Source organism: Eleutherodactylus coqui, chromosome 2, assembly GCF_035609145.1.
Source record: "Eleutherodactylus coqui strain aEleCoq1 chromosome 2, aEleCoq1.hap1, whole genome shotgun sequence".
NCBI classification, from domain to species: domain Eukaryota; kingdom Metazoa; phylum Chordata; class Amphibia; order Anura; family Eleutherodactylidae; genus Eleutherodactylus; species Eleutherodactylus coqui.
The window spans coordinates 28,574,357-28,718,535 of NC_089838.1; the positions used below are offsets into that span (position 1 = coordinate 28,574,357).

At 44.1% G+C, this 144,179-nt stretch overlaps 1 protein-coding gene and 1 long non-coding RNA gene across 3 annotated transcripts; both read right to left on the reverse strand.

The window, feature by feature from the left end:
* Positions 1-328: 328 nt before the first annotated feature.
* LOC136611205 (uncharacterized) lies at positions 329-100,004 on the reverse strand. Its single transcript, XR_010790234.1, has 3 exons — positions 99,187-100,004; positions 5,997-6,060; positions 329-612 (listed from the first exon to the last, which is right to left on the reverse strand). It is a non-coding gene; the product is annotated as an uncharacterized lncRNA (long non-coding RNA).
* Positions 100,005-100,055: 51 nt separating this feature from the next.
* On the reverse strand, positions 100,056-102,599 carry LOC136611204 (potassium voltage-gated channel subfamily A member 2-like). 2 transcript variants are annotated; one of them, XM_066590534.1, is made up of 2 exons: positions 102,081-102,599; positions 100,056-101,822 (listed from the first exon to the last, which is right to left on the reverse strand). In XM_066590534.1, the coding sequence occupies exons 1-2, from the start codon at positions 102,568-102,570 to the stop codon at positions 100,660-100,662; spliced, it is 1,653 nt and encodes a 550-aa protein (XP_066446631.1). In that variant the 5' UTR covers positions 102,571-102,599; the 3' UTR covers positions 100,056-100,659. The 2 variants fall into 2 exon arrangements, with proteins under 2 accessions (XP_066446631.1, XP_066446630.1); XM_066590533.1 differs by having other exon boundaries at positions 100,056-102,599.
* Positions 102,600-144,179: the final 41,580 nt, after the last annotated feature.

Sequence of the window (144,179 nt, forward strand, 5' to 3'; positions counted from 1 at the left end):
CATCACCCATGATCACTGGATTGTACTGTAATCCCTTATATGGTCTGCAGAGCACCTATGTAGAACTGGTATCTACCACTATAGGGTCACTGTATGAGGGTCATATTGGTCTTTGTATAACCATTATGATGCACTTCTGCAGTTATAAACATGCATTGCCTGCATTGGGTGGACACTCCAGGTGCCCCCCGTTCCCTTTCCCCCTATGTTGAAAACTAGTCTGCACAAAATAGTGGTCAGATTTTTGTGTTACTTGCAAAAAATAAACTCTAAAAGCACTGCACATTTTCTATATTTAGTTTTAATCAGACATAACGGTGATCATATGTGAAAATAAACTCAACTGTGAAAAACTGATGTGAAGAGAAATGGCACCTAAAAAGATTTAATAAATTACAAGTTCAATAAATTAATATACGAGGTCCGTCTGATATTTAAATAATTGAAAAAGAATTCACCGTCGTGGCATATTCCAATAAATTAAACATAAATTATGTAGTCCATGAGAAACAAACAAAGCCGATGTCACAGACGCCGTCCTCGTCTCAGGTGTCCCTGGGCACTGTGAAGAATTTTTGATCTGGTGACTCAGTGAAGACCGGATTACTTGTCCTGAAAAGTGAAAAAAGGTAAAATAAAATTAACATTATATTACAGACTTACACGTTTAGACACTTTCGGCCAGCAGAGGGCGATGTGTTAACATAAAACTGCAAGTAAAGCTGGATATGCACTAGGGTTGCCAACCTGATTTTTTTTTTCTTTTTTTCTGGACAACTTATCCAAAATTCACCAACAGCAAGCATTTTTCATGGACACATTGGAAAACCATAACAAATGATATAGATTAATAAATGAGACATGTCTATAGCTCAAATACTGATATGAACTCACTATCGGCATTCACTGTAAGCTGTAAAATTATGCTAATTACGGTCATTCTAACCTGATCAAATACTAATAGTCTCCAAAAAAAAAAATCACAGACGCATCTATTTTGTGCACATGGGGAAAAAAATGTCTAACTTTCCAAAATCAAGTAAAGAATCTGCCCTGGGTGATGCTGGGAGAAGCAGGCTTGGGCATGCTGGATTTAAACATGGCCAATCTTTTCTGCCCAGAGTAGATAAACCGCTGCTAAATGGGGTCTTATGTATGGCCAGCTTATGTACTGGGAGCGTAGGGCATTAACAAATAACTAAAGTACTATACTATCTGTTCTTTCTTATAAGGCTGTTAGGGTACCCAATACACAATGAAACAAGTCGATTTTAAAATGTAGATTTTTTAAATCTATCTACCCATGTACTTCATATCTATCTATCTATCTATCTATCTATCTATCTATCTATCTATCTATCTATCTATCTATCTATCTATCTATCTATCTGTTGTAGTGGCCCAGTACAGGCTTTCCTGGCCCCCTCCATAATGTCACACATGTATGTCTTATGTTGATGCTCTGTGCAAAACTGTCTTGTCACTCTGTTAGGTATATTGCACAGCTGCAGCAACTGAGAGGTTAATGTCTGCAAAGTGGGAGCTGACTGTCTGCAAATGTATCAATTTATGTCCTGTCACGTGGTATGAGAGAGGGTATAAATGTGAGTGCTTGAGAGTGGGAAAAGGGCTTCCATCTAGAGCTCCATTTTTAGTACCACCAAAGAGAAAGCACAGAGACACGAGGGCACCTTTAGCCTTTATGTGTTGAAGATGGAAGAGGAGGAGAGATTCCACGAAGTGTGTGTTCCCGGAATGGAGAGAGAGTGAGCCCCCAAAAGAGAGAGAGAGAGAGAGAGTGAGCAGCAAGTGAGTGCATCATCCCAAGGCCTAGTGCAGAGGTACTCATAACTGTTTTCACACCCGAGCGTCCTGAAGTCTGGGACTGCTGGGTAGAGGTACTCTACTTTCATTATTCACACTCCAGCATCCTGAAGCTTGGGTCCTGCTGAGTGGAGGTACGCTTTTTTATTTAGTCACACACAGGCGTCCTGAAGTCTGGGTCTGCCGTGTGGAGGTACTCTAGTTTATCTAATTCCTGCACTTCTGAAATCTGTGCCTTGTGTACTGCTGAAGTTATGTTAAGTAAAGTTGTTACAAGCCCTGACCGTTTACAGGGACCTGAGGTACTATGTCACTGTCTTTGGCTCATTTATTTCCCCACTGATGTTTATGCCGGTGGGTGCCGGAACAGTGGCGTCACCCGTGACAACCTCAGCACCTGTTTTCCATTTATTGGGCATCTCCATGCTGGGGGAGTCCGGAAGAGAGCGTGGTAAGTGCCGCCGTGACAAGTCAGCATCTTGCCCTCCCAGCTCCTCAGCGTATGCCATGTGTCTGGGGTCAGATCTATCCCTGGCTCATATCTATCTATCTATCTATCTATCTTACATCTTATATCTATCTATCTTATATCTATCTATCCATCCATCCATCTTATATCTATCTATCCATCTACATCATATCTATCTCAGATTTACCAATCTAATAGATCATCTAGAACGTCTATCACTGTCACATTGAATGTTTTTACTCAGGAGAAAATGTGTAAACTGATTTGTGTTACATGTTTTTATTATAAGTAGAGATGAGCGAGCACGCTCGGTTAAGGCAGTTACTCGAGCGAGCATGGCTCTTCTCGAGTAGCTGCTTACTGGTCCGAGCAGATTCGGGGGGGCGGTGGGGGAAAGCAAGGGGTAGCGGGGGAGAGAGTGAGAGAGATCTCTCTCTCTCCCCTGCTCACCCCTGCCGCCCCCCGAATCTGCTTGGACCAGTAAGCAGCTACTCGAGAAGAGCGATGCTCGCTCAAGTAACTGCCTTAACCGAGCGTGCTCGCTCATCTCTAATTATAAGCCAACAAGAATACTTGGTTTATTAAGGATTCATTTTTAATGTTTTATATGCTAACTCTGCATGATTCATCAGAATGTCAACTAACCCCCTTTCACTTCTGTCTATCATCCTTAGGTAGTTTGGGGATTGGTTAGTTAGGAAGGACCTAGCTCAGAACTGGTAGCCGTAGTGAGTATAAAAAGTAGTGAGTGGGTGGGGTTAAAGTCTGGCTAGTCTGGTCCATGGGAGCCTGTGATAGGGACCGGGAAGGAATCAAGAGAAGATCTCATCACTTATCAGAACGAGTCCAGTCCAGAGGAACCTGAGATAGAGACCAGGAAGCAGTTCTATCTAGACTAGCTAGCTCCATAGAGACTGAAGGAGACCGAGGAGAAGAAGGAGATCATCTATTCTAAATCTGTGGTGGGAAGAAGAATGCAAAGTGTAAGTACAATCCCAAAGGAATTATGGAAAGAGAGAGAGAGAGAGAGAGATCAGAAACTAAGAGAATAGAAGTTGGGTTTTACTAAAGAGAGAATAGAGGAAAGAGATGAGAGAAGAGCGAAGCAGACAACAGAAGGGAAAAGAATTGAGTCAGTGATGTGTCTGTCAGGTCCGGCGGCTCTGGGAGATTCCATGCCAGCACTACTGGTCCTCTTACCCGGACAGTGAGGTTGCGGCGCAGAGGAGCCCCGGTCTTGGTGACCTTCCCTGGCTGCTGTGATCCGGTACGCAGGCTCTGGGCGCGTGCTCCTGTGTGCTCCGGGTTGCTGGGGCCCCTTCCTGTTGCCATGACACAGGTTCGCATTCCTTCTGCTACTGCCTGTCTTTAGCAAGCGCCGGGAGCTGTTCACTCCCGGCGTCCTGTGATTTGGTCCTGCTGCTGTCAGGCTTCCCTGTCCAATCAGCTGCTAGGGCGGGAGTTCTGATAACATTTAAACTGCTCGGTTTTCCCCAGACCTTGCCAGTGTAAGTTTGGTCTCCAGCTACACCCGTGTTACCTTGTATTGATGCCCTGTTTTGACTCGCTTGTTTTGGACCTGACTTCAACTTCGCCTGACCCCTTGTACCGCGTTCTCTCCTGTTGCCCACCCGGATTTCCTGGCCTGCTTTTCTGTTTGTTTGTTTTCCTATGTTTGTTTGAGAGTCTGACTCCTGCCCCACATCCCTAGTGAGGCTAGGGACTGTCGCCCTAGGGCCTAGCCTAGGGGGGCAAATAGGTAGGGACAGGGGTTGCAGGTAGGACTAGGGACTTCCACCTGCCCGGACTCCAGTCTTGACAGTGTCTATTCCTCATTGCAGTAAAACACTTCCAGCTTTCATCCCTGGCTTTAACCAATGTGTTGCCACAGCCTCTCTGAGAAAGTGTTTCAATGCCATGTCTGCAAATGTGATTTTAAGTTCTACATCGCCACAAATCAATGTGATGCAACCGTTACTGCCAGTGAATCTGAACTGTGGCTGTCTGCTGGAAATTCTCTCTCTCCCCTGCAATAAAGAGTTGAAAATTGATTTTATCTAAAGACTGTCTGCTGGATTACTTCCCACCATCTACAACAACTACACTGAGGTACCACACAGCTTGGCAGTAATGAAAGGAATACTACCCCTATTTTTCTGTGTTTTCAGGCTATCCCCGCTTTTTTCTTTTTATTTATTTTTGTCCGTAATGGGTCCCTGCCCTTAAACAGACTGGCATCACAATATATTAACCTTTTTTTTTTCTTTTCTTCCTATTTTTATTTTGAACACTTTTTGCATGTGACACACCGACCGTGACCGTTCTTTCCCAAGTTGGAGGGAAGCAGTAGAGCCACCGTGACTACTCTTTTATTGTTCCCCGCTGCTTACCCATGTCGCTGGTCTGCCGCTCGGTCGTGCTCACTGCATATATATGTATATATATATATATATATATATATATATATATATATATATATATATATATATATATATATATATGTCTATTCATTTACTTCATATCTATCTCTCACAGCTCTCTAGAATATATATCTACTTTTGAAGATTAGTGCTCTGATGGATAAGCCTCCTATTAAGAGTCATAAGCTTAATTCTAGGTCATTTAAGTCGTCTCATTTTTATCTTTCATCGTCTACGTATAATCTTATCACTTTCAAAGATGTGACCTTCTATCTATAGTGACTGTAGATATTAGTGGCTGTGGTCACATATCATGGTGCCATCATGGATGAGACATCACAGCATCACCTTTAAAACATCGATTGATGGGGTTCCATAGAGAATGGCAAAGAAATGTAGGCTAATTATACAGAATTGCATATGGAGAAACGTTTCGAGCCCATTTTGCGAGCACTCCTGGTAAACATGGTAGGACATAAAATAGCCTGTTAACTTATATTAATATTTTTGGAGGTATGTATGTACAACAGGTGGATAGACTAAGGCATACTACCATGTTTCCACGAAAATAAAACCTACCCGGGGCAGGAGGGAGGGGAGAAGCTTGAAATATAAGCCCTCCCACAAAAATAAGCACTAACTGCACTACATTAAAAACAAAAAACAATGCTCACCTAGCAGGTTCCCTTCAGCTCCCTCTCGCTGGTCTCCAGCAGTCTTCCATGTAGTCCTCAGCGCTGAGAGAGCATTTTCTTCCTGGCAACTGGGCTTGAATACCCCGCCTCCAGCAAGAGATTGCTATGATTGGCTCAGGAATGCCGCCTCAGCTAATCAATGCTGGCGCTCGATGAACCAATCACAGTGATTCATTGAATAACAGCATTGAATGGCTGGGATTTATTTATCGAGCGACGGCTATTATTGGCTAAGGCAGCATTCCTGAACCAATCACAGCAATCTCTTGCTGGAGGCAGGGTATTCAAGCCCCGTTACCCAGAAGAGAATGTTCTCTCAGCACCGAGGACTGGACGGAAGACTGGTGGAGACCAGCCAGAGGGACCCGGATGGCACCTGCTAGGTGAGTATGTGCCTCTTTTGGGGAAAAAATTATTATAAGACAGAGTCTTATTTTCAGGGAAACACCGTATTTACCTATAGCATCCGGCAAAGGTTGATTTGTGGAAAATAAAGACCTAAAAGTCATAACTGCATTTTAAGCAACTTTATCCGAGCTGATACCCTGTCCACATGGGGGCGCTGTTGCAAAGGCATTGTACACTTACCCTGCTTCTTTCCACCACATACTGGCATCCAGGTTTTGAAGCTGAATATCCACATATCAATCACCTGAAAAAACAGTAACACAAAAAAATCATGAATCCTTTAAAAAAAGAAGGGTTTTAAAAGTAGACATCATTAGATTTAAATTATTAGCAAGAAGCAAATGGAAGAGAGTAAGACATGACTGCAGGAGCAGACTACACATAGGTCTACAAAGGAGCTGTGTACAGAGAACGGTAGAAGATTCACAAGCTGCGTTAAACAGCAAGATGGTTGCAAAACTGGACATATCCTTTTACTTAAAAAGCATCTTTATCATACAGTATTAACCCTTTCCAATCCACTGTCTGACGTCTAAAGACATTATGATTTAAGGCTGTACAGCTCCGACATGGGAAGACGTCCGTCGGGGTTCTCTTACTGTATATTCCCAGCCCCTCTGCTGCCGGAGCCTATCCAATGTGACACCTCATGCAGTATTAGCTTTAGCCAGCAGATAGCGCTGTTGTATAACAGCAGAAATAGAGTAAGCCCCCTAGGAAAACCAGGATACAAATTGGATTGGAAAGGGTTAAAAAGCAAAATGTATTCATTCAGTATATTGTATCCAATGGGACAGTCTCAGATTTCAGGCACTGTCCTGTTGTCCTGGGCAGACTGCTGAATGTCCCATAAACATCGCACACCCAACATCCCTCTCTGGTCTCTACACCAGCAGCCTTGGCACTTATTCCGGACATCAGTGACCAGAAGGGGAGGGTCGGATTTGAGATGACAATGGTACATGCGCCCGCCTTCTGGCTTTATGAGCACTTTTGACCCTCTTCCTGATGTTCTTCACCAACATTATCATGATCCTAGAAAGCAAGATCTAGGGGTCAGCATGGAGGTTCTTATAGTATGTAGGGGCACATTTTTTATTTGTGGAGGCACTAAGGGGGAATAGTTACTGGGGGCACTAAGGGGCCATCTTTACTTTGTGGGGAGCATTACAAGGGCTTTCCAGGGAGAATACTAGTGATAACCTGTGCCCAGGAGAGGTCATCAATATATGATCGGCTCTGTACTCTGGCCAATCAGCTGATCGGAAGCCCGGGGTCAATGTTGCTACACACTGTGGTACAGAGCAGAAACTGCTGCTCTGAACGCTGCGTAGTGGTCGGCACTTGTAATTGCAGGCACAGCTCTCATTAAAATCAATTACAGTTACAAACGCTGACCCATTACACAGGGGTTGGAGCAGCAGCTTCAACTCCATACCTCAGTGGGCAGCGGCAATGACAGCAGGCACCTGATCAGATCATCAGCCTGGGTCCTGAGCAGCAGACCTCAGCTGATCAACTATTGATGGCCTATCCTGACGATAGGTCATCAATAGTATTTCCCTGGAGAACCCCTTTAAGGGAGCATCATACTGTGATGGGTGCACTATTGTGGTCCTAGGTGAGCGGAGCACCTACTGTGTGGGGGAATTAGAGGCCATTATTACTGTGTAACACTATGACACAGTCTGTAGGGGGGAGGGAGGGAAGGGGACAATATATCTCTCTTGTCTATACTCATCCCCTTCCTCCAGAAAGGGTCCTCTTAGGTTCGGATATAGGTGCTGAGAATGTGTCAAGTGGTCGGTTACACTGGCAATCAAGTGTAATGTAACCCATACTTTCTATCTTTCAAACAGTGAAGAGAGGGGCTCTTTCCATAACTCCAGAGACACTTTAGCCAAGAGCAGAAGTTGGGGAAGGAGTCAGGTTATACTGTGTGCAGAGTGCTTTGTGAGTGAGGATGATGATTACTGTTGCTGCTGAACAGAGACAGGATTAGGAGAGGCGGGGCATTTTGGGTGCCGCCTGAGATGGCGGGACAGACCGCAAAATCCTGGACTATCCCATTGAATGCGGGATGGTTTGGAGGGATGAGTCCCCTATTGCAGTAAGTGGTGGGGTCCAACCACTTAATACATTCACAGAACCAGAACCTAAGAGTCCGTGTGCTGGTCCTACTGACATGACAGGTCCTCTTTAACACAAACCTGCGACTATGGAGCAGGTTTGAACTTACTTTTGATTTTTCCAACCACGGAAGTTTGTTCCAACCATCTACTGTTCTTTTGGCTTCTGATCTTCTCCCCAACTACTCTCAGATTGTGCCCCCTCTTTCTAGTATTTAGCTTCTTCCCTCCTGAACCTTATTTAAACCCTTTTCCTTATTAATCAAGTCGCTGCTATTCCTTCGCTTTTCCCAAGGCTATACATGCAGTAGATAAAAGAATGTTCTGTGTAATGAAAGACTGCACACTTGCACCCACGTGCGACTTTGTTTTTTTCTGACAATTACAGAGGAATGAAGAAGGAGTTTGGTGTGTTTTAGTTCATTTTAAGTCCGTCGTGTTAAATACATTTCTGCAGCTGCTCATCTGGTACAATGTACACTACAGTATACAGGCTGAAATCTCATCGTGGCATATGGTTTATATCCAAACAGTTCACAGAAGTCTCTTCAGGCATTGTTGAGATATAATGACCCCGGTGGTGCCATTTCTGTGACATATTACTCCTGTGTATTCCTTTCCTTAAATAGACAGCGGGGAAGCCCTCTGACTAACATGCTTATATAAAGCAGAGCTGGTAGATGTCCTGAAGGTCATCCCAGCTACTAATGCACCGAGGAAAATAGCCAAAATGTCAAAGAACATGTGTTTCTCTGTTCTAGGTATATATATGTATCCAGCCACTCAGACAAATATAATATATTACACAGATCTATCAGAGCTGAGTTTGCCATATGCTACCATTCATTGTGTAGTTGCTGTAATCAATGTGTTACATGGGGTTCACATAAGACTCTATTTAAAGAACGTGAATCTGTATTCTTAGACTCCATTGCTTTCTCTGATTACAGAACTCTATGAATAGTCTAAAAACAGATCTCTAATTCCATCTCTGTTGACTTTTATAGGGAAAACTAGTACCAGTGTTTTTAGTAGCGCAATGCCCCCCTTTCTAAGCAAAATACTAACGACTATCTGTCTGTGAGTGACTGAGTGAGTTACATGTGATGATGTCACCGTCATGCGATCAATCACCAAGGCTCTGAGCTTCGCCCCTGATCACATGATGGTGACGTCATCACAGGAACTAAAACATGCAGAGCTTGTAAGTACATGGCTGCTGTCTGGCTCTGCTGGTTTAGGACCTGTGACCAACTTCAATCCCTTTCACTATAATATAGAGCCCCACCCCTGATCACCTAAGAGTGACATCATCAGAGGTCCTGTAAGCACATGGCTGTTGTCCAGCTCTGCTGGTTTAGGACCCGTGACCAACTCCAATCCCTTTCACTATATTATAAAGCTCCACCCCTGATCACATGATGGTGACATCATCACAGGTCCTGTAAGCATACGACTGATGTCTGGCTCTGCTGGTTTAGGACCTGTGACCAACTCCAATCCCTTTCACTATATTATAGAGCTCCACCCCTGATCACATGATGGTGACATCATCACAGGTCCTGTAAGCACACAGTTGGGGTCAGGCTCTGCATGTTTTAGTTCCTGTGATGACAACACCGTCATGTGATCAGAGCCGTAGCTCAGAGGTCTGATGACTGATCACATAATGGTGACATCATCACATGCAATTCACACAGTCACTCACAGACAGGAGGCTGCTAGTGTTTTGATTAGTAGGACACTAAGTTTTCAAACATGATAGCCAGTATGATAACAAGCAAAATTGCTATTTACTTTTCTTTACCTAAAATGGTTTTCTGCTGAAAAAGCACTCCAAAGTGCCGGTCATAGGGGGTCTCCCTTCCTCCTAGTTTGCTGACAACTGTCAAGTGTATGATAGGAGAGAGGCTAAGGGCAGAGCAAAGGTCAAAAACTACCTGCAGCCAATCTAATTGACTTTACTGAGTTTTAGCTATTAAAATCACATATCCACTGCACAGTCTTGCTGTACACTGTCATCCATGCTGATTTTAGTCTGTGTGTTACAGAGACTTCAATCTGCAGTACTCTGCATAGTCTGTAGAGCACAGCTACCAGGCTCCTCCCACCAGTCCTAAGAGGACTTATCAGATTAACATTCTGCAGAGAAAAAAATGAAGAGAAATACAGGATACAAGTCATATAATGGCCCGAAATAGTGTTATTCTCATGTACACACGGCAGCTTATTCTGAAGTCATATGAAAACTTAGGAATGCTTTAATATGTTAATGTATCAATGATTTGCCGAGGATTTTAGCACAGCTTCTGTACCCAAATTTAATGTTGCTTGTCATGATTGGCCGGGCGATAAAATCGCGCCCAAAATTTGCTAAATCGGATTATCTCAATCCGATTTTTTGTAAAAATCGCCAAAATATTGGCTATCTGCTTTGAACAGAAATGACAGGTGCGTCGGTTTAGCACTGCTAGGTTTGAATCCAACCTTAACCCTTTCCAATCCAATTTATATCCTGGTTTTCCTAGGGAGCTTACTCTTTTTCTGCTCTTATACAACGGCGCTATTTGCTGGCTAAAGCCAGTACTGCATGAGATGACACGTTGGATAGGCTCCGACAGCAGGGAGGCTGGCAATATACAGTAAGAGAACACCGACGGACGTCTTCCAACATCGGAGCTGTACAGCCTTAAATCATAATGTCTTCAGAGGTCAGACAGTGGATTGGAAACGGTTAATGGGGATTTGAGCCTAAGAAATGGCAGGGCGGCAGGGCAGCAGCGCTAGCCACTTGGCGGCTGCCATCACCACCCCATTGAACTTCAAAGAGGCTAAATTAGGGAACCCAATTTTTATTCCTATTAAAGTTAACAGAAGTCGGATACAAGATTCAGAATTTACAATTATTTTTTAAACCCAGTTGCTCACCCAATTATTTCAAAAATCGCTCAAAACTACCGAAATCCTCATTGGGTCCGCTAACATTCCACATCCAAATAATAGGAATTTAAATCCTGGCGATGTGTGTCCTGCGCCCTTGTGAACTGGCCCGGCGAGCGCAAAAAGTACAGTAATAGGCGTCAAAACGTGTACAAAAATATATTGTTAATGGTGCAAATGTGTTACATTTAGGCAAGCACTTTTTTCACGCATATGCTTATGAAAAAGTCAGATAAGTATGCTATATATGAAATGTGCATATGGCCATGCGAACGAGCCCTAAGTCATGGAAAAAAAGAACCGCGACAAAAATGAACACAATCAGACATTCGCCCCTTTCAATGGGACAATCCTCATGGAGATCTACTAGCATATCTGTACCAGCCTTGAATCTCTCCTGCAGATGCTGTAGTAGACACATGTTGGCAAACCTGACAGCTGTGACCAAGGCCGTAACTGTAGAGGATGCAGGGGATGTGGTTGCATCCGGGCCCAGGAGCCTTAGGGGGCCCATAACGCCTCTCTTCTCCATATAGGGAGCCCAGTACTATGAATAAAGCATTAGAGTTGGGGGCCCTGTTACAGATTTTGCATGGGGCCCAGAAGCTTAAAGTTACGCCTCTGGCTGTGACCGTACTCGAATGATCTATGGTCACTTTAAATATTTGACTTGTGACCTGTACCCATATTTTAAATCCCCCTCCCTGTATACAGATACACGGTGCGGTAATCCCCCTCCGTGGATCATGCATCTCATATTGTGTTACTAATTAAGACGTCATTTCAATTTAAAAGGAATCTTTAATATGAGGAGAAGGATCAGAAATGCAAAACTTAGATTTTCTATGGGAATTTAACCTCATGTATATTTCATATCCGATCCCAGAGGGAGGAGATTATGGGAATGTTAGGCCTCTGTGTGCTTTAGTAATATCCTCCTGGTGATTTCAAGCAGGTTTTTTTTTAACTTTACTTTTATTTTACTAGTATTTTTTGCCCCAAATTTGTGCCTAATAATTTCTTAATATACAATTACAGATAATATCTTATTATTTAATTCAAAGTATTACATTCCACAGATAGCGCCCCCATTGGTGGGTGCAATAAATCAGAATTGTATTGTTTAATAGTAGGTATATACAGAGGATTTGTAGTTCTCTACAGTGATGTGCCATTAATGGTGGCAGATTAAGCAGCTGTTATGGGGCTCCCAGGTTGGGAGGGTCCAAAGCTGAACACACCCGACTCCCCCCCTTCCTGATGAACAGACCAACTCACCAACTTTCCCCTTCAGTCTTGATAGCTCACACTACTACCAGCAGGGGCATAGCTAAAGGCTCATGGGCCTGTGTGCAAAAGTTTATCTTAGGGCCCCCCAACTTCTTTTAACTCCTTAATAGGGATGAGCGAGTATACTCGCTAAGGCACTACTCGCTCGAGTAATGTGCCTTAGCCGAGTATCTCCCCGCTCGTCCATAAAGATTCGGGTGCCGCCACGGGGCGGGGAGCTGCGAGGGAGAGCAGGGAGGAACGGAGGGGAGATCTCTCTCTCCCTCTCTCCCGCCCGCTCTGCCCCGCTCCCCGCTGCAACTCACCTGTCAGCTACGGCGGCCCCCGAATCTTTCGGGACGAGCAGGGAGATACTCGGCTAAGGCACATTACTCGAGCGAGTAGTGCCTTAGCGAGTATACTCGCTCATACCTACTCCTTAACATAGAGGTGAAACTTAAAGCTTCTGGGCCCCAATGCAAAACTTGTAACAGGGCCCCCAACCAGAGAAATAGAAAAAATATAGTAAGACATACTTCAACACAGAATTGTGGACCTGAAAATAACACAGTGTTAAAAGGGGCCGTTAACTTAAAGCCAAGTGACCTTCTCAGGATTTATGGAAGTCAAGTTTTACAGGGAGGCTACTTATTGAGCCACAAGTACCATCAAATAAAGTTCCCTCAGTCTGACGCCTAATGGTCTAGAAATCTTGTTTTTCCGACATGCTGCAAAAGTAATCCCAAGCCTAATTAGTAGACATTTAGTAGACTTCATTAGCTCCATAGTCAGGCACTAAGTCCGTGCCCTCAGGATTGGGGGCTAACGTTGAGGACATGCTCAGTGGTGTATCTACATCAACTATGAAGCTGCTGGGAAGCCATGAGATCGTGTTAACCCATCACTCACCACCAAACATCTGAACAGTATCTTATTAACCCTGTTAACTGCTAGGCATTTTTCAGATTTTTGTTTTTTCATCCTTGTCTTTCAAAAGCTGTAACCTTTTATTTTCCCAATGACAGCAGTATGAGGGCTCGTGCGTTTTTTTTCTGGGACATTTGATTGCCTCCACGATATACTGCAATATTTTAGTATTGCAGTATATTGTATTTTATTGCTTCCTTATTAAGCCCTAAATGTGGCTGGGCTTAACAGAGTTAAATACATGGCAGCCCTGAGAGCCTTCACTAGGCCCAGGGCTACTATGGCAACCATCTGCACCCGATGATCGCACTACAGGGGATGATAGTAAGTCAGAGAGGGGACTCCTCAGCTCCAGCTGGTGGATTGCATGCTTTGGTCAGGACTAGAGATGAGCGAGTATACTCGCTAAGGCACATTACTCGAGCGAGTAGTGCCTTAGCCGAGTATCTCCCCGCTCGTCTCTAAAGATTCGGGGGCCAGCGGGGGGCGGGGAGCGGCGAGGAAGAGCGTGGAGGAATGGAAGGGAGATCTCTCTCTCCCCCCGCTCCCCGCCGCAACTCACCTGTCACCCGCCCGGCCCCCGAATCTTTAGAGACGAGCGGGGAGATACTCGGCTAAGGCACTACTCGCTCGAGTAATGTGCCTTAGCGAGTATACTCGCTCATCTCTAGTCAGGACTGATGGCACATGAAAGCTGTCAAATAGCCGTGATTAGAGCTATCTCTGACCTCAGCTGTTTGCGGCACGTGTCAGCTATGTATGGCAAACAGCTGGCACCTGTCAGCACTGCAGTGGGTTTCGACAGACAAGCCCACTTCCAACCCAACCCGCATCCATGTTACATAAATGTATTGGGCAAACAGGTTAATATATACAAGTTACATTTTTTGAATTTGGCATCAGTAGGACCAAATGATCAAATATTCTGCATTATCAAATGGTTAAAAAAATGATATAAAACTTACTTGTAAAGGTAGAAAAAACTTTTAAATGCTGGCGTATATTTACTTACACCGCTGTTTTAGAAGCTGATCCATGTAAAGGTGGCGATGCAGTGATGTTTGTCAAATGTATTAAGAGGCACAAGCTTCTTCGTACATTTGGTGCATCTTTCGGTCCATCTGTGTGCCAAAGCTGAAATCTAGAGGCTATTGGAGGTTTTCACTAGTATTTTCACCAGTTTCAGACAAAAATTAGAAACCCTGAGTGGCCACGCCACCTTTTAGCCCTGCTCACTTTTAAAAAAGTGATGAAGACAGGCATAAAAAAGCAATCTGACACAAGTTATACCCAAAATCTAGCATACAACACATAATAAATATGCCCCGTAGTCCTTATTGTTCGGTCTTCTGCTCCCAGTCTTAAATTAAGCGCCGGATTATCAGGCTTTCTAGATCATGGAATGCCTGTATGAAGGAATTTCAATTTGTGTTTTGTACTTTTGGTCTATGTTCTATGTATTGATTTTTCTTTAGTCATAATTATGAACCTTCGCAGAACTTATGTGTTGCCGCATAGAAAGCGATGCATCCACATATTTGCTTACAGCATATGCAGCACACACGAGCCGTGACAACATGGACCACAATAAAGACATAAATCCCAGACACAGCTCTCCTTACAAGCTGCTGGAACAGATACTGCTTTGTACACAATTTAGCACTACCAAGCCAGATTTCTTCCTCCTAGATGAAAGCTAATTTGTATACCCCTTTTTCCCAGGAAGCTTTGCAGGGCCTATAAGGCTCCTTAAGTCAACTGGCACTCTCCATAAGGAGAAGCAGTACTCCCTTAAACAAATTCCATCCAAACAGTAGCTCTACCTCCTGTAAAGACGTCTTAATGTTTAAGCACCTGAGTCCTTGAAGTGCAAACAGTATATACAATAAATAAAAGTGCGGCTCGAGTGATTCTTCAGGAAAAGCTAAAGGATACATGAATGTCCATAGTGAGAGACAGTAATAGAGTAGTAATCTGGTCAAAGTAGATGTCTGGAGGAAAACCATTATGCCATTCAGACTGGTTGGATCTTTAGCGATCGGTAATTTGTAAGTTGTGAAGCAACCGTATTGACTTTTATTGAACTAGATTGACACGATGTTCGCTACGTGCACATAACATGTTTGGGGAAATGGTCGTAAATGTTTTAGGAGCGGATTTTAATTGGCAAGGACTCCAGGATGAACTACATTTTCAGTGTACCAACTTCCATCTGAGCGTACCCCTTAAAATGAATCGGGGCAGGGGCATAACTATAGAGGATGCAGGGGATGCGGTTGCACCCGTGCCCAGGAGCCTTAGGGGGCCCATAAGGCTCCTCTTCTCCATATACGGAGCCCAGTACTATGAATAAAGCATTATAGTTGGGGGCCCCATTACAGGTTTTGCATTGGGGCCCAGGAACTTCAAGTTACGCCTCTGAATCAGGGTATAGTTTGACTTTTAAGTTCTGTTTCTTGGTGACTCTTGAAAATACTATAAAGAATAGCGCTGACCAGTTTGACTGTTCGCCGTCCACGGCTTGGCCTTCCACGTTTTGGGGGCATGGCAACAGTCAAACTGGTAAGCACTATTCTTTATATCAACTTATAGTAAAAGATAGAAAGAATTGGTCAGATGATCACAGACTAGTACTGTAAACGTATAGGATGACACTTACTATTACGGGAGGTCTCTCTCCTGGAGACCTCCCAAGACGACTTCAGGCCAAAAGGAACCTAGTCCAAAGAGCTTCAGTTTAAGTTTAATTCTTCCAATGTTAGATAGGAGTAAAAATAATTATCAACAGAATACTGTTTGCATTGTGTTTCGAGGCTACTCAGGGCTCCTTTATCAAGCATACATATAGGCATAAAAGAGGTTACCTCTGCTGGTGTGATGGTCTGGGGGGCCATCACATACAACAGTCAGTCACCCCGAGTAGAGGTACGAGGGACAATGACAGCTCAGCGATATGTTCAGGGCATCCTGCAGCCACATGTGTTGTGTCTCATGGCGGCTTCCAAAAGGTATTTTCCGCGCACACAAGGGGGTCACAGGAATGTCCCCACAACACTGTCACACGTCCATGGCCGCCCGGTCACCAGATTTATCACCAATAGAACATATATGGGACTATTTAGGACGCCAACATCGACAGCCTGCAAGTTTACATGATCTAGAGGCTCAGTTTAAGCAAATTATACCATATGGAACCTGTAGGCCTCCTTGCTGTTACGTCTGCGGTGTGCTCCAGCACCATGCCTCCGCACGGACGCAGGGAGGTGTCCTAACAAAACCGCAACAACACTCACAGTATATGCTAGGACAGATTCCACTACTCCAGGCAAAGAAAGAAGGAGAAACATTTCCCTTACTAATATAAGGGAAGTGGAGAACCCCTGCCTAAAAGCAGGGTAGGTGTCCTAATAAGGACGGCCGCACGGTCTTCTCCTCGGACCTGACGCTCCCTGATTAGGTACCTGGAGAGATGCACAAATCACAAGACACGTCACTGTTCACACCTACACACAGAACAGGAACACCACTTAGAACTCTTATGTATATTAAACAATAGCTAGTGAAAGTGTCCTCACACCAAGGGGAAAGAGTCAGACATCGAGCTAACAAAGGGAAAAAAGTAGTGTCGCGAGAGGAATACAGTTCTCGTGCAACTGCAGTAGTGTGATCATGACGCTGATGAATAGTTTAGCCTCATGGAGTCAGATGCTAGTGAAGGCTGCTGGAATTTGGATATTATCTATGTATGTAAGTCAGGTATATTTAGTGTTAACAAGATAGAAATTACTTGATGATTAATTACACTTTTAGCATTGTGATTGTTGGTGGGATTGTCTCCTGTTCATGTATATTATTGTCATGTTAGTTGTATATATTAAGCTTCACAAAGACCTATATAGGTCGAAACGTCGTGCTCAAGGAGGAATAAATAAGGGAAATATTTTCCACCTTGTATGCTGTCACTTTCCTTATCTTATTGCTGGTTATGTGATGGAGTCACAGCTCTGACTCCCAAGGGGCATGTCATATAGACTTCCGATAACCTCAAAGGTTGAAACCTTTTATAATAATTGAGTGCTGCTGACAATAATCTATTAAAGGGAACCATATCAGGCATCACTCACCTGACAACACACAAGACATCAGATGTATGGAGGCCACACCTGTCAAAGGGAGAGGGGGTCTGCATAAGATGCAAACGGGGAGTACAGGTGTCCTGACCGTCCTCAGGGAAGGTGGGAGAAACACTACAGACCAAAGATGCATAATACTGAGTTCTAAGTGAGAATAAGACAGACTAAATAAAATGACCATCATCCTCTAGCCAGAGGAGATGGTATGTATATGCAGCAGATCAGGGGGATTGGCTGGCTGGAGGAACTCCACACCTAGCCAGTTCAATTATCCCACACTTGTGCAGCTGTGCTTCTGGAAACCATATAGAAGAACAGATCCCAGCAGCACAACCTGACACATGCCTTCATGTATCACACCTTGTATCCAAGCTAGAGGCTGCCCAACAGGGTACTAGAGCCTCTATGCCCGCCTGTATCACAGCTTGTTTCCAAACTAAAGGCGGCCCAACAGAGTACTAGAGCTTCCATGCCCACTCATATCACATCTTGTTTCCAATCTAGATAAGGCCCAATAGGGTACTAGAGCATCCATGCCCACCCAAATTACTTCTTGTATCCAAGCTAGAGGTGGAACAACAGGGTACTAGAGCCTCCATGCCTGCACATATCACATCTTGCATCCAAGCCAAAGGCGGTACAACAGGGAAATAGAGCCACTATGCCCGCTCATATCACATCTTGTATCAAAGCTAGAGACGCTAAAACAGGGTGCTAGAGACAGTACAACAGGATACTAGAGCCTCCATGCCTGCCTATAGCACATCTTACATCCAAGCTAGAGACTGTACAACAGGGTACTAGAGCCTCCATGCCCACCCAAATTACATCTTGTATCCAAGCTAGAGGAGGTACAACGGGGAACTAGAGCTTCCATGCCTGCCCTTATCACATCTTGTATCCAAGCTAGAGGTGGCCCAACAGGGTACTAGAGCCTCCATGCCTCCCCGTATCACATCTTGTATCCAAGCTAGAGGCGGTACAACAGGGAAATAGAGCCACCATGCCCGCTCGTATCACATCTTGTATCAAAGCTAGAGACGCTACAACAGGATACTAGAGCCTCCATGCCTGTCTATAGCACATCTTGTATCCAAGCTAGAGGTGGCCCAACAGGGTACTAGAGCCTCCATGCCTCCCCGTATCACATCTTGTATCCAAGCTAGAGGCGGTACAACAGGGAAATAGAGCCACCATGCCCGCTCGTATCACATCTTGTATCAAAGCTAGAGACGCTACAACAGGATACTAGAGCCTCCATGCCTGTCTATAGCACATCTTGTATCCAAGCAAGAGGAGGTACAACACAATACTAGAGCCTCCATTCCTGCCTGTATCACATTTTGTATCCAAGCTAGAGGCGGTACAGCAGGGTACTAGAGCCTCCATGCCCGCCCGTATCACATCTTGTATCCAAGCTAGAGGCGGTACAACAGGGTACTAGAGCCTCCCTTCAGGGGGTCAGTTTTTTGCAATAAATGATCCTTTTGTTCTGATACTGTAATCCCTTATTTATATCAACGTTACAATCACACAGAGGAAGCTTTATTTGATTCTGACAACTTCTTCTAGGGGAGGGATTTTATTTAACGTGTGTACTATTTGATGACCTACAAAGTCATAGTTGATTGGCTGGGGTCCACCACTAAGGACCATGGCTGATCAGCTGATTAGATGCCTACTGACAGTACTACAAATACACAGGAGTTAGGGCGGGTCCTGAGGATAGGTCATCAATAGTATTTTCCCTGGAAAACCCCCTTAGGGTCCGTTCACACTAAGCGGAATTGGTGCGGATTTTCCACAATGGAAAAATCACACCAAAATCTGCATTAATTTCCACACCATAACCACATCAATATCCGCACCATTGGTATGGATCTGTAGCAGAAATCACCCCTTCAATTGAACGGATGAAATCTGCTGCGAACCCACATCAAACAGTGTCAACATCTGCATCAAATGGATAGATTTTGGTACAGGTCTGCACCAAAATACGCAGCACAAAATCTGCTGGGAATTTTGGTGCAGATCCGCATCATATCTTCAACGTGTGAACGTACCCTTGAGGCTCTATGTATTCAGAGAGCTATATGAGAGTTGCGACTGATGGGGAGTTTGTGTGCAGAGATGAGTCGTGGCTGAAAGAAGTTGTCATGATGGACATTGCAGCGATTAGTGAAAGAACCCCTGACTGTTGGGCCATGCAGTTCTCCCTCCATTCACTGGTATTTGGCAGTCCCATCTGTTTGTATGTTGCTCCTATGTCCCCCTACCCCCTTGTTTATGTGAAAGGGACACTTTAGTTCATTCCCTTTCCCCCAACATGCTACACAACACGTATGTGATCGCCTCTCCGCTCAGTCTCCTCAATACAAAAGGTGCAGTAAGCCCACAGTGAGGGAGGAGAAGGGGAGAAGGGAAAGCAGGACCACCACCCCCCTCCTGCCGCCTCGCTCTTCAGGTCAGTAGGGTCTTAGTGGTGAGACTTCTACCAGACTTTTATTACCTAACCTATGAAGAGGTGATAAAAGTCAATTTTTGTAATACGTCTTCATGACCATGTATTCCATCCAGAAGTAAGCTCTAAGCTCAATGCATTTCAAGGTAGTTTTCAGGTCAGCCAAGGAAAATTAGAGGTTAGCAAATTGAAGTGTTTTTGCCTGGTGGGAATAATTTCTAAACAGTTTTTGTGTTTTTTTAATTCTATCATTGAAATATCAAAGTTCAAGTTTTTAAAGACATCCAGTAATAGCATATGACCAGCTAGGAAGCTACAGGGTCCTAAAGGAAGCAACTAGAGACTTTTGGGGTTGAGTTAAAAATCAATACTGTTACTGATCCTCAACAACAACAAAATGCTAATTTTTCAGGAGTCGTTTTCCTTATCTTTGTTGATAAACAGCAGAAATCTTATGAGATGATGAACTGAAGACCAACCCCCTTGGGGAGCTGAATCTCCACCCATAATTTACAACCCTACATAGCCGTACATTGAGTCACAATCCTATATGGACTGAAAACATAAGAGTTCATGGAGTATAGCACTACTGCCATATGCAAGAAATAATGAAGCAACAAGGAGTTATTGGAGGGGAGGTGTGTTAGCCAAAAAATATCTGGGCATATGGTGTGACCGTTTGGGATTTCATAATCCCATACAGTAAATGTCAGCATAAGAAGTGGCAGCTTTATAATGGTACTCAAATGTAAATCCTTTCACACAGGGTCTCTATGGTGGTATCATGTGGCCTCTGTATAGTGGAATTGAGTGGGTCTGTAGGACAGCATTAGGTTTTCTGTGTGGTAGCTTTATGTGAGCCCTGTATGGCAGTGTTAGGTATTCATTGTATGGCGTATTATGTGGTCTCTTTATGATGGTTTTATAATGGGCTCCATGTGAATAGTGGTATTACTACTATTTATGCAATTAAAAAAGAATGGGAACTTGGCCTGCAATACCAAGCCTCGCCACTGCAGAAAGAATGGAGCTGTCTACTTCCTGCAGAAATTGGCTCAGTGCATGAATGCACTGGCTCAGCAAACAACTGATCGTGGGGATCCAGAACAGCAGACCCCTGATGATTATTACTATTGTCCTGAGAATAGGCCATAGGCCATCAATAGTTAGCAACCGGACAACTCCTTTAAACAAACGCAACCCCTTAAAGGTAGGCCATTAGATGGACAAAATTAACTTTTTTTTTTTCTTAAAGTAAGCTAATTATTCATGGTTAAATTTTAATCACATAGTACATGTACTGTATAACCCTAAAATTCAGCCTGATTCTCATTATTTGACTTGCAGTCTGACAAGCTAAGGCCAACAGTCTCTCGAGAAATTACTGCTTAGAGTCCATAACATTCCAGAGGAATCTACTTATCTATTTTTTTATTGGCACCAGCTTAGTTGGGTCAACCAAATATGGAGCGCCCACCCTAGGTGAGTGAAGGTATGGGCATGCTAGTCCATAGTCCCCTTTGAGTTACAACGTTTTCGTGTTATCTTTGTGTAATAGGTGAAATCAACCTGCTCTGTCATGCAAGAGTAGGGGCATTTGGTAAGTATAAAATGCTGGGGTCCCACAATAGAGGGTGGGTATGATGTGGCTGAAGGCGTATGTGCAGTTCAACCATGAAAAGTGTGTGCAGGAAGTCTTGTGAGTAGTCAGGCAAGGGTGGTCTTGAGTAAGATGATCAGATTTTCCCAGGTTCTAAGCGGGACATAGGGGTGTGGTCAGCGGCGGGGCTTATCATGACGTATGATTTTACCTTCGTCGTTATAAAAAGTACAGGGCCGTTTCAGGGAGCAAATTCCACAGCATTTCTGCACCCAAAAAACTGTCAAAATCTGTACCATTGCTGCGGATTTTGACTGGAAATCAGCTGCATATCTGCAGCTGATGTCATACTTTGCGGCGCTCCCCCTCACCTCCTCCAAAGGTTTTGCTGCTGTCAGCGCTCCCTGACTTCTGGTTCCCAGCAGCCTGTAGTGGCCACACCTGAACAGCGGCGCCACATCTGACCAGGCTGCTGGGAACCAGAAGCTGGGGAACAGTGACTGCGGGAAGCCCTTGGAGAAGGTGAGGAGGAGCGCCGCTGTGTATCTGCAGCTAATTGCTAGTTAAAATCTGCACCAGTGGTACAGATATTGAGTGGTTCTTTTAATGGTGAATTTTCTGTGGAAATGTACATTGTGCAAATTCCGCAGCATTTCCGCCACGTGTAAACATACCCTAAGTCAGCTTGAGGTATGCTACCACATGCAGAGTGGCCTCACTAGTATTAGTGTCCCCTATACCAGCCCCAGCAATAATAGTGACCCCCACAGTAGCCCCAGTAGAATTAGTGCTCCCCCATACCAGCCCCAGCAATAATAGTGACCCCCACAGTACCCCAGTAGTATTAGCGCTCCCCTATACCAGCCTCAGCAGTAACAGTGACCCCCCACAGCATAGGTGTAACTTAAAGCTCCTGGGCCCCAATGCAAAATCGGCAACAGGGCCCCCAACTATAATGCTTTATTCAAAGTACTGGGCTTCCTATATGGAGAAGAGAAGCCTTATGGGCCTCCTGAAGCTCCTGGGCCCGGATGCAACAGCATCCTCTGCATCCCCTATAGTTATGCCCCAGCCCATCAGTAGCCTATGCAGTAATAGTGACACCCCACAGAAGCCCCTAGCAATAATAGTGACACCCCACAGTAGCCCCAGCAATAATAGTGACACCCCACAGAAGCATCAGCAATAATAGTGACACCCCACAGTAGTCCCAGCAATAATAGTGACACCCCACAGTAGTCCCAGCAATAATAGTGACACCCCACAGTAGTCCCAGCAATAGTAGTGACACCCCACAGTAGCTCCAGCAATAGTAGTGACACCCCACAGTAGCTCCAGCAATAGTAGTAACACCCCACAGTAGCTCCAGCAATAGTAGTGACACCCCACAGTAGCTCCAGCAATAGTAGTAACACCCCACAGTAGCTCCAGCAATAGTAGTGATACCCCACAGTAGTCCCAGCAATAATAGTGACACCCCACAGTAGCCCTAGCAATAGTCGTGACACCCCACAGTAGCTCCAGCAATAGTAGTAACACCCCACAATAGCTCCAGCAATAGTAGTGACACCCCACAGTAGCCCCACCAATTGTAATGACACCACACAGTAGCCCCAGAAATAGTAGTGACACGCCCACTGTAGCCCCAGCAATAGTAATGATCCTCGACAGAAGCCCCAGCAACAGTAGTGACCCCCACAAAAGCCCTATAGTATTAGCACTCCCCCTAAGACCCATATACTTACCTCTTCCTGGTCTTCACAGCGCTGCTGCCAATGTGTGCATCCAGCCGCGGTGCTGCAGAGTGATTACCAGACAGGAAACTGTAGCATCCAAGCTGGTAATCACTATAATGGTGACCCAACGTCAAATGGCTTTCCCGCTGGGTCCCATAGAAAGTTGGATACGGTCCTTTATCGTGACTGTCCCGCCTAAATCATGACATCTGGTCACCTTAGTCCTGAGTCACATACCAGGGTACTGTTCCTCGTAAATGCCCACAATGGCCTGTGTGCCACCTTTATTCTGTCAAAGTTGTGTAGATGCCTAGATAGTTCTGAATAGAGTATTGTGGAGGCAACCGAGCGGCCAGGAAAGGCAGTGATAGAGAAAGATGCTTAGTGGGTGTGTTGCATCGGCTTACTGTTGGCATACTTGTGTGCCACGACCCAACTGCTACACTTGGTTAGTAAGGGACTGTTTTGTTATTACGCACCAACGTGGCATTGTCTTCTTGGTAGCAAACCACCGCATCTAATCCCATGAGACACTCAATATGACATGTTTTGTGAAGTTTGCCAAGTTTGCATCCCCCTTGTCAAGTCCAGATTTTTCAAGATCTGGGTGAATGTGTCAATCAAGGCCCGACTCATCCCATGAACCGTACTCTACCCTATTTGTCTATCTCTCTGCCTGTTCCGACCTGCTCATACACAGATGTGTCCAACTCTAACTTAGCTTGAATTTACACAACTTGTCATGATACCAATTCAATACAATCTCATTTCTTGATAAATATGTATCAGAGCCTTATGGGTGACAGATGGCTGACGGAAGTGTACTTTTTCTTGTTATGTTTGTTTAGCATCTCGGGTTTTCCAGTACATCTCGGCATGTGTTGGGTTGAGAAGAGTTAAGGAAAGGACACATCTGTATAAGTACAGTCACAGACCTGTGTCTTGTATCACACCGATGATTATGTACAGGACTGTAAACAAGTGGATCCAGCTCGGCTCATCCCTCTTGACAGCCGTATCGGTGATTAGACTGCTCTCGCTGCTTTTAATGAGGTTTGGTAATTAGCGAGAATATATTGAACCACATAATCAGATGCTCCGAAAATAAACTTGCTTAACTTGATTTAATTACAAATTCTGTTTAATTAATGAGTCTGTTTCTGCACTTGCCAGGTAAAGATGTAGTTAGAGAGGCAATGATGGTGGAGAGTGCCCCCCCTATCTAGAATTTAGGATAAAGCTCTACTGCTGGCAGATGTATGAAGCCCCAACCTCCTCCCCATCAGGTGACAAGGAAGGTTCATTTACGCATGCAGATAGACTTGTAAAAACGATTGCTGATCAATACTATAGTGAATCTTTACATCCCCTGTGCAGCATCTGAGGAGTGTGCCCACAGTCCAGGAGATAGCGGGGTAGATTAAGGCCTTGTCAAGGGGCTCTACCATCTCCTGCCCTGGGGGTAGTATGGGACCTATCCAAGTTACTTCTGGGGGAATTTCACAGGGTAACCCAAGTAGCAGTTTAAAGGTCTTTTTGTCACTCGTGACGCCACAGTTCCATCCTCCTTGATGAATTCAGATGTTGTCAATAAAGAGTCCACACACAGGGATAACATTTCAGAGCAGAACCAGGAAGGGTTGGTTAAGCTTGTTAACTTGTACCAACGGTTAATAGTCCAAACAATTTATGCAAGCCATCAGAACACTGGTGCAGACAAGGGAGGAATCACAGGATGACAGACGAGTCCACAGTCCAAGTTATCTGTGGGGTTCTCTTCCCGGCCACTCTCCTTCTCTCTCTCTCCAACTCTCTACTGGTCAACACTTACATTTAGGGAAGGGCACTCAGCACTGCATGGTGGCCCCTCTCACTCTCTCAGTCCTCCATGTCTATAGCAGGAAGGCCTGGGTGAATTGGGCCTAGGGAACACACAAGACAATCGCTCAGCCTCTTCCATCCTGGGGTCCCTTGTAAGACAAGGCACAATTTCTCCTAATCTCTAAAAGTCTCCACTCTCTCCAGCTTCTGCAAGAAGACTCACTTAGACTCCCTAACTCCAACTAACTTGCAATCACCTTGCAAACACATGATACACAACAAGATACATTTTTCAGACATAACCCAGACGTTATCCCATTCGGTGCTGCAGAGGTACAATACACATCAAATTCATGCAACATAGAAGTCACTGACAACACACAGGCACAAGACAAATGCATTCATACTTATGGAGGGGCCCTGTTAACTGTGGGCCACTACACATGGATATGCATTTATAGGTAACAAAAATCTGATTACGGGCAAACAACCCCAAAACAGCTGTCTGTGTATGGTTTTCTTGCTTTTGGTCAAATCTTAATCATTGTTATAAGGACTTGTTTAAACGGTCTGACATTGATTTGCAGGAATACTGCCATCCAGTCGGTGGCATTGCAGAGGTATTGTTCCATCTTTCTTATTTGCATTTATTTCCCAGAGAAGCGTGCATGGCCTTATAAGCCTCATCACACACCTTCTAGGTGCCTCCTCACACACCTTCTAGGTGCTCTCCTTAAGGAGATGATACCCATCTCGACCTACAGTAAAACATGACATGGGCCAAATGAGCATATCTGTCCTGGATTCATGCAGCCCATGGTTCTGATGGCATGATGCTAGGGACAGGTTCACAGATCAGTTGGGGTCCGACATCTGGCACCCCTGCTGATCAGGTAACTAGTACTGCTGGTCTTTTCCATTGAAGTGGAAGGGATCGAGCTGCAGTACCACTCTAGGCTACTACAAACAGACAGAGTTGTAAGTCTTCTGGTGCTGTGGCTCCTTCTCACCAGGTGATATTGATGACCTATCCTAAGCAAGGATCATCAGTATTGTACTACTTTTAATACTCATGATAGATAGATAGATAGATAGATAGATATGAGATAGATAGATATGAGATAGATAGATAGATAGATAGATATGAGATAGATAGATATATAGATATGAGATAGATAGATAGATAGATATGAGATAGATAGATAGATATGAGATAGATAGATAGATATATTTACTTAGACTAGTGTTTCATACACCCCTCTACATAAAGTTTGCACTGGCGTAAATTATAGTAAATCTAATGGGCATACTCAAGATCAGTGAAGACCAAGTAACGTATGTACACAGTGATTCCACCAGCAGAATAGTGAGTACAACTCTGTAATATAATACAGACTGTAATTCAGGACCACCTGCTGTTCCTATTTAAGAGCCTTTCTGTGTCGGGTCGACTTCACTAACTGTTCCAAGGTGGCCACTCCTCCTTAGTCTTGCTTCTCTGCTATAACGCTGTCTCGATCTCTTATGACTCACTTAGCATCTCTACTGACATCTCTCCTTTCTAAGCTCCCCCTGGTGGTGGCGGCAGGTAGTCAGAATGTTATCATTTATTTCTACATCTATACAGGATACCCTTCTGTTACTTCCTGGATAGGCTATCAATGCCTTCTGGTACCACCAGCGCTTTTGCGTTTATCCTCCAGCCCCAAGAGTGATGTCTCACCCAGCCTTACTGATGAAGGGGCCTAGCCCAAAAAGTGTATCTACTGGTTTTAATTGATTTAATAAAAAGAGAAGTTGGATAATTTTATCCCACTGTCTGTCGTAGTTTATTGGAGAGCAGTGCCTGAATACCAGTATTGTATCTCCAATCAACAGCAGATTGGCGGGGATTTGCCAGTGGAATGCCCACTGATCAGTTGTCCACCCGCCTGCCATGCTTGTGCATTTAGCTGATTTCTGCAGAAAGCAGACCGCTTCTGTTCCCACTGCAGTGGCCAGGCTTCGTATCATAAGCAAAGTTCCCATTCACTTCAATGCTTGCAATTCCAAACCTGACCACTACAATGGGAACGGAGCTATGTGCTTTTTGCAGACATCAGCTCAATGCATGAGCACACTGGCCCAGATAACTGCTGTTTGGTAGGGATCCTAGCAAAGGACCCCTGCTGATCTACTGCTGATAGACAGGCCATCAATAGTTTACAACTTGACAACCCCTTTAAGGTTCTCTGTTCCAGTGAACAGCAATCTATATATGAATTATAAGCACTAGCCATAGTCTGTGGTAAGTAAGGCGCTGATGCAATAATGTCAGGATTGGAAGCAATCTATATCCTAAGGAGTATTACTAAATCTTGTGATTTGGGCTACAACACACACAGTAAATCCGGGATTTGCATAATAGCGCTGTGCGTTCCATATAAAGGAGATGGTGCTCTTTTTTAACACAGGCAGATAACAATGGATGTGTTAGAGCAATGCGATTCTGCAAATCCCAGATCCACACAGAGAAGGGAAGCAAAATAAATTAGCTTGGTGTTCATGTTACAGCACAGTAAATTAAGATGGGGATTTCTCTATGGTATAAATCATTGTGCTGTTCTGCAAATCTCACGGGAAATGCCCAAGTCTGAGCAGAGAACTGATTTTTTTCCCCTACATGAATCTACATTTTTCCAGAATTAGCGCTACTCTTCTCTATTGGCTATTTATGGTACTGCAACTCCTATCCTTTCACGTGAATGAGACTAAGCTGCAATACCAGACATAACCTATAGACAACAGTGGTGCTATGTTGTGTCTATGCCTGCCAGAACTTTAAGCCAGCTTCTGTGAGCTCTACATTTCCACTGTATCTGGCATCTGGAGAGGCACACAATGTAATGAGAGCACTTGAAAAAATAAATTGTATATACGTACCTTAGCATGGTGTGGTTTTTTATCAAAATGACTGTGCCCTCATGTGTATGCATTATGTAACTACACCCTATATCTCACACTCACTCATCATCACCATAGCATCTACAGGGCGCGTCACGGAAAATTAGTCCAGTGCCACACTCTAATGAAGGCTGTCTAAAAGAACATCTGCAACCAATCACAGCTATTCGAAATAGCTGACGCATTTGTATTATAAGTATTATTCCTAATTCCACTGATTATCCTGAGCATGGAAAATTAAAAATTGCAGTCGCCCTCCTGGGATGGATTGTTAACTTCCTAATGTAATATTTAAATACATGTCCACATCTGATACCCTGTTTCCCTGAAAATAAGACATACCCTGAAAATAAGACATAGCATGATTTTACAGAATTTTTGAGGGTGCAAAATGATTTTTCAGGCTTTTTGAGGATGCTTGAAATATAAGCCCTACTCCAAAATTAAGCCCTGCTAACAGTTAATTAAAAAAGTCAAGTTAAATAGTGTCCAGGCAGCTATACATGTAAAAAAGTTAAACCTTTTTGAACAAAAATTAATATAAGACACTGTCTAATTTTCGGGGAAACACGGTAATAACGCATCCACATATTTATGCATATTTATTGTCTTTGTTTTACAGTATTTCACTTATTAAAGATACGAGTCTTCTGGTAAGCTTCTTTATTTATTTTTTCTGATGACGCTCACCGTGCGGGGTAAATAATGTGTTATTTTGATAGATCAGACTTTTACTAATGCAGCGATACCAAATATGTATTTTTGTTTTAGAATTTAGATTCTTTTATTACAAAAATGGCAAAAGTTTTTTTTTTTAACTATTATTACTTTGTTTTTTAATAATTAGTAAAACGTTTATTGATCTTATTTTAACTTTTTTTTAGTCCCCAGAGGGGTCAACAACTAGCGATGCTTTGATCGCTCCTGCAGTACGATGTAATGCCATAGCATTACATCATACTGCGATCGGGCAAGTAATCTACTAAACCCCCCCCACCGGCATGGCTTGATAGGTATTCTGCCAAGACAGCCCTGAGGCCTTTCAGAATGGACAGCGACATTTAAAGGGATAACAGCTCTGATGAGCCGTGCGGCTTATCGGAGCTGTTGCCGTCGGGTGTCGGCTGTAAGAAACAGCTGGCGCCCAGGTTGTATGAAGAGATATCACCCAACGATCTCCCTTCATACATACCCCGATGCTGCAGGACGTTCCTGAACATCCTATAGCAGGAAGGGGTTAAGGTGTTGGTTTAACAGCGACCCACCCCAATTACAACTCAGTCATCTACCCATATACAAATATGCAGAGAAATGTGTCTGCTCTCTCCTCCTCTGGTACCTGGAGGCACAGATCAATAAGAAACTGAGCAAAAAAAACATGTAAATACAATTTCTAATCTAATATAGACAGGAGCTACAAGTTAAGTCCGGCCCCACCACTTGTACCTTCAGCCCACATATTTATACCATATAGTAGCAATATAATAATTTCATATCCAATGCCACCATATAACGCCCAACTAATCTTCAGTATCCAAATTATTCAACAATAAAGAACTAAATGATCTCACAAATACTATAGCCATATACTACCGTGTTTCCCCGAAAATAAGACAGTGTCTTATATTAATTTTTGTTCAAAAAGGTTTAACTTTTTTACATGTATAGCTGCCTGCACACTATTTAAATTGACTTTTTTAATTAACTGTTATCAGGGCTTAATTTTGGAGTAGGGCTTATATTTCAAGCATCCTCAAAAAGCCTGAAAAATCATTTTGCATCCTCAAAAATTCTGGAAAATCATGCTATGTCTTATTCTCAGGGAAACGGGGTACTAAATAGCCCTGGATGGTTTTAATTGGCTTCTGGGGTTCCCACCATCCAGATTCCCTTAGCAAAAGTGCACCAGTTTGTTAACCCTCAAAAACATTAAAGGGGTATTCACATCTCAGACTTTTATGGTAAACCCACAAGATATGCCATAAAAGTGTGATAGGCGCAGGTCTGAACTCTGCGGCCAACCTGAACGCAGCGCCTGGGAGTTGTTGGGAGGACCGGAATAGCTGAGCATCCTGTGCTACACTGTTTCCATAACACTATAGAATCCAATGGGAGTTATGTAAACATCATAACACATTAGCTACATTGTTTCCATACCTCAGCAGCTGCAGACACAGCGTAGCTCCCTGTGCCGTGCCATGTGAATCTATGAGAGTCATAGAAACAGTGTATCTCAGCCGAGCTCAGCTCTTTCCTTCAGCGCGGCCACCTCCTAATGACATTCCTCTAGTATATGCCATCAGCCAGAGGCGTAACTTGAAGCTCCTGGGCCCCAATGCAAAACCTGTAACAGGGCCCCAAACTATAATGCTTTATTCATAGTACTGGGCTTCCTATATGGAGAAGAGAGGCCTTATGGGCCCCCCAAGGCTCCTGGGCCGGGTGCCACCGCATCCCCTGCATCCTCTATAGTTACGCCCCTGCCATCAGCGTTTGAGGGTGTTTTCAAACTCTATGACCTCACTGATTGCTATGAAGAAAAGCATGTTGCCCCTTTGCCACCTGTTGGCTCTATATTCTAAGGATGCACACAGGAGCCTCATTATGACTAACGGGGATCATAAAAGGATTGGTAAAAGTTGGGCTCAGCCAACAGGCATTGCCCTTTCTTAGCACCCCTCACCTTAAGGGTGCGTTCACACGAGCGCATAAACAGCGCGTTTTTGCGCCCAATCGTATAAACGTGACCATCTGAGGCGTTGGTTTCCAATGTATTCGTTCGCACGGGCGATTTTACGGCGCGTAAAAACGGCAACCCGAAAAAAAGACGGAACATACGCGACCGAAATACGCGCCAACGCATATTCGATGGCCGAAAAGATAGTTTGCAAAGTAGGAACAAACGATAATACGCTTTCTAGCTCTGGTCATGATTGCCAAAAAACGTTCTTTCCGACGATTAAACGCTGCGCACGTGCGAACGTAAATACGCCTACGCTCGTGTGACCGCGCCCTTAGTCCTAGCACAGGGATGGAGACACTCAAAATGCTGGCAATGTTCAAACACTTTTTATTGTGCTGTGCCACGTTTACTCCTCCTGGAAATGTACTGAATAAATCCCTGATCGTTATCATTCCCCTTCACAATTAGGCATGTCCCTACACAATCTGATACTATCAGCACTAAATGGACAGGGATAGGCTCTGTAGGGACACAACTCCAATGGAGAAAACTCATTTGTCAATTTATTCTGAATTTTCCAGGAGGAATAACAAAAGAATGAAGGAAAAGATGCTCTAGAATTATTATTTTATGGGCAATATAAAGAATTACAAAATCAGACATGTCAGCCGGGATTTTTAAAGCAGGAGCATAGTTGTAACTCATCATGATGCCTAAACGAAGTTCAGCTCTGCTATATCTGCAGTTGTAATTAGGAGTGAAGGGAAGTTCTCCCTATTCATTTTTTACTTTAATTAAGGAAAAAAAGGAAAAATAAAAACAATGTACACATGAGCGAGGCTGACAGAGGAGGAAACGGCACACTTTTCCAAGGTAATTAAGCTTAACTTATTTTCTCGACTGCACTCTTTGCCGCGGATTACTATAATTTGGCGACGCTCGGTGTGCCATGTGAAATTAAATTTAACTGTAGGAAAATGTTTCAGTTCAATCTAAAAATAAAACTGGAAAAAAAGGGAACATTTTCCATCATTGACAGTTCTGACGTCCATTAATAACCCTCCCAGAACAAACATAGATTGACTTTAAATGGTAGGATTTAATAAAATTAGCTCTAGGCTGTAACTCCAGGGAAGAAATGTCTCACATCAGATACTCTGTGACCGCCGCACCAGGAAGAGATTTCTCATGTCTATAAAATTAGAAGAAAAAAAAAGATATTTTTCGCTGTCCAGAAACAGCGCCACTTTTGTTGATGGCTGTGTCTGGTATTGCAGCTGAAGCCCATTTAATTTAATGGGGTTGAGCTGCATTACCGAACATGACCAGAGCTTTTATCTAATATCATAAAACTCCATTCATTTCAAGACTCTTATGAAGTCTTTCAATTAATTCCTTAATAGAACATCGATAACCTGAGGTACTTCAGGCACCTTGACTTACTGCTTTATCAAGAGGATATAAAGGGATTATCCCGAATTAGAAAATCATGGCTGCTTCCTTGCAGAAACAGCGCTACTCTTGTCCACAGGTTGTGTCTAGTATTGTTGCTCATCCCCATTTGCCTGCTGTAATACCCAGTGTCGGCCTTGTGCAGAATGTTCTTTGGTACCCCCTTCATAAAAAAAAGGAATATATATTGCACTGATATACAGTCTGCCTGTATTCTGCTTGTGCAGAAAGCAGCAAGATAGCAACATCCCCCACCAGAATAAATACTGTACTGGAACCAAGCTCATAGCGTAAATACAGCAGCAGAACCAAGTTCATAATATGTAAGGGGTGGACAAAAATATGGAAACACTGTATGAAGTGCATGGGATTTTAATCATTAGCATTCAGCTGCCCTTTTAACGCCTGCTTGGCTGAGAGTTTTCCAGCCAAATTTGTATTTACTTCACCTCTTGCCCTGCTCTGGGTGGTTTTGGGAGCCAGCTGGTAACAGCAACTGAGTGGCTAAAACCCCTGACCAATAGAATCTTGTTGTTCGGGCAGATGTTCACTTCTACCTGGCAGAATCTGTGTCATATCACCTTCACTTAAATTACATGGGATTCTAAATCATATTTCAATAAGACATGTAGAGACCAATTTAAAGGCATGCATTTCATAGTGTTTCCATATTTTTGTCCACCACCTGTAAGTACAGCATCACAACCAAGTTAATAACATAAATACAGTAACATAAGTAAGCAAATGGCTTGTGGGGGAACCATTGGGCTAACAGTGGTGCCTTGGATCATCAGAGGGGAGGAGGCAGAGCCAGGAGGAGAATTATTTATGTAGCTCCACAAAACACCGAGGAAGAAGAAGAAGATTATCTAACCAGACAGACCTAAGTGGGGTGATTGCAAACTGGTGGCTGGCACCCTGTGTGACTATATGGCCATAGATAAGGCCAACCGTGGTAATGCCAAGCACAATTAATGGAAAAGGTGTGACACTGTTTCTTCAAGAAAGCAGCCATGCTTTTCTAATTCTGGGCAACTCCTTTAGGCCTCATGTCCATGGGCAAAAGATGATTTTAAATCCGCAGCGGATCACCCGCACGCAGATCCGCACCTCATAGGGATGCATTGACCACCTGCGGGTAGATAAATACCCGCGGATGGTCAATAAAAGTGAATAAAAAAAAAATATGGAGCATGAAAAAAAATGGACATGCTCCATTTAGGCGCGGACGGCTCCCGCAGGCTTCTATTGAAGCCTATGGAAGCCGTCCGGATCCGCGGGAGACCTAAAATAAGAATAACTTACCCGCAGCGGACCGTGCAGGTCTTCTCTCCTTCACGGCCGGATCTTCTTTCTTCGGCCCGGCGGATGTGCCTGGCGCATGCGCGCGGCACGCTCCGGTTTGCCGAGCACATCCGCCGGCCAAAGAAAGAAGATCCGGCCGTGAAGAAGAGAAGACCTGCACGGTCCGCTGCGGGTAAGTTTATTCTTATTTTCAGCGCTCATGTCCGCGAGGCAGGAGGGACCCGCTACGGATTCTCCATGGAGAATCCATAGCGGGCCTGATTTTCCCCATGGACATGAGGCCCTAATGTCTTCTACTATCAAGTAATTACCAACTGGTGCATGACTATAAAATCCTGCTCGTTTGCCATAGCTGGTGAGATGTGAAAAATCCCTGATTCTGGAAGGGAAAGCGGTTTATCTGGGCTTTTTTAATTGATGACCTCTCCCCTGGATAGGTCATCAGTAGTTCATGTATGGGGGTCCACGACTCGGGACCTCCTATCCATCAGTGGCCAAAGGAGGAAGTCATAGCGCTGGCTTCACTCCCCTTGAAATCAATAGGAGTGCCACTGATTCTTCACTTCCTGCGCAGACCTATGGTAAGGATGTCACACCTCGAGCGGCGCAGCCCAGCCATCAACTCCTGATGACCTATCCACGGCATAGGTCATCAGTGAAAGAAGCTTGGAATATCGCTTTAATCCACGGAAGGAGGGGGAATAGGAGCATGGGATGTATCTCAACTAGAGATGAGCGAGCGTACTCGGTTTGGGTGTTTTTGCACTCGAGCACTGCTTTTTCCGACTAACTGATTACTCGTACGAAAAGATTCGGGGGGCGCCGGGGGTCAGCGGGGGGTTGCAGAGGGGAGTGGGGGGGGGAGAGAGAGCTCCCCCCTGTTCCCCACTGCTATCCCCCGCTCCACCACACCGCCCCCCGAATCTTTTCGTCCGAGTAGTCAGTTACTCGGAAAAAGCGGTGCTCGAGTGCAAAAACGCCTGAACAGAGTACATTCGCTCATCTCTCTCCAGGACCAGAGGGTCCTTATAAAAAAAAAGTACAGTTTTCCAATTCTACTCAGCTAGAGTAGCAGCTAGTTGTAAGAAACGCCAGTCTACAAGCTGAAGCACATCAGATATTCTATAAAACCTCGTGTTTAATGACATTTATATCCGGAAAAAGTCATTTATTTAAAAAGTACTCGTCTCCGGCTCTGCCGTGACCCGAAGAAAGTTTACGACCGTTAAACATGCCAGAGGCTCACCAATAACTTCTGACATGTGGAACCGGCTGGAAAAGGCGACACATACCGCCTGACATGATCTTTAAGTTCACGTATACCAAGGACGCACTGGGAGTTTACCAAAACATTGACTTTCCATAGCAACCAAATTAGCAGTCATCCATGGCAACAGCAAAACAGCGCATAAAACAGAGGCTAGGTGTTTTATTAAATATCACATATATCATTCTTGTCAGCTGACTACTAGTATTACATCGTAAATCTGCCGTACGTCCCAGATGACTTTTAAGAAGCATAGGGTCATTTATTTCATAGACAGTGGCTTTGAGAACAACTTTTGGTGCTCTAATAAAACTTAAAATGATTATTTTTGTTTTACTTCACCCAGAATAGAGCACAAACTTCCTATTCTCTGTCTTGGGAGAGGCTCTGCCCCAAGGGTGTGTTGTATGTACCACAGAAGCAGCCCTGTTAGGTTCCTTGCCCTTTAACTATTGAGTGGTGAGAACTCATGCAGCACTCTCCTCCCCAGAGGAACCTCAGAGGAACCGCATTATTAGCCAACAATTGGCCCGAGAAGAAGCAAATACCAGACCTGCCCTTGGTTATAAAACTAAGCAACATAATAGAGCCCATTTTCGGCAAGGAGTCCCTGTCTTTTGGGCCTGTGTAAAGAATGAAGGTATTAGGTTGTGCTGCTGCCGCGACCTGTAGTTCTATGGGCTTCCAGAAGCAGACTGCCACAGTTGTAGGATATTTGAGCTGGCTGGGTGTGGAGTTCTCCTGCCAGTCAACCCCCTCTGGTCTGCTACACATATATACCAGCACCTCTGGCTAGAGAATGCTAGTTTTCCAACACCCTGGTGTTTGCTTCCATGCATGGTGTTCTGTATGATGTGGACGTGTTCTGTGTGTTTGTGCAGTTGGCCAGACATGTGCTATCAACAGTCCTGTTCCATGTGGTATGCATTCCCTTGTGTGTTGCTGTTAACTGTTTTAGGTCCTTAGGTTTCGGCGTGGGGCTGTCCTTATTGGGACGATCGCCCCGCTTGCAGGCAGGACTCCTGGGGTGACTTGTCTTGTGAGAGCAGAGATCTGTAGGACAACAAGGACCCTTGTCATGCTTAAGTGACTTGGCCAAAATATAAACCAATACCTTGTACCGTATCCATTCCATCAGTTTATGCGTGCAGGTAGGATGGGTGAGTATTTGGGGCATTTGGCAATCATTGTGTAGGTCTGCCCGTGAGTCCAGTTTGCAGTTCACTTTATTTGGTGTGTTGTTTAGTATATGTGCACAGTTTCGTATCCCAATCCTTCTTTTCAGTCTATATTTTGGTTTTCAGCGAGTTCATGTAGTGGTTGGACGTAACAGAGGGAACCGCCGTCAGTTAATTTCATTGCCATGTTTTCCTATACTTTGTTTTGTGTATGCTTTTGTTTTACAGGAGGATTTTGGAAAAAATATCAGTTTTAGCTTATGTATTTTTACTGCCGCATAAAGTTGTGCTGCAGAAACCCTGTTCTGTGGAAATGTGATGCACAGTCGCTCTCAGTGGTATAGTTATGCAGTTCCCTAACCAATATGGCACTGGGGAGCAACAGCCGCAGACACTATGATAATGGAGAAATTGATGGTGGCTGGCCACTGCTACGTGAGGACCCAACAGTGGGGATGCTCTATGTCGATGACGGGGGTTTGAGGATAACAAGTCTGACTTTTTGAGGATAACTGTGCTGATTTTTTTCACACCTACCTGTCATATATATATATATACATATACACACTACATACATACACCACTAGAACCAAACAAATACAGCATGAACCAACCTCAGAACATAAATACAGTACTAGAACTTAGTTCAGAAAATAAATACAACCCAGAACCAATTTTAGTACATAGATACAATACCAGAAGCAAGCTCATAACATAGATACCAACCTAGAATTAAGTTCATAGCATAAATACAGTAGCAGAACTAAGATATTGTGTTATAGGGGTGCTAATGGGCTGACAGAGGTGCTTCAGAACATGAGGGGAGGAGACAAAGTCAGGAAGAGCATAATTCATGTAGTTCCACAAAACGCCCCCGCAATGGAGGAAGCAGATCATCTGCCCTGGGAAACTGAACGGGGTAATTGCCCCCCAAGGTTTTCCACTGCTCATCTGCAGCAGAAAGCCCGCTGCCTCCATTCCACTACAAACCAGCCCCTGTGAGGACCCAGCCTTATACACGCTTATCATCACCCTCCGCTAGCTAATTCAGCTTTTTCTGGTTGTCATCATCAGCACATCACCTTAGTAAACATCATTCAGTCTGATGCTCCAGTCATACTAACCTTACATCTAATTCAGGGGCGTAACTATAGGGGATGCGGTTGCACCCGGGCCCAGGAGCCTTAGGGGGCCCATCAGGCTTCTCTTCTCCATAAAGGGAGCCTGGTACTATAAGTAAAGCATTATAGTTGGGGGCCCTTTTACAGATTTTGCATCGGGGCCCAACAGCTACAAGTTACGCCTCTGAATTCTAACCCATGTCTCTTTATATACTGTACAGTCTGTTATCAAGTAGAAGAGGACAGATGACAGCAGAATCAGACTACAGAGGGTTTGTTTGTAGTCTGTAGTCATAGAGACACATAGTCCTACATAGGAGCTGTAGATGCAAAACGGTAGATTTTTAATCTACACTATTTGCAAAGTGACTTCATTTCTGACTTTTCTGGCTTTTTCACATGGATGTATGCACAACTATACTCGCTGCTACGGAGCGTAGTTGTGCATGAGCAAGGCAAAAATCTTTTTTTTTTACCGTCCGCGCTATTCCGTACGAGTTTGGAAAAAAAACAAAACACTGGGAAGATAGGTCCTCCACATAGTATTAACTACATGCGGGAAAGATAGGGCAAGTCCTATCCAGGTGAGAATACCGCTAGTGGAAATGAAGCCATCGAGATCAGCGGTTTAGTTTCGTCCCGTTATGTGGCCATGATTTTCACAGCCGCATAACAAGACAAAGTCTCATCCATCTGCTTAAGCCCTAAGCACTTGCATGCGCAAATACGCACGCCGCTTCTTTTTGCTTAACTGTTCAAACTCGGCGGTATGGCGCGCGCAAAACAGAAAAATCTAAAAAGATAGAGCAAATAAGGCCTCCCTTTTCTCTCGCGTAGGTTCAGCCTGTTCTGCTCTTGTCTGTACATATTACTGTAATTTTGGCGTGTGCAAGGCCAGTTCACACCCGTATGCGACATACCCTTTCCGTGGAATTTTAATGTCTAGTTGAAGCCTAATAAGTTCCCTCTGCCTTCTTTTCCTGCGCAGTTTCACACTCTTCCTCTTGTGTAATTCCGCCCGCCATAGACTTCTATGGCAGTTTTACTATGCAAAACGCAGGAAAATAGAGCAGGACCTTTTTTTTTTAGTGCACACACGAAATGCGCTTATGAAAATGAACCCATTGAAATCCATGTTTTCTAATCTCTGTGTTTAGAGCTCGCAGATCTCGCGTGCGCAAAAATGTGCACAAACACAACCATGTGAAGGAGCCTTTAGGCCGGATTCACATGAGTGTATGCATATTTAAATGCACAATAGCGTTTTTGCAGAATGGGCATTGCATATTTGCGCGCAAGTCGTGTTTTACTGTACTTTTTGCGCATGCAAATTGTACGCATTTGCACACGCATAAAAAACGCACAACCATTCTCCCATTCAATGAAATGGGAAATTACATTCTTTCGTTAACATGCGCTTTTTACGTGCCTAGATACGCAGGAAAATAGAGCGTGCCGCAATATCTTTGCGCTGACGCATTGCGCGGACTTTGTGAATGAACGAGCATATTGAAATCCATGGGTTGTATTCTTTGTGTATTGCGCAAAAATGTTATCGTGTGCAAATGCGAACACAAATACGTGTGAATAAGCCCTTAGATGCATTGGTGCGTGGGTTGAAAAGTGAACTTACCAAAATTTCCAATTTTAGAGGAAAATTTTGGAAAAAAAACTGGGTTTTGTACCACAAATAATGATCAGGGTCACATTTAATTGTAAATAGTGAAGAAGTCATTTTTATCATGGCTCTTCGGAGGAGGCTGGAGCGTTCCTTTAAGCAATTGTGCATCCGGATGAAGGCAGCTGATTAAATACTCCTTTGCCGTCTTGGTATCCCCCGTTGTGACAGTTACATAATGCTTTGCTTAAATATTTGATTTTGCAAGAACATTCGGGATTTAAGTGTCGTACACAGCGGAGGGTCCACGTGACATGTTTGAGGCTGTTTCCATGGTTACGGATTCTTTTTTCATTCATATGCAATCTGGAGAGCTTCATCAAGTAGGTCCAATATGTCAGACCGCATTAGCTGCTTTATTTCCAAGGAATTAGAAGAAACGTTATTCCCGCAGTCTACGCTAAATCGCCTCTTATTCTCCGCTCCGTCTTTATCGTAACCTGACACATCCTCAGCGCAGTCAAGGGAAGGCACGAGGGAGCGATGTCTGCGACACATCCAGCACGCAAAAATCACGTGTCAGATGCGGATGATATAGGAGGGCAGGGTAAAAACAATGGACTAAGCCCGGATTCACACGGGCAAAATGTGCGCATGCCATTCGCAGAAAATAGAACCTATTGGTTTCAATGGGTTTGCTCACTTGCGTGCATGTAGCGTGAACGCTTCTGTTACGCAAATACATAAAAGCGTGGCGTGCAAATATGTGAACCCAGCCTTGGGCCTGTGTCACATGAACAGATTTGCGCAGCATTTTGAATGTGCAAAACGTACATGTGCATTACGCAGTGAATAGAACCCACTGAATGCAATTGGTTTGTTCATATAAGAGTATTTTCCGCGTGCATTTCATTCGCGCAAAAAAATATCCAAATACGGAAATAGCAAATATTGAACTAATTCACTTAGTTGCGCACTTCAAGGAATGGCGTGTTTTTGGTTTTTTTGCACGCAAATGCGCACATAAAAGTGCAGTGAAACACACAGATGCGTGAGCAAATACGCATTGTCTATCACGCAACTGTGGTGCACGCTCGTAAATGCACTTGCGTGTGAAATTGGTACAGTGCTATGTGCAAATCAACCTGGTTCACTACGCAAATTAGTCGCGCTGAAGTGAGCGTATTTGCGCATATGCTCGTCTGAAGCTGCCCTTAGGGTGCCTTCCCATGCATAATCGCGCATGCAAAACATGCACACACAATACAGAGAATAGAACCCATTGATTTCAGCGGGTTCTGTCATGCTCTGTGGTCTGCGATGGGGTCGGGGCACGGGGGTCTCGACACGTAGACGGGCTGGCTGCACTATTCCAGTCTGTCCTAAAGGTTAATTTTTGTGTTTCTGCAGTTTGTCGTTTCTTTTGGAGTTACTTGAGCCGTTTGTCTGTATCTGTTCCCCTGCCACTGATTTTGTCCTATTGTGTTATAGGTTGGTTTTACCCTGAAAATGAAACTTTGTCTTTTTGCATTACATTGGCCATTGTATTTTGGGTGTGACTGTTGCTGAATATGGTCTTAGCGCTGTTGGAGTCAGGTCACATTCATTGGAGTTCTTCTGCTACTAAGCTAAGTAGTGTTTTTGTTGTTTAATTCTGCTGTAATGCAAAGTGGTGCTTTTTTTATCTTTTCTTTCTTTTAGGTGCTAGAGTCAGTGGCTGAGACATGAGACGTAGGGCTGCCTTTATCGAGGCGATAACCTTGCTTTTAGAAAAAGCTGTCTTTCCTAGAGGTCAGGGTGAGGTTGTACCTTCCTTCTTTTTACCCTGGTGTTTATGGAACTTTGTCTGTCCTTTTGCATTACATTGGCCATTGTATTTTGGGTGTGGTTGTTGCTAAATATGGTCTTAGCGCTGTTGGAGTCAGGTCACATTCATTGGAGTTCTTCTGCTACTAAGCTAAGTAGTGTTTTTGTTGCTTAATTCTGCTGTATTACAGAGTGGTGCTTTTTAAATCTTTTCTTTCTTTTAGGTGCTAGAGTCAGAGGCTGAGACATGAGACGTAGGGCCGCCTTTATCGAGGCGATAACCTTGCTTTTAGAAAAAGCTGTTCTTTCCTAGAGGTCAGGGTGGGGTTGTACCTTCCTTCTTTTGTTTTAATTCCATTGTACTTCACTTTGTTCTGCTGTCTGCCCCCTGTGTGAGCATAAACTTATGCTTATCCTGGACATGATGCGCCTTATCTTCAGAGCGAATATTCAGCCTCTCGTTTTTCTCTGTAGTGTGTATTTTATTCTGCTTTTATCATGGATCGCGTAGAGGGATTATCTAATCATCTTAGGGTTCTTTCCTTAGAGGTAGACTGTATCAAACAGTAGTATGTGGGTAGAATGGGCCCAGTAAAGGAGCCTGAATTGGATCGACTCGATCGTTTTTCAGGTAAGAGGCTAGAGTTTGTTACTTTTAGAGAGTCTTGTAGGCTTTAATTTAAATTGCGCCCTACCTCTTCAGGCTGGGGATTGTCATCTCTAGATTACAGGGAGACTCACAGGCTTGAATATTCTACTTGCTGCCCACCTCGAGGGCTCTGTTATCGGTTAATAATTTTTTCTCAGCTTTGTTAAATGACGACCCCAATAGAGCCTCCCTGGCTGAGAATAAAATTAGAAGCCTGCATCAGGGAAAGTCATCTATTGAAGACTTTTGTTCATGGGCCACAGAATGAGCCAGCTTTACAAAGTCAATTTAATTTTGCTTTCTGGGATTACATTAAGGCTTGATACTTTCACACCTGGTCTTTAGCACGTTGGATGAGGCTATGTCCTTGACTATCCGTGTTAGTCTGCTGGTGATGGCAGGTACTTCTGAGGTCCCTTTCACTTTTAGAAAAAATAACAGTGGCATGCAGTGCAAAATAATCACCATACCATACTCAAGTGAGCGTGCCACTAAGTGCCATATTAGACCAAGTGCCCAAACAATAATACCAGACAGTGTCCAAATAACACAGACATAGAATGCTCAAGTAATACATACTCCAATAATATTTAATACCGAGGACAAATACCACCATACAGTGCCCAGATAGATGCTTCATTCAATATATAAATAATGGTACCATGCAGTTCCCAAATAACAAACCCCTAGAACACGTGTCAAACACAAGGCCCACGGGCCGAATCCGGCCCGCTGCCCCATGTAATGTGGCCTGTGGCGTGCCAACGCTGCTCACCACTGCAGCGATTACCAGCTGGGGTGCCGCAGCTCCCCGTTGGTTATCGGGCTGTTACCACTGATCCCGGCGCACGCTGACGTCAGTGTGCAGCCGGGATCCTCCTCTCCTGCCCTTCAGTTCCACAGGAGAGGACTCGGGGACGAAGCGTGCCGGGCCCACACACTGATGTCAGTGTGCATTCGGGCTCAGCGTAAGCAGAGGGGGAGCGGCGCTGACAGCAAGGAGGAGGTAAGTATATGGGTTGGGGGGGGAACTATTATTATTGAGGGAGGGCTTATTACTGAGGGGGGCTTATTATTATTACTGAGGGGGGGGCTTATTATTACTGAGGGTGGGGGGTTATTACTATTACTGAGGGGGGGCTTAGTATTATTCCTGAGAGGGGCTTATTATTATTACTGAGGGGGGGGCTTATTATTGAGGTGAGCTTATTACTGAGGTGGGCTTTTACTGAGGGGGGCTTATTACTATTACTGAGTGGGGCTTATTATTATTACTGAGGGGGGCTTATTACTGAGAGGGGTTAATGTTGCTATGGGGTATTACTACTGAGGGGGGTAATATTACTAATTGGGCCACTGTGGGAGTAGTTATTTTTACTGGGACCACCATCAGGGTCACTATTAGGGCTCGTTCACACGGGTGTAATTGTATTTTGGTCACACAAATACGCTGCGTATTTGCGCAATCGAAAATCGCTTATGCCTGTATATTTGCGTACGCAAAAAAAAATGCAGATGGGCCCACTGAGATGGTGCGCAAATATGCAGTGAATACATAGGTTTCCTGCGCATTCACCACATATTTGCGCGGCCCATTCACTTCAATGGCCTATCGGGGTGCGTAGGACACAACAAAATAGGTCATGCTGTGTGAAAATATCCATCATGTGAATGAACTCATTGAAATCAATGGCTTCTATTCACTGCATATAATGTACGCAAATACGCTTGTGTGAACAAGCCCTTACTGTACAGTCTTAGGTCCCCTGCATACAGGCGGAAATTCCGCGGCGGGATTTTAGAAAACGCAATCCTATGCAGGTGACCGCGGTTTGTCCACGCAAAATCTTGCACAGAAAATAAAGCGCAGCATGCTCAATTACTGTGCGGGGCTCGCAGAGGCCCGCACAGAAATGTCACTCCCCAGCCACTGGCTCCACTCTGCGCATGCGCCGGCAGCACATCACAGAGCCGGAGCCCGCGGGAGCAGGTGAGTGCCGCGCTGGTCCCTGCAGGGGCTCGGGTCGGGATCCGACCCGGCCGTTTACAGGCGGCCTTACAATCGGCCCTTTGAAGGTCACCATAAGCCTGATGTGGCCCTCGGTGAAAATGAGTTTGACACCCCTGCACTAGAATGTTCTACCAATACAGTTATATTCAACATATAAATATTATCATGGAGTCCAGACTACAATGCCATATAGTATCCAAACGATTTTGTTCCCAAGTCTGACATTGCTGATTCAGCAAAAATTAGTTGTCAGCCCCTGTTATGAATGTACCTGAAAGGGTCCTTTAGGCACCTAGATGGTTGGCTCCTTGCAGAGTTTAAAGTTTTGCACCTTGTTAAGGCTTGAATGAATGGATGGTTGAATGTGAAGCACTAACATAGGCATTAGAGAGGCACTATGACTACAAACAGTTATGGCAAAGCATGGACCCCCAGTTATTAGTAGAACAAGGATATGTATGGGGGGACATGTGCAGTAGCATTTAAAGCTTACAACTTTATTACACTTTTACTCTGAACTTTATGAATATACTTGTAAAATATTCAATAAACTACAGCTCTTTAGTTATTTTGGATGCAGTGACTTCACATCCCTGGGGACCGATGACATCACTGAATATGCAGCCAGCAAACGCATTGGCATCATGGAAACATAGCACAAGTCTTTATGGATTGTAGTGTTCATTCTAACAGACCAATAACATTCTGTTAAAAAATAATTTCAGCCATAAATTATACATGTTTCTGGGTTTTTCCTCTAGACTATAATTCACTTTTTCGGCAGCACAAGGCACTAAATAGTATGATCTTTTTGCCTTGTAGAGGAGCATGTATTCAGGCACACTGCATAGCAACAATGGAATCTCAATTGGGATTGCCCAAACTGGGCAATAAAATACAGACAAAGCTTCCTTTTTCTAAAATTATACTGCTACAAGAAAAAGTAAGTGAACCCTTTGGGATTACTTGGATTTCTGCACTGATTACTTAGAAAATGTCATTAGTTTCAATTTGCTGACAAACACACACTAAGTAATAACACACAAACAGTTCTGCCACTCATACTATTAATTAAGCATACTGAGTAAACATCCACATTGCAGGTAGAAAAAATAAGCAATCCCTTGAAGTTAATAACCCGTGCATCCCCTTTTAACAGCAATCACCTCCAGGAAATGTTTTTAGTAAGTGCAAATAAGAATGTTGAAGAGGAATTTTGGACCATTCCTCCTAGCAAATATGTTTCAGTTAATCAATATTTCTGGGATGCCTTACATGTACAGTTTTCTTCAAGTCCTGCCACAGCTTATCAATAGGGCTAAAGTCAGGATTCTGAATTGGCCATTGCAGAACGCAAATCATTTTTTTAACTATTCTTTAGTTGATTTGCTTGATTTCTTTGGGTCTTTGCATTATTGCATCACCCAACATCTCTTCATCTTGGACTGCTGCCCTTACATTGTCCCGTTTTGATACATCTTAAAGTTCATTGTTCCCTCAGTGTTCTCAGGGCATTCAGAGCTGAGGCAGCAAAGCAGTCCGAAAACCCTGATGTCTCCTCCACTGGGCTTCACCATTTGGGACAATGGAGATAAAAGTTTGGTGTGGGTGTGCAGATTTCTCTTTCATCCAAGCATAGCATTGTGCATTTGTGCTGCAAAAGTTCTACTTTCACCTCCTGTGTCCATACAGCATTTCCCAGAAGCACTGCGGTACATGCAGGTCGTCTCGTGCAAACTGGAAATGATTCTTTTAGACAACAGCGGATTGCCTTGTGGTGTTCTTTATGATCATCATTCTTGCTCAGAGCTTTCTAGTAGCAGACTCATAAAGAGTTTTTTGCAGTCTTCTATAGTTCTTTCTGATCACTTTTAGGGTGGACACCCACTGGCGTTTTTTTCTCCACTGCAATGCGAGAGTAAAGTTAAAGTCTCGCATCACAGTGCGAGAAAAAAAATCGGCATGATGCCGGGATATCGGCATCACGCTGGCATATCGCCAGTCTTTTCAATGGGGCCAGCGGCAGCAGCGCTAGCCCCATTGAAAAGAGATGGAGAATGCCGGGGAATTCTACCACAGCTGTGGCAGGAGTTTCCTTCATCCCTGCGGGGACCGCGGGGATGAAGGAATCCTCTGCCACAGCTATCAAGGCTGTCACAGCTGTGGCAGAAGTCCCCGGCATTCTATTCTATTGCTTTCAATGGGATCGGCACTGCTGCCGATCCCATTGAAAACAATGGTTTCAGCCAAGCCCCGCAGTAAGATTATCGGGGAAGGGCTTGAAATATAAGCCCTTCTCCGATAATCTGCCAAAAGTGTGTAAAAAATTTTTAAAAATTATACTCACCTCTCCTGCGCTCAGCTGCGTGCTCCTGCTGGCTCCCCGGCACTGCTATAAAGCTCTTTCAGCAGTCGGGGATTTAAAAATCCCCGCCTCCTGAAAGGGCTGTGCAGATTGGCTGAGAGCTCAGCCAATAGCAGCTACTGCTTAGCTATTGGCTGAGCGCTCAGCCAATCACACATAGCCCTTAGCTATTAGTAGACAATGTACTCATTGTGTATGCAAGGCAAACAAAAAACATCCTGCAACCACCCAAAAGACTGAAGGTTTACATTCATGGTTTTTATACCATCTAAGATCCGTCTAACAACAAGTAAACAAATAGTGCACAACTATCACCCACTTTCAGTTGTTTGAACGATCGCTGGTTTTCAATGCTTCAGCTTATTTTTTTTGCCTATAGGCAGCAGCTCCCCGTGTGAGGGGTATAAAATACGCGAATAAAGATTGGGACTCAATCGCTGCAAATCTTCATTCATGCGATCATACGGCGCATACTGGTGAACGTAAAAACGCATACGGTCGTGTGAAGGAGGCCTAAAACATAACTTTCATGTATGTAGAAAGGGGGAGGGCCCTAAGATATACCCAATAGTGTCCTATAGTATCCACTAACAGTATGGAGCACATGCCCGGAAACGGGCAACTTTGTGCTGGATCCTCGCTCTATACATCTCTATTGAACTGTATATTAAAGGACAAAGGAAGGGAAAGAAAGAAAACCAACAACAACAAAAAAGGACTTGAAATGTAAAAAAAGAAAAAGGAAATGATCCTTCTTAATACACAATGTTAAGAGATGGTTGTGAGAGCATGCTTGAAAGAAGAAACGCAAAATAGAATAAACCACCATGCAAAAATATATTTACAATATCTCAGAATAACCCTGTAATAAGATGGAAACAATATTCAAGTATAACCGTAATAAACTCCATCCGATGATCCATGATACTCAGATATAGCCCAGTGATTAGAAAAATCCTACGCAGTGCAAGAAAAAATTACTTTGGCTCATCAGGGACCCAGACTGTAGACTAGTGTCACAGCAGCGAGATATGTCACTTATACGCCAATCATAATGCCACTTCAAATAAATGTTACCATGAAAGAGAACGCATCTTAACCCTTTCCAATCCACTGTCTGACCTCTGAAGACATTATAATTTAAGGCTGTACAGCTCCGATGTTGGAAGACGCCCGTTGGGGTTCTCTTACTGTATATTACTAGCCTCTCTGCTGTCAGAGCCTATCCAACGTGTCACCTCATGCAGTACTGGCCTTAGCCAGCATATAGCGCTGTTGTATAATGGCAGAAAAAGAGTAAGCCCCCTAGGAAAACCAGCATACAAATTGGATTGGAAAGGGTTAAACTCCTAAGTCCTCAAATCAATAAATAACATTACTGTAAAATGTAGATGTAAAACATCCTAGAGAACTCCAGCAAAACATTTTTTTAGAAAGAAGGTAGAAAAAGCGTTAGTAAAAATATAGGATCTATGCATTAGGATAGGATACACTGACGGCTCCTGGATAGAGATGAGCGAGTATACTCGCTAAGGCACATTACTCGAGCGAGTAGTGCCTTAGCCGAGTATCCTCCCGCTCGTCTCTACAGATTCGGGGGCCGGCGGGGGGCGGAAAGCGGCGGGGGAGAGCGGGGAGAAACGGAGGGGAGATCTCTCTCTCTCCCTCTCTCCCCCGCCGCAACTCACCTGTCACCCGCGCCGGTCCCACGAATCTTTAGAGATGAGCGGGGAGATACTCGGCTAAGGCACTACTCGCTCGAGTAATGTGCCTTAGCGAGTATACTCGCTCATCTTTACTCCTGGAGAATTCAATGCCATAGAATCAGCCCCAAACGGCTCCATGCAGAGATGTGATAGGGACCATGGCCAGATGAGGACTGACATCAAATACTATGGCCAGGCTTTAAATAGCAGATACGAAGACAATTGCAATCGATGATAAGCGCTATGATCTGTAAACCAAGAGATGCGGGCATGCATATGAGGTCTTCAGCGCATGGCAGTTATAATATCCTAGATTAGTATCAAACATCAAAACAATGTATAAGCTTAAGCGAAAAAAGGGCACTTGCAAGCACATTGATAAACTGATAATGCACATGCGTAAACAAAGTGAAGCCCATGCAAATACAATTGTAGGCGCTGGTTATCTGAGAGCAAATGCCATTCAGGATATAAAGCGCACGCATATTCGGACGTGACCCGGCACATACCCAGTAGCATCAATCATGGGCTTTGTCTCCGATGTATTCAAATCTCTGGCATACACGTAGTATTGCTAAAATGGTTATTTTTTTTTCAAATATGTTCTAAGCGCTTATATACAAAAGCAGAAATGATGTCAATCAAATATATTTAAATCAATATCAATGGAATTAATTTGATTCTCTTGCATAAACCAAAGATCTACATAAGAGATTCCAACTATGACCCAGGGGTGATACTGCAATGTTATAGACCCCTTCAAAATACAAATGGCTATGTATATACCATATGGAGAGGTGGTGAAGAGAAAGGTTCTAAAAATGATACAAATGACAAAGACTCATTAAGTCCATCGGGGTAAGTTGTTTTCAATTGATATATCCACTGGGTTTCTTTCTGTAGGATGCATCGGTCACAGTCCCCTCTCCTCTCGTCATATCGTATGACGTCCACAGTTTGAGACGAGAGGGCATTTTCTTTACTCATTGGTCACATGTGGAACTTCTGACACCAATCTATTTTTTTTTAATTTACATTTCAAGTCCTGTTTTTGTTGGCTTTCTTTCTTTTCCTTCCTTTGTCCCTTAAAATAGGTTTAATTAGGGATATATAGGGCGAGGATCCAGCACAGGGTTGCCCTTTTCGGGGTGGCTGCTCCGTATTGTTAGCGGACACTTTATGATGCTATAGGGCATATCTTACTGGCTTTACCCTTCCTGCACACATCGTCTTTTAGCCCTTTCCAATCCAATTTGTATCCTTTATTTCCTAGGGGGCTTACTCTTTTTCTGCCGTTACGCAATAGCGCTATATGCTGGCTAAAGCCAGTACTGCATGAGGCGACACGTTGGATAGGCTCCGACAGCAGAGAGGCTGGCAATATACAGTAAGAGAACCCCAACGGACATCTACCAACAGCGGAGCTGTACAGCCCTGAATCATAATGCCTTCAGACGTCAGACAGTGGATTGGAAAGGGTTAAACGGTACATTTTAATTAATTTAATAAAAGTTGTGTTTTATCTTGATAACGTACAGCAGTGACTTTAACCCCTTAAGTACCAAGTGCGGTAGATATACGGCGATCTATAATTAAGCTTTGTTGTTCGATGAAGTATCCTTCTCCTAAAGGGGTTGTTATTTTTTGACCTTTGTGATATATGGTTTACACTAACCAGTCTTTCTTGAGAAGAATAGATTTGTTACTAACCAGTCTTTGTTTGCATTTATTTAATAGGCAGAGCACCTGTGAAATTGCACTTACAATCACATGTGTATAATTGAAACACATCTGGTTAATTAGCTTTCAGAGAAATCATTACCACAGAGGTTTATTTACTTCTTCTGCCTGCACTCAATAAAATACAAGAACGGTATGAGTCTCTGTATTTTAATATTTTGATTGTATTGTCTTGGAGTACATTGTCTGTAAAGACCCATTTATACAGGGTGAGCTGCCGGGCATCGCTTCCCAGTGATGCTCCCTCCTGTGCTGTAACACAGGAGTGAGTATTGCTGGCATTACTGAAAGCGCTGCTGGCATGCAGGCGGAGTGGGTCGTGGAGTGCTCTCCCCTCGCCCGCCTGCATTCACTTTAAACAAATATTTGGTCAGAAGTCAACTGATGCCGTTCACACTTAACGCTTTCCAGTCCACTGTCTCACCTGTGAAGACATTATGATTTGAGGCTGTACAGCTCCGATGTTGGAAGACGTCCGTCGGGGTTCTTTTACTGTATATTACCAGCCTCTCTGCTGTCGGAGCCTATCCAACGTGTCACCTCATGTAGTACTGGCTTTAGCCAACATATAGGGCCATTGTATAACGGCAGAAAAAGAGTAAGCCCCCTAGGAAAACCAGGATACAAATTGGATTGGAAAGGGTTAATAGCTCACCGTTCAGTTTCCTGCATGTAGAAACTGAATGATTCAACAACTCTCGTTCATTCACTGCATGCATTTACACGGAACGTCAATCGTTCGAATTCCCGCAGGAATCTGAACGATTCTTAATGGTAATCGTCCCGTGTAAATGGCCCTTAAAGGAGATGTCCCGAGGCAGCAAGTGGGTCTATACACTTCTGTATGGCCATAATAATGCACTTTGTAATGTACATTGTGCATTAATTATGAGCCATACAGAAGTTATAAAAAGTTTTATACTTACCTGCTCCGTTGCTGGCGTCCTCGTCTCCATGGTGCCGACTAATTTTCGCCCTCCGATGGCCAAATTAGCCGCGCTTGCGCAGTCCGGGTCTTCTCCTCTTCTCTATGGGGCTCCGTGTAGCTCCGTGTAGCTCCGCCCCGTCACGTGCCGATTCCAGCCAATCAGGAGGCTGGAATCGGCAATGGACCGCACAGAAGCCCTGCGGTCCATGAAGACAGAGGATCCCGGCGGCCATCTTCAGCAGGTGAGTATGAAGACGCCGGACCGCCGGGATTCAGGTAAGCGCTGTGCGGGTGGGTTTTTTAACCCCTGCATCGGGGTTGTCTCGCGCCGAACGGGGGGGGGGGGTTTAAAAAAAAAAAAAACCTGTTTCGGCGCGGGACATCTCCTTTAAGTGATTGAAAGGAGGCTGTTTACCTATGACTGACAACTAATGCAAGGGGGTTGTCCAAGTGGAACAACTATAATTCTCTAATCAAATCACCTCAGTACTACCAAAAAGTAACTTTAACAAATTCTGTTTAGCATCCCGAAATGTGCGCCATTTTGCTCGTAACTAAATGACATTGTAATTGCTTTGTTTTGTCTAAAACAAACACATCTTGTAAACTGCATCAAAGTGTGGAATTATGAATGCATTATCAAAACAAAGTGGCTTGTGGACCGTCTCCAGACTGTCGGGCTGTCATGTATTATTAATTAAAGCCTCGTCATGATTAATAGTATCAACAATGATGATTATAATCGTACCATCTCATTTCGGAACAGCCAATCAGCTAACACGCTTTCATCAATCTAGGGCCAAAAAGTTAACACTAATGTTTGCTGTCTACTACTATGGATAAGAGCTCATTATGTATTCATATTAAAGGGTCTTCTACTTGTGGGTGGCAATATTGGACACATACACTTCCTTCCTGTAATGTCTGTACAAAACTGTACTTCTGTCAACAGCACTCACCACACTTCCAAATACGTATATGGTAATTGGTGCACGCCTCAGGAGGGACTGGATCCCAAATCCCGTGTAATTCCAGGAAAGATAGACAGTAAAGGCAGCACTCCGCACAGCGATAAATAATCAATATGTGACCTTTATTAAGTCCATGGTCCTAAGCGTCAGCAACGTTTCAACCCTGTCTGGGTCTTTTGCAGCTGAAAAAGACTCGGTCAGGGTTGAAACGTTGCTGACGCTTAGGACCATGGACTTAATAAAGGTCACATATTGATTATTTATCGCTGTGCGGAGTGCTGCCTTTACCGTCTATCTTTCTTGTAGTGTCTGTACAGACGGTACCATAGTGTGCATGTATGTGTGTTGTATGGCAATGGCAATGAATGGCAGTCAACGAACAAAAGACGTAGAGACAGTCAACTGTTTCAATACTCCCGACCAGTGCTGGTGTTAAGGTATCTTTACCCTGGCCATTGGTCGCCCAAATAATCGCTAAAATGAGCAAATTTGGGTGACTGTCAGCCCGTCTAAAAATGACCCACTCGCTCAGAGTAAGAAAGAGCAGCTCAATCTATAGGCCACTTATGTTTACTGTGAACAGAAGCCAGAACGATCCCCAGCCCGCTCTGCCTCCATTCATGTGAACGACTACCGTTTCTGAGTAAAGCATAGGTGCAATAGTCACCGGTACGGCTGTCAGGCGCTTATACACAATTTGGTTGTACTGTGTAAAGATACCTTTAGGTTAGATGGCGCCCTGTGCAGAATTTTTTTTTTCGTGTTCCCCCTGACCTAAGGAAAAAAAGATGTATATTGCACTGATGGGCAGTCTTCTTGTAACTTAGCTTGGTTCTGGGGCTGTATTTATGTTATGAGCTAAGTACATAAATACAATATCACAACCAAACTCATATCAAATACAGCACCAGAACCAACCTCAGTACATAGGTAAAATACCAGAAACAAGCACATAACATAAATAGAGCACCTGAATGAAAATCTGTACATAAATACAATAGCAGAACCAAGCTCATATCAAATACAGCACCAGAACCAACCTCAGTACATAGATAAAATACCAGAAACAAGCACATAACATAAATAGAGCACCTGAATGAAAATCTGTACAATAGCAGAACCAAGCTCATATCAAATGCAGCACCAGAGCCAAACCCAAAACATAGATACAATACCAGATACAAGCTTATAACATGAATGCAGCCCTCAAAAAAAGGTTATAACGTAAATATAGCAGCAGACCCAAGTGATTGTTGACGACGGCACTTTGTAACATCAGAGGGGAAGATACAGAGCCAGGAGGAGGAGGATTCATGTAGCTTGACAAGATGTTGCCCGTAGGGAGGAATAAAAGCATCCTGCAAGGTGGACCTAAGGGGGGCAATTGCGCCCATTACAGTGGTATAACTATAGGGGATGCGGTTGCACCCGGGCCCAGGAGCCTTAGGGGGCCCATAAGGCCTCTCTTCTCCATATAGGGAACCCAGTACTATGAGTAAAGCACTATAGTTGGGGGCCCTGTTACAAGTTTTGCATCGGGGCCCAGGAGCTTCAAGTTACGCCTCTGCAGCCCAGTATTATGAATAAAGCATTATAGTTGCGGGCCCTGTTACAGGTTTTGCATTGGGGCCCAGAAACGTCACGTTACACCTCTGGCGCCCAACATATATCTGCTTGGGGCCTCCTCTGGTGCCCTGAGGGATCGCATGGGTACACTTAGCTAAGGCCAGCCATGCTCCTGGCCATCACATACAGAAGAGTATTCTCACGTTGACCATGATTGGGCGGGATAAGACTACCCCTTTAAATGCACTCTACTGTGAATCAGAACTGACAGCATTAGATGGAAATAATGTTATTATAGCAAATCCTGTACATCTGGAATCTTCCACATAGCTATAAATATAAACCAATTTCCAATTCAGGGAAATTGAGAAAAAAAAAATAATGAAGTTTTAATTCACTGCTTAAACCGTGACAACAATCATAATTTTTCGATACAATTTTACGAAATGAAGCCCCATTATCATTCACTGGCAGCAGAGGAGACGGTAAATGTTTTCCCTCGTGCGGCGGCGCACTGTTGTATCAACAACCGGATTACTCTGTTTTCCTCTGTGCATCTAATTATTTTCCTTAGAAAAGCAGATGTGATTGACAGGCGTGGTAAACATTAGCGAGACTCTGGATCGGCGGTTGCGGGGCGCTCGCGGCTCGGTAGCCATTAACATGGCATTGTTTTAGTATCTGGATTACTTAACTCGCCCAATCGAGATGAAATCATCTCAGAAGCATGTGCATCATTTTTCCAATTAGTTTCACATTCATTATCTAGGATTTCCTGACAGCATTTTATTAGCAGGAAGAAAATGAACTGTCTATGAAATATTAAAAGAAAACAGCCATGGAAATTATTTAACCCCTTGAGGTCCAGGCTGTTTTGGACACTTTTTAGGGATTTTAATCCATGTGGTGGTTTTACTGCCCTATTTTATTTTTCCTTCTGCAGTTATTTTTGCAGCATTTTTTTTCCGGTGACATATGGGGCTATTTTTTTATATATTTTTTTAACTGACTTTTTTTTTTGGGGGGGGGGGTTAACAAGCTAGAAAAATGATTTTTTAAACATTTATAGTATTTTTTGTAAAATTTGTATTTTTTTAAATTAGTATATTTACGCTAAAATAAAGTATGGGAACGTCTGAATAAGGGTGGACGCTCACTGGCATTTTTTTCTCCATTGCGCTGCGAGAGTAAAGTTAAAGTGTCGCAGCGCAGTGCAAGAAAAAAGCCGGCATGACGCCGGCATATCGCCAGTCTTTTCAATGGGGCCAGCGGCAGCAGCGCTAGCCCCATTGAAAAGAGATGCAGAATGCCGGGGACTTCTGTCACAGCTGTGGCAGAAGTCCCCGACATTCTATCCCTTTTTTGTTTATGGGATTGGCACTGCAGCCGATCCTATTGAAAGCAATGGTTTCTGCCAAGCCCTGCGGAATGATTATCAGGGAAGGGCTTGAAATATAAGCCCTTTCCCGATAATCAGCAAAAAGTGTATAACATTTTTTTTTTAAATTTACTCACCTCTCCTGCTCTCAGCCGTGTCCTCCGGCTGGCTCCCCGGCACTGCTACTGAGCTCTTTCAGCAGTCGGGGATTTAAAAATCCCGGCCTCTTGAAAGGGCTGTGCAGATTGGCTGAGGGCTCAGCCAATAGCAGCTACTGCTTAGCTATTGGCTGAGCGCTCAGCCAATGACACATAGCCCTTAGCTATTCATTCATGAATAGCTAAGATATAGCTGCGAGGCGAGAGTTTTCTCGTGCTCTCGCAGTGCAAGAAAGAAAATATCCCTAGTGAGTGTCCACCCTTATTTTGTTTCGGACGTTTTGATATATAATATGGGTAGTTTTGGTTGCAGGGTGCATACAGCAACAGTTTCAGTTGGCATTGGTGGTGGGTTGTTTTCTTTATGTATATATTTTTATTATATTTTGTAACATTTTTTTAACTTATTTTTGTAACTATTTTTTTTATCATTAACATTGTTTTTTTTTTTACTTCATACTTTTCCATTATATCTGGGGCATCTATAGGAGCCCCAATTACAGAGCAGAAGCCTCTCCCTGTAGTGACATCAGTCACTAGCAGAGCTGATCAGGGCCTGCTGCTCTGCTGTAACAGGAGGCACCCAGCGGTCACGTGATCAACGGGTCGCATAGTGGAAGTAATACTTCCACATTCGCTTTGGGAACTGGAGACACCTCCATTGTCTTCCATTTAGGTAATTATCCTTGGCTTCCAAACTTCACATACAACTATAGATAAAGGGTAGAGACACTGAATAATCTCCTCTGGTGGGAAACCTACAAAATGTATGTGTCATGATCAACTGTAAATCATCTACTGTATTGTCATCTTCTGCCTTCTGGTTTGTAGTTGGAGCAGTTGTTATGTAACTGTCTCACAGCTGATCCATTAGAGTGGGTCAGCTGACCACAGTGTTGCAGCTCAGGCTTGCTCCTGATTGGTTAGCCTCTCATTAAATATTCCTGGCTTTTGCAGTGTGTTGCTGGTTATAGCATAAGCTATGTTCATTTTTGGCAGTATTCTTTGTGTGCTTCTAGTATCTTGTTCCTGTACATTGTTTCTTTTAAGTGTAGTTTGTTCTTGTGATCATTTCTAGTCCATTCCTTGCTTCTTATGCTTTTTCTGTTTGTAGATGTATTTGTATTGCTTCTTAGTTCAGCTCTGTCTAGTTTTGTTTTCTTGTGTCAGTGGATTCATATCTTTATGAATACTCAGGGACAGTGGTGTCTGGTGTTAGGGTCAGTATCAGTGACAGTTTTGGGGAAAGACAGTGTTATGGTTAGCTTTTATTATCTTTTCACCATCATCCGTCCATTATATGATGCCCTCATCATTCATTTGTTCCATCATCTGATTACCATCACCATTCTCTTTGTGTCATTTATTGGTGAATTTCTATTCTTGCATTTTTGTTACTTATTAGTCTGGATACGTGCTTTGTATAATTGCTCATTCAACTGTCTGGTTGTGACATAATCAGTCTACATAATTTGTTTGTTGTCTGTAACCATGAAGAAGGTCAGAAGAGGAGATGAGCAAGCGTACTCGGTAAGGAGAGATACTCGAGCGAGTATCGTCCTCACCGAGTACCTGCCAGCTCGCCCGCAAAGATTCGGGTGCCGGCGGGGGTGAGTGCTGTGTTGCGGGAGTAAGCAGGAGAGTGAGCTGGAGAGGGAGAGGAAGAGAGAGAGAGATCTCTAATAAAAAGTTTGGGTTGTATCAGGGTCATTGGATGTGGATCCGCTGTGCCGCACACTGGTTTGGCTTTGGCCCAAATCCAGAGGCAACGCCTGATGAACTTCAAGCAAGTGCACCCTTTAAGCCCACTAGTTGGGATCTTGGCTTTACTGCTGAGTTCCTAGGCTGTTAGGCCGCCTGCAGACGGCCAGGTCGGATCCCGCTGCAAAAATTCTCGCAGCGGGATATGGACCCGTGCCCCTGCAGAAGGCTGCGGCTCACCCCATCTCTGTGAGCCAGCCCATCACTACTGACATTTCTGTGCGGGCCTCTGCGAGACCCGCACAGAAATAAAACATGCCGTTATTTGTTTTCTGCGCGTGTTTTCACACGGACAAATCGCGGCTGTGTGCATAGGATTGCATTATCTAATGCAATCCTATGGCAGTGGGCACGGACAGAAAGTCTGCGGGAAATCCCACCGCAGAATTTCCGCCCGTTTGCAGGGGGGCATACTCTAAGTGGTTCCAGTAATTCAGCATCAGACACTGCAATAGACTAAGACATGGTGTATACATTTGCTTGCGAAAAGAGGCATAATCGGTTCAATCTGGGTTGGGGCAGGCAGCGCAACTTTGTAGTGAGGAATTAGCCAGATGTCAGGACACATAGAATGGGTCAGCACGAGACAAACAGGACGAGCAGCAGAGAAAGAAAATGGTCAATATGACAAACCAAGATCAGGAGCAGAGAATGCAGCGAAATCAGGAATAGTAAAAGTCAGAAACTAGAGAGTGAATATATATATATGATAGCACCTTAAGCCGGACCAATAAAAGAAATGCCTGATACAGCCACGGAAACCGGCCACTTGAAGAGGAGAACACCATGGCACACCATGGTGGCCAGCGGGGAAAGAGGTAAGATGGCAGCTGAGAACTGTAACAGGTTGCCACCATTTACACCAAAAAATTCTAGCCGGATAAAAACGGTGGAGGCGTCTTGAAGCGTGCTTTAACATAGAGACAGTTTATTATCTAAATATTATGTGAGTCTAGACTATTGAAAGGGTTAACTAACTTAATACCAATTTAAGGGGTCTATGCCAACATCATTGTAGTCTAGTAAATTGAAGAGGTCAATGCCATATCACAAGTGGTCTAGGGCAGTGAAAGGGTCAGTCTAAGCATCCCTGGTGATCTAGGGCAGTAAGGTGTTAAACCCAGCACCAGCCTCTTGGTATCGATAATTAACTGGGTTGACTCAGGTGGCAAATCTAATCACAAAGTATTTTGAGTCTTTTTAATGTCAACAGTTTGGTGGTCAGATTGTGTTTCAGATAAATCCTGTATGTATGTACTAAGGGACAATGGAGGGACAACAGTCTATACAGAGACACAATGTAGGCTGGTCCCTTTACCCTTTTGCCCCTGGGTGACGGATATGGGTGCAGATTCTCACCGTCCGCACAGACATATTTTTTTCACCAAATAAGAGAGGTGAAAACCTTTTTTCCTATGAGGAATTGGACCATGAAGTGTATTGGGCTATACCAGCCATCAAAAATTCCCCAAAGCCCCAATGAAATCCCATAAGTGGAGCTTTCTAGGATTTCACAATACCTCTCAGTATTTGAATCCTCATTTATAAGTCTCATCTCCGACCCACCCAGGAATACACATTAAACCTTCAACAAATTGTAGATTTCAGTCATCAGAACTTTTGAACTCCCTCTGTCCTTTATAGTTGCATATACCCCCCCCCCCCCTCACCAACCCCCAAAGAAACCAGAACCCAAGATTCCTAACCTAGGAAATCTTAGTAACTAAACATAAAACAGAAGTTTTACCCACAAGACAAGTGTCGTCACAATAAGATTCAGTATGAGGATAGTGGGGAGTGAGATAGGAGAGACCTTCAGGTTTTTTTCCTGGCCGAGAGGTTAGTCAGATACACCTAATGCTGTATTAAGGCAGTAAACGCATTGGCCCCATATCCTAGCAAATTTAGCAGGGCAACCTCGGGCCATGTATGTCAGTTTATATAGAGGGATACCCCCATTTACTTCACATTGCCAAGCCGCCGTAGTAGTTTTTTGGGGGTGTTTCGAGTCAAGCAATACCACTTTTTTAGCATAAAAGAACAGCAATTTGTATAGAGTATGTGTTAAGGCCCATTTAGACACAACGATTATCGCTCAAAAGATGGCTTTTGAGTGATAATCTTTCTGTCTAAAAGCGCTACCATCGTGCTCTCCTGCATTCGTTCATCGCTCATTTCTAGCAAGCTAGAAATGAGCGATGACTCTTATCAGCGCTGCACACTGATTTTCTTAGCACTGATAGCATTCTTCCAGCTGGTGTCCAGCTGGGACTTCCCAGCAGGATACCAGCTGAAAGCTTCAAGAAAGAAGGAGCTGTTAGTGCTCCTGCTATTTCTTAAAACTAGCAGCTCAGAGGGACACCGCAAGAACACAGAAGCTGTTTATATATACAAACAGCTGCTTTGTTCTCAGAGCTATCACGGCGGTATCCTGCTCTGCCTGCAAAACTCTTAGCTAGCTAATTAGCTACTTAGAGTTATGCAAAGATGATCGCTTAAAACTGTGAATTTTGAGCGATCATCACTTAAAGTAAATGAGCTTTTACTGTGTTAACTGGAATGTCCTCCACAAGGCCAAAGAGACAAATTTTAGGATGCAAGATGTGCCCCCATAAGCTCAAGGACATCCCTCCAATAGGTCTGTAAAACATGGCCATTTTGCCTATTTTTACAGTCATGCCTATCCTTTGGAGGTGATAATGTGGGATTGGTGCATTGGCCACAGTGCCAGCTTTAAATTAGATGGCACCCTAGGTGGAATATTTTTGCCCTCCACCCCCATCTCCATAATAAGTTGGGAGAACACCCTAGCCTACATTTGCCTGGTGTCCCCTACAAGCTGGTGGCCGGAGCCCTGTGCAACATTAAAGGTCGCCTATATCTAAGGCCGATGGTTGCTTACTCCAAGAATTCTCACTGATCAGCAATGCCAAGGGGCAGTGGTGCCCACTATGGTATCCAACCCAGCATTTTCCAAACAAAGCTAAACTGAAGTATCCGACATAGTGGCATAATTGTCTGGATGGCCGACACGAGGATTAACCCTTCCTTTGACAATATCCTATTATTGCCAATGTCTGATTTGAAAAAAAAATTGATTTCAGTCATAAATTTCTGTATTTCATTGTGTCTTTTTTTACTTTTAGCTAAGACTTGACAAATAAACATGTTGTAAAACAGTGCGGCTCTTCATTCTGTCACACAACACATCCTCTGCATTATGCCAAAGGCAGTGAATTGGGGACGTGTTTACAGTCTCCCTGAGCTTATGCAAAGCCGTCTGCCGTTTCCTCTCAACACAAACCAAAGCTCTGCGTGACGCATGAACGCCAAACATGAGGACAACGGCCAAAGAGGCACCGCTATCTTTCAGATTATTCCAATTTTTGGAAAAAATTTGCAACTACGGTGCACAATATTTTCTGTCATCCTAATTGGATTGGATCTCCACAGCAAGAGGAAGTGCTGCCATATGTAATCCACTTACAGCAGGAAATATTTGCTTTATGGAATTAATGCTGGACCATGCTTATTGCATCTATTTAATTATAGGGATGAGTCATTATCTGGAGGACTGTGATAAATAAAACAAGGAAGGATAATTCATAAAAACGCAGTTTGAATTGATCTTGGACAGTAAGGTTCACTGCTGGTGTACAGTAGTCGGCAATGGTGTGGGGATGAAATCATATGAACTTTTATTTTATACCCATGGTTCATAGGATGATGTAGAAGGAGCGAAGAATCTATCAAAAGCTGTTACACATCCAGACTAATGCTATAGGTTGCATTCCAGACTGCTCTAATAGGGGACACTCCAAAATACATAACCAGACTATTATAGGAGGCACGTTGGACTTCTAGACCCACTTGTAGTCAAGTTCCTGCCATCCACGTTGTAGAGTATCACAACTGACTGATACACTGACTTCTATGATGCCGCATGGTGGGTAGTATGGGGGGCATGTAGATTCTAATACTCCCCCAGAGAAAAAAAAATCAGAAGGCATAAGTTCCAGGGAACATGGAGGCCAAGGAAGAAGCTCACTATTGGCACCACCAGCACAGGCAAACCATCTGTTTTGTAGTCACTCCTGACTTCATTGTGAGAATTATGTTATGGGGGGAACCTTTTCCTGTTGGAATATGAAACCTGGGAAATCCCCTATAACATAACCAGACTGCTGTCATAGGGGTTACTCCAAAAAAAAAAATGTATACTCACCTCTCTGCAGCTGCCAGTGCTCAGCCGCGTCCAGCCGACTCTTCTCCTGCACTGCTCTGAGGAGTTTTCAGCAAACCTGCTGAAAGGGCTGCCTCTGATTGGCTGAGCACTGTGACCAATCAGAGGCAGCTCTCAGCTATTGAGTGACAGCTGAGAGCTGCCTCTGATTGGTCCCTGCGCTCAGCCAGTCAGAGGCAGCACTCACCCATTCATGAATTCATGGCAGCTACAGAGAGGTGAGTATACGGGGTTTTTTTTAACACATTTTTGGATTGATTTTCAGGGAAGGGTTTATATTTTAAGTCCTTCCCCGAAAATCACTGCAGCCCTTGCCGGCAGCCCATTGCTTTCAATGGAGCCAGGTGTATTGCCGGCTCCATTGAATTTAATGGTAGAACATCACGATCCTCTGCTACAGCTGTGACAGCTATGGCAGAGGTTTTCTTCATCTCTGCGGGGAGTCCCATTTTCACTAGATACTGACAAAGCTGTCACAGCAGCAGCAGAGGATAGCGGGCAGCGTTCTTCTTGAGCACATAAACGCTCCTAGCAGCGTTTTTGCCATTGTGACGCCCGCTTCGTTCACACAAATTTTTGAATGCATAACTGATACATTCAAAAAATTGTGCATCAAAACGTGCGACTGAGCCCTTAAGTTAATAAAGCATTGTTTGTTCGGCAATGGCGACTCCTCCACTCTATGCCCTTCAGGCTGAAATCGACCTGGAAAACTGGTAAAGCCCCGAATCCGCTGCTTGCAGTTCCTTACAGGCGCTCCAAGCAACATTGCCAGACTACTGTTACAGGGGGCACTCTAAAATATATAACCAGACTGATGTTATAGGGGGTGTTCCACGCTACACATCCAGACTGAACTCCACACTACAAAGTCAGAATAACAATATTCATCATCATCATCATCATCATCATCATCATCATTATCTTCAAAAGATATCCAATGTTCAGCTGTTATACCCTCCTTGAGACCAAGAAATGTTTTTAAATACCGTAGAATTCAAGACCATTACTGCGCTTTCACATACACTGAAATATTTTGCAACATGCCGTGGAATATTCTGCCATGCGGAGAAATCTGCCCCAAAATCCGCATATCTAATGTGCATTTCCAAATGGCTTAAGTCTGCTGGCAATTCCACTTCGCAATTTGCATTTAGACATGTGGATTTTGATGGCGAAATATTTTGAAACATATTGTGAAATACTCCGGTGTGTATGAAAACAGCCTTATGTGATGTTAGGGACGGGTGCGGCCGATGAAAAGTATGTTAAGGTAGAAACACACAATAAAGAACACCTATCACTGGTGTGTCAACCATATTATGGGCACAACAATGTGATATTATAAGTTTGTGGGAATGAAGCCAACCCAAATAGCTCAGCTAGAATAAAGTATGTATACAAAAAATCTACATATAATTAATACCTAGAGGGTTATTACAGATGATCTTCCCAATTTGAAACCCTCATAATTCACTTTTTATGACACTGAAGATACATAACTGTGATATCAATGGAAACAGAACTGAAAGAAACCTGTTGTAGTAATAAGAATATTCAGATGTTTCTTAAATCAGCCTATGCAAATATATATATATCCACCTTCATAGAAAATAGCTAGCAGTGAAATAGTTAACTGGTTCAATACTGTACACTGTGTGTGTTGCATTCTTCTGCTGTATCTCCAACACTCCTACACACAGTTCTGTAGACAGTGTTAAGTCCTGAGATGTGTTTCTTATGAGAAAGACCTGGGATGTCCACCGTTCATAAGGGGGGCTGCTCCTTATCTCCTCCCTTGGATTCCTTGGTCCAGATTGGAATATTAATAAAGTCTATGCTACTTGGGTATATGGGAATTACATGTTCACATAGCGACATACACCTGGGGCGTAAACATATGTTAATCATTAGCGTCATTACATACTAGGCCAATCATGAGTTGTTATGATGTTGGGAGGGTTATGCATGTAATTGGTGCGTCATATTTAATTAACCAGAAGGGTACGGGGGCTGACGGAGAGTATCCGTGAGTTCAAATGCATATATTCATGCATGAATTTCTCATTATGACCAATCTGGAGCAAACCAGTGAAATCTTCCGGAATATGCTTTATTCCCATAACAAACCTTTCCCACAGGATTGCCTGCAGGATGCAGCGCAGATGCGGAATTTGTCACGTTGGCCGCTTTCACACGGCTGAGAAAATCGTGCGAGACGCACAAATAAAAGCCCCATTGTTTTGAAAGTGCTGCGGAATAACTTGGCGCTATACAAATAAAGATTATTATTATTAGACATGAGCAATTTAATCTATCTTTGGGCATTCCCTTGCCACGCATCACCCATTGTTTTCATTGGGACGGCAAAGCATTGCATGGCGTGCGAGATGCACATGAGTGCGATACGAGGTTTCCCATTGAAACAATGGGAAACACTCTGTGCTCCTCCGTAAAGCTGCAGCTGAGGATCGCTCCTTCCCTGCAGTGATGCGAGGCGTTTTTAACACAAATACGCCTCGCACACGCGGGGACATCGCAGGTTGGCGAGTGCAATATCGGGCCGAGATTCACGCCATGATATTGCACTCAGGTGAAATTAGCCGTAGTGTGGATTTTGTTGTGTTTTTATCTGCGGAATGCGTTCTTCTGACGAATGTCTTGTGGAATTTCTTGCATTTTTTTTACGCCGACTTTAATTGTAAAAAATAACATCTCCTGTATGTTAGGAATCCACAACAACGATTCTGCAAGAGCTTCGGAAATGAACTTGCAGTTTGAAGTACAGACGCGCAGATTTCACAGGTGCGGAATTCCATCTCCATAGGGATAGCATTGTGATGCAGAGATATCTGCGCCGATTAATTCTGTTCCGTATTAAAGGCTCCCAAACAGTTTTGTTGCACAACATCCAAAATGTTTTCCACATCAGAGGTGATCAGTCCAACTTTCTGCTTACTCTGAAGGTGGATTTTTTGAGGACTTTGCATGAGTTTTGCCCGGAAGCGTTCCGCTGTTTCCACGCTTACCGGTAGACGGACGAATGATTTTTCTTTAAAATTTGAGCCCCACTTATGAGTTTTTGCATCCGCTCGGTGGAGCCTAACCAAACTTTGTTCAGAAATAATACTGCGCAGAATTAACAGACTGGTAGACGTGAAAATCAAGGACACAAAATGCTCTCCTGTCTTCGTTGGAAGCCATTTTGTATAATATCCTCCTAGCGACGACTACGGAAGAATAAAACTTTTTTGACCTTATTTAGCAAAACTGTCTACTAGTAAGACGTCCTTGCTGCCAGTAGCCACCAATCACAGTGCAGCTTTCATGTAACCTCAGAAGCTTGGGAAATGAAAGCAGCGCTGTGATTGGTTGCTATGCGACAATGAGGATGCCTTATGGTAGACAGTTTGGCTAAATGAAAATTTTTGAGTTTCTGTTTCCATTAATATTAAACTCATGTATCTGAGTGTCAGTAAACGGGAGTTATGGGGGTTTTCTATTGGGAAGATCATTTATAAGGGCTAATGCCCACGGACGGATTGCTGCCGCGCTTTACATGGCAGAAATCTGCGGTGTTACCCCGGAGCTATTAGGTTCTATTGAACAGAATAGCTCAATGTCCATGCTGCGGAATTCCACCGCATGAAACAAACCGCGCATTCGGCTTCCATTGTAGTCAATGGAAGCCGGCCATCATGCTGTACTTCCGCTGTAGCACAGCGGAAGTATCGCGTGAAAACGCGTCTCCACCGGCCGCATCATCCTGCACTGCCGGCACATCACGCGCTGCACTGCGCTCGTGCACCGGCTCGAGGGATGGGAACAGCGCGGTGGATCCGGGAGGTGAGTATGAGGGTCTGGGGGATGCTGTGGCGGACTCTGCTGCGATATTCCACTAGCTGAGTCCACTGCGGCCGTGGGCATGAGGCCTAATAACCCCGTAGATCTAACAGATATAAGATCAACAATCCAATGTTTCAGATTTCCAAATTATTTAACCTCTTCGTCCCATTAGCAGCACGTGTGATATAATAAGATAGTATATACAATTCTAGAGCCTCGTGTGGCGCAGAGTGTTAAGGCAGCAGAAGATTGCGGGTTCCATCCCCATATGGTACAGGTAGCCGGCTCAAGGTTGACCTCAGCCTTCCGAGGTCGGTAAAATGAGTACCCAGCTTGCTGGGGGGTAAAACATGGCAAACCACCCCACAAAAGCAGTCTGCCAAGAAAACGTCACGACTCGGTGCTTGCACCAGGGGACTTTACCTTTATTTACAATTCTAGCCATGGTGAACTACAAATAGACAGTATATCCAATGTGCAATAGTGAAATACCAGTAAGGCCCCATCCTTTCCCCACTCACTCCCACCGATTGTACGGGATAGTTGATAATTAGATGATCGGGGACGATTTGACCGCTGTGACCCTCCCGTCTCCGAGTCTCTCTGAGAGACTGACATATGAATGGAGCTGCAGCACGCATGCTCATTCGGTGTTTCATTCATTTCAATGGGAGCACCGAAAATAGTCAAGCGCTTTCACTGAAATGAATGTTGCGGTTGCAGCACTATTCATTCATTTGCCAGTCTCTCAGGGGCCCAGGAGGGTGCTTAACAGGGGCTGCTGGTCAGGCACAGTCGACACGCCCCCTCAGAGGCGTAACTTGAAGCTTTTGGGCCCCAATGCAAAACCTGTAACAGGGCCCCCAACTATAATGCTTTTTTCATAGTACTGGGCTCCCAATATGGAGAAGAGAGGCCTTATGGGCCCCCTAAGGCTCCTGGGCCCGGGTGCAACTGCATCCCCTGCACCCCGTATAGTTACGCCCCTGCGCCCCCTTAATTTTATTTAAAATGTCATCAATAAAATCAACAGGCCACGCTCACCTTCCCTGTCGTACTTCAACCTCTGGCAGGTGGCGCTGTCCACCACTGACTTCCTGGTTGTGTGATCATGTGACATGATCCCTGAGGCCAGGGATTGACTGCAGCGATCGTGTGTGTCACATGATCGCAGAATCAGGAAATCAGTGGGGACAGTGGCGCCTACTACCAGCAGCCAGGGAACAACAGGGAAGGTGAGTATGACCTGTATTTTATTTTACCACATACTTAAGAGGTCAGTGTTTGTAAAAGGGGGCATCTATAGGTAAAAGGGGGCACAAGGGTGCATCTATCATATAAAAGGAGGCACAAGGTGGCATATTTCATATAAAAGGAGGCACAAGGTGGCATCTATCATGTAAAAAGGGGCACAAGGCGGCATATTTCATATAAAAGGGGGCACAAGGTGGCATCTATCATGTAAAAGGGGGCACAAGGTGGCATTTATAATGTAAAAAGGGGCTACAAGGTGGTACCTATATGAAAAAGGGGACAGAAGGTGGTATCAATATATAAAAGGGGACAAGATGTGGCATATATAAAGTGATGGAAGGTGGTATATGTAAAAGCGAGCAATAAGTAGCATTATGTCTGAAGAAGGCAAAAGGTGACATTATATCTAAAAAGGGGGAAGAGTAGCATTATATCTAAAGGGGACAGAAGTGACATTAAACCTAGAGCCGGCCCTATATGGGATCCCTGTTGTGTAGATCCGTGGGGGTACCAGCGATCAGACCCCCACCAATCATTTAGTTATCCTTTGTCCAGTAAATAGTGGATAGCTTCATCCTAACAGAATCCCCCTTTCTGCTCTTCTTGTGACCCCCACACCATGCCGTCCCCATTATACTCCTATATATTATGTGCAGCCCTGTTTTGATGGCTCTATTTCCAGCCGACAGGATTAAAATGAAACCTCCTCAGGTTTTCGTCACACTGGAAACTCATATGATCTTATCATCTTACACACTGTGTGACATACAATGCATTGTCATTCAATAGCCCGATGTAACCCGCTGACCTGTAAAGGACAAACCTGAGAATCCATTCATGGCAGTGACAGCGTTTGTTCAGGAACGAAACTACAAAATCCTGCCATAAAACATCTTCGGATCACGGAGATAAAAAGGGACTGGAAAAAAGTTTTGTAATATGAGTTCACACTGGAAACTTTATTCTCAAACATCAACTTACGTAGATTTCCAAGCAGAATCAGTGCGGTTCTGAAGCAGAAACGCTTCGAAATCCGTAAAAAAGGGGCAATAGTTCGCGGCCCCATATAGCGCTCCCAGTGTGAAGTTAGCCTAAGGCTATGTCCACATAGGGTGGTTTTGCAGTGGAATGTTCGCAGGAGGCATTCCACAGGACAAAATCCGTACTAAAAACCAGAATTTTGTGCAAAATTCACCCCCTCACTTCAACAGGTGGAATCCATACCAAAAATCCATTGCTATGGCCCCCTGCACATGGGCAGAAATTCAGTGGCAGGATTTCCCGCAGAATTTCCGCCCGTGGCAGCTGCCATAGGATTGCAGGACGCAATCCCAGGCAGACGGCCGCGATTTGTCCGCATGAAATCACACGCAGAAAACAAATTGCGGCATGCTTTATTTCTGTGCGGTTCTCACAGAGGCCCGCACAGAAATGTCAGTGGTGACGGGCCTGCTCCTTTCTGCACATGTGCCGGCTGGCCGGCAGCCGGTGCATAGCAGAGATTGAAGACTCCGGGAGCGGGTGAGCCACAGGCCTCTGCAGGGGCACGGGACCGCATCCCGCTGTGAGAATTCTCGACCCCGCTGTCTGCGGGCGGCCTAAAATTGATATAAAATCCGCCCGGAATGTCCAGATCTGCTGCAAAGTTTTTTCTTAGCAAGATTTTAAAAATCGGATCCACTTTGCTGCTACTGTAAATACCGCTGATTCTCCATGCAGGATGTCCGAACGGAAAATACGCAGCAAATCCACTCCATGTGGATATACCCTTAGGGTTTTTTCAGATGGGAGTGATTATCATGGCCGCATAACGGAGCGAAACGAAACCATGAGTTTTTGTCCTTTGGGTGGCTTTACATGGAACAGCTATCAAATGATTAATTGCTTGAAATACTCATTAAAGTGTGCGAACTACAGAGCGACTATTGCTCACGATCAGTGAATGAATTGTTGGAGCTCATTGGTTGCCAACTCTACTGAAGGCATGTAAATACATGAAAGTGGTCTTTGAGTGGGCACTTACTGTTAGGAGGAGCCTCCCATAAGTTCTATCAGAGGCCAAACCAGCAACAGACCGCAGCAATATGTTCTCTCCAAGACCAGCTGGGACCGTTTAGTCCCGTATCACTCACATATTCATGTGTTTTCAGGAACCAATAGGCATTAAGTAGAAGGGAAAAATATTTTAAGAAAAAAAAGCAGGAGCCAATCAGCATGCAGTGGGAGGCAAATGCTGAACAAGCGCAAACCTTCCTGCAAAGTTGTTGGCTAGTCATTGAAAGACTAGCTGAAATGAAGCAACTAGTAAGAAAATTTTCACTCATCAACCGGTTGGTGACCGTGTTTACACGGAGCAACTATATCGCTAACATTCGCTCTATTGAGCGAGTGTTTGGACAATAGTTGTCCCATGTAAAGCCACCTTTTGGCACCAAGTATCTGCATTCAGTTGCCCTGTCCTTACCCAGCATGATGGTTCCCATTGGCATTGCTTTATGGAGGTCCTATACTGAAGCACACTTGGTCTTTATGATTTGCTGATGGAAGCTGATAAGACTCTGCAATGCTACCGTACGAGTTCCATCAGCCGTCACTGGGCAGATATGCCATACAGAAGTCCTGAAAAGTTGGTTGATAACTGTTGCAAGAGCCTTCGCGTAGCCCATATTGGTTATCACTCAGCTTTTCCAGGCACAGATGTAACAGCTGAGTAAAATGTTGATGGAAGAGGACAGCTCATGAATTTTGGGTCCATGTACACAGCATTGCCAATGCTTTACAGGGGTATATGGAGTCCTTATGAGTCCATACTAAAGACCCATATCCACTCTGCATGTCACTATATTGTACTTCAGTGATGCACTGTAATATCTTCACATGTGGGTGCCCATTTAACAAATGACAATTTTGGTCCCCAAATAGGAATAACAGATACCAAAAAAAGGTTCTTGCTCTAAAACTTTACTTAAGTCTCTCAGTTTTCCAGAGGACTGTGCAAATGCTTAAACACTGCAGCACAGTCTCTTGGTATGCAACCTATATACAATTGGCAGTGGTGGTTTCGTAACCTAAGGGCTCTTTAACAACAGTTTGTCAACAGACAACAGGGAGACAGTCTCCTTTCTCATCCCTCAGCTTCTACGTACTCCAGACCCCACTGCCACAACTTGGTCTTAGCTGTGATACCCCAAAGCAATAATCATGAAAGGAATCTCTCTTCACCACAATGTATGCCCAACAGTGCTCGGCACGCAGGGCAATTATATTCATCACTTCTTGTGTTCATACTCACCGAAACATCAGTAAGCCTCTATGTTCTCTCTCAGGGCTACATGGCTGTTTATGGATAAAGCCCTTAATTAGGGGAACTATCTTCCCTAGTAATGGTGTCCAGGGCCACACTTCCCTGACATCATTGCAAGGCGGATCAGGAAGCCAATTGTAACGATCGGGTTCAGAGTTGGAGTCCCATGTTTTAACCAGTGTAGATCGGTAGCGTGGTCAGGGAAGCCAGAGGTTGGTATACAGGTAGGTATCAGTTCGTGGTACAAAGGAGCAGGTGGGTAGCATAGTCAGGGAAGGAGGAGAAAGAGGAGAAGGGGAGAAAGAGGAGAGAAGAGGAGAGAAGAAGAGGGAAGAGGATGGAAGAAGAGGGAAGAGGAGGGAAGAAGAGAGAAGAAGAGGGAAGAGGAGGGAAGAGGAGGGAAGAAGAGGGAAGAGGAAGAGGAGGAAGAGGAAGAGGAGAAGGAAGAGGAGGAAAAGGAGGAGGAGGCACCTGACTACTGGCTAGGAGCACAATAGTCTTGCAAGGAACTGGAGGAAGGGCAGGCTTTAATAGCATGGCCAATTAGAAAGCAGGGTGGAACCAAAACAGGAACTGGAGCACAGGAACAAGGCTAAGGTTCAGCAGGGGTGCTGTTTAGAAGGCTGAATAGCTCAGCAGGGAGAGCTGCTGCTTAGCGCACAGAAGTTCCTGAGTTCAAGCCCCAACACCAATAAAACCCAAGTGTCCTGGAAAGAGAGCCACCATATGCCAGCAAATATATTAAATGTATAATAACAGTTGTTGTATATATGAGCATCACGGCTATATTGGTATTTTTTTTTTACTAATTCCTGTTGGAAATGTTCTTTATGACACATGGCTAAAAATACATAAGCTGAGTCATAAACTTTTTGCATTATGAGTGGGAGCCGCCATCGAAAACATTTGGTTGTCTTACAGCCACCGCTGTTATTGAGTATTTATTTCAACTCTGTATATCGTTTCTTCAGGATAACTGAGCTGGATTACGTAGGTGTGAAGAGAAGTGTAAAAACAAGTGATAATGAGGTTATTATTTCAGGTATACTACGTTCCTCTACCTGCGGTGCTTTATCACATCCTCTCCCAGAGATGCAACCTCATGAAGCCCATCGAACGTCTGCAGCAAAATTGAATTTAAAGCTATGTAAGATATAAGATGAATAGAAATGAGCGAGCACCAAAATGCTTGTGTGCTCGTTACTCGGGACGAAATTATCGCGATGCTCGAGGGTTCGTTTCGAGTAACGAACCCCATTGAAGTCAATGGGCGACTCGAGCATTTTTGTATTTCGCCGATGCTCGCTAAGGTTTCCATTTGTGAAAATCTGGGCAATTCAAGAAAGTGATGGGAACGACACAGCAACGGATAGGGCAGGCGAGGGGCTACATGTTGGGCTGCATCTCAAGTTCTCAGGTCCCACTATTAAGCCACAATAGCGGCAAGAGTGGGCCCGCCCCCCTCCCAACAACTTTTACTTCTGAAAAGCCCTCATTAGCAATGCATACCTTAGCTAAGCACCACACTACCTCCAACAAAGCACAGTCACTGCTTGCATGACACTCTGCTGCCTCTTCTCCTGGGTTACATGCTGCCCAACCCCCCCCCCCCCCCCCGCCCCCCACGCACGACGCAGTGTCCACAGCGCACACCAAAGTGTCCCTGCGCAGCCTTCAGCTGCACTCATGCCACACCACCCTCATGTCTATTTATAAGTGCATCTGCCATGAGGAGGAACCGCAGGCACACACTGCAGAGGGTTGGCACGGCTAGGCAGCGACCCTCTTTAAAAGGGGCGGGGCGATAGCCCACAATGCTGTACAGAAGCAATGAGAACTCCAATCCTGTGCCACCGCCATCAGGAGCTGCACACGTGGGCATAGCAATGGGGAACCTACACACTATTCATTCTGTCAAGGTGTCTGCATGCCCCAGTCAGACCGCGGTTTTTTATAAATAGTCACAGGCAGGTACAACTCCGCAATGGGAATTCCGTGTGCACCCACAGCATGGGTGGCTCCCTGGAACCCACCGGCTGTACATTAATGTATCCCATTGCAGTGCCCATCACAGCTGAGGTAACGTTCGATTAAATGCAGGTGGGCTTCGGCCCACACTGCATGCCCCAACCTGACCGGGGTTTTTAATTCATAGACACAGGCAGGTACAACTCCCTATTGTGAAGTCCGTGTGGACCCACAGCATGGGTGGGTGCCAGGAAGCCACCGGCGGTACATAAATATATCCCATTGCATTGCCCATCACAGCTGAGGTAATGTCATGTTTAATGCAGGTGGGCTTCGGCCCACACTGCATGGCCCAGTCAGACTGGGGTTCTTTGGAAGTGGTCACATGCAGTTACAACTCCCTGTGGACCCACAGCATGGGTGGCTCCCTGGAACCCACCGGCTGCACATAAATGTATCCCATTGCAGTGCCCATCACAGCTGAGGTAACGTCTGATTAAATGCAGGTGGGCTTCGGCCCACACTGCATGGCCCAGTCAGACTGGGGTTCTTTAGAAGTGGTCACATGCAGTTACAACTCCCTGTGGACCCACAGCATGGGTGGCTCCCTGGAACCCACCGGCGGTACATAAATATATCCCATTGCAGTGCCCAGCACAGCTGATGTAACGTCAGCTTTAATGCAGGTGGGCAAAAAATTAATTGGATTACACTGTAGGCGAGGGCCCCAAAAAATTGGTGTACCAACAGTACTAATGTACGTCAGAAAAATTGCCCATGCCCAACCAAGAGGGCAGGTGAAACCCATTAATCGCTTTGGTTAATGTGGCTTAATTTGTAACTAGGCCTGGAGGCAGCCCAGTTAAAATAAAAATTGGTTCAGGTGCAAGTTTCAACGCTTTAATGAGCATTGAAACGTATAAAAATTGTTTACAAAAATTATATGACTGAGCCTTGTGGGCCTAAGAAAAATTGCCCGTTCGGCGTGATTACGTCAGGTTTCAGGAGGAGGAGCAGGAGGATGAATATTATACACAGATTGATGAAGCTAAAAGGTCCACGTTTTTGATGGGGATACAGAACGATGCTTCCATCCGCGGGTGCAGCCTACGTATGGCTTAGGTATCGCTGCTGTCCGCTGGTGGAGAAGAGAAGTCTGGGGAAATCCAGGCTTTGTTCATCTTGATGACTGTAAGCCTGTCGGCACTGTCAGTTGACAGGCGGGTACACTTATCTGTGATGATTCCCCCAGCCGCACTAAACACCCTCTCTGACAAGACGCTAGCCGCAGGACAAGCAAGCACCTCCAGGGCATACAGCGCGAGTTCAGGCCACGTGTCCAGCTTCGACACCCAGTAGTTGTAGGGGGCAGAGGCGTCACGGAGGACGGTCGTGCGATCGGCTACGTACTCCCTCACCATCCTTTTACAGTGCTCCCGCCGACTCAGCCTTGACTGGGGAGCGGTGACACAGTCTTGCTGGGGAGCCAGAAAGCTGTCAAAGGCCTTAGAGAGTGTTTCTCTGCCTGTGCTGTACATGCTGCCTGATCTCCGCGCCTCCCCTGCTACCTGGCCCTCGGAACTGCGCCTTCGGCCACTAGCGCTGTCGGATGGGAATTTTACCATCAGTTTGTCCGCCAGGGTCCTGTGGTATAGCATCACTCTCGAACCCCTTTCCTCTTCGGGTATGAGAGTGGAAAGGTTCTCCTTATACCGTGGGTCAAGCAGTGTGTACACCCAGTAATCCGTAGTGGCCAGAATGCGGTAGGGTACCTGTACGCAACACATGGCTGTCCTCACTAGGAAGATCACTTTCAGGATCCTCCTCCTCCTCCTCCTCAGGCCATACACGCTGAAAGGATGACAGGCAAGCAGCATGGTTACCCTCAGCAGTGGGCCAAGCTGTCTCTTCCCCCTCCTCCTCATCCTCCTCATGCTCCTCCTCCTCCTCAACGCGCTGCGATATAGACAGGAGGGTGCTCTGACTATCCAGCGACATACTGTCTTCCCCGCCTCTGTTTCCGAGCGCAAAGCGTCTGCCTTTATGCTTTGCAGGGAACTTCTCAAGAGGCATAGCAGAGGAATGGTGACGCTAATGATTGCAGCATCGCCGCTTACCATCTGGGTAGACTCCTCAAAGTTTCCAAGGACCTGGCAGATGTCCGCCAACCAGGCCCACTCTTTTGTAAAGAATTGAGGAGGCTGACTCCCACTGCGCTGCCCATGTTGGAGTTGGTATTCCACTATAGCTCTACGCTGCTCATAGAGCCTGGCCAACATGTGGAGCGTAGAGTTCCACCGTGTGGGCACGTCGCACAGCAGTCGGTGCACTGGCAGATGAAACCGATGTTGCAGGGTGTGCAGGGTGGCAGCGTCTGTGTGGGACTTGCGAAAATGTGCGCAGAGCCAGCGCACCTTTCCGAGCAGGTCTGACAAGCGTGGGTAGCTTTTCAGAAAGCGCTGAACCACCAAATTAAAGACGTGGGCCAGGCATGGCACGTGCGTGAGGCTGCCGAGCTGCAGAGCCGCCACCAGGTTACGGCCGTTGTCACACACGACCATGCCCGGTTGGAGGCTCAGCGGCACAAGCCAGCGGTCGGTCTGCTCTGTCAGACCCTGCAGCAGTTCGTGGGCTGTGTGCCTCTTCTCTCCTAAGCTGAGTAGTTTCAGCACGGCGTGCTGACGCTTGCCCACCGCTGTGCTGCCGTGCCACGTGACACTGACTGCTGGCGACGTGCTACTGCTGACACATCTTGATTGCGAGACAGAGGTTGCGTAGGAGGAGGAGGAGGAGGGTGGTTTAGTGGAGGAAGCATACACCGCCGCAGATACCACCACCGAGCTGGGGCCCGCAATTCTGGGGGTGGCTAGGACGTGAGCGGTCCCAGGCTCTGACTCTGTCCCAGCCTCCACTAAATTCACCCAATGTGCCGTCAGGGAGATATAGTGGCCCTGCCTGCCTGTGCTTGTCCACGTGTCCGTTGTTAAGTGGACCTTGGCAGTAACCGCGTTGGTGAGGGCGCGTACAATGTTGCGGGAGACGTGGTTGTGCAGGGCTGGGACAGCACATCGGGAAAAGTAGTGGCGACTGGGAACTGAGTAGCGCGGGGCCGCCGCCGCCATCATACCTTTGAAAGCCTCCGTTTCCACAACCCTATACGGCAGCATCTCCAGGCTGATAAATTTGGCTATGTGCACATTTAACACTTGAGCGTGCGGGTGCGTGGCGGCGTACTTGCGCTTGCGCTCCAACACTTGCGCTAGCGACAGCTGGACGGTGCGCTGAGAGACATTGGTGGATGGGGCCGAGCACAGCGGAGGTGAGGGTGTGGGTGCAGGCCAGGAGACGGTAGTGCCTGTGTCCTGAGAGGGGGGTTGGATCTCAGTGGCAGGTTGGGGCACAGGGGGAGAGGCAGCGGTGCAAACCGGAGGCGGTGAACGGGCATCGTCCCACCTTGTGGGGTGCTTGGCCATCATATGTCTGCGCATGCTGGTGGTGGTGGCTCCCCGGCTGATCTTGGCGCAACAAAGGTTGCACACCACTGTTCGTCGGTCGTCTGCACTCTCAGTGAAAAACTGCCAGACCTTTGAGCACCTCGGCCTCTGCAGGGTGGCATGGCGCGAGGGGGCGCTTTGGGAAACAGTTGGTGGATTATTCAGTCTGGCCCTGCCTCTACCCCTGGCCACCGCACTGCCTCTTCCAACCTGCCCTGCTGCTGCACTTGTCTCCCCCTCTGAAGACCTGTCCTCAGTAGGCGTAGCAAACCAGGTGGGGTCAGTCACCTCATCGTCCTGCTGCTCTTCCTCCGAATCCTCTGTGCGCTCCTCCCTCGTACTTACTCCAATTACTACTACCTGAGTGATAGACAACTGTGTCTCATCGTCATCGTCCTCCTCACCCACTGAAAGCTCTTGAGACAGTTGCCGGAAGTCCCCAGCCTCATCCCCCGGACCCCGGGAACTTTCCAAAGGTTGGGCATCGGTTGCGACAAACTCCTTCAGTGGGAGAGGATTCGGAACCATTGCTGCCCATTCTGGGCAGGGGCCTGAGAACAGTTCCTGGGAGTCTGCCTGCTCCTCAGAATGTGTCATTGTAATGGAGTGAGGAGGCTGGGAGGAAGGAGGAGCAGCAGCCAGAGGATTCAGTGTTGCAGCAGTGGACGGCGTAGAACTCTGGGTGGTCGATAGATTGCTGGATGCACTTTCTGCCATCCACAACAGGACCTGCTCACACTGCTCATTTTCTAATAAAGGTCTACCGCGTGGACCCATTAATTGTGAGATGAATGTGGGGACGCCAGAAACGTGCCTCCCTCCTAATCCCGCAGCAGTCGGCTGCGATACACCTGGATCAGGAGCTCGGCCTGTGCCCACACCCTGACTTGGGCCTCCGCGTCCTCGCCCGCGTCCACGTCCTCTAGGCCTACCCCTACCCCTCAGCATGCTATATTAACAGTAGTGCAGAAACAGAACGCTGTAATTAAATGTGTCGCCTATTGGCCTGTGGTTGGAGGCTGACTTCCCTTACGGAACGCACAGCAGAGCCAGGAAACAATTTTGCGCACGCCTGTAGTGAGACGTAGGTGCGTATGACTGAGCTAGTGGAATTCACAGCACAGAAGCAGTCAAGTGGCCAAAGGCCAGTAGTAGGCCTTAAGTATTTTGCTTCTATTTTTTAAAAATGCTGAGCTGATAAAGCAGACAGATACTGTAGGCAGCGTATAATATTATGTATACTGTTTCCCTCTGGCGGGATGACAGCGCTGATGTAACAGAGACAGCAGATCCAGGAAACAATTTTGCGCAAGCCTGCTGTAACGCTTAGCTGCGTATTAATTAGGACTACTACCCCCAGCAGATAGATACTGTAGGCAGCGTATAATATTATGTATACTCTTTCCCTCTGGCGGGATGACGGCGATCATGTAACAGAGACAGCAGATCCAGGAAACAATTTTGCGCAAGCCTGCTGTAACGCTTAGCTGCGTATTAATTAGGACTACTACCCCCAGCAGATAGATACTGTAGGCAGCGTATAATATTATGCATACTCTTTCCCTCTGGCGGGATGACAGTGCTGATGTAACAGAGACAGCAGATCCAGGAAACAATTTTGCGCAAGCCTGCTGTAAATCTTAGCTGCGTATGAATTAGGACTACTACCCCCAGCAGATAGATACTATAGGCAGCGTATAATATTATGTATACTGTTTCCCTCTGGTGGGATGATGGCGATCATGTAACAGAGACAGCAGATCCAGGAAACAATTTTGCACAAGCCTGCTGTAACGCTTAGCTGCGTATTAATTAGGACTACTACCCCCAGAAGATAGATACTGTAGGCAGCGTATAATATTATGTATACTGTTTCCCTCTGGCGGGATGACGGCGATCATGTAACAGAGACAGCAGATCCAGGAAACAATTTTGCGCAAGCCTGCTGTAACGCTTAGCTGCGTATTAGTTAGGACTACTACCCCCAGCAGACACGCAGTAAACTGAAGACGGTCACAGGCAGCCCAAATATAATATTTTTCCCCAATTTTTTGGAAAAAGCCCACTGCCTATATAGCCTGAATATCTCTTTCCCTGCCTCACCAGTACTGGCCCTATACTCTGTACAATGACTGCAGACTGCGGACGCAATGCTCTGCACGGCCGATATGCAAAAAAAAAATCGTGCAACACTGCTAAAAGCAGCCTCCACAGTACTGCACACGGTCAGAGGTGGCCCTAAGAAGGACCGTTGGGGTTCTTGAAGCCTAAAATAACTCCTAACGCTCTCCCTATAGCAGCTCCGGCACCAGCAGCACTTTCCCTGATCTATGGCAGAACGCATCTGTGGCGAGCCGCGGGAGGGGCCGATTTATATACTCGGGTGACACCTGATCTCCCCAGCCACTCACTGCAGGGGGGTGGTGTAGGGCTTGAACGTCGCAGGGGGAAGTTGTAATGCCTTCCCTGTCTTTCTATTGGCCAGAAAAGCGCGCTAACGTCTCAGAGATGAAAGTGAAAGTAACTCGAACATCGTGTGGTGCTCGCCTCTAGTAACGAGCATCTCGAACACGCTAATACTCGAACGAGTATCAAGCTCGGACGAGTACGTTCGCTCATCTCTAAAGATGAATGTACATAATACTGTATGTGTAAAATACAGTGCATCCTAAATATTACTGTTGATTAAGCTTCGTTAGCATGCATTCACACCCCACTTCTCATTTGCATCTTACAGCCAAGGATCCAACAAGACAGTAATGTATTAAGTATGCAATTATGTCACGCAACATAGCATTGAAAGCAGATGCATGAATAGTTAATTATATAGTCAGAATAAAGGAGTACAGGTAAAGGCTCGTTCACATCTGCCTTCCGTTTGAACTCTGTCAGGCTGTTCCGTTTTTGTAGCAGAAAAACGTAATTCAAACAGAATTAAGCATTTCCATTTTTTTCCCTATAGATTTCAATAGGTTTTATTAAAAAAAAGGAATGCTTTCTGTTTGATTTCAGTTCTTTATGGTTCCTTTTTTTTATGGAAAAAATAGCGCAGTCTTAGAGCTCATTCACACGGTGCATGCGTACAACGCTGGGAGTATCTCACAGTGTTGTACTCATCGCAGCCCAATCACTGTGCTGGCAGAGATCACGTACGGGCTGCGATTGGCACTGAGCATGCCCGGATTTCTGACATCAAGGACATGCTCAGTGTGAGGTTTTTTTTCAAATTACCCACAATGCCTGTGAATGGACAGCATTGACAGCCCTTGGAGGGCTGCGTATAATATGCGGGGAAATAGAGCATGCTGCAATGTTCACTCGCAGTCCACATGCAACTGTGAATAGAAGAACGCAAGTCCATAGATTTTTGCACGGGAAATACGGCTTCGTAATATGTGGTGACAATACATCTGTGTGAACGAGCCCTGAGGGGTGTATTCTCTTCAAACTGCAATAAATCTAGATTTAAAATAAATAAATAAATATACATTAGAAAATAAATGGAAGGAAGGAAGAGAAAGAGGAAGGAAGGAAACAAACAGAAAAATAGAGTGAAGAAATGAAGAAAACAGAAAGATAGAGAGAAGGGAGAAAGGAAACAAACAGAAGATAGAAAGAAAGGGAGGAAGGAAACAAAAAGATAGAAAGAAAGGAAGGAAGGAAACATAAAGATAGAGAAAAGGACGTAAGGAAACAAACAGGAGATAGAAAGAGAAAAAGGAAGGAAGGAAACAAAGATAGAGAGAAAGGAAGGCATGAAACAGAAAGATAGAGAGAAAGAAGGAAGGAAACATAAGATAGAGAGAAAAGAAGGAAACAAAAATAGAGATGAAGGAAACAAAGATAGGAAGGAAGAAAAAAACAAAAAGAAGGAGAGAAAGGAAGGAAGGAAACAGAAAGAGAAAGGAGATAAACAAACAAAAAGATAAAGGGAAAGGAGGAAAGAAAGGAAGGAAATAAACAAAGATTGAGAGAAAGGAAAGACGAAAGCAGAAAGATAGAGAGAAAGGAAGAAAACAAACAGATAGACAAAGAGAAAGGAGTCAAGAAAGGAAGGAAGGAAACAGAAAGCTAGAGAGAAAGGAAGGAAGGAAACAAACAGAGAGAAAGGAAGGAAACAAACAGAAAGATGAAGAGAAAGGGGGGAATAAAGGAAGGAAGAAAACAGAAAGATAGAGAGAAAGGAAGGAAACAAACAGAAAGATAGAGGGAAAGGAAGGAAGAAAGGAAGAAAACATAATGATAGAGAGAAAGGAAGGAAGGAAACAAAGATCTAGAGAAAGGAAGGAAACAAACAGAAAGCTAGAGAGAAAGGAGGGAAAAAAACAGAAATATAGAAAGGAAGAAAAGAGGGAAATTGGAGGGAAGGAAGGGGAAACAGAAAGAAAGGAAGGAAAAAAGAAAGGGGAGGGGAAAAAGAAAGTAAGCAAGAGAAAGAAAGTAAATAAATAGTAAGAAAATAAATATTATCCCCAAAAATTATAAGAATGACTTGTAAACTTGTCTTAAACGTGTGCGTCAGCTGCTAAATCACTGGTGGTGAATGGCACATGCACAGCGCCTCTGAAGAACATTGGTGCTTGCACCATTCACCACCAAGGATATAGTAGCTGACGTATATGTAAACACTGAGCCACAAAGGCTCATGAATTGTGTACATGATGTCAGCACATATTTGGCTATTTGAACAGCGGGGTATAGTATACACATTACAAAATTGTTAAGGCTGCTGTAATTAGATGATTAAAGGGGTACTCCGGCAATTCAAAGTGAAAGTCATATTCTTCATAAGACCATAACATGTAATTTTGCAATATAGTGTTAGAAATTCTATATTAAAAAAAAAACTATAAACAACGTAAATAAATATAAAGCATCTAAATAAGTAATAAAATAAGTTTTTTTTTACATTGTGATTATACAGGGTGATTCTCTCACTAGGAAACCCAAACATTCCTCAATTTTGTAATCTTTGTCAGGTTACCTATGAGAACTGACCTGGACGAAGATTAGGCAGCAGATTTATGAAAGGTGTATAAAAGAAAAACTGTCTTTGTTGCCCATAGCAACTAATCACAGAGAAGCTTTCATTTTTCAAGAGCACTTTGAGGAAGAAAGCTGAACTGAGATTGGCTGCTTTGGGCAACAAAGAATGTTTTTCTTTGAAACAGCTTCATAAATCTCCCTCTATGTCCATCAAACCATCACATCTCTCACCGAAGTAGACTGCAGCTGTCACGTAGAGACTAGAGATGAGCGAGTATACTCGCTAAGGCACATTACTTGAGCGAGTAGTGCCTTAGCCGAGTATCTCCCCGCTCGTCTCTAAAGATTCGGGGGCCGGTGCGGGTGACAGGTGAGTTGCGGTGGGGAGCAGGGGGGAGAGAGGGAGAGATCTCCCCTCTGTTCCTCCCCGCCGCTCCCCGCCCCACGCCGGCCCCCGAATCTTTAGAGACGAGCGGGGAGATACTCGGCTAAGGCACTACTCGCTCATCTCTAGTAGAGACCCAACCATAAAACAGATGTGGTGTCGGTAAAATGTACGCAGTTGAACTGCGCATTTGTTGTACGTGAATACTGGTGACGGATTAATTCAAACAATGTCAAAGGGCATTTCAAAATAAGTAAGGAAGTAAAAGGAAAAACTCTGTATTCACACAATGGCTAAAAATTGGAGACATATATAGCATCCTAATGGTTGAAGCCCTCCCTTGATGTAAACCCCATCGTAGCTAGAATTTTCAAAATGATGATCTGTGAGAAGCTGTGAGGGATGACCGTATGGAGGGTTTCCTCAGGACTTGGCAGCCATAGTCTGACTATCTAAACATCGCGAATATGCCAGGTCTGACATCATAGGGGAAACCTCCTTGAGACGCATTGTGAGGGTTATGAACATACTAATTTATATATGTATGTATCTTTGATATACGTTTCCGGAGGCTTTAGGCCTAAATTGTACACTCTATTCTGTGTCCTATGAAAAGCTCTGATAAATGCTTGTACACTTAGGTTAGTACTTAATTACATTAAGTAGAGGTGTAATCTTAAATGTCCATCATGTCTCCAAGATCTTGTTAATCTCGTTACAATGATCAAAGGATAATGGAATGCTTCGATCATTAACTGCTGTCTAGGGCATGTGATTAAAATGTAGATTGTGATAAAGAATCAAGGTACTAGACAGTCAGTCTACATTCCAACAAAAGAAGCCATGTTTATTGAGAAAACGCAATTATTCACCACCTTAGTACTTTGACCTCAGTATAACAGATTGAACTTTGTAACACTAGCCTTTGCACTGATACGCCTACTGATACACCTACTGATACGCCTACTGATACTCCTTCTATTTTTTGTATAAGAAATGACAATGTACAGAATAAACACAGATTGCTTCTAGACACAGGCCTGATCTCTGTGTTTCATTGCTTTCTCACGGCGGCCGCCATAACCACCTCTGATTTGGAGCCTCACAGCATATTGACGGAACATTGAATTCCACAACACGCATCATACGGGGTTGATGCTAACACCTGTAATATAAACGAGATCTAACTCGTGGCAACTAGAATAATGAGTGGAAAATAGAGATGAGCGAGCATACTCGGTAAAGGCAATTACTCGAGCGAGCATTGCCTTTAGCGAGTACCTGCCCGCTCGAGACAAAATGTTCGGGTGCCGGCGCGGGGGAGCGGTGAGTAGCGGCAGTAAGCAGGAGATAGCGGGGGGGAGAGAGGGAGAGAGAGATCTCCCCTTCGTTCCGCCCCGCTCTCCCCCGCAGCTCCCTGCTCGCTCGAGCAATTGCCTTTAGCGAGTATACTCGCTCATCTCTAGTGGAAAACCTTTTGTTTTGTTTTATGTTTATTTGTTCAAAGATTTATCCGACAAAAGCTGTCACTTATATGGTATTTTTAAAGAGTCCCCTGCAAGGGGCAGTACTAAGCCTTTAACCCTTTCCAATCCACTGTCTGATGTCTAAAGACATTATGATTTAAGGCTATACAGCTCCGATGTTGAAATACGTCCATCGGGGTTCTCTTACTGTATCGTGCCAGCCTCTATGCTGTCTGAGCCTATCCAACGTGTCACCTCGTGCAGTACTGGCTTTAGCCAGCATATAGTGCTGTTGTATAATGGCAGAAAAAGAGTAAGCCCCCTAGGAAACCAGGATACAAATTGGATTGGAAAGGGTTAATTGCATGATGCTACATAAAAGTCAAATAAAAGCATTTGAAACTAAAAATTTGAGACAAATTTACAGAAGGTTACTTTCAACAAGATGGTGCAGCGTGTCACACATCCAATGCATATTTTAATACATCTGTGTCCACCAAGATCATCAGACCTAACATAGTAACATAGTATGTAAGCCCGAAAAAAGACATATGTCCATCCAGTTCAGTCTAATACCCCCCAATGTTGATCCAGAGGAAGGCAAAAAAAACAATGAGGTAGAAGCCAATTTTCCCCATTTAAGGGAAAAATTCCTTCCTGACTCTAATCTGACAATTGGAATAATCCCTAATGCCACCCGATTTCTGCTTGCTGGGTTTACTAAACGGCCATGTATAAAGCAATAAGCCGCAAACAATTGATGTCTTCAAAGACATAGCTGCCCTTACCGATGTGACATCAGCAGATGTCTTTGCCAATTCACTTAGAAAAGTGCTTGAATGCTGGAGGGACCGTTCTCAGCATATGCTCTAGGCCAGTGTTTCCCAGCTCCAGTCCTCAGGGCACCCCACATATCCTATGGTAAGAACACTCGTGGCAATGTCTGAGGCGCCGACAATAATTACATCACCTGTGCAATACTGAGGAAATCCAGAAAACATGACCTGTTGGCGGCCCCAGAGGACTGGATGGAGTTGGGGAACACTGTTCTAGGCAGACCTTGTTTTGCAACATGCAAGATAAATACAGATCAATTTTCATATGGAACAAACAAAAATTACAAATATTGAGGAATGTTTGGGTTCTCCAGTGGGAAAATCACCCTGTATGGTTGGTTATTCTTTTTAATACGTTGGCAAGTGGCACAGGAGAACGTTTAACAGGTAAGGTCTGTCTGTTTGCTGATGACACAAAAGTGTGCAATAGGGCTGATACTCCTGGGGTGTCTTGAACATGGAAATAATTTAAATCATACTGGATAAATAGTCAAAACAATGGAAACTGCAATTTAATGTTTCAAAATGACAAATTTAAGGAGAAGATATCCTCAAACTGATTATTGAATTAGCGGTTCTGTGTTGTCCAGAACTTCAGAAGAGAAGGAATTAGGAGTTTTAATTTCGGATAGCCTCAAAATTAGTCCAAAATGTGGTTGGATGCTCCGCTTGCTTCTTTTGCTCTCTTTCTGCTGGTTAGAGGTATTACCAGCAGAAAGAGGGAGATTGTGATCCCACTGGATAGATCTCTGGTGAGACCATATCTGAAATACTGTGTTCAGTTCTGGAGACCTCATCTACAGAAAGGCATTGATAAAATGTATCCAAAGAGGGGCCACAAAAATGGTTAAAGGTCTCAAGAACAAAAGTTATCAGGAATGACTTAAAGAACCTAATTTGCATAGCCTGGAGGAGAGAAGGGAGAGGGAGGGCATGATCAAAAATTGGAAATATGTTAAAGGTAAAAATAAGGATCAGGAGGGAAGTGTTCTTATTAGGAAGCTGAACACTAGAACAAGGGGGCGCAATCTGAGATAAGTGGGGGGAATCAGAAGCAATGTCAGGAAATATTTTACTGAAAGAGTAGTAGATGGTTGGAGCAAGCGTCCAGCAGCCGTGGTTGGAAAATCAATAATAAATGTATTCAATCTGCCTGGGATAAGTATATGTGTATACTAAGACAGACATCTAAGTGAAATAATATAAGGGCAGGTCGAATGGACTAGGGGGTCTGTTTCTGCCATCAATTTTCTATATTTCTATGTTAATTTGGTGTATTATTGATTAATTCATTAGAGTACAGTAGGAGTTTACAACTACAAGGGTTGATTTCATGCATGGAAATATCTGCATCAGAATCCACATGTCTAACATCCAGATTTTGACCCAGATTTAGGATTTGCAAATGGCAAAATGCACAGAAATTATGCTTTAAATCTGTGTCAAAGATGGACCTGCTGATTTTGGTGCGGAGATTTCCACCACATGTGAAAGCGCCCTAATCTATCAGATCTATCCTTTTGAGGTTTTCCAGAGTTGTGTAGGTATTGCCCAGCATGTATTACTAGAGAACTTAGAATTGGTTCGGTATAGGAGTTTATATATGAGGGCGTATAAGGTCGACTTTCTGGGTCATTTTATGCTATTTTAAGTATAAATGCTCTTTTACTAAGTTATGCAATACTTAAAATGTTTGTAATGTCGTGTAATCCAGAAGAATACTAATCCCCTCTAATGTGCAGTTGAGAGTTTATCTTCTCCTTAGGCGGATTCACATGGCAGTATATGAGTTATGCCCGAAAAACTTGTGCTCAATTCACATCGGACACCATCTATGTGCTGTCTGATCTCCATGGGCCCGGCACATTACATGCCCTATTCTGGTCCATGATAATAGATGAGAATAGCATACGCAGCTATCTTTTTTTTCACATGGCCCATCGGTCCATTGAAAAATCATTCCTTTCATTAACCTCATAGGCAATTATGGCCTAAAAATATGGCCATCTGAATGCACCCTTAATGGAAAATCTATAGGGGGTATGTTTTCTCTTTATTGGGTAGATGTGTTTATATCTAATGTAGACTGTTCCTTTAAAAAGTAGAGGGAACGAGGAACGGATGAAATCACCAAACGAGAAACCAGAAGGTGGACAGAGCGCAGATAGTGAGCTGTGAGAGATAAGGATCTCCTGATTATAGCTATAGTTGCCCTATGGGCAGGAATTCATGGCTGGTGGCCTTCTTCCTCTACACTATTGCCTGGAACCAGATGCCCCCTCTCTCCCTTCTGTCCGTTGATCCATTTGGAGTTGATCTGTATGGAACCTGCTTGCTGGGAGAGTACAGGAGGACAACCAATACTAAGAGGTAGAGTTTATGTTAAAGACTGATATTCATAGACCCGGTACCTGGGCTAGAGCCTACTTTAGTGTATTAACTAACTATGGACCTTCACTGCCCATCAAGTAGAACACTTCTACTAGACTGGACTTGAAAGTGGGAGAAATACTTTATTGTTGAACTCTGGCCCAATAGCGGTCATCTGTTACGCCAATTAACAGTTGTTACATTGTTTAATAAAAATAAAGTTCTGCGGCAACATCCATGGAGTCCAATAGCTGGCAGGCCACTGCGACCCATCAGGACTAATACAAGAAAAGGCCCTCTACTGAACAGATTTAGTCAAAGCCACGCCATGAGGTCCTGCTGGCGTCACCTCCATCTATGTTGACCGTGAAATGATGATGATACTGAAGGAGCTGGGTCTCTCACACCCCTGATGCTCAACCAGTCAGCCTTGCCCCTTAGAGGGGCAGGGGAGAACTCCAGCCTGTACCCAGTGCTCATCTACAGAAACACAGCTAAAAAACCTTAACCACTGTAATTATTCTTGTAAGAATCCTTCAGACCCAATAATTATATAAGTAGGCAGCAACCAAATACACCCAAGAAGTTCTTTAGCAAAAAGCTCCCTCTCTGGAGGTGACCCCCTTCTATGGTCGACATCTATTCTTTTAAAAATACTGATACTAATAGGTTTTTGCCACTAGCACTACCAGGAAAGCACAGGAAATATGAGGATAGGCACCAGAGCTGGAGTAGGGACTATTAAAGGGGATGTCCAGGGTTAGAAAAAAATGGCTGATTTCTTCCAGAAATAGCGCCAATCCTATCCATCGGTTGTGTCCGGTATTGCAGCTCAGCTCCACTGAAGTGAATGAGCCTGAAATGCACTACCACAAATTCAGTACCGTTGTGGTAGGAAAACAGAAGACATGTTTTTCTAAACGTGAATGACCCCTTCAAGTAACATTTTTATAGTCAGGGCCAACATTAGGCGGAGAAAACTAGGCGATTGCCCAGAGCCCCCATCCCTAGTTAGATGCTGCTGTTCAGCTGCCCATCTGTAAAAATGAGCGGGTGCAAGCTGAACAGCAGTAACGGGCAGTGTGCATCTATTTCATTGCTGCCAGGTCCCGCTGAGCCGCTGCCTGCTGAGACAGTAAGTGTGCATTCACATACCCGACTCCTCCTCCAGATCTCTCTAGCTCTGCTCTGAAGCAATTGAGAGTTGAAGGAGTCGTCGGGTATGCAATTACACACTGCCACACTGTGACAGCGGGCAGCGGCTCAGCGGGATATGGCAGTGATAGGGAATTTCATAGTTCCAGGGACAAAGGAGTTATCACTATGTTGGGGACAAAATGGGGGATTATTACTATCTGAGGGCACAGAGGAGGGCACTATTACTCTTGTGATGAGCACTGTATGACAATTATTAGTACTTTGTGGGAGCAGTATTAATGTGTAAGACACTGAGAGGGGCACTAAAAGTAGCAGCATATGGGGAGAGTGTGCAGAGACAAGTTTTGGCTAGAAGTTGACATGGAGGTCTGGGCCCAGATAGAGAAAAGGGAAAGTAAATGACACCAATCACCTATAATCACTAAAGGTAACTGCACTGTAATCACCACCACTGTGTAGAACTGATATCTGACTACTATATGGTGATGGTGACTGCATTATTTAAAGGTACACCACCGCCAAACCTTTGTATCTGAGCTTGTTGCTTTATTAAAAATATATATATATAGGCAGGTGTGAAAGAAAAGAAAAAGCAATACTTACCTCTTAAATCCTTCCCCTCATTCCTGCACAGCCACCCCAGTCCCGGAATGTCCTTTGGGGTCATGTGTCATTCAATGTTCATGTGACTGCTGCAGCCAATCACTGGTTTCAGAGGTGATAAAGAAATAAATAGCACACGACCATTCAAGCCTGTAATGGGCTGCAGTGCCCACCTGAACAGTGAATCGCCTTTGCAGCAATTGTTGGGTCCAAAGCAATGTGACTGGGACGGTTGTGCCGGGTAGGGGCTATTTAAAGGGGTTGTCCCGCGAAAGCAAGTGGGGGTATACACTTCTGTATGGCCATATTAATGCACTTTGTAATGTACATTGTGCATTAATTATGAGCCATACAGAAGTTATTCACTTACCTGTTCCGTTGCTAGCGTCCTCGTCTCCATGGTGCCGTCTAATTTCAGCGTCTAATCGCCCGATTAGACGCGCTTGCGCAGACCGGTCTTCTCCCTGGTGAATGGGGCCGCTCGTGCCGGAGAGCTGGTCCTCGTAGCTCCGCCCCGTCACGTGTGCCGATTCCAGCCAATCAGGAGGCTGGAATCGGCAATGGACCGCACAGAGCCCACGGTGCACCATGGGAGAAGACCCGCGGTGCATTGTGGGTGAAGATCCCGGCGGCCATCTTGCTAAGTTAAGGAAGAAGTCGCCGCAGCGCTGGGATTCGGGTAAGTACTAAACTTTTTTTTTTTTAAACACATGCATTGGGTTTGTCTCGCGCCGAACGGGGGGCCTATTGAAAAAAAAAAAAAACGTTTCGGCGCGGGACAACCCCTTTAAGAGTTGAATATTGTTCCCTTTATTTTATGCCATTTCCTGCCCATAAGATTATCTCTATGAAAAACCCCTTTAAGAGAACCAGTCATGTAGCACAACGTTCCAGTCTTTGACCTGACGGCCATTGTTCATCATCATGACAGGGTACAGCAGCTGCGGTGCATGCAACATCCTGACAATGGTGCCTAGACAGGAGACCAACCTCAGCCCCAGGGCTCAAGTCATCCTAAGCGCACCCACATGGGTATATGGTAACCTGCAGTTTTTGGAAGAAGTAATTTTTTCTAAATTTATGGCCCCACTTTTAATTAATTTTACCCAGGGCCAAACTTCGTCTAAAACCAGCCCTGTTTATAGTATGCCAAGAGAGCAGCAGTCATACTTTGTGGTACACTTTTTCTGTAGGACCACATTCACATTCAAACAATACTGTTTGTAAATGCGTCACACATTAGGTACATTGTGTATTTTTACCCATGATAGCTCCGAACCCCCTCTAGAAGCCAAAGTGCAAAAGAGCAGCTCCTCTTCTGGTGAATGCAACTTAACCATGTATTAAATGACTGCTTATTAATTTCCATGGGCTCCATGTATTACCTACAGATACCCCATGTGCCTCCATGTGATGTAGCTGTGAGGTACCATATTCTTTCCTGAAAACATTAATGGGATTGTACCAAGATTACAAGTTATCCCCTATCCACAAGATAGGGGATTAATTGCTGATTGGTGGGGGTCTCACAGGTGAGACCTCCAGTGATCCCAAGAAAGGGAGTCCTGTGTCCCCCATCCTCCTCACTATAGGGTTTCTGCACCCTTCAATGGTGAGAAGGGTGAATGGAGCTCTTGTAACTTGTAATCTTGATACAACCCCTTTAAAGAGCTGCATGGTGCACCATACGTATCAGTGGAACTGGCACCCTTTCTATGCCTTTTCTGTGTTATGTGCAATTCTAAAACTAAGCAGCCCCTACCACCCAAAATATGGTAGGTGTGTGAGTGGCTGTTCATCAGTATCTTGCACCTATACAAGCTCCTCCGTATAGCAATCTGCCTGCCTGAATGCTGTTGAGAAGTGGTGTTTGTACCTGCCCATGTATCATTCTATCAGTATACCAGTAATATGGCCACGAGCGGTGATTTTCTGGGTTATCCTAGGACTTTAGCTTATTCCCTATCCACATCATGTCCAATCAGTGGAACCTCCACCAATCAGTGGTATGCTTTCAATGTAGGCAAACTACGCAACTGCTATGGGGTCCTGGGATAGGTGGGATTGGGGCCACATGGCCCGCCCCCTGTCCCACTATTAAGTTGCCTCCCCATTACTCTGAATGTCCAGCCATCAGAACAGAACATTCGGTAAATTACATTCCTGCTGCTGGGGACAGAGCGCTCATTCCTTGCAGGTGACTTACCCCCTTGCTGTGAGAGAGGAGGAAGAGCAGCCTCAGCGCTGGCTGAAAGAAGCATCCCCAGCAGCAGGACTGTAAGTTACAGGAGCTCTTGTGCTACTGGCCTGACATTTAGGGAAAGGAGGGGTCACTAAAACTTACTGGGGCCGCAGAGGGGACACTATTATCTTTTGCAGTAACAGAGGGGGAACACTATCGCTGTGTAGAGCCAGTATCTATTACATGGTGACTACATTATGTATCGTTATGGTGAATGTAGCAGAAATGGTACAAATTTTCTGCAAGGGAAAATCTGCACCCAAATCTAAATCAAAATTGCAGATCTTGGTGAGGATTTTCCGCTACAAAAAATCTAAACCATCTCTGCTACATATGGACGCCTTCACACTGGAGAGAAGGTTCCACGAGATTTGTCAAATATGAATCCCATTCTTTTGAATGGTTTCATTCACATTAGACCATCACTTGAGGGATGCAGGGATCTTCCATGGCGATCAGCTGTGGAGGAGGATAATGGAGTTTCTCCCATTGTTTTCAATGGGAGACCTCACAATTTTTACATTTTGCTATGGGGCCCCATAATGTCTAAGTACCCCCCTACCACCAATCATAAGACTGGAGATCCCTTGTCCACCTCGACCCCCAGTATTAATGAAGTAGGTCAAGCATGCCCTGTACTTGGTTGTCTTCGATAGTCCATTAAACATGAATGGAGTGACAATGTGTATCCTTGACCGTCACTCCCTTAACAAAGCTCTGTAATACGGCATGGGATAGAAAATGCTATTGCATCTTTGTCTCATAGTATTCATGTAAGCACCTGAAAAAAAACCTCCATATAAAATCAGAGCACGGTATGGACCTATAACAAGCCACATATACCGCAGTGTCCATCAGGGCTGAGATCTGGGCAGTATTCACATCTGCGTTAACAGAACCTTCATCAAACAGTGCATCAAAAATGTCATGATGGGAACCCGGAGACCCTGTTATAGTGAATAGGGTCCATCAGATGCTGCTGATGTTCGTCATGTAGATCCGGCGCTGCTGTCATTTTCTGTTCCTACAGTGAAGTAGAAAGATGGAAATGCCAACGCAGATGTGAACAGAGATTAAGGTATTATGTTCGCTGGAGACGGAAACAATCAAAATGCAAGGGAGCTTCCAATATACTGGATGGTAGATGTGAGCGCAGCCAAAAATGCAGCTCAAAGTGACTCATGCACACTGTTCTATAGCCTGCTATAGGCCCATTCTGTTTTATAGCCTCCTATAGGCCCATACTGTTTTATAGCCTGCTATAGGCCCATACTGTTTTGTAGCCTCCTATAGGCCCATACTGTTTTATAGCCTCCTATAGGCCCATACTGTTTTATAGCCTGCTATAGGCCCATACTGTTTTATAGCCTGCTATAGGCCCATACTGTTTTATAGCCTGCTATAGGCCCATTCTGTTTTATAGCTTGCTATATCCCCATTCTGTTTTATAGCTTGCTATAGGCCCACACTGTTCTATAGCTTGCTATAGGCCCATACTGTTTTATAGCCTCCTATAGGCCCATACTGTTTTATAGCTTGCTATAGGCCCATACTGTTTTATAGCCTCCTATAGGCTCATACTGTTTTATAGCCTCCTATAGGCCCATACTGTTTTATAGCCTCCTATAGGCCCATACTGTTTTATAGCCTCCTATAGACCCATACTGTTTTATAGCCTCCTATAGGCCCATACTGTTTTATAGCCTCCTATAGGCCCATACTGTTTTATAGCTTGCTATAGGCCCATACTGTTTTATAGCCTCCTATAGGCCCAACTGTTTTATAGCCTCCTATAGGCCTATACTGTTTTATAGCCTCCTATAGGCCCATAATATTTTATAGCCTCCTATAGGCCCATACTGTTTTATAGCCTCCTATAGGCCCATACTGTGTTTTATAGCTTGCTATGGGCCCATACTGTGCTCTGATTTTAGCAGATTTTTTTCGTATGGATCAGCTATGTATTAAGCCTGAAGGTACAATTCTCCCAGTATCCATCAATCCCATAATAGATAGCAAAAACCTGGAGTGATCCAAAATGCAGGATGCCATCGAGTTCATCAGATACAGCTACGTCCATTACCAATCTGTTGCTTTTCATTATAATCAGCACTGATGCTGAATACCCCATACGGCCAGAGGCAATTTGGTTTGTACAAGTAAGAGATGATTGAAAGGCAGGGAGTGTATGCAGCCTTAAGGACCTCTCCTTCTAAGCACAAGTGGGTTAATTACCGTTCACTTAATTGCACTAATTAACATGTGCACGTACAGGAATTGCTGCCCTTGCCTGATTGAGTACTTGAAAGACAGAACCGGTCAACGTGCCAGTTGTAAAAATAGCCATAGTTTATTTAAACACTGTATCTAGGAAACTTAGTGACAACTAATATGGCTGTCATGGGTTGCCGGCCAAGAACTGCATCTCAGAGGACCACTTAAATGGTTCTTTGACATTAATACCAATGCCTCTGTATGTGCAGTGCCAGATGAAGGTTGGTGAAGGACCCTGGACAGAAAAAAAAATGTGGTGGAGGCCCCTCTTTACTAGTAGCTTCACTTAAAGAGGTTGTCCAAGGATAGAAGATAACTTGCTAATCGCTAGGGCTCCAACTGAAAGGACCCCTACCCATTCTAAGTACTTTATGCATGGTTATCATATGTTAGCCATGTACTGACATCAGTACATAATGACAATGTAATGTATTTAAGAACAACTGACGGCACCATGTTGGATATGAACATGCCTGATCACTAAGAGATATAGGGGGGACAAAAATATGGAAACACCGTATGAAATACAAAGGATTTTAATAGAGATGAGCAAGCATACTCGGTAAGGCGATATACTTGAGAGAGCATCGCCTTTTTCGAGTACCTGCTGGCTCGTCCCTGAAGATTCGGGGGGACCGTGGGGTCGGGGGCGGCACGGGGCAGCGAGGGGGAGCGGGGAGGAGAGTGAGAGAGATCCCTCTTTCTCTCTCTCTCCCTCCCAATCCCCTCTGCAACCCCCTGCGGCACTCCCGAATCTTCAGGGACGAGACAGCAGGTACTCGAAAAAGGCGATGCTCTCTCGAGTATATCGCCTTACCGAGTATGCTCACTCATCTCTAGATTTTAATCATTAGCACTGCGCTGCCCTTTTAATGCCTGCTGGTAACAGCAGCTGAGTGGCTCAAACCCCTGACCAATGGAACCTTGTAGATGTTCACTTCTGCCCGGCAGCATTTGTGTCATATTACCTCCACTTAAGTTACATGGGATTATAAATCATATTTCAATAAGCATGTAGAGACCAATATTAAGGCATGCAGTTGGTATGGCGTTTCCATATTTTTGTCCACCCCCTGTAAGTAGAACCATATGAGTCTGGAAGCTGCTTATCCCCATCTTCCTACAGCAGTGCAGGTAGAGAACGATCATCGCTCTTGTGTGAAAGCATCGGAGCAATTATCACTAAGACGACTGTGAGGCCCTTTAGCACCCAACAATCGTCCCATATAAAAGGAGCCTTAGTAATATAAGCTGCAAATAAGCTCTTTTAATAAATGAACATCCTAAAACTTTTCTACTGATGCCACCTTTCTCTACTATAAGAGATGGTAGAGGTGGGCAGCAGACAATGGCATCATTTACACTTGCATGCCACAAGTCATTAGACAGGAACTAATATTGTGTCGGACCCCCTATAGCCTGACAAATTGCAGCAACTCAACATGGCATCGATTCCATATTGGAAAGAAGACATCTCGCAGAATGTGGAGCCATGCCATCTGGCACTGTGCATCATCCTGCTGGAATATCCCATCAATGTGGTGATACATGAAGTGCATGAAAGGTTACAAATGGTTGGCAAGCATAAAACGCAGCAGGCATCGGTCAATGAAGTGTTTAGGCAGAGCAGTGCGCACAACCCATGGCATAAGAATACACCCTACAACAATATGGAACCACAATCGACCTGCACAATGCCCTGTTGACAGGTAGGGTCCATGGCTTCATGGGATCTGTGCCACACATGAACCCTACCCTCACCCCGGAACAATTGGTATCATGACTCATCATACCACATGATGCCAGTCCTCTAGGGTCCAGTTAGCCCAGGTGAGGCGTTGTGTCCAGTGTCGTGGTGTTCACAGAGGCACTCTGATGGGTCTCCTGCTCCATATTCCATAGAAGCTAAAGAACGCTGCACTGACCTGCAGGATATATGGGGCCTCCAACATTAAATGTGGATATAATTTCTGAAAGAATCGCTTGTCTGATCATACGGGCAATTTGAGCCAGACACCGCTGATCGTAATCATCAAGCACCCCCGGGCAGCCACTACGCTGTCCACTGTGGGTGCTGATGCCTTTTATGGTATTTTCCTGGTACACATGTGACCAGGGGCGTAGCTAAAGGCTCAAGGGCCCAGGTGCAAAAGTTTATCTGGGGGTTCACCAACTTCTCTTAACCCCTTAACCGTGACACTGCGGATTGAGGAATATTAAATGCCCGCACAACTTCAGAAACGGAGTGTCCCATCCGGCAGACACCCATTAGCATGACTTGTTCGAACTCCGTCGCCTTTCCATGAGCGTGCTGGCCAATGCTCAGCCTCACTCACGAGATAACACCTCACAACGTATACAGGTGTAGGCACTGCCAGCCCGTGATCTGAGGCAGCGCCACTTTATAATCTATTTACATACTGCTATCCCATGACTTTTTGTACGTTGGTGTATATATATGTATATATATGTGTGTGTGTGTGTATTTAGTGCAGGAACTGTTTTTCTGCTGTTGTGATGTCACACTGCGATGTTGTGCCCAATGCACCTGTTTGCCGCACTGTGCACAGGATGACTCGGTAATTAGGCACCTGCCTTCACGATTACACAGATTTCTGTTTTTACTTCAGATATTAAAACAAACAAATACAGAAAGAAACATCGGGCAGTGTTCTCTATGTGATACATTGTTACAACGCATTTTGAATATTTAAAGGGGACATGTCAGTAAGTAACAATATTGCTTTGTTACTAGAATTGTACAGGGTTAAAAAAAACATGACTCCTTTCTTCCACAGGTTGTGCATGGTATTACAGCTCAGTCTCATTTACTTCAGTGGAACTGAGCTGCAATACCGGACGCAACCTATGGACAGGAGGGGTGATGTTTGTGGGGAAAAAAAGTAGACATGTTCTTCTAATCTTGGACAGTGCCTTTAAGACTTCTCCTGGTAGAAGTTTTCTTCTGTCTAACTCATATATGATCTACTAGTAATTATTAGGAAATTATATTACCAGTGTTTCTGGTGACGCAATACACCACACAGCTTGCTACATGGTACATCCATTATGATTCCCACACATCACACACACAGCTCTACTACATGAGACATCCATGCTGATTTCCAGACAACACCAGCTCAGCAGGCTCTTGGATACAATAATCAGCCCCTGGTCATGTGATTCCCTGACTCTACCCACACAGATGATCACATGACGGTGACCTAATCACATGTGCTGGTGGCTGCTGTCGGCTTATCCAGTATACAGTACTTTTTACCAAACTGCACAATGGCTCCTCCCACAGCAGTGACATCACCGCAGTTCCATCAGCTCACCGGATCTCTGTGGTGGGAGTAGGTCGGTGTCAGGACCGCTGATTTGTGTCTAAGATAATAACGGCTTAGTTGTATTGTCATTTTGTTATTTTTGTCCTCCCCTTCCAAGAGCCCTAACCTCGTTGTTCTTCTGTCGGTCAGGCTCTGTATTTTATATATGTTGTAGGACCTGCGATGACATCACCAAGGGCGGAGCATGAGAAGCACCCACACACAAACATACATATTCGCAGTCTAGTGGTCAATAGTAGTTTGATTATGGCATGTTCCATCAGATGCCACATTTATTTCGTATAAGCAATACTACACTTATATTAAAAGTTGTTTCCAGACCCCCTTTCGGCAGATATAGCAGTAGTTTCCACAACTGCATCGGGTGTGTGAGTTGTGGCGAAGGCTCAGGAGTTGCCAGCGATCCTGGGGCATTTCTTTAGTGTAGGTGGTCACCTTGGCAGCTTGTGGAAGCGGTCACCTTGGCAGCATAAAGTGACATCATAGAGGTCTATTACTTTACGCTGTCAAGGCATCCTCTTCTATTAGTGCATGTGCAATGGACCAAGGAAGTGCGCTGGGTTTGCGGCTACTCCTGGGCCTGCGCCGCAACTTGCACACATGCTGCAGGTGTGGGATAAGCTGTGATATATGCCGAACATGGGGATGGGGACAGCATTGAGGGCTTCTTCACACGGGTAATTTTGTGCACAAAATCGCTCATGCAAACCGCATCCAAAAAAACCCAATGGTCTCAATGGGTTCTCTCACATGTAGCGTTTTTGTTCCTGCATTTCCGTTGGGCGAACAGATACATGATATGCTCTATTTTTGTGCTCATTTGCACACCTGAGGCTCTATAGGAGTCTTTGGGGGTGCCCAAATGCGCACCCCATCTGTACAAAATCGCACTCTGAATGGTGCAATTTTGCAGGGAACATCGATTAAACCTGGGACTAAGTAGGCTACCCAGCCTGCTACTTAGGCTGCCCTGCCTGTTCAAACATGGCACGTTGGTGTGTCCCGCACTGATGTGAATAAGCCTGGCTACGGAAAAAGGTACAATAAGGAGTGCGCATCCACTCGCGAGAGGACATGATAGCGTTCCGATAGAACACAATTACATCACGCTCTCGTGAGCGTTACAGCATTACGCTCGTCTGCAGGAGCTCTTAGGGAACAGCGCGGGGCAGTAGAGCCTCTAAAGTGAGGTACTCCTGCTGATTGACATACCTGGAGGAAATAGTCTAAATTCTACACAGCGGAAAGGTGCTGCAGTGTAAGCAAACACATAATCAGCAGGTCCTAACGTCACATAATACAGTGGTATTGGCAGATTGGTAGTAAAATCCTACTGACAGCTTTCCGTTAACCTAGAAGTCACTAATACAATTTAGTAAATAGTCTTTCTAAGGACTCTTGCACACTTGCGTTTTTCTTGCGCATTTTTTTACGCAATATCGCTGGGTTTTTTTTTACGCGAATGTCAATGGGACTTTCTAATGTTAAAAATGCATCACACAAAATCGCAAGTTTGTGCTTTGCGATTTGTGTGCGATGCGTTTTTAAGATTAGAAAGTCCCATTGACATTCGCATAAAAAAACGCTGCGATATTGCGTGAAAAAAACGCGCAAGAAAAATGCAAATGTGCAAGAGCCCTAAGGGCTCGGTCAGACAAGCCTTTTTTGGGGGCATAGATAGTCACGCGAAAGAAACGCGCATCACATGTGGAAAAATCGCATGATCGGGTGCATTTGCTCTCGCATGTCCTTTTTGCGCTTGTTAAAAACGGATATGCGAACGCTTTGATTGGAAAGCATTGGTTGTATTGGAGCCACTTTTTTCCCTCACCTATTCATGCACGATAAAAACGCTCGTCTGACCGCGGCCTGAACCAGATGACCACTTTATGGACTATAAAAGAAGCTTCAGGTTCAGAATGATTTTTAAGTCAATGGCCAACCTTCATGTCTTCTCCTTAGACCTCACAGAGAGATGTAATGTTCTGCACTATCAGTCTGTATACTAGAGGCTCTGTTCTCAAGACTATCCACAGTGAGACAATTAAAGGACTATTCATCAGAGTCTTTACATGGTAAACACAATTATACCACTTGACATACATTGTGGTTATAGTCCCATGTTACTAATGGAGATGCCTTGATAAATACATTGCTCACGTCAAATATGGTGCTGGATTACATCCTGGGAACAGATTAAACCACCGCAGTGCAATGTCAGAATGATTTGCTTCCACAGTCTTCAGTCTATATAACCCCCTGTACTGTTGTCACTGGTTATAATTCCCTCTAGTCAACGCTGTGTTTATTAAAGTTGACAGCAGCATATAGGCAAATCTTCTAGAGGAGGGTGGATGGTAGGAGCGTGGAATTCCCTTACACCAAGAAAAACATGAAGGAATATTAGTTGAAGAAAGTCAAAATTCAAGATAATATTTAGATTAATATGAGAAATATGGATGGACAGATGGAACTGAAATAGATAGATAGATAGATAGATAGATAGATAGATAGATAGATAGATAGATATGAGATAGATAGATAGATAGATAAATAGATAGATATGAGATAGATCGATAGATAGATATGAGATAGATAGAGAGAGAGAGAGATAGATATGAGATAGATATATAGATAGATAGATATAAGATAGATAGATATGATGTAGAGAGATTGATATGAGATACATAACTAGCTAGATAGATACATAGATAGGTAGATATGAAGTAGATAGATAGATAGATATGAGATAGATGGCTAGATAGATAGATATGAGATAGATGGATAGATAGATAGAAAGTAAATAGACAGATAGATAGATATGATATAGACAGATAGATATGAATTAGATAGATAGATATTAGATAGATAGATAAACAGAGAGTTATGAAATAGGTAGATAGATATGAGATACATAGATATAAAGTAGATGATAGATAGCTAGCTAGCTAGATATGAAGTAGATAGATAGATATGGAGTAGATAGATAGATATGAAGTAGATAGATAGATATGGAGTAGATAGTCAGATAGATACGAAGGTGATAGATATGATATAATATAGATAGGTATATATGAGATCGATAGATATAGATAGATGGATAGATAGATATGAGATAGATAGATAGATAGATAGATAGATAGATATGAAGTAGATAGTCAGATAGATATGAAGTAGATAGATAGATATAAAGTAGATAGATATGATATGATATTGATAAATAGATATGAGATAGATATATAGATAGATTGATATGAAGTAGATAGATAGATATGTGATAGATAGCTATGAAATAGATAGGTATGAGATAGATAGATAGATAGATAGATAGATAGATAGATAGATAGATATGAAGTAGATAGATTGATATGAGATACATAACTAGCTAGATAGATACATAGATAGGTAGATATGAAGTAGATAGATAGATAGATATGAGATAGATGGATAGATAGATAGAAAGCAGATAGACAGATAGATAGATATGATATAGACAGATAGATATGAAGCAGATAGATAGATATGAAGTAGATAGAAAGATAGATATGAGATAGATAGATAAACAGAGAGTTATGAAATAGGTAGATAGATATGAGATACATAGATATAAAGTAGATGATAGATAGATAGATAGATAGATAGATAGATAGATAGATAGATAGATATGGAGTAGATAGATAGATATAAAGTAGATAGATAGATATGAAGTAGATAGATAGATATGGAGTAGATAGATAGATATGGAGTAGATAGATAGCTATGAAGTAGATAGTCAGATAGATTCGAAGGTGATAGATATGATATAATATAGATAGGTAGATATGAGATCGATACATATAGATAGATAGATAGATAGATAGATAGATAGATATGAAGTAAATAGTCAGATTGAAATGAAGTAGATAGTCAGATAGATATGAAGTAGATAGATATGATATGATATTGATAAATAGATATGAGCTAGATATATAGAGAGATTGATATGAATTAGATAGATAGATATGTGATAGATAGCTATGAGATAGATAGATAGATAGATAGATATGATGTAGAGAGATTGATATTAAATAGATAGATAGATAGATAGATAGATAGATAGATAGATAGATAGATAGATAGATAGATATGACATAGATAGATAGATAGATAGATAGATAGATAGATAGATAGATAGATAGATATGAAGTAGATAGATTGATATGAGATACATAACTAGCTAGATAGATACATAGATAGGTAGATATGAAGTAAATAGATAGATACATAGATAGATAGATATGAAGTAGATAGTCAGATAGATATGAAGTAGATAGATATTATATGATAGATATGATATCCGTCTATAGATAGATGGATAGATAGATAGATATGAGATAGATAGCTAAATAGATAAATATAAAGTAGATATGAGATAGATATGAAGCAAATGATAGATAGATAGATATGAAGTAGATAGGCAGATAGATATAAAGTAGATAGATATGATATGATATTGATAAATATATATGAGATAGATATATAGATAGATTGATATGAAGTAGATAGATAGATATGTGATAGATAGGTATGAGATAGATAGGTATGAGATAGATAGGTATGAGATAGATAGATAGATAGATATGAAGTCGATAGATATGATATAATATTGATAAATAGATATGAGATAGATAGATAGATAGATATGAGATAGACAGATAGATATGAAGTAGATGATAGATAGATATGAAGCAGATAGGCAGATAGATATGAAGTAGATAGATAGATATGTGATAGATAGTTTTGAGATGGATAGATATGAAGATGAAAGATAGATAGATAGATAGATAGATAGATAGATAGATAGATAGATAGATAGATAGATATGCCGTACTGTAGATAGATAGACAGATAGATGGGTATGACGTAGATAGATAGAAAGATATGAAGTACTGTAGATAGATAAGAAGTAGATAGATATGAGATAGATAGATAGATAGATACGAAGTAGATACATATGAAGTAGATAGATAGATAGATAGATAGATAGATAGATAGATAGATAGATAGATATGAAGTACTGTGGATAGATACAAAGTAGATAGATAAGTAGGAAGTAGATAGAGAGATATATACATATGAAGTAGATAGATATGAGCTAGATAGATTATATAGATAGATATACAATATGGTTAGACAAACAGACTGATGGGTAGACAAACATAAGAGAGATATGATAGATAGAACATAGCTATACAATGATTAGATAGATTAATAGATCTGAGATAAATGTTGCCAATAGTGAAGGGGCCCAGTAAAAGAGGTCACTATGCAGTAGCTAATGGGCTTACACAGTTTGAATGAAATGTAACGAAGAAGCCATAGGTCTGTATATAATATGTGCATGTGCGGTCCATGTCTTTTTCTACAAACATTTCATGGTCAATTATTCTGCGGTCGTTTGTAGAACAGATATGGAATGGAACTCTATGGATCTCTAAGAATAGCTTTAAACCATCAGTTTGAAGAATTAGCATCCAAAATGTGTTACTTTTTCATACCATAGATAAATAGATAGATAGATTGATTGATTTCTAAAAGAGTACCACCTTAAAATAAACATAGTGATTAGCAGCATGGTCAGATTTAGAGTTGATGCAGCCTTAGGCATTCAGAGTAGATATGCCCTAGAAACTGCACACATACCACATGCTTCGTGCTCCTCTACGTAATAGCCCCTCCTCCACCATTTTTACATTTGCTACAGGCAAACAACAAGCAATGAAGCTCCAAAGAAAGAAAGAAAAACAAAGTTTAAAAAATATAATATGCAGCCTATTAAATAATTAAGGTCCAGTTCAGCTAAATACAACTCAGGGTCCCTGTTTTACCACCTGTATACCAGAAACAAAAACACATGCAACAATGTAACATATGAGGCGATACAATATCATGTATATAATAAATATGACAGAAGGAAAAAATCTACCAACCTCTTATCTCCCATTCCAAGTTCTTCTGTGCAGGTTCCTCTATTCAATCAAGTCTTGTTCAAGTTGTGTGAAGGGTACATAGCATCCCATCATGGATTTTCCCACAATTCTCTACATTTTGGAAGGATAAAGCAGCTCTCTTGGATTATTGTGGATAATTCATTCCATTGGTCTAGAAGATACAGATAGGGTTCTCTTTTTTTTTTTCCTTTGATCTTTGTAATCACAGAGAGAGGTGATCTTGTGTCTCGGTGTTTAAAGGGTTACTTTGAGATGAGTTTTTGAAATACTCAACCTCCCCTTCTTCCCCAACCTTTTCCTAACTATCTCTTCCATGCTTCTTCACATTGAAGGTAATGGAATTGAGCAGGATGTCAAGTGCAAAATGATGTTCTCTTTACCTTATGTGTACGACACAAAAATAACAAGAGGGATTTGATCCATGGACCGAGCAGAGCAGTTGCAGAACATAAATTATCCAGCCCATACTACAGTATAGGAAGAAGCTTGATGCAAACCATTGCTACTGTATTTGGTTGTAGGCTACAAATTTGGAATTTTTTTTTTTCACGTCCAAAGACTTAAAAAAATAATGTTATAAATATTTTTGAATTTTTTTGAATTTTTTTTTTTTTTTGCTTACACAGTGGGTGCATTTACTTTTGGGCTAAAAAAAAATTCCCTCTGATATTTTTTTTTAAAAAGGAGTATTAAACTGAGATCAGATAACGTTCCGTTTTTAATAAAGTATTTTTTTTTTGTAAAGAAATAAATCTACATGAATTAATAAATTAAGGCTCACAAATATATATATTTATATAGAACCGTACAATATTTCCCCCCCCCCCCCCCAAAAAAAAATTTCCTGCTATATTCAAGAGCACCAAATGCACTGCACATACTAAAATGACCATAACGTTGTTCACAACAGGTGTAGGTAAACTTTTAGTATTATTTTCTTACTTCGGTGATGAAAATTTCACAAAATAAAATTATATTCTATCGCTTTCAAAAAATTGAATTATCTCCATTTATACAATATAAGTTTTTCAGGGTTTTTATTATTAATATTAGTATTATTATTACTTATCCAAAAAGTTTTCAGAAATGTATAGAAGGTTTTCTTGTTCCCTGCAACTATGTTGCAATTTTTCATCAGACTTTAAAAAATAAACAACTTTTTGATTTATTTTTTTTTTTCATTTTTTTAAAAACTCCAATGAGGGGAGAGGAGGGACTCACTTCAACAATTAACAATGAAAGTTATAAAATAGATCAGTGACTCGAAATACTGCAAAAAATTGGTAACAAAATGTATCTCCAACAGCAAATACTGTCCAGGTGCTACCTAGAGACGAAAAATTCTAGATTTGTAAAACGCATCCTTAGAAAAGAAAATCCCTTGTTCCAATCATGGTTTTAGTAGGGTTATTTGGGCAGTGTTGGTGTCGATGATGAAGAGAAGGGAGGACCCTACAGGTCTGTTTCCCTGTTTGTATCCAGACACAGAGCATACAAGGACTTCCTAAGGTCCACATTACTCTTGGCTTTGAGATTAGTCTTTTCTAAGGTACCAGTTCCATTGTTGATGCCCTCAACATTTTCCAAGTGTACTATAGACTTGTTGAGTGAAGATTTACTGGGACTCTTCTTAAGATCTCCAGCACAACTACCCTGAGCACTACTAGGTTCTTCTTTTAATATCACCTGCTCTTCATGGTCAGTCTCTCTATGGTAGAAGTAATTGAAATTGGAAACAATAACAGGGACAGGTAAAGCAATGGTGAGTACCCCAGCAATGGCACACAAGGAACCCACAATTTTGCCCCCAACAGTAACTGGCCTCATGTCTCCATAGCCCACTGTGGTCATAGTAACCACTGCCCACCAAAAAGCATCAGGAATACTAGAGAAATGAGACTCTGGGTCGTCAGCTTCTGCAAAGTAAACAGCGCTGGAAAACAGTATAACTCCAATGAAAAGGAAAAATATCAGCAACCCCAATTCTCTCATACTGGCCTTTAAAGTCTGCCCCAAGATCTGCAGTCCTTTAGAGTGCCTGGACAACTTAAATATTCTGAAGACTCTTACCAAACGAATGACCCGCAAGATGGCCAAAGACATAGCCTGCTGTCCATTGTTAGTCTGTTGCTCAGCCAGCTCTGTTCCAAGGGTTATAAAGTAAGGGATGATGGCCACTATATCAATGATGTTCATGATGTTCTTGGAGAACTCAGATTTGCTGGGGCAAGCGAAGAACCTGACAAGTAATTCAAAGGTGAACCATATGACACAAGTAGTCTCTATAATGAAGAAGGGATCTGTCAGGCCACTTGGGGCAGTAGGCTGTTGGGTGTCATTCAGCACCTTAGACAGTGTCGGGGGCAGCTCATTCTCATCCCTGAACTCTGGTAAGGTCTCCAGGCAGAAGGTGATGATAGAGATGAGAATGACAAGCACACTGACTATGGCAATACCTCTGGCAGAACTTGAACTTTCAGGATATTCAAATATAAGCCATACCTGGCGCTGGAACTCATTCCTTGGAAGAGGCTTCTCCTCATCTTTAAGGAAGCCCTCATCTTCTCTGAACCTCTCCATGGCTTCTTCACCCAATTCATAGAAACGAATTTCATCTGCAAAAACATCAATAGAAACGTTGACAGGACGTCTGATTTTGCCACCAGACTGGTAGAAGTAGAGGATGCCATCAAAACTGGGTCTGTTTCGATCAAAGAAATATTCATTCCTCAGAGGGTCAAAGAACCTCATCCTCTTCTCAGGGTCACCTAACAAAGTGTCTGGAAACTGATTGAGTGTAGATAGTTGAGTCTCAAACCTCAAGCCTGCAATGTTGATGATGACCCTTTGATTGTTTTCGTGGTCCATGATACCTAAGTCAAAGTGGTGGTCCTCCTCCTCCTCAGGCAGGTTGGGGTGGTGGTGGTGGGCATGGGGTTCCTCCTCCTCATCCAACCTGATGACAGTGTCTATATCACAGTCCTTGGTGTTAGTGCCAGGGTAGCTCATGATAATGTCGTTGCTTTGCAACCGTTCGCCCACACCTCCTCCTCCACATCCACCTCCACCACCACCACCTTCTCCTCCTCCTCCTGCTTGTCCAGTCCCCGGTGGCTGATATTGCTGCTGCTGTTGCTTGTGAGGATGATGATGATGTTGTTGTGGTCGTTGCTGGCAGCTTTCCTCTTCTCTCCCTTGACTGTAATCATTCAGCCAAGATGGTGCCCTGGGGATTTGCAGCAGATCCCTCCTGTTTGCTGTTCTGCCTGACATGGTGGTGGTTGTAGTTCCATCTTCTCCTGTTGTGCTGCCAGCTACAGCTGGGGCTCCACCGTTCTCCCAACTCACCAAAGCAATCTCCATTCTTCAAACATGAAATATTCATCAGCCCCAATCATTCTGCAGGATGTCACAGAAGAACCTCCTCCCCTCCCTGAGATACAGAGGGGTGGGGGGGTGTAATGGGAATTAGAGCTGGATGATTTCCAAAAAAATGGAATATATATGCAAGAGAGGAGAAGCAGTGCAAACCTCTGTGTACACAAATAACACAAGGAGAGGGAACCCAGATGAGAGAGCAATCATTAATCCTGACGTCAAAGATGCTGCTTTCCTCCATCCATAGTTACCAAGCTCCTCTATGAAGCAGATGCCTGGCTTTCCAGAGAGCAATCTGTTCCTGTCTCTCTCCCTCTCTATCCTCCTAGCTGTGTATTAATCTGAACTGAGGGAGGGGGCACCACAAAGACACCCCATGAAGTGATTGGCAGCTCTTGGGCACTTCTGTGCAACAGGTTGATGATGGCAGGTACCAGGGTACATCTATCTATCTATATATGCATCTTATGTGTTGCCTTCATGGGGCATTCATGGTTATTTTGAGCTGACTCTGTGTCACAGCCTCAGACTAGTTAATGCTGCTTTTCTGTTAAAAAAGGGGAGGGGGAGAAGGGGAGTTGTATTTCACAGCGCTGGTATTGCAATGCACAGTCTTCCCATGGACTGACTGAGGTGCAGCAGAGGACAGACAAGTGGACTGCTGGGAGAGGCTTATTTGGTGGCTTCACTAAGTGCAAAGAGAGCAGCAAGTGTCCTGGATGGGAGACAGCGGAGGATACTTCTTGTTACTTTGTGATACAGCAGTAAGGCTGCGAGGGGGGATAAGCAATTAGAAGTGGCCTGGGTATTATTATGTTCTAGTATTGTTGTTTTATCGTCAGTATGTTTTGGAGTAGCACTTACTATTAGGAAGATGATGTACATATATGTGTGTATGAATATCTAATGTGCAGAATATAATCCTCTCATGTATTATTCTTCATTAATAGTGTGTTATATTATGTATAGTAGTTTGCACATTCTGTATGAAAGTATGCTATATTATGTATAGTAGTATATATGTTATGTACAGCAGTGTGTATCTGTTACGTATAGCAGTACATATATTATGCATAGGAGTATGTGTACACACACACACACATATATATATATATATATATATATATATATATATATATATATATATATATATATATATATATACACACACATATATATATGCATAGCAGTATGTATATTATGTATAGTAGTATGTATGTTATGTACAGCAGTATGTACATTATGTATAGTTATATATATATATATATATATATATCATGTATAGCAGTACATGTATTATGTATTGTATTATGTATATTATGTATAGCAGTATGCACATTATATAGTAGTATATGTATAGTAGTGTATATATAACGTATAGGATTAGGTATACTATGTGTATTCTGCATAGTAATATATTATGTATAGCAGAATGTGTATAATGTATAGGAGTAGGTATACTATGTATAGCAGTATGTATATTCTGCATAGTAAGATATATATTTATATATATATATATATATATATATATATATATATATATATATGTATATATACTATGTATAGCAGAATGTATATTATGTATAGGAGTAGGTATACTATGTATAGCAGTATGTATATTCTGCATAGTAAGATATATATATATATATATATATATATATATATATATATATATACTATGTATAGCAGAATGTATATTATGTATAGGAGTAGGTATACTATGTATAGCAGTATGTATATTAAGCACAATGCTATGTATACTAGAAGTAATATATATAGTATAGATATCATGTATAGTAATATATATTACATATAGAAGTATGTATAGTAATATATATATATATATATACATATATACACGTTTTGTGTAACAGCATGTATATTATACATAATTGTACAATGATATAATATGTGTAGTAGAATGTATACTTTGTATAATAATATGCTATATTATGATGATTAATAATAAAAGCTATTTGTATTATTAGTAATTACTATTTATTATTACTACCATGGTTGTGATAGCAGCACTGTAATATTATTATGGTTATTATTATTATACTCATATGCTACAACTGCTATTATGATCACTGTTAAGCTAGTTGCACATGCATTAAAAAACATTTGTGGTACGTCCGCAAAAAATGGATGGTTTTCCATCTGTGTGCAACTCCATGTGGCCTCAGCATTCAGCCCATATTTGACCTATGTGCCTTTTGTTCTCCATGTGACATTCGTTTTTCACATCTGCAGAAAAAAAACTAAACAAGACAAGAACAATTCTTTTTTTTCTCCATCTTTTTGAGAAAATAGACAGAACACGGACTGCACACAGATGGCATACTTGCGCTGTCCTTTTTTCTCCTCTCACTATTGATTTGAATGGACACGCGTCCTCCGTTAAACGGATCAGACTAGTGCATGCTATGAGATTTTTCACACTGTTTTATGCATTGGACTGGCCTGCACGGAGTTCCGACCTGAACTCTATTGAACATCTTTTGAACGAACTGGAACAATGGGTAAGAAAATGTGAACAGCATCCATGTTTGGGAGAACTCGTCAGATATTTGCAGGATGAATGGAGGGAAATACCAGCTGAAATGTATCAGGTGTTAGTAGAAAGTATACCACGGAGAGTATCCAATGTCACTAGGGCAAAAGGAGCCCCACTAAGTATTAACATATGGAAATACATGCTACTTGTGATTCTTGCTCAGGTGTCCAAATACTTTTGATAGGATAGTGTACATTACAGTGATAGTAGTACTAGTTATAGTAATGCCATATTATCATTACAAAAAACAGCGGTATAATATGTCTTGTAGTAGTAGTAATTTACTATAGTGATGCTAGAAGTAGTTATATGATTATTAGGCTGGATAACCATGGGCCGATATACGCTGCCCCTCTGATGCATGGGTTTACAATGCATCAGTGCACATGGGCGTATTTCGGTGACGTAAAAGCGCCTAGGCGGCCAAGATAGGGCATTGCGTCCGGGCGCTTTTACGCTGGTGGTGGCTGTATAGACTCCTATGGGAGCCTATGACAGCTGCCAGAGAAGGGAGGTGGTAAGGAGTTTAGCAGCATGACTGCTAAACTCCCACCCCCTTCCCTGCTCCTCTCCTCCCCTTGCCATCTGTTTGCAATGGGAGTAGCTAAGCTCCGCCCCATCCTGCCCCTCCCATTTCTGGCTGCAAGAAGGGGCGGAGAGGAGGTGGGAGCTTAGCACACTAGCTCCCACCCCATCCTGCCTCCTCCCCTTGCCAAGAGACACGGGGGGCAGGGAAGGTGGAGACAGTTTAGCAGAGCTAAGCTGCCTCCCGCCGCCCAACGGCATTGCGGGTTTGGCGTATATGCGCCGGGCCATCTGAACGGGTGCACAAACATTAGATTTGTGCACCCGTTTACGCGTTTTTACATCGCTGATGGGCGAATGTAAAAACGCCGACACCCATGTGAATCCAGCCTTAGTGATAACAGCGGTATAAAGTATTTTGTATTGATAGTAATATAGAGATGTTGTAGTGATGTACAGTATTCTTATCAGTGAAAGGGATAGTAATATAGTGATACTAGTAGTGATATCGTAACCATTATTTGTGATAGTACTAGTGCTGATGTGTCAACTTTAGGATTATTATGATAAATATTATTAGTAATATTATAGCGCTGGTTTATTACTATATTAGTCCGCTCACTTCCTCCTCACCCCCCATGAGGGGGATTACACAGGGTACAGTGGATAGGTAGATGGGAAAACCTCTTTACGGTCAGTTACATGCAAGAATATTCCGGCCGCATTTCTGCATCTCTAAGGATGTGTCCCAGGGTGACTGGAGGGGTTTATTGACCTGAACTGTCACCATCAAAGGAACTTATGATAGTGACAGTTCAGGTCAGTAGACCCTCAGTCAAGCTGGGACACATGTCCCTATTATGAATGCTTGTCTGAAAATGAGTTAGGGGTCTTTTTACATTAGCCAAATTCTCAGCCCAATTCGACGAGTGCCAATTGCCACGCATGTCGATCGACGCTCATTTCATTTTCTTTCACATGGGCTGAGAAATGGCTTCACATATAACGTAAATGCTGCGGGCTTTCCACAGCAGAACACTTGTTGCAAATATGCTGGAAATCCGCAGTGGTAAGGCCAAGTTCACACGTTGCGGAATTACAGTGGACAGTCCGCAGCAGACAAGCCACTTTGAAACTGACATGCCACGCAGAATTCAAAGCCAGGGCATGTCAATTGTATCACCGTTTCCGCTGAGGGCTCTCTTCTCTCTATGGGGAGGAATGGCCGCAGCGGAATAAGTCGCTCTCAAAACCCGCACCAATTGTCTTGGGAATTCAGCTGCAGAAATCTCGTGCAATTTCCGTGCAGTGAGATTTATGCCCCGTGTGAACCCAGCCTTAAAGGTGTGAATTTTGCTGTGGTTTTTGTTGCAGACCTATCACAGATTTGAACCCCTATACATTAAGGGTTGAAATATGCCGCATAAATAGGCACACTGTGGATTTAGAATTTGCAGCGTTTTTTTTAAAAACGCTGTGGATTCAGTGCAGGAGATTTTAGAAATCGCACCGCATGGCTTGTACTGTAAATGCTAAGGAATTCCTCCAGCATTTATGATGCATGTAAAGCTGCTACAACAGTTGATACATTGTATCCTTTTTTGATTATTTACATTTTTGTATCCAGTTTGCCTCTGAGCTGAAGTGAATGTAAGTACATATTCCTTTGGGAATCTTATTTATGGGTACATGGGATGATGTCAGGTGTGTCAGCGCCCGACTCTTGTCCCTAGCGATTAGAATAATTATTTCCGCTCAGCTTTCACACAGGATTGGTGATTGCTCACTGAATGGAAGCAAAGTGGGCTGGAGATCACTTCCGGCCATCTGCCATCATTCATAGTAAACAGCCAGTCATTCATAGATTTTTAGGGGAGTCGCTCATTTTTAGGTGAGCTGATTGTCGCTCACTTGCCCTGTTGGTTCCCACGTGTAGACAGGCCGATGATCATCCGTAATTGTTCGCTTGGGCGATTAATTGGGTGGCTGTTGGCCAATGCAAAACTACCCTAACTGACTACTGTGAAGAAAGAGTTAATACAATTCTCCAGATTAGTAAAACGGCAAATCTCCATCAAGATGAAAAAAGGAAGCATGCTAAATATACAGCATGAACAGACATAGAATAATACCGCACTGTGCAAGACTGTCCTATGTTATGGAAAAATAGGTTGAATGCTTAGGGTAAAGGCATGGCAGAGCTGAAAAAAGCTAAACAGATGTCACATCCATTGAATGCTGAAAATCAGCGTGGGAAACAGAGTTGCCCTGAGCTAGGTTTTCAATTCCCATGGGATTAAGCAGTCCACTTTTGTAATCAAGCATATAAAATCCAACTTCAATTTCCCAGCAAATAAAAAAAAATGCTTAATCCACATTCACCTAAAACATTCTGCAGTTGGAGTACCTTTGAAAAAAAAAAATATATACATTGCTCAAAAAAATGAAGGTAACGCATAAGGAGTAGCTGCACTTTCAACTAACTGTTGACATGTCTTAAAGAAATGTTAAAAGAATTGATCAGTGGGGGTCCGGCTACTGAGACCCCTGCTGATTGCTGGAATAAGGGGGCTGCAGCGCTCACCTGAGTGCTGTGCCCCCTCGTCTGTCTTCGCTGTTTTTCGTCTCCTTCCAGCAACTAAAGATGTCTGCAGAGAGGGGGTAGAGGTTTCTATAGACCTCTATGAGGCCATCTTCAGGTGCCAGAAGAAGCCGAAAAGCAGCGAAGACTGCTGAGCGACGACTGCGCTCAGGTGAGTTCTGCACCCCCCGTTCTAGTGATCAATTGGGTCTCAGCAGTGGAAGCACCACTGATCAATATGTTTGAAATGTCTCTGTGACATGTCAAAAGTTAGTTGAAAGGGCAGCTGCTCTTTAAGCGTCACGGTGTAACCTCAAGTCACTTATACTTCAGGGATATCAATCTGTCCTGTTAGGAGGCAGAAGAGAATCTGTTCCAACTGCATTGGTGCAGATGAAAGTGATAACGGGTGCACTGGAGAGGCCACAGCAGGACAACCCCCCAAAAAGGGAATGTGCAGGTGGTGGCCACTGACATTTACTCTCTCCTTATCTTAACTGACCGATTATTCTCTAGTTTTGAGTTTTGCTGGTGTCCTTGTCATGACTAGTAGCACGAGGTGGTATCTGAAGCCCAGTCAGGTTGTATAGGTAGTCTTGCTCCTCCAGGATGGCACATCCATACATGCCCTTGTAGTGGCCCAGAGTTAGTGGGGCACCTCTATAATGTTATATGTGCCATTATCCAGTCAGTGTCTTAATTTTGGAATGCATCAGAGTTATGGGTATTGCTTTTCTGCAGCACTGAATGGGTTAGTGTCTGGGTTATGTCTGTAAAATGTATCATGTTATGTGTCCTGTGACCATGTTAGATTTATGTGTTTGCAGGGATGCTATGCTAAGTAGTCTGAGAGCAGTACATGCCAGTCTAAGTCAGTGCAAGGAGTGTTTCTGACAAGTCTGCAAGTGAGTGAGCCACACAGACAGAGATCTGCCTGTGTGTGTACAGAATTGAAGAGGCTGAGCGATGCCCTTCTGCGTGTCCTGGGACCAGTCTACCCAGGATATGCCGCTGCTACTACTAAGCACTGAGTGAGAAGGAAGGACCGCTGCTTGGAGAGAGAAAAGCTCCGGAAGCATGAGTGTTGACCGGTAGAGAGTTGGAGAGAGAGAGAGTCGCCGGGAGCAGGATCGCACAGATAACTAGGACTGTGGATTGTCTGGAATACCCAGAGTATTATCCCTGTCACACCACCTTCTCCTGTTGTATCTGTGCCAATTTTCTGTTGTACCATGGATGTTATTAAGGGTTGCAGTAAAAGGCCATTACTGACCATTCCCGGTTTGTCCAGAAAGTTTCCCTGTGTATGGACTAAGTCATTTACTATCATCAAGGTTCACAGCAGACGACCAAACTGTGGTGTCATGAGTGACAAAGAACTTAAAGGTAACTGCTAGTTACTTTTACCCTGCGATCTCGCCCAGCCGTAACTTGGTCGGGGCCCGTGCTACCCCCAAGGGAGGAGATGGTAGAGCCATAGAGTCACCGTGACAAGGCCCTTATCTACCACGCTGTTTCCTCGGCTGTGAGCCCGCTCCTCGGACGCTGCACCCTACAAGGTTTGCTGTGTCTTGTAGCATAGTCTCTAGAGCATGAAGCGGATAGCAGGACATGGGCACAAGGCGAGCTGGACAGGGCTGTAGAAGGGCACCAACTCAGTATCAGGACCAGAGGATCAGGAGGAACACTGCAAGAATCCTACAAAATGACCTTCAGCAGGCTACTAGTCTGCATGTTTCTGACCAAACTACTAGAAACAGACTGTATGAGGGTGGCACGAGGGATGGATGTCCTGAAGTGGGACCTGTGCTTACAGCCCAATGCTGTACAGCTCGATAACACCAAAATTGGCAGGTCTGCCATTGGCATTCCACTGAGCACGTCTTTAGTTCATCAGGATTCGATGAGTGATTTAAGTGTTTCCGCAGGACTTGCCACCCAGCTCTCCTAGGCTCCTGAATAATAAGCTTACCTAGGTGAGAAATTATATATTCCCATAAAGCAGAGGTTGTACTATGCCACATTGAGCTGTAGGCCCTTTGTGTGCCACTTTGTGGTCCCTCAGCCTTTTCTTGCCTTCCTACATAGCCATATTATGGGTGCCATATGCAAGTATATGGAGTAGCAAAATACATATCCATGAAGCCTGATGCTGAGAGAGATCTAAGGACCACCATGTGGAAAAGCAGTACAGCAAATGGCAATTGCAATCGCTGATTGGTTGCAGCAGTCCGATATTTACTTGTAAGCAAAGAAGCGGAGGCCTAGAAGAGCTGCAGCTGAAATGCGTCACGGATAAGCGCTAATGTTGCAGATTTGCAGATTATGTGATGGCGCAACAGCTGACAGACGGAGATGAAGGCAGAACTTTTTGGTTTGACACAATAAAGTTTACTAAAAATAAAACACAGCTTTGTATCAATAGGAGAACCAAAGTTAATTAAGCATTTTTCAACAGGGTTTTTGACAAGGGTACATACATCTATTTCGGAATGATAACACCCTTCAAACTTCACTTGAAACTACTAGAGATGAGCGAGCGCTACTCGCTCGAGTAATTTGCTTTATCCGAGTATCGCTGTGCTCGTCCCTGAAGATTCGGGTGCCGGCACGGAGCGGGGAGCTGCAGGGGAGAGCGGGGAGGATTGGAGGTAAGATCTTTCTCTCCCTCTCTCCCGCCCGCTCTCCCCTGCTCCCCGCTGCGACTCACCTGTCAGCCGCAGCGGCACCCGAATCTTCAGGGACGAGCACAGCGATACTCGGATAAAGCAAATTACTCGAGCGAGTAGTGCTTTTCCGAGTACGCTCGCTCATCTCTAGAAACTACCTATCATCATTGTTGTACTCCATACTATACTTTTGAAGGTCCACAGGATGACACTAACATTGCGGTGTAACGCACCCATTAGCCATACATTTTCATCAGCGCATAGCACACCACTGCAACAGAATGCCTTGTCACAGGCAATATTTCTATATATCTACATGAAAATAACATTGACTTAGAATATCACAGTCCTTTATTGGGAGATACTCCCCCAGTCCACATCCATCCATCACTGTCCCTCCAGTGTGTTCACACTAAAATGTTGGAGACCGGTCTCACATATCCAGTGGCTTTGTTCTTTCCTGGGTCCTTGGTGCTGTCAGTGTCTTCCGGGATTGAGGCCCATGTGAGAAGTGAGTTTCCCTCTCATTCCATGCGGTACAACATCCTCGCTATCATCTTCGGCCTCTACAGGGCCCTCCAGTCTTCTCCCAGGCTACATGGGGATGTGGCCGCTGCACTGCTGCCCTAAAAAAGCGCCCCTGCAACTTTAAAACTGGCTGTAATGGTTCCCCTTAGTGCTGACTGTTGCTTTCCTCATGTGTGCTGTTGCTGTGATACAACACATCACTTTTGTATAGGGCACAGGCATTGGGTGGTCTTCCCCGCAGTGGCGTGCTAGCTGCATCAACTCTGATATCATCTGGGAAGTGGGGCCTCATCTTGCTTCAGCACTATGAGTGCTTTCATTTTCCGACACCTCGGTCCAATGCTGAGTCCTGGTAATGCCATATGCCCACCCTCGTGCCAAAGAGACGCCATAGTAAGAGAGAAGCTGGGCACAGCTCACCCCTCTAACACAGCAGTGCGTTGTCTGTGGACAGAACAAGTGAGTGGTGCTTCTTTTATTATTTTACAACATTTGCAGAAATCTTTAAAGAATTCTCTAAATAACCCCTTTAACAAGACCTGACTTAATAGATGAGGATCCCCTATCCAGGACTCTGATCTTTTAGCCAGAGCGGAGAGCAGCTGGAAAGTGCATCTCTCTTTATCGCTCACTGTTTTCCTCCACAGACTAGGGATCATAACAGCAGGATTAACTAAGAGGGATTGTGCAAATATAATTAACCCTTTTCCACTCTGCACCATGCGTATACAGCACAGCCATGTCACAAGCTCAGCCATCGACAGCGGGTGTTAGCTGTAATGGTAGTTGCAGTAGTCCAAAAATAATGAACAACTTAAAGCTTTCTTAGATACAGATACAATTGCATGACAGCAGCAAAGCGCAGCACAGACACTCATCTGAAGTTTCTGACACCACCCCCGGTGTCCTTAATCGTTACCTATGGCCTATGCTCTGTGCTTCAGTTCTGGAAGTGACTGCTATACCACCTTGTTAGCTGTAACATATTGCTGACTCCTGCTGTAATGGTCCAGATCGGAGATAACTTTAATCCGGGCAGTTAAACCTCTTAGATGCCGCAGTCAATAGTGACCATGGCATCTAAGAGGTTAGCCAGAGGAGCTGTCACTCCTCTTTGTGCCCCTACAATGTGACTACAGTGTACCAACAGGTTGTCATGGCAGCTTAATCATGGCTGCCAAGTCCGCTGTCTTTGTGCACCTATCAGGTCCAATGCAGAAGTATTGCAGTGTATTATATGATCGCATTGTCTAGTCCCTTAGTGGAACTATAGTAAAATGTATTAAAAAAGAAAGGCACAAAAACAAATGATTTTTTAAGTGTTTTTATTGTGCAAAGAAGTAAAACATAAACAATAGGACATCTATAGTGTAGTCCCAGAAAACCCCTTTAAGGGGCAAAGACACAGCTGAATTTTACCAACATGACCAACATACGGTACCTTGAAGCTTCTGGGCCTCAATGCAAAATGTGTAACAGGGCTACTACCATGTGGTATTTGTAATGCTGTTGTCTTCTCATGTGACAGAGGAACCTTTAGGCTTCTTCTGACACAAAGGACAGGCTGTGAGTGCTGCAACCCTGGAATGACTGAAGAGGACTACTCAAAAACTTATATTCAGTGTGGTTAATCCTTTATTAACCCTTTCCAATCCACTGTCTAACCCCTGAAGACATTATGATTTAAGGCTGTACAGCTCCGATGTTGGAAGATGTCCGTCGGGGTTCTCTTACTGTATATTGCCAGCCTCTCTGCTGTCGGAGCCTATCCAACGTGTCACCTCATGCAGTACTGGCTTTAGCCAGCAGATAGCGCTGTTGTATAACAGCAGAAAAAGAGTAAGCCCCCTAGGAAAACCAGGACATAAATTGGATTGGAAAGGGTTAAAAAGGACCTGTCACATGCTTAGATCAGTGTGACCAGCTGCATAGTATGACTCACAGTTTTTCATTTCTCTCTACTTCCCATCCCGTTTCCCCACCAAATCCCATTAGATTCGACTCCCGACACATTGAATCTGTCGAGAAGGCAGTCTCCACTGCTCACTGGCAATGGATGACATCACATTTGATTGACGGTGAGTGATGGAGACCACCAAGTTTGATGATTTAAAGCACAGTGAGCCGAATGTAACAGAACTTGGTGTGGGGGAACAGGAAAATAAGCAGGAAATAAAATCAATGCAGCCGGCCCCGCTAATCCGGCCAACCCTGCTGATTTAAAACTCAACACCAAGAGTGGCCTAGGTAAAAGTCCCTTTTGTTGCCTGACTGCTAAAAATAATTAACTTGAGGATTGTTAGGAATCTCTTTTCTGGAGTGTAGATGAATTATATACAATCTAGACAGGTCCACATTTCAGGAATAGACTATGTATATTACTGTATGCGCTTGTAAAGCGCTGCCAGCCATGGAATCTGATAAATACTACTTTACAATTGCTTTTCTAAAAGCAGGAGTGATAGATGCCTGGAAATCCCTAGAGACGCCTGTTTAACCCTTTCCAATCCATTTTGTATCCTGGTTTTCCTGGGGGGCTTACTCTTTTTCTGTCGTTATACAACAGCGCTATATGCTGGCTAAAGCCAGTACTGCATGAGGTGACACATTGGATAGGCTCTGACAGCAGAGAGGCTGGCAATATACAGTAAGAGAACCCCGACGGATGTCTTTGAACATCGGAACTGTACAGCCTTAAATCATAATGTCTTCAGAGGTCAGACAGTGGATTGGAAAGGGTTAAAGGAAAAAATCTGGCCAGCGGGGGCACTGGTGAGTAACAGATAATGCAGCATGATTTCTATTTGGTTCTATGCCTTTAAATATAGTACGTGGTAAATAGCCAGGTGAAGTATGCAAATCCTGCACATCTCGGTGTAGCAATCAAGTTGTTAAGGAGAACCCCCATCATCGGGTTCAACATGCATTAAAATAAAAAATCAGTGTCCCGTCAACCGGCTGTAGCAGTCAGTGACAGCGCTCAGACATGATCATTGGCTGCTGCAGCTTGTTTCTAGATGGGTTCAGCATGCAGAATGATGTCACAGGAAGAGCGGAATTGGTGGCAAAGGACGAATGGGGAAGCAGAAAGGTAGAGTATGCTGTGTTTTGGGGTTTTTTTGCACAACTGAAATGCACGCGCAAAATACGGAAATGTGAACAAACCCATTGTAATGTATGGGTTCTATTCTCTGCGTATTCTGCATGCAATGTGAAAGAGCCCTTAAAGTGATATTCCCACCAAAGCAAATTATCCCCTAATCACATAATAGGGGATAACGTGATGATCTTTGGGCTTTTGACCACAGGGACCCCCATTGTAGAAAATGCAGCCCCTGTGTGTCCTGAATTATGAGCAGTGGAGGACACATATGCCCACCTCTGCTCCATTCACTTCACTAGGATTGCTAGAGATATTGAGTGGTTGAACTTGGCTACCTACAGGGTCCCATTGAAGTAAATGAAATGGAGATGGACATGCACATCCTCCACTGTCCACACTTCTGGGTGCCCCGGGGCTGCATTCTTGGTATCAACAGGCATCCCAGTGGGCAGACCCCCAATGCTCTGCAAGATATTCCCTATAGGGGATAACTTGTTTTGGCGGGAATAGCCCTTTAATAGCAAGGACAATTGCGTGAAGACTTGATTTGTGACTGTAATAACATAGATATAGTAGTAATAAAATCATCTACATTAATATTGCAAAAATTCTGTAAAAATGCTTTAATAATGTTGCATCGTTGTATTCCTGGGATGCAGCTAACAGTTCTTTCTCATCATTTACAGAATTTACTATCGATGGTTCCATGGAAATACATTTCAACTTCAGATAGACCTAGTCACGCTGCTAAACTCCCTCCCACCTCCCTTCTCCGGCCACTATCATTGGCTCCCAGAGGAGTCTATGCAGCGGCCGACGTATTCCGGCCAGAAAGATAGTTATAGGACTATCTTTTCTGGCCAGTATAAAAGCGCCCGGTGCTATATTGGCCGGCCGGGTGCTTTTACGCTGTGTGATCCGATGCATTGGAATCCAATGAATCAAATGGTAGCGAAGCACGGTCAGCTTCAGATCCTCCATAGCAGTGTATCAGCTACCGATGCCCCATATGAGGGTGTCCGCTGCAGCTTTCCTCATCAGTTTTTCAGATATCCTGATAATAGTATGTTAGCCTCAGATACCCTCATGCACATTATGCATATTTCCAGGACCTCCCAATTGCAGAAACAAGCAGCTAAAATATGACTGTACGCCGCATTCACTAATGAGCTCTGTGTACTCTTAGCATGTAATGCCAATTTAATGTCCTTTTCTATTTTTAATGTGGGCATAGGGATGACAAGTTAGAAGTCATCATGGCGGTCTTGCCTGGATGGAGATGAAAAGGAAAAAAGCAACTTCAATCAGAGAAGATATTACCTGTAAGTCTTTAATGCACAGCAGAGGGTGCTTGAACGATAGTCATTACGGCGAGGGAAGGAGATTCAGCCCAGAATGAAAGTCAACATAGATAGTTGTTCCAATAAGAGAACATCAGTGGTTGTGTAAGCCTGTCACTCAGAAACAAGGCCGCCAAAACTCGGAGACCTCAACAGAGGTTGAAGCCAGAGTGAGTTCCCGAGGGAAAGAGATGTTGTGTCCCAAAATAGCCTGAAGCGGCCATGCACATTAAAAAGAGCACCTGGTGTACGGAGAGATTAATCATAAGGGATTTAAAGGAATAGTCCCCCAGATTCTTATAGTAACATAGTATGTTAGGCCAGAAAAAGACACATGTCCATCCAGCCTGTTACCCCCTAATGTTGATTTAGATGAAAAACCTAATGAGGTAGCAGCCATTTTTCCCCATTTAAGGGAAAAAAATTCCTTCCCGACTCAAATCTGGCAATTGTAATAATCCCCGGATCACCGACCCTTCTGAAGCTATTAATGAGTATGACATGTAATATTGTATCACTCAAGAAAGACATCCAGGCCCCTCTAAAACTCTCTTATCGAATTTGCCATTACCACGTCCTCAAGGCTCTTTGACACAAGCGTATATCGGGCACAATTTCACGGCTGACCGATATACGCTACCCATCTGATGCATTGGAATATGGCAGCTGCTGCCTTAGACTCCTATGGGAGCCTGAGACAGTTGCCGAAGAAGGGAGGTGGGAAATAGTTTAGCAGCATCACTGCTAAAATTCCTCCCCTTTCTCTCTCCCTTTTGCCAGCTGTCTGCAATGGGAGGGGGCGGGACAGGGCAGAAATTAGTGTGCTAAGGTTCCGCCCCCTTGCTGGCAGCTCCCATAGGCTGGAGTGGAGAGGGGAGCTAAACTGCCACCCCATGGCTGATGGTATCTCGGGGCTGCGGCATATATGCGCCGCAGCCTCAGCCGTCTGAACGGGTGTTAAAACGGGAGTTGCTGCCTTGCCTTGGTCATGGCTGCCTCTCCTTCACGTAATTTTCGGCCATGCTGTGGCTGTGACATGGCCAGCCGAAAATCGCTGCACCTGTGTGAATAAAGCCTTAGGCAGAGAGGTCCATAGTCTCACTGCTCTTACAGTAAAGAACCCACTTCTATGTTGGTGTAGAAACTTTCTTTCCTCTAGATGTAGAGGGCGCCTCCTTGTTACAGTCACAGTCCTGGGTATAAACCAATCACAGGAGAGATCTCTGTATTGTCCCCCTGATATACCTATACATAGAATATACACATACCCCTGCCAACGTTATTTGAGTGTGACCAGTTACCCGATGAACGAGAAGCGATTTCTACTTAAGAAGTTGCATATCACCACCTCCACTTAAAGCATTTGACTAAAGAAATTCCTCCTCTAGATAGAAAATGTTAATATTCTAGTCTTACTAGAGAAAGACATTCTGGGGGTCCATAGGGCATGACAACAAAATGAACACTTTTTCCGCTTACACAGAAAAAAAGTACACATAATTGGTATTGCCACATCCATAACAACCCATACTATAAAATATTACATTATTTATCCAGAATGGCAAATTCTGTAAAAAATGACTGAACACTTTTCTTTTTTTTATTCTATTTGTGCTATTAATAAAGCTAACAATGGGCTGGTCTTCTCAGAAAGAACACAGTGGTGACTTCACACAGTTGATGTCTCTTGTTCTTTCTCTGATGATCATCGTTAATTAATTTGGACACATGAAAGAACTCAGATTCTAGTAGCCTTATTGCCAATTCTAAATTAAAAGAAGTACTCCAAAATTAGTTATGTCACTAAGTGGTTATAAATACACGTAAGTCGACGGAGTTCTGCATCAAATATATGTACATAAGAAATAAATTCAAAATCTGTAATTAAAAAAAAAAGGAGTGTATATCAAATCCTGATTAATGCCTCTCACCTTAGGAGCTTATTCACAGGAGTGTATATCTGCCGCCGTTTTCACGGCCAGACGATATACGCTACCATCTGAGCTGTCTTCCCGTTCCCTCCCCCTAACAGTCTGTGCCTCTCTCCTCCCCTCCGGCTGTTTGCAATGGGAGGGGGTGGAGCTAGGTTCCCGCCCCTCCATGACCCTTGTCCACAGCCAGCAATGGGAAGGGGCAGACGGGGGCAAAGCTTAGCTCCACCCCCACCCTGCCCCCTCCCATTGCAAACAGCCAGAGGGGAGGAGAGAGGCAGAGAGACGGTAAGGGGGAGGGAAGGGGGAAGACAGCTCAGATGATAGCGTATATCGGCCAGCCATGAAAACGGCAGCCGATATATGCTCCGGAGGATAAGCTCTTAAGGTGAGAGGCATTAATCAGGATTTGATTCTCGCAGGGGTGATTTGAAGTTTTTGCTTTCTCAACCACTGGAGTAACGGATACCAAATAAATCGATTTTTATTTGGCATCCGTTACTCCAGTGGTTGTAGTTTTGCTCCTTTTTTGTAAATTTAATGTCAGACATATTTTAATTAATGTTTCTATTTCATTTTATTTTCTTATGTGTTTGCATTCACCTCTCTTATCTTTTCTAGAATGGGATATGGATGGACATTTATTGGATCTTCTGGGATATAATCTTTAGATTTCTCTTAGGGCTCTTTAACACCAGCGTAGGCGTTTTTACGTTTTCTTGCTGGCGCCGTAAATCGTGTGAAAGGACTTTTTTCCGGCATTAGAATTTTCTCGCCCACTGTGAATTTTCTCGCCCATTTTCACACGACTGTGAGTGTGGTTTATGGCAAATAAATACGTCGCTTGGCTTAAATTCTCTGAATGACTTCGAATGCCTACGCAGAGGCCCTGTAAGCTTTTCACAGCATTGCCTCCCTCTCCCTTTTTTACCCCTGCTCCCTTAGGAGTCTATGGGACCCGCCGGCATATATTGGCCAAAAGATAGTTCCAGAACTATCTTTTTGCCCAGCATATATGCATCGCCATGTGTTTCGGTTGCGTAGGTTTCATTTTCACGTAGCATATATCGGCAGGCCGTAAAATTGTTGACATTTATGCGCTCGTGTGAAAGAGCCCTTAATCTGATATTTTGCACTTTGATGAGTGACATTTATATATATATATATATATATATATATATATATATATACTAGCTGACATACCCGACGTCGCCAGAGTAAATTTGATACAGCTGTTTACGTGTTGTTCACACAGAAAATTTTATGAAGTCAAGGTTACTTTAGAGATACTGAGGAATAAAATGTATATACATATAGAGGAGCGTTAGGTTCTCGGCTGCATGTACTGATGTCCCTCTGCAGAATGTGCTTTTCCTCATTTAGGACATAAAGAATGCTCAAGCCGAATTTCATGCTCGTATGACACCAGGAAGTAACATTCCGTGGGGTGCACTTACTTTTACAATTAGCATTGAATAGTCGAGTTGTGACCCCTTTACTTTTTGTATTTAGCACCCAAGGAATGCTCATACCAAATTTCACGTTTGCATAATACTGGGAAGTTACATTACATAGGGGTGCACTTATATTTGCAATTAGCATTGAATAAGTGAGTTGTGACCCCTTTATTTTTCATATTTAGCTCCTAAAGAATGGTCGTGTTAAATTTCCCGCTTCTGCGACACCGGGAAGTTACATTATATAGGGGTGCACTTACTTTTGTAATTAGCATTGAATAATCGAGTTGTGACCCCTTTACTTTTCTTATTTAGGACCTAAAGAATGCTCATGCCAAATTTCATGTTTGTACGACAGCAGGAAGTTACATTACATAGGGGTGTATTTACTTTTGCAGTTAGCATTGATTAATCGAGTTGTGACCCCTTTACTTTTTGTACTAAGGTACTAAAGAATGCTTATGGCCAATTTCACGCTTGTATGATATCGGGAAGTTAGATAATTAGATTAGGTACATTACATAGGGGTGCCAATACTTTTACAATTTGCATTGAATAATCAAGTTATGACCCCTTTACTTTTCCTATGTAGGACCTAAAGGATGGTCGTGCCTAATTTCATGTTTGTACAACACCAGGAAGTTAGAGAATTAGTGGTGAGTGAGTCAGTGAGGGCTTTCACCTTTATACATATAGATGTCTATCCAATTTATATATGGATATGTATTATTCATTCATATAAATGTTCACCATTTATCAGTATATACAGGTTTTTTGTTTAGATTTTTATATATACTCGTATGTTTCTTGCATATCGTGTGTGCACTTTGCACTTGTCACGTGTGTTACTTGTACCTTTGTACTATTACTTTTTAGGTACTATGTGTATGATGTGTGTATATATAACGGGTCCTTTTAACTTTATAGATATATTTACATCTATTTATTAAACATGGTTGTCCAATATTTTGATTGGAATTAGTTTTGTTATATATCCCTACCTGATTTTGTTCTTTTGTTACGTGATCTTTTGTTTTGTGTACATTTCAGTTTGGGTGAGAAGGGGTATTGTTTCTCCTTAGGGAGAGCACCTAGAAGGTGAGTGAGGAGCCATCTATGCTCCTCTGGGAAATATGCAAATGAGAGATGGAAAAATGCCTCTGCAGCACCACCTATTGGTTGCTTTCCAGTTTGGAGTGTGTTGTTCTGGCAGGCATATTATGCAGTTCCAATTAGCTTACGCATTTGATGGTTTTGGTACACTATTTTTTGGAGCTGCCGCCTGTACTTATTTATTGGATGTCCATTTCCACAAGTGAGTTCTTAGAATTTCATTGGCCTTTGCTGATTTATGTCTTATATGAGTTGGTTTATTTCTGTTTATACCTCTAATAAAGCCATAGCGAAACGCGTGTCAGGGTAGAATTATACCGTGGACTGTATACTATTTTTCTAATTGTTCATGTGTTTGTGAGTGCATTGGCATATGAATGATCTAGGATTTAATTATAATGCATGTGTCACTGGTCAGACAGGTCAGACATCAAAACGACTGCATGGATCACAAAGAAAGGTCCGCTTCATCCATGAGCTCTGTCTGATATTTCCGTAAATGAATATCACCAACAATACCAAACACAGCCATCAATAAGAGTGGCGCTGTTTTTGAAAAAACAAAACAGGCCCTTGCGATTTTAACCCCTTTAAGTTATAGTGAGGAAGGGCTAAGGATATCCAAGGGTATTTGTAGTTCATAAAGCTGTGTTGGTTACCCCTGGTTGTACCAGATTAATCTGGCTGTCTTTGGTGGGTATAGTGAAGATATTATGAATTTCCTCTTTTTATAGGTTCATTCATTATTCTGGCTACCGAAAAAAAAAATTGTAAAGTGTAAATCGGGCTGGTGAGAAACACCATGCTGCATTCACCTTCCATTGTAGTATGCTTGATCAGAGACTTGGGCAGATATTAGAACCTCTTTGGCCTGGGATGTCCATGGCGAGTAGGGTAACTGTGCCTAATGCCATACTTGCCAACTCTCCTGGAATATCTGGGAGGCTCATGAAGAAAGAGGAAGTGGCCTGGACTCCTGGAAGGGTGGGCAAGTCTCCCAGGTGAACAAGAAACCTTACAGAAAACAGCATTCCTATATTTCAGGACAAATATTTGGGGAGGAGAGTTTATTACCTGCAGACGCAAAGGGGTGATAGCTTGTGAAGGGACATGAATATGCACCATGTTATGTTTAGCTGAAGACATCTGTAGAATACTCAAGGCTGCCCTAGCTTATTGGTTGAACCCTGTATGTTATGCTCTTCTCCTTCACTAAAGCAACGCAATGGCTATGATTGGCTGACAGCAGCGTTTGCTGGCCAATCAGAGCCATCGCTTCCTGGAGGCAGGATTTATGAACACCGCAACAAGTGATGTTCTGTCTGTGTGGAGCTACAGAACTTTGCAGACCAGCGGCAGGGACCCGGACCACACCTGCTAGGTAATGTATTGAAATTTTTAATGCAGTCTAAATAGGGTTTATTTTCAGGGTAGGACTTATATTTCAAGCCTCCACAAAAATAGTCAAAAATCAGGGTGCGACTTACTTTGTGGGGTAGGTGTTATTTTTGAGAGAAACACGATAGTTGCAGGGCAAATGTGAACCTAGAGGTGTTTTTGCCAGCCACATGCACTTGCCAGGGGTTAGAGAAGTCAGACCTGTGCTGATCACACAGCTTCTTTATAAAAACACAGATTGCACCTTTTGGAGGGGTTATCTGGCCAGCAACAAATGGTATAAAATAACAAAAATAAATGAAACTCACCTTTCCAATTCTCTGCTGAACCACTCCGGTGGTCCTCCCAGTCTTTGTTCACAAATGAACATTTTGTGATCGTTGTAGCCAATCAGTGGCCACAGTTGTCACATATCATGCTTCTAGTATCATAGTTCTCATCAATGACTAGTAATTCCAGGACTATGACACATAACCATGACACATGACCGTTGCAACCACTGAATGGCTGCAGTGGTCATATGCTGTCCAATTGCAAACAGAAAACAAGAGGACTGTCGGAGCATCTGTGGTGGATCAGATTGGAGAGGTAAGTATCACATTTTTGGTTATACCATTTGGAGCTGTTGAGACTATAACATCTGTATAGTTCATTAATGAGCGGTGGCTGAACATCAATGACCCCTCCAATCAACACCACCAAGAGGCTGCAGTGCTAATATGAGTACCGCATCCCCTTCAATGTTTTTGTAGGCATGATGGTCCATCTGTACAAATAGGAAGATCTTCTGAATGGAGGTACCATTGTGCCTGCAGGGACCCCCACCAAACAAACATTGATGATGGTATATCCTAAGCATATTTCATTAGTGTTCTAGTCCCAAAGAGCCCCTTTAACTTCTATAGGGATGGGAGAAAAAGAAAAATGAAAAGAAAATTTTTGAAAAATGTTTGAAAAATGTTTTACAAAAAATTTGCCTAAATATATCGAATTTCGAGTTTTTTGATTCCCTGTAAACCCCGTTCCCCTTTAATACAGGAGTCCCCTATAATAAATCATACTGCACAGTCATTACTGGCACGGATCTAAGTCGCCTCCCTGTCATTACAAAGATGTGCGGTGAAACAGGTCAGCACACAATCTACTTCATCACTTTCCTAATCCTAAAACAGCTTGATGTTTTATGTGCCGCGCTCATTCAGAGCTCGCGGATAGTGTAGTTGCAGTTTAAGCTCTTCAACTTCCGGATGGCGATTCCAATTGAATGTTTCGTGCTTGTGAGGATTAAACGCATAGTCAGTGGCAAATCACAGAAACATCTGTATAAGCATCCTCCTTCCACCAAGGGCTAATCCACAGGGAGGAAATAATGAATTAATTCTACATGTATTTTACAGGCTGTTTCATCTAAACAGCACATTATAAAGTGTTATACGGGGGAATTAAAGGACAACTGCACGGTGGGTCTTTGAATAATATACATTTTCTGGTGTCTTTTTGTCATTAAAGGGGTAGTTTTACCAAAAATAATTCCTTTTTTTTTAATATATGACCTACAAGGATACAGTGTATGGACGCCCACAGCTGCATCACTAATATAACTCCACTAATCCCCTTGATCCCATTGTACTTGAAGAAATAAATAAGCAACCCCCTGGAAGGTTAATGCATTTATCTCCAGCATCTTCCCAGCGTGCAGACAAGGATGCTGTTGGTCCCCATTGTTGACTAGATCAAGAGGGTAACAATCTTAAAATGCGCCGATCCTTTCTAAGATACGAGTGTGTGCGCTCCGTGTTCATTGTTATTTGCAACATTTCATAATTTGCTTTATTTACCTAGTTTTCCTTCTAAAAAGAAACTTTTGTACCTGCACTCCTATCATGACATGCTATAGAGCAGGAGGAGCCGAGTAGATTGATATATAGTTTAACCCCTTAAGGACATGGCCTATTTTGGGATTTTTGGCGGATTTTCTTCTCCCTTTTTCAAAAGCCATAACTTTTTTATTTTTCCGTCGACGCGGCCGTATAAGGGCTTGTTTTTTGCGTGGCGAACTGTCGTTTTTATCGGTGCCACTTTTGGGTACATTGACTATATTGTAAAACTTTTATACATTTTTTTATGATAGCAGGGAGAGAAAACGCATCAATTCTGCCATAGATTTTTTTTACAGCGTTAATCATGCAGCATAAATGACACAATCTATTTTTTCTGCGGGTTGGTACGGTTACAATGATACCAAAATTGTTACTTTTTTTTAGGTTTTTTCACTTTTCTCCAATAAAAACCCTTTTTTGGAAATCTTTTTTTTTCTAAATCGCTGCATTCATAGTCCTATAACTTTTTTATTTTTTTATGTACGGAGCTCTATGAGGGCTTATTTTTTTGCGAGAAGAGCTGTAGTTTTTATTAGTACCATTTTGGGGTACATACGGCTTTTTTGATCACTTTTATTGTGCTTTTAGTGAGGCAAAATGCTAAAAATTGGCATTTTGCCTCAGTTTTTTAGCGTTTTTTAAAACACTTTTTTCCATGTATAGTCAAAGGCATGGCCAACTTATTGTACATGTTGTTACGGACGCGACAATACCAAATATGTGGGGTTTTAATTTTGTTTACCTTTTTTATGTGAATATGAGAAAAAGCATTTAAAAAGTTTTTTTTAACTTTTCTTTTACATTTTTCTTTTTTATTCATTTCTCTTTTCTTTTTTTTACGCAATTTGTGTCCCTCTGGGGCACTTTCAGCACAGCACTGATGATCGCTGTGATAAGACATGGCAGGGCTACTGCCCTGCCATGCCTTATTGCTTATACAGCGATCACAGGCTATGGCAATACAGGAAGCCAGTGTCTGGCGTCCTGTTGCCATGGCAACCAGCCGGGCTCTCTGCCATTATATCGCAAGAGCCCGGCGACGTCACAGAGGGAGTGCGCTCCCTCTGTGAACCCCTCCCATGCCGCGATCTACATAGATCGCGGCAGGGAAGGGGTTAACAGCGGGGGGCGCATCTCCGTTGCACCCCCGCTGTTGCAGCGGGAGGCCGGCTATCACTGACAGCCGACTCCTGCTGTGGGATAGCACGAGATCAAAAGTGATCTCACGCTATTCCCAGGACGTAAGTTTACGCCCTGTTGCCGGAAGTACCCCACTGCCAGGATGTAAACTTACGCCCTGGAGCAGGAAGAGGTTAATGGGGAAAGATTCAGTATAACTTAAATTAGAAGTCATTTAAATGACCACCCTTTGTTATGCCCATGCAGGGCTTATCCTACGTGGCCTATACGGGCAAAAATATAATATCCTAAGAGGATGAATATACACACAATATAATAATGCAGAAAACGCAATATATATATATATATATATATATTATACGAAACCAAAAGTTGGAAAAAAAGGGAAATCGAACCCTAACCTACTGATGGAAGAGAGCATTGCCTGTAAGAAACATGATTGCCCTGATGACAGCAGCCCCACATCAGTCAGGAACCTGGGGTGACTATCTTTCTATGCTTAGGAGTCCAGTGGGTGGTCCTACTCAGTGATTGACAGCTACCTCTGATGCACAGTTACTGATAGGACCGCCCACTGGACTCCTAAGCACAGATAAAGCAGGGATTTAAATAAATAAAGTACAAGCTGTACTGAATAGTTCGCCTCAAAATTAAATATCAATCTATTCAATTCTTTTTCTGCGTAATATGCTACCTGTAGATCAGACATGTTTAATATGACAGACTCACTTTAATTCTATTTCATTTCATTCTCTGTTCACACAGAAAGCGAACATCAAAATTCCACCAAGATATCAGAGTGCAATGCATTGTGGGAGCTTAGATGATAATCACACAGATAGAGCTCAGTTGTTAGGTGACATTAAGGGTGGAAACACACTGCCGTAAGCACAGCTATGTTTGGTGGAACGGAGTGTGATTGTTCCTAAATGAGGGAGGTTTATTCTTCCTTGCCAGCAGTTCAAACTCCAGGCCAGAGAGCAGGAGTCTGAAAAATAAGGCGGGAAGACAGCGGCTGCCCGATCTTCCTCACACGGTGTATTCAGTACGTGCAGGAAAGATAGGGAAGGTCCTATATTTGTCCTTGGCATACAAATCACGGCAGTGAAAATGAAGAGAGGAGAGGGAGGAGTGGGTGGAAGGACACAATGGGAGGGGAGAGAAGCGGAAGGACTTCATGGGTCTGCCTATAGATTGTGTAGGGGGATCCCATTGGATGATGGGATGACCCCTTCCACTGTCAGGGGAATCCCTATTAGGTAATCCTGTGGCGGCGTGGGTCACGTGACCGTGCACCGACCTATGAAGTCCTGCCCTTCTTCTCCCCTCCCCTTGCTTTCCTCTCCCCACCACTCCCCTTCCTGTCCTCCCATAGCCATGTGTGCCATTATCACTGCTACTATATGAAGCACCTTCAAATTTAATTTTTTATGCTTGACAAAGAAGTTTTCTTCACATAGTAACTTTGAAACGCGTTGCATGTTACTGGCCTACATTGTGTTTTTATGAATACCATGTTATTCATGAATTAAAGCTGTGACTAAAATTTTCCACAAACTTAACTGGCTCATTCAGGACCAACCTGGAGTTGGAGGAATCCTGTCTGGCACAGGATTCCTCTACAAAGTAAGCTCTAACATCACTACCATTTCCACTATCCAATCAGGAGAGGCGTGGCGATTTTTACTACATCTCTTATTGTATACCATTGGGGTGGATATTTGACTGGAAATCAGCCATGTACCCACAGCTGATTTTATACTATTCACTCCCTTCATCTCCTCCGAAGGCTTTCCACTATCGGCGCTCCCCGGCTTCTGGTTTCCAGTCAAAAATGTTTTTGGATGAGGAAATGTTGCGTAACGTGCACAGAAATGTCAGCTGCAGCCATTCCGCAGCATTTCCGCCACATGTAAACATACCCTAAGTCACCTTGAGGTATGCTGCTACATGCAGAGTGGCCTCAGTAGTAATAGTCTCCCCTATACTGGCCCCAGTAGTAATAGTGTCCTCTATACCGGCCCCAGTAGTAATAGTGTCCCCTATACCGGTCCCAGTAGTAATAGTGTCCCCTATACCGGCCCCAGTAGTAATAGTGTCCTCTATACCGGCCCCAGTAGTAATAGTGTACCCTATACCGGCCCCAGTTGTATAAGTGTCCCCTATACCGGCCCCAGTAGTAATAGTGTCCCCTATACCGGCCCCAGTAGTATTAGTATCCTCTATACCGGCCCCAGTAGTAATAGTGTCCTCTATACCGGCCCCAGAAGTAATAGTGTCCTCTATACCGGCCCCAGTAGCAATAGTGAACCCCACAGAGGCATCAATAGTAATAGTGACCCCTATATTAGCACCAGTAGTAATAGTGTTCCCCACTGTGGCCCCAGTAGTAATAGTGTCCCCCAAAGTGACCTCAGAAGTAATAGTGACCCCCACAATGGCCTCAGAAGAAATAGTGACTGCCACAGTGGCTTCTGTAGTAATAGTCAACTGTACAGTAGCCTCAGTAGTAATAGTGTCCCCTGTATTAGCCCCAGTAGTAATAGTGTTCCCCACTGTGGCCCCAGTAGTAATAGTGTCCCCCAAAGTGGCCTCAGTAGTAATAGTGACCCCCACAATGGCCTCAAAAGTGGCTTCTGTAGTAATAGTCAACTCTACAGTGGCCTCAGTAGTAATAGTGACCCCTATATTGGTGCCAGTAGTAATAGTGACCCCCACAGTAGCTCCAGTAATAATAGTGACCCCACCGTAGCTCCAGTAGTAATGTTGACACCCACAGTAGCTCTAGCAGCAATAGTATTAGTACTGGGGCTGATATAGGGGACACTATTACTAATAATGTTCCTTCTATCAGCCTTAGTATTAATAGTGACCCCCACAGCAGCCCCCCTGAGACCGATATACTTACCTCCTCCTCCTTGTCTTCTCAGCACTGCTGCAGCAGCGCCTCCTCTCTTCTCCTCCTGTGGAACCAAGGAAGAGAGGTCAGGGGAGGAAGATCCCGGATGCACACACTGCCATCATTGTGTGTATCCAGCCGCAGTGCCACTAAGTAATTCCCAGCCGGGAAGCCGCAGCACCCTGGCCGGTAATCACTTTTGTGGTGACTCCACTTCTCAAAAGCGTGACAGACGTCCTGAAAGCAGGACAAATGACTGTCTCGCCTGAGACCCTGGGGAAAGAGGGACACAGGGTCCCAAAGCAGGACTGTCCTGCCTAAATCGGGATGTCTAGTCACCTTAAAAAAAGTAATCGCTGGGTCACTAGATTCTCACTGCATCAAAATGCACCCTGCTCAGTGTTGACATAGAATGTGAAGTACTGAGCGAGAAGTGAATGATTCTCAGCGATGATCTGCCTCTCTAAACATTCTGCACTAGCGCGAAAAACTGCAAACGAACTAGCAGTAACATCACTCGTTCACGCACTCTTTCAAATGACACTCGCGATGTTATTGTGAGAGCCGACTGAAGTCACAGAGAGAGCGTGCTAAGTAGATTGCGGCAGGGAAGGGGTTAACGGCGGGTGGGCGCATTTCCGATGCCCCCTGCTGTCGCAGCGGGAGGCGGGCTACTAGTGACAGCCGGCTCCCATCGCGGGATAGTGCGAGATCTGCTATGAACTTGCGCTATCCCTATGACGTAAGGGTACGGCATTTTGCGGGAAGTACCCCACTCCGATGACGTACCCTTACGTCATGGGGAGGAAAGGGGTTAATGGGTCCCTCTAATAATTTGTAAACAATTAATGTAATCCTAGGAATTAGGAGAATAACAAGAAAGAATTTTGGTTTTGAAATAAAATATTTTATTAACAAAGAGCAGAATGAAAGAAGATGAAAACCTCGGGTGACAATAATCCTAACGCTACGCAGCGGTAACAGTAACTGCGGTTTTGTTTTTCCTCATTCTGTTCCTATTAATAAAACATTCCACATTGGGCAGGGGTTCCAGATTGTACAAATAACCAGCAGAAGGAAAACAGAAAATCACCCGCAGAAGACATCAAATTACAGTTTACAAGGAACATAGCACTTGTCGTCATTGTCACACACTGCAGCGTTTCTAGCACAAACTGGGGGCCGACTGAGGAGCTAAGAAAATGAGAGCGACTGGACTATAGCAAAATAAGATGCTGAGTTATTAAAGGATTAGAAAAACAGCGCCGTTCTTGACCATGGGTTATACCTGGTACTGCAACTCAGCTGCACTGCAATAAATGGCACCAAGCTGCAATACCTCACACAACCTGTGAACCAGTGTGGCGCTATTTTTAAAAGAAAGCAGCTATATTTTATTTTTTTTTTCAAATCTGAGCAGAGCCTTTTAATGCTGGATTAATGGTGTTCTACTGTACACCAATAGTAAATTGATTATGGATCTCAGCTCTGTGGCTATTTTCTTAGGGTGCACTTCCATGCTTCTTAAAGGCTCAGTCAGACAAGCCTTTTTATTTTTCGGACCTACATAGTAACATAGTAACATAGTTCATAAGGCTGAATGAAGACAATGTCCATCTAGTCCATGCGCAAGAAAAAAGCGCTCCACGCATTAGCAAAATGCGCATGACCATGGCTCCGTGCCTATTGCTTTCAATGGGGCCGGCGCTACATGAATTCAATGAATGGCTGAGCGCTGCCTCTGATTTTTAAATCCCCACTGGCTGAAAGAGCTTCAGAACACTGCGGGGACCAAGTGGCTAGATGAGCCCTGACAGCGTCGGAGAGGTGAGTATATATATATTGTTTTTCTTTTTTACGCCAGCTAGGTATGATTTTCAGGGGAGAGCTTATATTTCAAGCTCTTCCCAGAATATCACTGCAGGGGCTGCCTGCATCCCATTGCTTTCAATGGGACCATCAGCAGTGCCAGCCCCATTGAAAGCAATGGTAGAAGATCGCGATCCTCTGCCACAGCTGTGACAGCAGGGGATTCCTTCATCTCCGTGGGGAGTTCCCTTGTCACTGAACACTGCGCTGTCACAGTGTTCAGTGATGAGGGGACTCTCCACAGGAATATTTGTAAAAGACAGACATGTGAACACTACATAGGGAACCAATGGTTCTATCGCATTCGCTTTTTTGTGTGCTCATAGGTGTATTTACACGGGCCAATCATTGTGAACAAGCCTTTGGTAGATTTGATCATTGCCTCTTGTAAACTGCTGATTGGGTTGTGTATGCCATTGAAGAAATCATCGTTCTCGACAGCACATTCCTGTGTGTTACTCTTTAACCCCTTCCAGACCATAAATATACATCATACATATGCATATTTACCATGTTAGCCAGTAGGGCAAAATGTGATTGTTCTCAGTAAGAGAAACCAGGTAATCTTGTAGATATGATACCTTTTAATGGCTAACAAAAATACATTATGTTAATGCGAGCTCTCGCACCAACGCAGGGTTCTGCTTCAAGCTTAAATAAAATAGATCCGAAGAGGCTTGGATATTTATGCACACTACTGGGAATAATTTGCACTTAAAAGAATACTGCAACAGAAATACAAACATCTTTAAATAGTCACTGATAAGGGAGTGAAGGTTTTATGGTCCCTGAATTAGTGTTGGGGGGGTCACCAGGCCAGCAGTGTTATCTGTGCTATACATTTCTCATACTTCCCAGTAACGCATCAATCATCGTGAAGAATTTAGCCATCGATTGAAAGCGTCAAAAGTTGTTATAAATTTATATTCCCAAATTCTTCTACGGCTTTGTGACTTGAAATTGCCTTTCAGTAACATAACTTTCATATCTTCCATGTCGTGTCCGTGAATAGAAAAATGCTCGGCCACAGGGAATTCTGTCTTTCTCTGTTTAATTGTGTGGCGATAAGACCTCATCCCCCCTTTAAGTTTTTGTCCTGTTTCTTCAACCTAAAGGCCCCCAAATGGACATTTACTACACAGGATCAGGTACACAACATATGATTTGGAACATGTGAATGTCCTTGGGATCTTATAGTACTGCTGTGTGTTGGGGATTTCTATCCTGTCCGCGGTCTGTACACATGAGCAGGTCTCGCAGCTACTTACATTACAGAGATAAGTTCTTTTTTGTGTGTCAGAGGGCAATGCACTCCTGACTATAAAGTTCCTCAAATTTGGAGGTTGCCGGCTGCATAAACCCTCTGCGATTGCATAATGTATATTTACAGTTTTCAATAGTTGACAGCCGTCGGCATTGGCAGCAATCAGAATTAGTTCCAAGTTTGGCCTATATAGAAGGGCCCTTCTGAAGCCTCATTGGTGACACAATTGTGGTGTGGTGATACGTTAGCCCGGCAGCCCAAAGCTTAGTGAAGGAGCCGCTATGCATGGATGCCTATGGAAGGCTTAAAGAGGTTGTACCAAGATTGATATTTTATCACCTATCCACAGGTGATCCAGAGAACAGAGGTCCATTTCTCCTCCTTACTGCAGGTTCACTCCAACCCCACAGAGGAGATAGAATGAAGCAGAGGTCGTGCCTGCGGAGTGCCACTCCATCTTCAATGGGACTCCCAGCAAAAGTCAAGTGCATTTCTATCAGTCCAGTGATCCATTCAATTTCCATGTCACTACAAGTGCGTGCAATGAGCCCGCAGTGAGGGGAAAAGGGGGAAACTATGTCACTTCCTGGGTTTGTTTGGGGTCTCAGTGGTGAGGCCCTCGCTGATTAGACTTTCATCACCTATTCTGTGGATTGGTAATAAAATTCGATCTTGGTAGTACTGATCACTCATGACGCCGCCGTTCCCACACACCGGTGTGCTACGTGGTGGAGAAATGAACACAGAGACTTGTGTACAGTTACTCGGGTCCCCAGGAACTGTTAGGGCCCGGTATAACTTTCACTTAAATAATAAACTTTTACTACAGGTAATGCAGGTACAATTCACTTTAGAATGTTAGTAGGCTATAGCTCGGAGGTAGGGAGGATACACAGGATAATAATAATAATCTTTATTTGTATAGCGCCAACATATTCCGCAGCACTTACATAGACAGGGGGAATACAGTAAGACAAAAAATTCAAAAGTTACAGAACCACGGTTACATAGTAATCAGTTGATGGAAACAATAAGGGTGAGGGTCCTGCTCCAACGAGCTTACATACTACAAGTAATGGGGTGATACAGAAGGTAAAGGGGCTGGAGATGTGCAAGGTATGGCGAGGTGGAGAGTGAGGGATGCTATACACATAGACAATGGTCAGACATTTGGCCGTGTGATGGCAGAATCGGTATGACTGCAGGAGCGGTATATGGTGGCTAGCAGGGATTGCAGTCAGTAGGTCAGGGAGCATGTTTGTTTAGGGAATGCGGTATGCCTCCCTGAAGAGGTGCGTTTTTGGAGCACGCCTGAAGTTCTGCGAGTCCTGGATTGCTCGGGTAGCCTTTGGTAATGCGTTCCACAGGACCGGTGCTGCTCTGGAGAAGTCTTGGAGGTGGGAATGAGAAGTTCGAATTAAAGGGGCGCTCAGTCTGGTTTCGTTAGCAGAGTGGAGAGCCCGGGCTGGCTGGTGGATTGAGATGAGGGAGGCAATGTAGGGTGGCTCTGCACTGTGGAGGGCTTTGTGGATGAAGGTAGCGAGTTTATATTGAATTCTGTATTTGATGGTCAGCCAGTGCAGTGACCGGCACAGGGCAGAGGCGTCCGAGTAGCGGCTGGACAGGAAGATGAGCCTGGCTGCCGCATTCAGGATGGATTGGAGACGGTAGAGTCTGGTGCAGGGGAGACCGATCAGCAGCGAGTTGTAATAATCGAGCCGAGAGTGGATGAGGGCAACAGTAAGTGTCTTTAGCGTGTCCACAGTGAGAAAAGAGCGTATTCTTGCGATCTTCTTGAGGTGCAGCTGACATGTTCGGGCGAGAGATTGGATGTAGGGGGTAAATGATAGATCAGCATCAAATATGACCCCAAGGCAGCAGGAATGTTGTCTAGGAGTTATTGTGGCACCACACACTGAGATGGAGATGTCAGGAGGAGGTCGGTTAGTGGAGGGTGGAAACACCAGGTGGTCAGTTTTAGAGAGGTTTTAGGTAGAGAGAGGACATAGTGTTAGAGACAGCGGACAGACAGTCGGTGATGTTTTGGAGGAAAGGTGCAGAGATGTCACGGGAAGAGGTGTATAGCTGGGTGTCGTCAGCATACAGGTAGTATTGGAGGCCAAATCTCCTAATAGTTTGTCCAATTGGGGCTGTGTAGATAGAGAAAAGAAGGGGGCCAAGGACCGAGCCCTGGGGGACCCCAAAAGCAAGGGGAAGAGGAGGGGAGGTAGAGCCAGCAAAGGAGACACTGAAAGAGCGGTCAGATAGGTAGGAGGAGAACCGGGAGAGAGCAGTGTTCTTCAGGCCAATGGAGCAAAGCATACTGAGGAGGAGTTTGCTGTCAACAGTGTCAAATGCTGCGGAAAGGTCGAGGAGGATCAGTAGGGAGTAATCGTCCCTCGATTTGGCTGTCCGGAGGTCATTGGATACCCTTGTAAGGGCAGTTTCTGTGGAGTGTTGAGGTCGGAAGCCAGACTGTAGGGGGTCTAGGAGAGAGTGCTCTGATAGGTAGCTTACAAGGCGGGAGTGAACCAGGCGTTCTAGTAATTTGGAGATGAAGGGGAGGTTTGAGATGGGTCGGTAGTTGGCAGCATCAGTCGCGTCCAGAGTCGGCTTCTTTAGCAGGGGGGATATCATGGCGTGTTTGAAAGAAGAGGGAAAGATGCCAGAGGTCAGAGAGAGGTTGAATATAGTGGTGAGATGGGAGATGACCACTGGGGAGAAGGATCAGAGGAGGTGTGAGGGGAAAGGGTCATTAGTGCAGGTGGTGGGGCGAACAGAGAAGAGCAATTTGGAGACTTCCTCAGTCGCTGGTCTGAGTACAGACAGTGAGCAGGAGCTAGATGCAGTGCTGACAAGCCTAGGGTCAGGACTAGTCTGGGATTGGGAAGTTATTTCCTGACGAATGTCATCAATTTTCCTTTTGAAGTAAGCAGCCAGCTCTTCAGCACTGAGATCCGTCACAGGGGGCTCCGGTTTAGGGCTGAGAAGGGAGTGAAAAGTATCAAAGAGCCTTTTAGGGTTGTGGGATAGTGAGGAGACTAGAGAGGTGAAGTAGATTTGTTTGGCGTGGTGGAGGGCGAGGTTGTAGGTTCTGAGCATGAATTTGTAGTGGAGGAAGTCTGCGGACATTTGCGACTTCCTCCACAGCTGTTCAGCACTTCTAGAGCACAGGATGAATACAGTCCTGCAGTCTATGTTACCTGTATGTCACTGGTCCTGGATTGGGAGCACTCCAGAGGAGGAAGGGGGGTAGGGATCACTCCACAAACTCTCTGGCAGACAATTATTAACAGGAAGGCTTAGACAATAAACACCTCACTCGGCAGGTGCGTGGATGTGACACAGTAAAGTACCTCCGTGTGGTGATCCTAATTATGGACTGCTGCACAGAAAAAACCTGTACAGAAAAACTGGTACCTGTTTAGAACTTTTTGTAGGGCTCTCCCTCTCTCTCTCTCTGATGGTGGGACTCACTCCTTCACATCCACACTCCCAATGCTACGGGATATCGTTCCTCTTCCTCCATCTTCACCGACATGGAAGCTGAAGGAGCTTCCATGTGGGTCTGTGTTAGCACTCTGTAGCAGGCAAGATGGAAGACCTCTTCCCGCTCTAAAACACTCACATTTTTAACCTCACTTGTACCACATGACAAGACAAACTGATACATTTACAGGCATGCAATGATTTTATTATTGTTAACCTCTCAAGCAACACGCACACTGGATATGACAAGACAGCTTTGCACAGTGCATCTACATAGGACAAAACATGTATGACATTTATGGAGGGAACCAGGATGGTGTTCTGGGCCACTACACCAGTGCTGGGCAGTGCAGAGAGGTGAAGATTATAGGTGCCAACTAAAATACACTAGGGGCACAGAAGGATCACTTTGAGTCCTGATGGAGGGGAACAACACATAGAGAGGACACTTTTACTACTGGTAGGGCAATGATGCACAGTGGGACCCCTTTTACTCAGGGAAAATTAAAAAAGCCCACTTTTACTGCTAGGGGGGGGAAATGACACATAGAGAGACTGGATCAGTTTTACTCTGGGGTGGAGGGGGTGAATGGCACACCAAGGGACTACTTTTACTCCATGACGGCAGACTAACACACAGATGGACTACTTTTACTTGGGGGGTGAGGGGTTAAACACAGAGGGCCCACTTTTACTGCTGGGGGTAAATGACATATAGAGGTATGGGACCACTTTTACTCTGTGTAGGAACTGACACACCAAGGGACCACCTTTATTATATTAGGGAAGACTGATGCACAGAGCAACCACTTTTGATGCTGGGGGGGGGGGGGGGGGGGGACGACACATAGGGAAACCATTGTTGATGCTGGGAGTGGTTGGGGAGACCAACACAGATGGACCACTTTTACTCTGGAGGAATAATGCAAAAATGGACCATTTTAACTCTTCAGTGGGAATGATGCACAGAGGTACCACTATTGCTTCTGAGAGAGGTACAACACATAGGGGGACCACTATTAATTCTAGGAGTGGGAGAATGACGCACAGTGGGACCACTATTATTCTTTGGGAGGCTAGTTGCACAGAGGGACCACTATTAATTGGACTGCAAGTATAAAGAAACTACTATTACTGTGGAGAATGCACAGAGGAGCTACTATCGTTTGGAGTTGGGATGCACAGAGGTACCATCATCAAATTATCACAAAGGGGGCTAACAACTAGGGGGAACAAAGTAAGAAATACTACTAAGTAAGACAACAAATAGGGACACTATTACTTTGATGCACAAAGGAGCCATTATTCTGTGGTGGGGGCATGAGGGAATTATTATGGTGTGGGGACACTGAGCTGAGCCGCTGTACAGATTCTGATGGGATTTTTTTTCTAAGTGTGTGTTTTGGGAGGGAGGGGAGGGGGGGGGGGTCATATGTCTTGTAGAATGTGTCTCTGAACTTTTAAGAGCCTTGCAACAACCTTGGCTCATTTTAGAGACTAAAGTGTGACTGAAAGGCCACAGCCATAAATCGTGGGGTGAAGTTGTATTGGGGTGGGTTGGAGACCGAACTTCTGCACTGGGGCCTGTGCTGTGAACCCTTAGCCCCTGAGGCTGTCCATCCGAGGAGTATAGACAGGCTGGGTCCTCCAGAGAGAGATGCTCTTTGCAGCCACTTTCTTCTCCAGGTAATTGGTAGAGGTCCTAAATAAAGGATTTAAAAGTTGCTTTTCTGAGCCAGGAAAACCCTTTAAGGCCTCCTTCCCACGAACGGATTTACGCCGCGTAATTCACGGCAAAAATCCGCTGCGTTGCCCGCTGCTATTAGGTTCTATTGAACCTAACAGCACAATGCTCACGATGCGGAATTCCACCACGGAATTCCGCACCGTGAAATCTCCCGTCCTCACCCGCGGCATGCTCTATTTGCCGCGGGTGTACGCGCTGACGGCTTCCATTGCAGTCAATGGAAGCCGTTCGTTCACGCTATCTCCCGCTGTAACACAGCGGAAGATAGCGTGAAAACGCTTCCCCGCCTACCGCCGCCGCGTCACGTGACACGGCTGGCCGCGTCATGTGACGCGGTGGGCGTGTCACATGACGCGGCGGCGGTGGGCGGGGAAGCGTCTTCACGCTATCTTCCGCTGGTAAGTATGGGGCCTCTGGGGGGCGCGTGACGGGCTTCGCCGCGGAATACTCGTGTGAAGCTGGCCTAAAGCCTAGCTGATGACAGGTTACACAGGTTTCTGTTGCTGATCTGAACTGGATACATTGTATACACTACTAACATGACTGATGACAGAAATATAACAAAACTCCCGTTTACAGTAAATAACACTTAAATACACTACACAACAAAAATAGCTGTTACCGATCTATACATTGTATCTTCACTCCAGTAACTCCAAGAAGGGCGCAGAGCAGAGGCGTAACTTGAAGCTCCTGGACCCCAATGCAAACCTGTAACAGGGCCCCCGACTATAATGCTTTATTCATAGTACTGGGCTCCCTATATGGAGAAGAGAGGCCTTATGGGCCCCCTAAGGCTCCTGGGCCCGGGTGCAACCGCATCCCCTGCATCCTCTATAGTTACGCCCCTGGCGCAGTGTTGTCCAGTGTCCAAGGCAGATCTTCATGGACATGTCATCCTCTGGTGGTGGCACTGCGAGGCGGATCCGATGCCATCAGCGCTGTAAAACATCAATTTAGTAGGCATACACTCTTAAAGGCCTTTTCAGACACTAAGGCCGTTCTTACACTTGCATTCACAAAACACAGCATCCGAAACAGGTCTTTTTACCGCGATTTTGCGTGTCATTTTTTAACGCATGCTACGGCATTTTTTAACGCGCTCCAATATTGTGATGGGTGATGAGGTGCGTTAACATGCGCTAAAACACACAAAAATAAAGCAGAGAGCACTGCACGAAAAATGGGGCGTTAGAAACGCTGCGTGCAAGGCCCTATTGAAATCAATGACCTGCTGCACTTATCACGGTAAAGAATAGGCTGTGTGAGAGGGGCCTTACATGTTGATGACCTATGCTCTGGATAAGTTATTGGAATCAGATTGGTGGGGATCCAACACTCGGGACCCCCTATGATCAGCTGTTTGAAGTGGCCATAGTGCTCACCCATCACAGCATTGTACATTATACAGTGGCTGTGCTGAGCTGATCAATGGGGGTCCCAAGTGTTGGATCTCAACCAATGGGGAGCATTTACATGCAGCGAGAATCCTGTGATCCAAACTCAGCGATAACGAGAAGTGAATGAGTAGTAAATGAAAAATCACATGAAAAATCAGCTAATAGCCACGTGAATTTTGCGCACGTAGCTCCCCATGTGAAAGAGCCCTTAAGAGGCAGTGAGAGGGGTAAAAAGCTTATCAGGTAATTACTTTGCAGATACTGGAACAAATCTGCCTCAATTGGGGAGTCACTGTGATGATCGTTTATTAAAGGGAATGAGTCATCAGAAAATGATCTATTACATAAATCCCATTTTTGCTTTGTTTACTGTCTATTTAGTACAGTATTGGGGGTTTAATATGCTCACTGTACAGTTGCCCCATTAGCTCATTGCAGAGGGAGAAATCTATTGCAATATGTACATACACCCCATGAAGGAGGGAACTCCACCTGCCAAAGGTAGGTGCATTTGGCTGTACTGCTGTAGGTCAAGATTAGTATTGAGCAATTAGAGGAATAATTGGTTCATGTCAATATTGGGCCGATTTCATGAAAATTATCGTGAATCGGGACGGTCAATTCTGACTCCAATTAAAATCATCGGGAGAAAAATTAGGTGCACTAATTTGCCCTCCAGAAAGTCCCCAATGTAGCCAAGGTCCCCAAAATTGCATGAGAATACAGATACATATCTGAGAAACACTATGCTCTCCCACAAAATTAGTCAAAATAGTGTACAGTAGTGTTTAGGTCAATTGTAGCACAGGGGTGTTACTGAAAACAAAAGAAGGCCCACATAGGGTCTCCTAGATCAAAAATTGTGCCAAGGAAGACAGCAGGGGGGCTGCTTGTTTCCAAAGCAATATCATAAATGTTACAAGGCTAAATTCTGCCAGGTGAACACAACACTCAAGCTCATGCCTGCTCCAAGGAACAGCTGTAGAGCTACCAGAAATTTCGCTAAGCAAGACAGCAGGTGTGATGCTTGTTTTAAAAGAAATGTCATAAAGTTTGCAAAGGAGAAATTCTATCAGGTGAACAGAACAGCCAAACACGGGCCTTCTCCAAGGAACAGCTGTAGAGTTACAACTTTTTCTTGTGCTTTGGAAAATTTTCATTTTGGGAGGAGGAGGAAACATGGTGGAAGCGGGGGAAGGAGAGCAGGAGCAGTTCTATCACCAGCATGGAAGCATGAGAGCTGTAGCTCGGAATTGACATATTTTTCATATGGGGGGGATGTAGGAGGAGGAAACTTGGTGGAAGCTGGCGATGGAGAACAGCAGCAGGAAGAGCACCTTGAGGGCAAAGTGTGGACTTTGATATAAATCTATACTAAGTGATATGTGAGTAAAAATTGCCAGAGTGAAATCTGACATGGAGGTGGAGAAGTCAGGTGAAATCCATGCCTGGTTCACTTTTCTATACATCAGGGGATCCACATTGTTTGTGGACAGACGGATGCGTCTGCTGTCAGTTATCACACCACTAGCTGTGCAGAACACCCTTTCTGACAGCACACTGGCAGCGGGGCAGCAAAGCACCTCTAAAGCATGTTGTGCAAGATCTGACCACTCGGCCAACTAAGATACCCAGAAGTCAAAGGGGCCAATGCCATGTCAGAGTACATTCACATGGGTGGATCATCATGGGTAAGTGCTGACTATGACTGTCAGTCATACCCTGTGCTTTTGCTGCAAGCTGCCACAGGCTGAAAAAACTATGCAACACCTTTGTTAGACTTTCCTGCCAGCGTTGTTGGTGGTGTTGCAGAGGCTTCCTGCTCATCCGCCATGAGCCACACTCTGTCCTGATAGTGCTGCCTTTTGAGGTCTCTCTCCATTGCTGGAATGACATTTGTCATTTTGGTCTTGTAGCACATGACCATGTTTTGATGTGAGATATGCGACGGTCCTTCTGCAAACACTGCAGCATAAAAGCAATTGTATGCCTCAAAATGCCAAAGGGTGATGGTGCACATTCCTCGGGGGCAGGCATAAGAGTGCCTTCCGGCTTGTCCCGCCATCCATGTACAATAGCTGGGGTTGGTGATGGATGGAAGGAACATCTTGTAGCTCCTTCTCCTGCCTCTGGACCTATATTTTCCCTTTCCTCTTCTTTCTCCTCTATACTTCTCTCATGGGTGGAGAAACATGTTGGAGAAGACACCTCCCTTTCTTGCCCAAAGCCATCCTCCCTGCCGTGTTGAGTAATGGCTGACTAGGCAGACAGTTGGGAGATTGGTGTCCCTTCCTCCTAATTCTGTGACAAGAACATGTAATTGTCCTGGAGGCGCTCTAGAATCTGATCCAGCAGGCAGACAACAACGACTGTCAGTGCCTCATCATGAGTGACCATTTTGGTCACTTCTTCGAAGCGGCACACGTCTTTGATATGCAGCCACTCCACAAGCGTCAAGTGACTGACCTCTATACAGCGTCTGCTAATGGCTTACACCATCTGGTGCTCCGTGATCGCTCTCTGCTGCTGGCTTAGCCTCTGTAGCATATGCAATGTGGAATTCTACTGTGTAGGCATGTCACAGATGACTCGGTTGGGTGGTAGCTTGAACTGTCATTGCAGAAGTAACGTGGCTGGATGTGAAAGGTAAGAGTGTGAGCAGTTTCCTGGCCTTTTCCAGTACTTTGTGTAAACCTGGGTAATTGTTTAGGAAGTGCTGCAGTACAAGGTTCACCACATGGGCCAAGCAAAGTACATACGTGAGATTACCAAGGTGAAGGGCTGCCGATAGATTGGCCGCATTGTCACACAAGAGCTTTCCAGGCTTCAGATTATGCAGGATCAGCCACGTGTCAGCATGGTCCTGCAGAGCCGTCAACAGCTCTTCCTCCATGTGGCTGCACTCCCCTGGACTTATGAGTTATAGGATATTTGTGCCGATATGGAGGGTGTTGAAAGGTGGGATGGAGAGGTGGAAGAGGAGAAAGAGGCTGGGGCGGGGAAGGGGTGTGGAGGGGACAGACAAGGATGAACGTCCCACAACTTTTGATGGTACTGTGGAATGTGCACCACCACTTTCGGCTTCATGCTCCACCTGCAGGACATTGACCCGGTGTGCTTTTAAGGATATATAACACCCCTGGCCATACTTGCTAAACCACATGTCCATATTTAGATGCACCCTGTAATTATGACTCTCCCTGCCTCTCCATGAGTACTTCATCCTCTTCCATCTCCTCTTCCTCTTCACAGTGAGCACCAGGAGCTGGCACCTTTATTTGCACATTGCCAGTGGAGGGCTGACCGCATGCACTGACCCACCCTCATCTCCATGGTTGGGCATCAGTGCATTCAATGTCTTGGTCTTCTCTATCTGGTTGCTAGGTCATGTGATGCAGGCGACTAATGAAACTGCTGCCCATATGCAAGATGGAGGACACATTTGGTGACATCAGCAAGGCAACCTGTCTGCTGATTGGCTGCACACTGACCTCTGCAGCAGGGATTATGGGAAATTAGATTTTCCCACAATTTTTTCCAAATATCAATTCAGACTAACCCAATTTGATTTTGCAAAAATTGGGATGATTTTATCCCCTGAATGATCAAGATGAGCCGCACTACTCAAGAGGCTGGCATTGTTAGGGGGAAATGTAGATCGCACTCTGCCTGGCACTATTAGAGGTTCACAGCGAATCAGGAAAAAGGGACTTATGATTTTCCTGCTATATGCCCTCAGCTTTTGATTTAGCGCCCCGGTGAAATCACAGCTAATGAAGAATTAGGTAATAAAATTATCGGAAAGCGGGCCGTTTATATCCACTGAGGATCAACCAGTAAAATAAATGAAACTCTCTGCTGCCCTCTTCTGGTGGCTACCGACAGTAATACAAATCTAATCGACAAACAGAAGGGAACTCTAGTAAAAGTTGAGTTCTCCATTGTAATTATTCAATATACCCTGTTTCCCTGAAAATAAGACATAGCATGATTTTCCAGAATTTTTGAAGATGCAAAATGATTTTTCAGGCTTTTTGAGGATGCTTGAAATATAAGCCCTACTCCAAAATTAAGCTCTGCTAACAGTTAATTTAAAAAGTCAATTTAAATAGTGTCCAGGCAGCTATACATGTAAAAAAGTTAAACCTTTTTGAACAAAAATTATTATAAGACACTGTCTTATTTTCGGGGAAACACGGTAGAAACATTTTCTTGCTGCTCTTGTGTAAATAATTCCCACATCTTCTCTGTGCCCTTGCCCTGTCCTCCGGACTCCTCTGTCAAGTTGCAGCAGGAACCTCCCTTCTTCTTTGTCTACTGTAGGACAAAAAGATTGTTAAGCTCCACCCCTTGCCTAAGCACCACCCCATATCTAAACTCCTGGCAAAGATTAACCCCTGTGTTCTCTACTGGATTTCTACAAGAATAAGCAGATTTTGAACACTACAACAGTCAGTGGAAGATTATTTCGTGATTAGTAGTATAATTTATTTTTAGGTTGAGTGTTCCTCTAATGGGGTTTTCTGGGACTGAAATATTGATGAGCTAAATACTAGAGATGAGCGAACGTGTTCTTCCGAGCTTGATATTCGTGCAAATATTAGGGTGTTCGGGATGTTCGTTATTCGTAACGAACACCATGCGGTGTTCTGGTTACTTTCACTTCCTTCCCTGAGACGTTAGCGCGCTTTTCTGGCCAATTGAAAGACAGGGAAGGCATTACAACTTCCCCCTGTGACATTCAAGCCCTATACCACCCCCCTGCTGTGAGTGGCTGGGAAGATCAGGTGTCACCCGAACATAAAAGTCGGCCCCTCCCGCGGTTCGCCTCAGATGCCGTGTGAGTTAGATGAGGGACAGTGCTGTTTGTACCGGAGCTGCTGTAGGGAAAGAATTGGTAGTTAGTGTAGGCTTCAAGACCCCCCAAAGGTCCTTATTAGGGCCACTGATAGCTGTGTGTTGGCTGCTGTTAGCAGTGGCAATTTTTTTTTTCCTCAAAATCGGCTCTGCAGAGCGTTGCACCTGGCATTAGGGACAGAAGTGCTGCATAGGCAGGGAGAGTGTTAGGAGTGAGTGTAGCCTTCAAGAACCTCAACGGTCCTTTCTAGGGCCATATTTAACCGTGTGCAGTACTGTCCAGGCTGCTGTTAGCTGTGCTGCATTTTTTTTTGCTTCTCAAAATCGCCTCTGCAGACCATTGCACCCTCCATTGATACTGCAGGGAAAGAATTGTATAGGCAGGGCCACAACACAGTTATTATTCATAGAATATACGCAGTGCTGCCTTTTGGTGCAAAAAAACGGAAAATAATTCTATTTGTCCTGCCTCTGTCCGTCCTAACGCCGGTGGACACGTGTCGGCTGCGTGTGAAACCTGTAAAAATCAGACGCACCCAGCTACGTTTTACTCCTGGCTTTGCCATTTGCTTTCCTTAATTGGGAAAAAAAAATACCTGCTCTGCCACAGTTAATAACTCTGCTACCCTCACGTTCTGTGACACATTAGCAGGAAAACAGCACAGTTATTAAACTTCTCATGTTCATAGAATATACGCAGTGCTGCCTTTTGGTGCAAAAAAACGGAAAATAATTCTATTTGTCCTGCCTCTGTCCGTCCTAACGCCGGTGGACACGTGTCGGCTGCGTGTGCAACCTGTAAAAATCAGACGCACCCAGCTACGTTTTACTCCTGGCTTTGCCATTTGCTTTCCTTAATTGGGAAAAAAAATACCTGCTCTGCCACAGTTAATAACTCTGCTACCCTCACGTTCTGTGACACATTAGCAGGAAAACAGCACAGTTATTAAACTTCTCATGTTCATAGAATATACGCAGTGCTGCCTTTTGGTGCAAAAAAACGGAAAATAATTCTATTTGTCCTGCCTCTGTCCGTCCTAACGCCGGTGGACACGTGTCGGCTGCGTGTGCAACCTGTAAAAATCAGACGCACCCAGCTACGTTTTACTCCTGGCTTCGCCATTTGCTTTCCTTAATTGGGAAAAAAAATACCTGCTCTGCCACAGTTAATAACTCTGCTACCCTCACGTTCTGTGACACATTAGCAGGAAAACAGCACAGTTATTAAACTTAGATTATTCATTCACTAGAGGCAGTGGGGCCTTTCGTTTTCAAAAAAGGGAAAAAATTATATTTGGCCTGCAGTCTTGCGCCAATTTATTAGCTGCCTGTGAAATCAAATCACTGGTAATACAGCATGCTGAGGGGTAGGGGTAGGCCTAGAGGACGTGGACGCGGCCGAGGAAGCGGAGGGCCAAGTCAGGGTGTGGGCACAGGCCAAGCTCCTGATCCAGGTGTGTCGCAGCCGACTGCTGCGCGATTAGGAGAGAGGCACGTTTCTGGTGTCCCCACATTCATCGCCCAATTAATGGGTCCACGCGGGAGACGGTTATTAGAAAATGAGCAGTGTGAGCAGGTCCTGTCCTGGATGGCAGAAAGTGCTTCGAGCAACCTATCGTCTACCCGCAGTTCTGTGCCGTCCACTGCTACCAATCCGAATCCTCTGTCTGCTGCTCCTCCTTCCTCCCAGCCTCCTCACTCCACTACAATAACACCTGCTCAGGAGCGGGAACACTCCCAGGAACTGTTCTCGGGCCCCTGCTTAGATTGGGCAGCAGCGGTTCCTCTCCCACCAGAGGAGTTTATCGTCACTGATGCCCAACCATTCGAAAGTTCCCGGGGTCCGG

What these genes read in the sequence shown, in the direction of transcription:
- LOC136611204 (XM_066590533.1), bottom strand. Translation starts at nt 102,570, where the DNA reads ATGGAGATTGCTTTGGTGAGTTGGGAGAACGGTGGAGCCCCAGCTGTA.